Below are 121,896 nucleotides of genomic sequence, written 5' to 3'. Positions count from 1 at the left end.
TCTAGTATCGATGCACGATACTGGATGCTTGGGGCTGGTGCACTGGGACGACCCAGAGGGATGGTACGGGGAGGGAGGAGGGAGGAGGGTTCAGGATGGGGAACACGTGTATACCTGTGGCAGATTCATGTTGATATATGGCAAAACCAATACAATATTGTAAAGATAAAAAATAAAATAAAATAAATTAAATAAAAAAATCTAAAGTAGATATTAAAAAAATGTAAAGCATGTTTCTTTCAAAAAGGCAGATCCATCAGTTTATGCTATCTTTTGAACATTTATTTTTATTTGTTGATTTTTAGATTTTGCACACTTACCTCTGCATACCAATGCAGGAGATGAGGGTTCAATCCCTGGGTTGGGAAGATCACCTGGAGTACGAAATGGCAAGCCATTCCAGTATTCTTGCCTGGAGAATTCCAAGGACAGAGGAGCCTGGAGAATTAGTTCACGGACCACAAAAAGTTGGACATGACTGAGCAACTGAGAACATACATAAAGTAAAAACATATCCAATCTTTATGAAATAAAATACAAATTTTTAGTCTTAAATATTAAGGTCATCCCTAAGATTTTAATAACTCATGTCCCCAGCATGTGTCTCCCTATGCCCATCTACTGCTTACTTGCTGCTCTATGCTTTCCAGCCTTCATACTTGTGTTCACGATTGTTCCCCAGATACAGTGAGATATAGTTGACATATGACATTGTGTAAGTTTAAGGTGTACAAAGAATTGACATGATATATATATATTGCAAAGCACTTACCACTCAAAAATTATTTAAATAGGAATTCTCCAATATTGCTTTAACTTCACAGGGCTTGAAGGGTGAAAATATCTTTGTAACTAACTGAATGCTGTTCAAAATGACAGGTTCTTTTCCTCCTACATTAATTTATTCCTTAGAGATAATTCCCTCAACAGATCTACAAGGTCACAAATCAACCTCTGTTAACCTGTGTTTCTTCTTGAGATTTGGGCTTCCCTGGTAGCTCAGATGGTAAAGAATCTACCTGTAATGCAGGAGACCCTGGTTCAATTCCTGAGTTGGGAAGATCCCCTGGAGAAGTGATGGGCTACCCAATCCAGTATTCTTGGGCTTCCTTGGTGGCTCAGACAGCAAAGAATCTGCCTACAAGACATAGATTGTAACATTTTATTGAATCATAAATTACACCTCATGATTTCAGAGCCTTGTCCTGTGTTTCTGGTCTACTCCAGAATGCTTAGCAGGTACCCATTCATTTTCCTTTGACTTCTGGAGAAGAACATTTGAAAAGCATCCATGTATTAACACTCTACTTTCAAACACAGAATTGTCTGTCTTTTACTAATTACACCTCCCACTTTAAATATTCCTTCCTATTTTAACATCTTTTTCTTAAAATGCTACAGTTTTGGATGTCAATGCAATGCATTGAATAGGGAGGAGGAGGATTCTAGGCGTATCTCTTCCACTAGAGATCATTGCTGTGTTTTTCTGCTCATTGAGAAGCAGAATTAGAAGATTTTGACACTTTGTTTTTATTCAGATGTAGCTTAAAACTCAACAGGAATGAACATCTCTCCATATACAAGGACACTCGAAAGGGTACATGGGCGGCATGTGAGGGGAGCTACCAGAATTTCCTGGTGACAGGGCTTTTCTTTTTCAAACACACAGTCCCCACTGAAGCCGTGATTGATGTCCCAGGGTGCTCCTCCTGCCTTCCCTTTGAGGACTGCAGTCTGGCCTGCCATCAGGAGCCTGAGAGCTGAACACATCAAACCCTTCTTCCTCCTCTGGGTCCGAGAAGGGTGGATGCTGATGCTACCTGGAAATTTCTCAGCATGATGGGATGACTGATGATCTTTATTATTTATATATTCTTCTGCATTTTAAAATTTTTTCAAAATAAAAATGTATTTAAATTAAGAAATGAAACATTTAAAAAATTCACCCAAGGGCTTATCATACCCTTTAAACAACAAAATGTATCCCTGGAATAAACCCCACTTGATTAAGGTGTATGACCTTTTTAATTGAATTCAGCTCATTAACATTTCATTGAGAATTTTTGCATCTATGTTCATCAGTGATTCTGCCTATATATATATTTTTTTCTCATGGCTTCCTTGTCTGGTTTTGGTCATACACTATTTTCTATTATATTAAAATTAATTTAAAAATCAGAACTGTGAAGTGCAAACCATTTGCACCACCAATAGGTATTTTATTTCTTTTGTCATGATTTACCACACAATGGTATGGTTGGATCATAGAGAAAGCAAGGGAATTCTAGAAAAACATCTATTTCTGCTTCATTGACTGCTCGAAAACTTGTGACTGTGTGGATCACAATAAACTGTGGAACATTCTTAAAGAGATGGGAATACCAGACCATCTTACCTGTCTCTTGAGAAACCTATATGGAGGTCAAAAAGCAAGAGTTAGAACCTCACATGGAACAACTGATTGATTCAAAATTAGAAAAGGAGTAGAATAAGGCTGTATGTTGTTACCCTGTTTATTTAACTTAAATGTTTAGAATACATCATGTGAAATGTATGAATTACAAGCTGGAATCACAAGCTGGAATCAAGACTGCCAGGAGAAATAGCAGCAACCTCAGATATGCAGATGATACCACTCTAACGGCAGAAAGTGAAGAGGAACTGAAGAGCCTCTAGATGAAGGTGAAAAAAAAGAGTGGAGAAGCTGGCTTAAAATTCAACAATCAGAACACTAAGATCATGGCATCTGATCCCATCACTTTATGGCATATAGAAGGAGAAAAAGTGGAAGCAGTGACAGATTTTATTTTCTTGGTCTTCAAAATCGCTGCAGATGGTGTCTGCAGCCATAAAATAAAGACACTTTGCTCCTTGGAAGAAAAGCTATGAACAACCTAGACAGCATATTAAAAAGCCGAGACATTACTTTGCCAACAAGGGTCCATCTAGTCAAAACTATGTTTTTTCCAGCAGTCATGTATGGATGTGCGAGCTGGACCATAAAGAAGGCAGAGCATCAGAGAACTGATGCTTTCAAATTGTGGGCTGAAGAAGACTCTTGAGAGTCCCTTGGACTGCAAGGAGATCAAACCCATCAATGCTAAAGGAAATCAGCCCTGAATATTCATCGGAAAGATTGATCCTGAAGCTGAAGCTTTACTACTTTGGTCACCTGCTGCAAAGGGCCAACTCATTAAAAAACACTGTGATGCTGGGAAAGAGTGAAGGCAAAAGGAGAAGAGGGCAGCAGAGAATGAGTGGTAAGATAGCATCACTGACTCAATGGGTATGAATCTGAGCAAACTCCTGGAGATAGTGCCAGACAGAGGAGTCTGGTGTGCTGCAGTCCATAGGGTCATAAAGAGCTGGACATGATTCAGTGACTGAACAACAACAACCAGACATTGCACAGTGTTCAGGAATCTTTTAGTTTTATGAAAATAGCAATAAAATGCTGGTCTCAGTTGATGGTTGCTGTTAAAGATGCGAGATATTTTTCAGGTGTGAGAGTATACAATTGTTTCAGTGAAAAAGTAAGTAAAAACTCTCAGAAGCACCACTTAAATGTTTATTGATTTTTCAGCTGCATTTTATCATCACTCTCCTTTTTCTACATTTTAGAACAATCCCTGCAAGGCATTCTGAAAATCTCTTATGTGATAATAGATGTCATTTAATACAATTTTCTGTGAAGAAGGACATGGCAACCCACTCCAGTATTCTTGCTTAGAGAATCCCGTGGACAGAGGAGCCTGGTGGGCTGCTGTCCATGGGGTCGCACAGAGTCGGACACGACTGAAGCGACTTAGCAGCAGCAGCAATACAATTTTCTGTACCTGAGGCAGAGTGACTGTGCATCTCTAATAACGAGAAATATTAGTTTTGAATTCCTGAAAAGGTACTGGGGTTCATAAAGTATGGAAAGCAGATGTATCGCTTAACTTAGGCCTTGCGCAGTGGAAAGCCAGCAGCATGATAGTTTTCGCATTCCATTTTGTCCAAGATACAGATATCATGCTTTACTATACACCGTATTTTCTTGATCTCAACAATACTAGCATGTCTGTCCTTCATTACCCCTAGAAGGCAGTCCTGGGAAATAGTGATTAGATTATTTTATGCATATTTTTTAAAGTAAATTGATTAATGATTTATAATTTTATAATGTTTGCATTGGCAGTTTTAATTTTTTAAGATTTTCTTAAATACCCAAACGTACACATTTAAAAAAACTGTTACAAGAGCCATGTGGAGGTTGTGTTGATAAGTGTGTTTTAAGATTTTTTTTTCTGTATATTTATTTATGTGGCCTCGCGGCTTGTGGCATGTTAGCTTCTGAACAGATATCAAACCTGCACTGTTCCTCCCTTCCTTGTAAGTCTTAGCCAACAGCAGACAAACCAGGCTGCTGTGGACAAAGGTCTGCTTATTGGTTTTTTCAAGGTGTGGTTTTCCATAACGGAAGCATCTCTTTCGAAATTGTAAAGGATTGTTCTTTCTTTTTTTTAATTCCAAAACAACAAATAAGAATGCAGTAGTAAAATTGTGTCAGGCATTTCCCTAGAACAAATATCATTATCAATTTTAATTAATAAGATATCTCAAAAGGTATTTACACTTAACCAGTAGGAAAAATGGAAACTTTTAAAAGTCATTCTCGCATCAACACTTTATGCCAAGGTTAGAAACTGACCCCAAGAATTCCAACAAAGGAATTCCCAGAGACCCGATCACCTCTGGGAATGGGAAACACATCTCATATATCACATGCTGGCATATATCCTCTTTATTGGGTTTATGTATTTTTTTTACAACATTTCCCTAGAATGATATTTTAGTAGCTGCTGGGTTCATTTGGAAGCTCGTAAAGCAACAATGTCGATTAAATGGATTAAGATCACTCTTCCCCTGGCTCTCAGGGATGAGTTTGGTATATGAATGGAATCCAGATACGGAAATGGTGGAATCCAGGAAAAATAAGAGTTGCTGAGAAAGAAAAGTATGAAGAAAAAAGCCAACTTTGAACATCTGGACTTGTGATTTTGCTACAAACATTTTTATTGGAAAATTTGAACAATTATCAAAAAACATATATAACACAGATTCACCTTTGGGGTCCTGTAGACATTGACTGGTGTCAGCGTTAACTAAGATTTTCCTTTTAACTATAGCAACAGACACTACTACTTGGCAAGACTTTCAACCTATATTTGCACATGCCCATTTTCAGTGAAATTCTCAGAATAATATTTTAAATGAATAATATAAACAATATACTAGTTTTCTATTGTTGGCATAGCAACTTACCACAAACTTAGTGTCTTACACAGCACAAAAGCATACGCTTATTATACAACAGGTCTGAAGATCAGAGTCTGATAGAAGTGTCACTGGGCTAAAATTAAGTTGTTGACAGGACTGAGTTCCCTTTGTGGAGGATCTAGGGGAGAATCTGTTTCCCTTGTCTTTTCCAGTTTCTAGAGGCCACCCACATCCTTGGCTCATGGCTCCCTTTCTCATCTTCAAAGTCTGCAAGGCAAATCAAGTTCTTTCACATCACCCTTTCTCATCACAACTGGGAAACGTTCTCCACTTTTAAAGAATGCATGTGAGTAGACTGAGTCCACGAAGAAAACCCAGGATCTTCCCCCTACCTCAAGGTCCTTAAACTTACATGTTCACCAGTTCTGGGGATTAGGGCTTGGGTATCTTTGGAAACAATTATTCTACCTAATTAAGATTATGGATAAGATAATTGTGTGGAAATCAGTAATATAAATATATTAAATATATTAAAAGCCAAACTTGTGCTATAATAATATATATTTAATAATGAGATTTAGAGCAAGTCTAACAATGTCCATAAATTTAAAATACTGGTGAATATAAATGACTTTTCAGTATATCAGTAACAACTGCAATAACTGTGATTAGGTATGAAAATATCTGATTTTTATTGGTAACAGAGTCACTGAAAATGCTCATACTACTGTTTTTTGTTGTTAATATTTATAATTATAGGGAATGGTAAATTTCACCTAGAGGTTAAACAGTAAACAAGGTGTTTTTTTCCTCATCCAAGAGACCCTTCCCTCTCTCATTAATCTGACATTTTATCATACGTTGCCTTGAGATTCTAGCTATCTTTCTTGTGTATGTTTCTTACCATCTTGATGAACTCGGATCTCTGGTCTAACTGTTCAGTCACTAAGTCATGTTGGACTTACCCATGGACTGCAGCATGCCAGGCTTCCCTATCCTTTACTATCTCCTAGAGTTTGCTCAAACTCATGTTCATTGAGTCGGTGATGCTATCTAACCATCTCATCCTCTGTTGCTCCCTTCTCCTCCTGACTCCAATCTTTCCCAGCATCAGGGTTTTTTCCAATGAGTCTGCTCTTTGCATCAAGTGGCCAAAGTATTGGAGCTTCAGCATCATCCTTCCAGTGAATATTCAGGGTTGATTTCCTTTAGGATTGACTGGTTTGATCTCCCCTCTGTCCATGAAATTCTCCAGGCAAGAATACTGGAGTGGAAACCATTCCCTTCTCCAGGGGATTTTCTGACCCAGGGATCAAACCAGGGTCTCCTGCATTGCAGGCAGATTCTTTACCATGTGAGCCACCTGGCAAGCCCTGGATCTCTGGAAATAGAAGTAATACACATTTTTTTCCCCCTCAGAGGAATTTTGAGAACTTAAAAAGTAGTCCTGCATGCAGCAACAAACACTCAGAGCAGCCAAAAATAAATATTTTTTAAAAAGAAAGTGAACAGTATCAAACACATGCCTAATAACATTAGTTCCTTCTTGTCAAAAGACTTATTTGGATTGACACACTATTTCCCAGTCTAGTTAATTCTTTCACATGTAGATGAAAGAGGGGCTCATTGGTGAGGTCCTTGGAAACTTTTTTATGAAAGCATTTTTGTAAACTTTTCAACAATTTTCTTAAGAAAACTGTAGCGTCCTAATGACTTAAGCATTTGTCACACAGACAGCCACGGCAACAAAATGGCCAGTGATCCTTTGAGCAGGACTTTAGCAACATTTCATGTCAATTGCTGGGACTTATAAGAGCTACACCCTTACTTTTGCCTTTTAAAGTTCTGGGTAGAATAGTCCACTCCTTAAGCTGTTTCCCATTTTCTTCCTCCGCTTTATTCTTCTTCTAGCCCTGTCTGGCCCTTTCTGCTCTACTTGGCAAACCTTTCTCTCACTTTGATCTCTAAGTGTCTGAGAGACAGACAGTGTCTGGATTAGGGCAGGGTGTGTGAGGATTATAAGGAGAGCTAGAGTTTACAGTGCTGGAATTTATAAGTAGGTACATATTCAGCTTCAGAAAGAATACAAAGATTTCTATTGGTAATTACTTTTCCATCTGTAAGAAATTGTTATCTCACAGGGATCAAGTGACTACATTTACCCTGTTAAGCAGTTTCTCCTTAGGACTTATATGTGGCTATTAATATTTTGCTATAATTGAAAAAAGTTATCATGTGCTTTCCTACAATTATTTCTCCCCTGGGATGCTTCCCTTTTATCTTAATTACTCACCTTATTTTCTCTATTGGAATAAGGTCATCATGCAACGAAATGTCAGCTCCAGCTCCCTTAGTCTGGAGAAAAAAAATTAACTTCAATAGCAATTCATGAATGTTTTCTTTCTGGCACTTTAAACTATGCTTCCAATTATCTTTATTTGGGCACATCTGCATCACTAAGTAGATTTTGAGCTTCTAGGGTTCTGGGATTCTGAGACTTCTGAAGAAATTTTGTGCCTTCTGATTACACAACTCAGTACTTTGCAACTTCTTAAGCAAAGCCGAAGAAGCTCCAATACTTTGGCCACCTGATGCGAAGAACTGACTCATTGGAAAAGACCCTGATGATGGAAAAATTGAAGGCAGGAGGAGAAGCGGATGACAGAGGATGAGATGGTTGGATGCCATCACCAACTCAATGGACCTGAGTTTGAGCAGGCTCTGGGAGTTGTTGATAGACAGGGAAGCCTGGTGCGCTGTTGTCCATGGGGTTGCAAAGAGTCGGACATGACTGAGTGACTGAACTGAACTGAAAAAGAGCTTGTTGAACAGAAGTAGTCTGGAAACCTGCAATATCTGTTCATCAGCTCAAACATCATTCAACAGAAATGTTTGGATTTTCTTTTTCAGTCCATTTTGAGGTGAAGTAACTACTCTCTAGGGTAGGAACAAAAACTCATCTCCAGTCTTAGCAGATGAGGATAATTTTAATAGTAAAATTATAATGATTTTCTTTGCTTTCTAGATCCACATAATTCCAAAAATAATTTTCAAAAGGATTACTGTCATTCAATAAACAATCTCATTTGTTTTCTAACATTGTCTTGAAACACTGTTTATAAAGATCCTTTGACTTTCTATTTTCAAGTCTGTCAACTAAATAATTTGGAAAAAAATGTATTCTGAATCACTTTAGTAGAAACTCTCAGATTAATTTTGTATACATATGTAATATATGTAATTATATATGTAATTTATATAACTACATATTACATAAATTGTTGTTGTTTCATCACTAAGTTGCGTATGACTCTTTGCGACCCCATGGACTGTAGCCTCCCCGGCTCCTTTGTCCATGGAATTTCCCAGGAGAGAATACTGGAGTGGGTTGTCATTTCCTTCTCTAGGGGATCTTCTCGACCCAGGGATCAAACCCGAGTCTCTAGCACTGGCAGGTAGATTCTTTACCACTAAGCAACCAAGGAAGCCAGTCTTCAGTGTCTCAAGAAAATAAAAAAAAAAAAAAAAATATATATATGTATGTATATCCATTTGTAAATAACGTAACACACCACATATGTCCCTTTAAATTCAGCATCAAAGAAGGCAGATGCATTGCTTGCAATCTTCACACTTGTAGAAATAAAATTTCCAGTTATGAGAAAAAGAGTCAGAAATTCATTTTCATATCATCCTATGTAAGTGTCACTCCAAAAGAAGAAAAGCAAACAGAACCCAATGCAGAAAGAAAAAAGATATATTGATTTTATTTAGGGTCATAGACCAATTTTAAGGGTCATATTTTCTTATTATTCCATCAATTAACAAGATGGGAATTAAAATCTCCAATTATAATTTTGAATTTGTCTATTTCTCCTTGAAATTATGTTAGTTTTTGCTTCATTATTTTGAAGATCTGTTATGTCCTCTTGATTGAGCACTTTTTCATTGTCCCTGTTAATATTCTTCATCGGATTTTTGCTCACTGGCAATCTTTGCAATGGCAGCAGAAAATTCCCTGCCCAGAGGAACAGCAATATTCCAGTAATCTTCACCACCCCCCACCCCGGCTTGTAGATAGCTGCCTTTTCATTGTGCCCTCACATAGCTTCTCTGTGTGTGAAAGTGAAAGTTGCTCAGTTATGTCTGACTGTTTGTGACCCTATGGACTATACAGTCCAAGGAATTCTCCAGGCCATAATACTGGAATGCGTAGCCTTTCCCTTCTCCAGGGGATCTTCCCAATCCAGGGATTGAATGCAGGTCTCCCACATTGCAGGCAGATTCTTTATCAGCTGAGCCACAGGGGTTGCATGGAGAGAATTCTGGTGTCTCTTTTCTCTAAGAACACCAACCCTGTGGACCTAGGGCCCCACCCTCAGGGCTTCATTTAACCTTAATTACCTCCCCAAAGGTCATATCTTCAAATATAGTCACATTAGGAGGCAGGGCTTCATCCTGTGAAGTTTTAGTTGGGGTAGGGTAGGACTGTTCAGTCCATTGCCAGCAAACGTCTAGGCAAACCTATGGCTTTTTCCAGTAGTCATGAATAGATGTGAAAGTTGGACTGTAAAGACATCTGAGCACTGAAGAATTGATGCCTTTGAACTATGGTGTTGGAGAAGACTCTTGAGAGTCCCTTGGACTGCAAGGAGATCCAACCAGTCTATCCTAAAGGAAATCAGTCCTTCATTGGAAGGACTGATGTTGAAGTTGAAACTCCAATACTTTGGCCACCTGATCCGAAGAACTGACTCACTCAAGAAAAGATCCTGCTGCTGGGAAAGATTGAAGGCAAGAGGAGAAGGGGATGACAGAGGATGAGATGATCCAAAGAACCGACTCATCTCAAGAAAAGATCCTGCTGCTGGGAAAGATTGAAGGCAAGAGGAGAAGGGGACGACAGAGGATGAGATGGTTGAATGGCATCACTGACTCTATGGACATGAGTTTGAGTAAGCTCTGGGAGTTGGTGATGGATAGGGAAGCCTGGCGTGCTGCAGTCCATGGGGCAAAGAGTTGGACATGACTGAGCGACTGAACTGAACTGAACATCTTCCCACATGCGCAATCTCACATTTGTTATTTTTGGTGTTGATAGGCCATCTGCCATGGCAACACTAAATTACTCAAATTCCCTGAATTTCTAACATTTTTTCCTCCATGCAGACACTCATGTTTTAGTTTTGCTAAGTTCTTCCTGCTTCTCTATCTGGCAAACCTGCAGGCCAATCTCTTTTCCGAGGACTTTTCTTTCTTCAGGAAGAATGAGTGTAGTCTCATACATAACCTCCAATATAGCATTATAACATTAAACTATAATTGATGGGAGATGCTCAATACGTATTAATATTTTTGAACAATGAATGATACTAACATTTTTATAAGATCTCTCAATATTGCTGAGCTATTGAAACCTGGAGGGGGCAGGGGGAGGTCCTGGGATGGATTTCTTTATTCTACAGCTACTACTCTAGTAGGCAAGACTCAAGACTCCAGACTCCATGACCTTCTGTGAGTTCCAAAGGGTGGATTCGAACAATTGCTAATAAAATGAGGCGTACACAAGAAACCACCTGAGGTAAGATGGCACATCGAGATTAGGAGACTGATCATCCCAGCCCTGCACACAACCTATCTTGTCAGCAACCCCATCTTTGAACCATTGTTGTAAAATTCCTCATCAAATCCTCCCCGGTTGAGACACATAAATTATCAAGGCAAGAACTTGCTTTCCCCCTTCACCTGGCAATAAAGCAATAAAGCTATCCTTTTCTACTTCACCCAAAGTTCTGTCTCTGAGATTCAGTTCAGCTCTACTGCAGAGAGGCTGAACCTTCAGCATCAATATGAAGATAGTTCTCTAGAAAGTTGTATTCATGGATTATTGTTATGCAATTGAGTCTTTCCTCCCAACTTCAAGGGATTACCTAAAGTAAGGGATAGGTGTTCCTGTCTCAGACTTTCAGGCAGAAATTTAATTTGAAGAACCAACTGATAATAAACATTAATTTTATTTTGAAGTCCATATATTTGAAATCTGTAAAAGTGATGGCTACATAGTGAGGAAAAATATTTTGTTTAAAATTAAGAAAAACTGGCATGTCTGGGAAACCCAGGACTCCCTAAGTGATGTGGGACTCTCTCCAGGATGACATATAAATTCATAGGACCAGTCATCAAATCTGCCTGTTTTCTCCCTGGACTCAAAGTCCATTTGCTTTCAAGCCACGGGCTCAACCACAGTTACTAATAATTGGAACATATTGTCCAATACGTCCAATAATAGAAAAGTCTAGTTGCTATGCTTCCCACTAATAAAAGGAATTGTCCAGTGAACTTGATAACATCTCGCTCTTCTCATAATAATTTAACTGATCCTGTACCTACATGGGTGATAATATTATTGTCTGAATAGGCAGTCTGAGCTTAGAAAATTTCCATACTAGCTGTGTGTGTGTGTGAGCTTAGCTACGTCCGACTCTTTGCAGCCCCATAGACTGTAGACCGCCAGGCTCCCATCTATGGAATTTTCCTGGCAAGAATTTTGGAGTGGGTTGCTATTTCCTACTCCAGGGTATCTTCCCGACTCAGGGACTGAACCTGTGACTCTTACGTCTCCTGCATTGGCAGGTGGGTTCTTTACCACTAGTGCCACCTGGGAGGCAAATTTATTATCCTGTGGTTGTTTTCTTACCTGTAAAGCAGGGACTCACCTCTCAGGATCACTGGCAAGATTAAATAAATACATGTAAAATATTCAAATCAGTGCCTGGCATTTAGTAAATACTCAAATGCTAGTTATTATATTCACTATTATTAAAGTGTCACTCGGTTGAAATTAGTCCTCCATAAGAATACTCCATTAAATGAGCTGTTAGTCTCAGAATCCCACACAGACATCAAAGATTACAACCAACCAGGTATGCTTACCCTCCTTATGAAGGATGCCTTAAAATTTTGTGATCTAAGAAAAAACTCCTCTACTGCTGGAGGTTTATGTACAATCCAAACTAGGTATCTGATCCAATTGCTTTGGAACATAAAATGAGTCAAGTTAAAAAACATGGGAACGGGGTAGGGAGAAAGCTCTGCAGATAACTGTTCAACCCCGAGTCGTTCAACACCCAGTTATTGTTCTTTCAGAGTTGCAGATGTTAACACTGCTATTAGGATTTACATTTCTTTAGAAAGAATAGTATATAACCTTTTCTGAACCAACACACAGTAACATCAGATTTCTAGAAATCATATATAAATAAATTATATGAACACTAGATCTGCAACCAGGGTCTTTTGCTTGGTGTAATCTTGAAGCCTGCAAATTTCCTTGACCATAGGCTTGGGAACTGTTCTTGGCTTCTAGCTCCAGTTCAGCAGTGATTTGGTGAGATGTCTGTGACAATCAATGTAGACAGAACTTATCTTATTTTTCCTTCCTCCTCTGTCTGTATTGACAAAACAATGTTATCAAATAGTTTTACTTGGGATGGTCACAAGAACTCGGGAACACTGCACTTCAGCCTTAAATGTCAGCAGAATTCGGCCACTTTCCCCACTGCTATTAACGACTACTTACTCCTTCCAAGCACTTAAGTTAAAATCTTGCGATCAACCTTCACTCCCTATGCCTATGTGTCAGATTCGATTTATCAGAAATACTGTGGCTCACCTTTAAAAAAAATAGCCAGAAACCTATTACATCCTATAACCTCCACTTCTATCCTTGATCTAAGCCATTGTGACATCTCCCCTTAATTATTACAATACTCATTTATCTATGGCTGTGCTGGGTCTTAGTTGTGGTGAGTCGGGGCTACTCTTGGTTGTGCTGCATGGGCTTCTCACTGTGGTGGCTGTTGCTGTTGTGGAGCATAGGCTCTAGAGCATGGGCTCAGTAGCTGGTGTACTGCCTTAGCTGCCTGTGGCATGAGGAATCTTTCCAGATCAGGGATTGAACCCGTGTCTCCTGCATTAGTAGGCAGATTCTTGACTAGTGGATCTCCAGGAAGTCCCACAATACTTTTAACTCATCTTGCAGCTTCCACCCTTGTCCACATTATGGTCTTTGTCTCAACACAGCTGGCAATATGATCCTTTTTAAAAGTCTTAACAGGCTACTCTTCTGTCCAAATCCTTTGGCTCCGTATCTTGCTCAGAGGAAAAGCCAAGTCTTTCACAAAAATCCTGTGTGATCCTGAGTTTCTCACTCCTCCACCAGCCATCCTCACTTTTCTCCTCTTACCTCTTGTGACCTCCCTGTGCCACGAATGCTCTTCCTTCCCTTTTTCACTGAATGGTCACCTCAGTGAGGCCTAGCCTATCTTATTCAATTGTGCACAGGCCCACACACACACCGAAGCATTTCCCATTCCATACTCTGGTGTTCTCTAGAGGATTTATCACTGACTAATATGGAAGTTCCTAAAATGTGATTCCACCACTTTCAAATTCCTATTGTGATGCTGATGGGGCCCAGTGACCACACTTTAGGGGAATCTTCCTCCTAGACTCAATCTTTCTGATGGGAGTAGGGGTAGACTACTCAAACTTGAGGGGCCACCAGATTACCTAAAGTGCTTCTTTCAAATGCGACTGGTTGAATAGAATATATGGTATTTCTTTTTTATTAAGTGTATCTATTTCTTCCCTATTAGAATACAACTTTGAGGCAGGGATTTTTTTTTTTTTTTCTTGTTTTCTGCTGTTTCCTCACGCAAAGAATACCAGGCACATAGTAGCTGCTCAATAAATACATGCTGATTGACCAAATGAAAACTACTTAACCCTAGTGATATGTCAGAAAATTTCTTTCTCCTGTCAGGTTTTATATGCAGAATCACAAAGTTAAAAAACCTTTATAGATCAATCTCTTCCTGCAAGAAAGGATTTTAAAGTAATGGGCTGCAGAGACAACTGGGATTTCCTGATATTCAGGAAATTAATGATTAATTTACATTATCATTGCAACATTAATGTTAGTAACAATAAACATTTATGGAATGCTACTATTTGCTGAGTATTTCATGTGTAGTATTTCACTTTTCATATTGAACTCTAAGGTGGCTAGTGGTATCACCTCCATTTTACAGACAGGAGTTGCTATGACAAAGCCCACTTCTCTGTGGTTTTCATACATCTTCTCCTCTCCATGTGCTCTCCCAACTGGGAGCAACAGGGAGTGTGTGAAATGGGAGGTGACAGTTTTCTTCCCAGTGGCCAGACATGTTAGGATCGGAACTAAAATTTGCTGAGCTGTATTTTACATTTACCTTTTATAACATAAAAGATCATCCAAGTTATTTTTCTATTTCAATAAAGTTCCAAAGATCTATATCAGAACCCTGGAATTGCAGATGCAAATGTTGAACTCTACAAATGTTATAAGAATTTAGCTGTGAAAGATATGAAAATAGTTTTCAGGAGGCTTGTTTTTGGGGGCTTGTTTTTATAATAATTTAAAACTGTATATTCAGCATATTCATTCTATCAAACTCTATACAATAGCACTATACTTATGCAAAGAAAAACAGAAAGACATTATGAGTTAATGATTCATTTTCTTCCAAATAGACTGTTAGAACAGGGGTCAGCAAACGTTTCCATAAAGGAGCAAGTAGTATGTATTTTAGACTGGCAGGACGTATAATTCTGCAGTCATGGAAAGACACCAAGCACAAAACATAAATAGATATAATTCAGTTTCAATAAAACTTTATTTATACAAGTGGCCAGCCCACAGACCACAGTTTGCTGACCCCTATGTTAAAAGATTCCAAATATTAGTGTAATGAATGAAATATATCAGATAAATTTCAGATAAATCTGCCAAATTTCTCTCATTTTAAAAATGGTCTGACTTTAAAAAAGTGACAATTTCAGCATGCAAAAATGATATCTGGCTCTGCAATAAGCCAAACTAGTTAAAAGAAACCTTGTATTTATTTTTTACACAGCACAAATGTAGGTGACACAGTAAGTTCGTAATTCCCCACAAAAAACTTATAAACTCAACAATTGAGAATCATGTTCTTATAATCTGCATCATTCATAGCTATACACTCTATGGAATCCATTCCATAGCAGCAGAGAACCTTAACTCAAAAGCACCAAGTTTCCAGGCATTACTACAAACATCTTGTTTTCATTCTCTAATACATGCAGTCAAACTGCCTAGGAAGCAAATACCAATTCACCTTAAATGTCAATGGGTAAGGGAAAACAGTTAAGCAACCAACATTATTCTTACGTCTAGAACTGATGCTACCTCTTTACTTCATTATTTTTTCCTTTCATGAACATTTTACTTTTTAGCGTAGCTCCATTTGAGTATAAATTGAAATTTGAATATAATCTCTTTCAGATTCATCTAACAGTTTAGAACATCCATATCTGTTTAATTAATCTTGAGGAAAACAGAAATATGATCTCTAATCTAGAATATTCTGGCAGTCTTTATTAAAAGTTAAGTTCAGAATTTTATAGCAAAGTGATTATGGTCGGTTTGTTCAAATTATAGATTATAAGATTCCTTCATTTATTTAGATTAAGATACAAAGCTAATTCCCAATACATTTTATAGAAGTGTTTTCATGTTTTGAACAAGCAGGGTTCAGTGGGCAATTATAGGACCTTGCTCACATTAGAGAGCTATACACTCAGAGACTACTGGATCCACTAAATGGACAATGAAAACTGGTTGAGGCTGCTGATGAATACTTCAATAGGAATCTGATACACAGACACAGATTTCATTGTTAAAGTCAATGGAACTGAAGTCTTCCTTAAAACTGTGCTCCTGATAGGCTGAAGATAGAGTAGTGGACTGTTAGTTCTTTAAGCCAAAAATGCATGGATGTTGTACAAAGGCTTCATTCTCTGCCTGTAGTCAGTAACTTGAGGGCCTTCTGCAGATTCTGCACTGCAGTGCTGACATCTTCATACTGCAAAGCACTGCCAGCATACTTGCAGTATTTCTGAGCCCTAGCAAAGTCCTCTGGTGTTAGTCGGATATCTCCTAAGAGAAAAATAGAGTAATGAAAACATTTGTAAAGAATATAAAAAGTGTTATTTAGGTTAGGTAAATGCTTATACTCAAGATTACAGAAAATGTTTAAGTTTATATAAAAATATGAAGGTCTTTCCCCAACCCTTAGTTGTATCTGAATAAATTTTCTTTATGCTTTTAAAAACAAGGAAAGCAGCTTTGGTATTTACGTCAGAATTGCTGAGACTCTCTTTTTCTGGAACAATACACACAGTCTAAGACATTCAAACCTCATTTGAACTAGAATATACATATGAATAAAAAATTAAGCAACAAACTTTATGCAAATATTACATACATTATCTACATTTTTTAAAGCATGTAAAGGGTTAAGGATTAACTAAAACATACCATTAAACTACACAATCAAACTTCAACAATCCTTATTAGTTCTTTGTTTAAAATGGATTCTCATCAGGCTTTCTATCTACACATATGTTTAACATGGATAGACCCAGCCAAATAATTTGGGTGAAAAAAAAATCATACTGAAAATATTTAATCTAAGATTTAGATTTGAATATATATTTCTAAAAGTGAAATTAAAAACTGACTTTGTGTCTTATCTTTGGAAATAAATAGCATTCTCTTTTGAAATTTTTATGAGGACTCTTAAGAACTGATCAGAAGGTTGGGGGTACAGAATACAAAGAAAAGATAATACATTTTGATTCCCTTTCTAAATGAACATATATAAATATAATTGCTTTTCTTTTAGTTGCTTTTAATTTTGCCAGAAAATAAAGCATAAAATGAAAACTTTGGCATTTGAAGTCCTACTTCAAAGTATGTAGCAATTCTAGGTACTCTGATACTAAATTCTTATCCAAATTAATATTTTCTAAAATTTTCAAAAAAGAATGCTGAAGTAATGTATCCGAAAGTTTCTAACCCAGTTTTTAGGCACTTGTAAGTGTTGAATAACTTCAATGAATGACTATAAAAAAGCCATATTTACTTTATTTCCCACTTAAAAAAATATTAAGTTCACACAGAATTAAACATTAAATTTAAGATTTTAAAATAATGTACTTATACATCTACGTACAATAATGTACTTATACATCTACGTACAGTAACTAGACCAGTGTGCTACATATACAAAGCCTCCAAATACTTGTTGAGTATTAAAGATTACAATCATAGTTGATCCTCACTGTTGTGAATCACAGATTGTTGTTGTTGCTCAGTCGCTAAGTCGTGTCTATCTCTTTTCAACCCCATGAACTGCAACATGCCAGGCTTCCTGTCCTTCAATACCTTCGGGAGTTTGCTCAAACTCATGTCCATTGAGTCAATGATGCCGTCCATCTCATCTCTGTCACCTGCTTCTCTTCCTGCCCTCAATCTTTCCCAGCATTAGGGTCTTTTTCAATGAGTCAGCTCTTCGCATCAGGTGGCCAAAATACTGGAGCTTCAGCTTCAGTCCTTCCAATGAATATTCAAGATTGATTTCCTTTAGGACTGACTGGTTTGATCTCCTTGCAGTCCAGTGGACTCTCAGGAGTCTTCTCCAGCACAACAATTGGAAAGCGTTAATTCTTTGGAGGTCAGCCTCTTTTATAATCTAACTCTCGCATCTGTACCTCAAAATCACTGTGGATAGGGACTGCAGCCATAAAACTAAAAAATGCTTGCTCCTTGGAAGGAAAGCTATGATCAACCTAGACAGTGTATTAAAAAAGCAGAAAAAAAAAAAAAAAAAAAAGCAGAGCCATCAGTTTGTGAACAAAGGTCCATATAGTCAAACTATGGTTTTTCCAGTAGTTATGTATGGATGTGAGAGTTGGTCCATAAAGGTTGAGTGCTGAAGAATTGATGCTTTCAAACGGTGGTGCTGGAGAAGACTCGAGTGTCCCTTGGACTGCAAGGAGATCAAACCAATCAATTCTAAAGGAAATCAACTCTGAATATTCACTGGAAGGACTGACACTATAGGTGATGCTCCAATCCTTTGGCCACTGGATGAGAAGAGCTGACTCACTGGAAAGGACCTTGATGCTGGGAAAGATTGAAGGCAAAGGAGAAGGGGTTGGCAGAGGAAGAGATGGTTAGATATCATCACTGATGAATAGACATGATTTTGAGCAAACTCTGGGAGACAGTGAAGGACCGGGAAACCTGGCGTGCTGCAGTCCACGGGGCTGAAGAGAGTCAAACGTGACTTAATGAGTGAACAACAGTCCTCTGTCAAGATCAGATAAGTCAACCTTGGAAAGGCATAGTTTTATCAATTGGGGATACAGGGATTTCTCTTTAAACCAAATGATTTTGTTTTCTCTAGGTTATTTCCCTAACTCCAAATGATAATCTTATACCATTGTTTCTTGATTTATAAGTTTTTCAGTTCAGTTCAGTCACTCAGTCGTGTTTGACTCTTTGTAAGCACATGGACTGCAGCACACCAGGCTTCCTTGTACATCACCAACTCCTGGAGTTGACTCAAACTCATGTCCACTGAGTCGGTGATGCCATCCAACCATCTCATCCTCTGTCCTTCCTTTCTCCTCCAGCCTTCTATCTTTCCCAGCATCAGGGTCTTTTCCAATGAGTTAGTTCTTTGCATCAGGTGGCCAAAGTATTGGAACTTCAGCATCAGTCCTTCCAATGAATATTCAGGACTGACTTCCTTTAGGATTGACTGGTTTGATCTCCTTGCAGTCCAAGGGACTCTCAAGTCTTCTCCAAAACCACAGTTCAAAAGCACCAATTCTTTGGACCTTTGTTGGCAAAGTAATGTCTCTACTTTTTAAGAAGCTGTCTAGGTTGGTCACAGCTTTTCTTCCAAGGGGCAAGTGTCTTTTAATTTCATGGCTGCAGTCACCATCTGCAGTGATTTTTTGGAGCCTAAGAAAATAAAGTCTCTCACTGCTTCCATTGTTTCCCTATCTATTTGCAATGAAGTGATGGGACCAGACGTCATGATCTTAGTTTTTTGAATGTTGAGTACTGAGCCAGTTTTTTCACTCTCCTCTTTCACTTTCATCAAGAGGCTCTTTAGTTCCTCTTTGCATTTTGCCATAAGGTTGGTGTCATCTGCATATCTGAGGTTATTGATATTTCTGTAGGCAATCTTGATTCCAGCCTGAGCTTCATCCATCCTGGCACATCCTATGATATACTCTGCATATAAGTTATATAAACAGAGTGACAACATACAGCCTTGATGTATTCCTTTCCCAATTTGGAACCAGTTTGTTGTTCTGTGTCCAGTTTTTCCTATTGCTTCTTGATCTGCCTACAGACTTCTCAGGAGGCAGGAAAGGTGGTCTGCTATTCCCATTTCTTAAAGAATTTTCCAGTTTGTTGTGATCCAAACAGTCAAAGGCTTTGGTAGTCAATGAAGCAGAAGTAGATGTTTTTCTGGAATTCTCTTGCTTCTTCTATGATCTAGTGGATGTTGGCAATTTGATATCTGGTTCCTCTGCCTTTTCTAAATCCAGCTTGAACATCTGGAAGTTCTTGGTTCATGAACTGTTGAAACCTAGCTTGGAGAATTTAGAGCATTACCTTGCTAGCGTGTGACATGAGTGCAATTGTGTGGCAGTTTGAGCATTCTTTTGGCATTACCTTTCTTTGGGATTGGAATGAAAACTGACCTTTTCCAGTCCTGTGGCCACTGCTGAGTTTTCCAAATTTGCTGGCATACTGAGTGCAGCACTTTCACAGCATCATCCTTTAGGATTTGAAATAGCTCAGCTGGAATTCCATCATCTCCACTAGCTTTGTTCGTAGTGATGTTTGCTCAGGCCCACTTGACTTCACATTCCAGGATGTCTAGCTCTAGTGAGTGATGATACCACTGTGGTTATCTGGGTCATGAAGATCTTTTTTTGCGTAGTTCTTTCATGTATTCTTGCCACGTCTTACTATCTTCTGCTTCTGTTAGGGCCACATCGTTTCTGTCCTTTATTGTGCCCATCTTTGCATGAAATGTTCCCTTGGTATCTTTACTTTTCTTGAAGAGATCTCTAGTTTTTCCCATTCTTTTGTTTTCTTTTCATTGATCACTTAGGAAGGTTTTCTTATCTCTCCTTGTTATTCTTTGAAACTCTGGATTCAGATGTGTAGCTTTCCTTTTCTCCTTTGCCTTTTGCATCTCTTCTTTTCTTAGCTATTTGTAAGGCCTCCTCTCTGCTATAAAAGGTAAAAGATTTAGCCACTTCCACTCTTTCCTTCTTTCTTACCCTGTCTCCTCCTAAATTTATTATTTTTTTTCCAAATTGCTTAGTTGCTTACTTCTGTCTTCTCATTTCATCAACTCTAGAAAAAATTTCAACATTTTACTTTTGGACATTCCCCCTAAATAGAGCCTTCTTTTATTCCACCTTTCAACCTCTTGAAATACCTCTCTCTACCTTCAACTTGTCAGTGTTGATTCATATTCTGTCTTGAATAAAATACTGTTTGTGACAAGCCTATGCCATTTCAAGGAGAATGTTCTTTGTGTCCAAGTCAAACAAAATCCCTTTTCTTATATTTCATAATTCTATTATTGTTCAAAATCATGGCATATTTCAGTTTGCTTACTTGAAATTTCCTGTACAATTTAAAATGTTTTCTTGGATATTTTCGTTCTTCTTGGCAGACAAATTCTATGGCTTCTTATCCATTTCTTTCACATTCTATAGCTTTTTATTGTATATATTGCATGGAATCCACTTCAGTTTTCTTAAAAGAGGGGGGGGATTTGATTTTCTAATTTTAGAGCAACTGCTTTTCAAGCCTATGGAAAAGTTGTCAATGGAATTTTTCCTGTTAGGTGACGTAAGATTAATTCCACCATTTCTTATATCTCATATTTCTTTTCTTGGTTATCACTCTTCTCTTGATGGAGTATATCCTCTGGTAACTTCTTTAGAAATGGTATGTGGTAGGTGAAACTTCAGAATCCTTACATATTTAACAATATTTACTCTGCATTCATACCTGACAGTTTGGTTGGGTAAGATGGCAGACTTAGCATATGTAATTTTTTCTTCTGAAACCATATTAAAATGATAAGGTAAAACAAAAGGAAATAAATCCTAAAACGGAAGGAAAAGCAGTGAAGTCAAAGAGTGTAAAAACTGGAACAGGTAACTGACGAGATTTAAAGAAATTTCTAGAAAACTAGAAATTAAATGGAGGTATGCCATTAAATGGCCTTCCCTGATGGTTCAGACAGTAAAGAATCTGCCTGTAATGCAGAAGACTTGGGTTTGATCCTTATGTCAGGAAGATCACCTGGAGAAGGGAATGACAACCCATTTCAGTACCCTCGCCTGGAGAATTCCATGGACAGAGGAGACTGGTGGGCTACAGTCCATGGAGTTGCAAACAGTCACACACAACTGAGTGGCTAACACACATGCTGTTAGATAAGAGTGGAAAAACATTCCAACTCAAAATGTTTATAGGAGGCCTTTATGTGGAGCTTACCTAGAGAAACTTCAGAGATGGTCTAGCTATATGAGGAGTGGGGTTAGGGGTCTTTACTCCATCAGTCTCACCTTCCTCACTCTATCAGCCTCTGCATACGTGCGCATCCTTAGCCCTACTGCATTCCCATCTCTCACATGACACTCTAGGTTAAAAACATAGAGAATGTCTCTCTAAAATCATGGAATTGACCTCCTAGATGGAGCTAGGACTGACAAGGTATGTGTGGTACACCCCTTGCCATTCCCCTCCAAGAAAAAAATCTTTTCATCCATGGCTGAGATGCAGGAGGAAGCTGAATAGCCTGTTTTCACAAGCGAGAACAGAAAAATCAAGTGGGAAAACAGACCTGCAGACATAACATCAGGGGAAATTCAATGACAGCTACTGAAAGTAACCAATCAAGGTCTTCATCTTACATATAAAAGGACTAATCTCATCAGACATATGAAGAAAATTCTGAAAAAGACTAAATTAAACAAAGAGAACACCCGAGTTGTTCTGTTTCTTTCCAGAAAAGCTAGAAAGATTGGAATTAATAAACTCATCACTTAGCCTATGAACCAATCAGTCAAAATAACAATCCTCAGAGACTTCTATCTTCAACTATGGTTAGTTTCTCTCTTCTTAGATAATCTACTAACTCAGTGCAGGTAAAGAAGATTATAATCAAATCACGAGGTAATCTTGAACTAAACTAACAGAAGCTTCCACGATAGCTTTGGTTACATGTTTGTACCACTATATCCAGCAGTACATAAAAAAAGGAATTGTTTTAAAAAAAAAGGCGGTGGGGAATGCCTCTGGATTTAAATATTTTTGATCTAAGAAATAATCTTGGTTTATTGGAGAATTTGGTGAATAAAGACATTTTAAAGAAGTGTATTTCAAATTACCCAGACATTCAAATGTAGTCATCCCAAGATAAAAGCACAAAACAATGACCCGAAATAGGAGATACACTATACCTCATAAAATAGCTGACTTACCCTGGGAAACTGTACTGAAGAGTGCAGGATCAATGGCCGGAATAGTCTGTGGAGTAGGCTGGATAGTGTTACTTGTTACACCTGCAAATCAGAAAACCACAAATGAGTACAGAAGTGTTACACCCTCAATCCTCTTAATTATATACTAGGAAAGCACTCAGAGGATTATGGAAGAATCTCATTACTTCGCTTCATTACTTTCCTGAAATCTCAATGAACTGTAATTTGATATACATCTTATTTGATGTTGGAGGCTGGTATAGGAAATATGCAGAAAAATATATTTTGAGTATTTACATAGATGTGTTATGAGGCAATATATATTCTTATTATATATTTTGCATTTTCTATCACATCTACTTCTTAAAGGTGCTTCTCAATAAAGCTTACCATGTATCTGTAGAAGTAACAGATTCTATTCCTACCTTTTAATTTCTTAAATAGTTGAATAATTTTGAGGACAAGATAGGATATAATTATGATTTAGTTTAACTTATGGAATGAGTCCCATTTCATCTCTGTCAATGAAATTTAAAAATTATATATTCCAATTTTCCAGTTTATATGTTTTTAAGACAGTATTTTTACACACCGAAGAAGCAATTAGTTATGACTTCCTATTAGAACTTGTCATGACTATCATATTCAGTGGATAACTAGCATTCTTGATTAATGCTAAGTAATATACTAAAGACTATTAATCATCTAAAAAATTAACATAAACTGTTGAAACTTCCAGAGTTTCAATTAACAAGATGATTCAATCAACAAGAAAGCAAATGAAGAAGAAAAGCTGATTACTCTCAATCAACAGACTCAAAGGAAAAGCAGGACTCTTCTGCCCCAGGCCAAGAGGCTCAATCTGAATAGGCAATGTGTAGTAGGGGCTTCCCAGGTGGCTCAGTAGTAAAGACTCTGACTGCCAAGCAGCAGATGAGAGTTCGATCCCTGGGTTGGGAAGATCCCCGGGAGAAGCAAATGACAACCCACTCCAGTATTCTTGCCTGGGAAATTCCATGGACGGAGGAGCCTGGCTTGCTATAATCCACGGGGTTGCAAACAGTCAGACTGTAACTTAGTGACTAAACAGCAGTAGCGTGAAGTAGGTAAGACATGAGGACAATAAGAAAGAGCGGGAGAGAGAGCGAAAACCAACTGGGGAGTTTTTAGGGGCAATGAGAGTCTAGAGCTATGGTTTGACTTAAGTTCTCAAATATATTCTGCAGGTACGAATTTTACTTGAAGGACTTCTTGACTTTGAAGGACCTTATTATTTCCCACGCAAACACGACTGAGCGACTGATCTGATCTGATTATTTCCCACCCAAAGGAAAAACAGTTTAAATATATACTATTTTATATCATTCAATTTTGTTTTGGCAAACTAGTTTCACTTTCACAGCCTTGGTGCTATTTTTATTAAGTCATACCAATCCTGCTTTTAAATTAAAAACGGAACAAAAATTTCCAAAGTGGTATGGATGAAAAGTACAAATTTTAAGTAGCCAAAAAACAAACAAATAAACCCCGAAAAAAGGGTGGAAAAAAGTGAAACGCTTACCTCTCATTCTAGTCCACTTGAGGGCTATCACTAGTTTCTAGGGCACCCTTCTAGTCACACAAAAATATGCATGTTTTCAGATCAGTGTATGTATGTAATAAAGAAATGTACTTTGCTAAGAAATCTGTGTTCTTGCCTAAATCAAAATCTCTGGTCAAACTCCTCACTCTGTGGAGAAGGCATACTTCAGCATATGTGTTGTTAATATATTAAGATTTTGCTAATGGTAATATGTCTGCATACTGTACTGTTCTGTGCATTTTTCACGTAATATACCTTAGCAATAATTCCAGATTAAAATATATAAATCTGCCTTGTTCTTTTTAATGGGTATATATAATGGTGTTCTATTACATACATGAACACACATTTTATAATGCTATCCATCACTGAGGACATTTAGGTTGTTTCCAATCTTCTGCTATAGCTAATACCAGCAAATAATCTTATACAGTGTATACATATATATGTATGAATTTATTTATAGGAAAAATTATATAACTGCAAAGTCAAGAGACATACAAATTTAAATTGACCAATTCAACAACTATGTTTTGCTTGATTTAAAAAATGCTAACAAAATATGTATATGTGTGTGTGCATAGTAGCTCAGTCCTGTCCAACTCTTTTCAGCCCCAGGGACTCTAGCCCACCAGGCTCCTCTGTCCATGGAATTTTCCAGGCAAGAATACTGGAGTGGGTTGCCACTTCCTCCTCCATGGGATCTTCCTGACCCAGGGATCAAACCCATGTCTCCTGGGTCTCCTGCACTGACAGGGTGATTCTTACCACTGTGCCACCTGGGAAGGCCTAACAAAATTTATTAAGTTATAAACTTATGACATAATTCTCCCATAAGACTTGAACTTTCGAAGGCAAATAATTACACAAAATAATTTTTTTTTTTAACTTAGAATGCAAGATTCGACAGGGCTCTTTAGAAACTACCTAGTGAAGTCCAGGCAGTTGAAGCAGCTGAGCATAAAAACAAAGGTAGGTGACTACATATATTTTTCACACAGATTTTAAGAAAAAAAGAGTAAGTTGACAACTCTTCACATATAATCTGGATATCAATGTCACTTCTTACTAAGTAATTTGTGTTTCTGAGTATATTAATCCTCCTAACAAACCTCTTTCTCTATGGAGAAGGCAAAGTTTCCTTGGTCAGCATCCTGCATTAATTTTTAAATGCTTCCTTGCACATCTCCAGATTATTAAGTAGGCAATATTACTTAACAAGAACAAAAGAGAATTTACAGAGATAATCTATTATGTATTATGTATGTGTGTGTGTTAAGCTGCTTCAGTCATATCCGACTCTTTGTGACTCCATGGACTGTAGACTGCCAGGCTTGTCTGTCCGTGGGATTCTCCAGATAAGAACACTGGAGTTGGTTGCCATTTCCTCCTCCAGGGGATCTTCTGGACGCTGGGATCGAACCTGCGTCTCTTATGTCTCCTGCATTGGCATGTGGGTTTTATACCACTAGCGTCACCTGGGAAGACCATTATGTATTATAATAAAATTTTATTTGAGTGATACGAAAAAAAGAAAACCCCACAAATAGTCTGCATTTATTAAGAACTCTGATCAGAGTCATTCAACCAAAGCTTGAACTGACAGTATAGGCTGCTCAACAAGTCTTACGCAGCAGTGAGAAAACACAGCTTCTCATCTGTCTCCATGTATAGGGACCAAGGCCTATGTTCTTGGCAGTTACCATGACATGTTCCTGTGGGGGCCTAGCAGAGGCTCAACTAAGTGTATAAACACCAGTTAAATTAGTAAGAATGGTTTTTAGTTTATGTTAATTTATTTTTTTAAAATGCCCTAAGCTACTTATTTTTCCTTCTTACCTCAATTTGTAAAGGTTTCATTTGTTATTTTGCAAACTGGTTGTAGCCTGTTATACTACAATATGTTGGAGTGATGTCACCATAAAAACAGTCCTAGGGAAGGCAGAAGTGTGTTGGAAATTTCTATCACTTGACAAAAAGGAAATGTTAACAAGTAACTTCTGGCTAATTTTTTTTAGCAGATGGTTTTTACACAGCCTATTTGATGAGTTTATATACACTTAAAAATTAAATACTTTATGACTTCTAATTAAGTACTAAATTGTTCTCCTGACTGCATGGTGTAGGAATTCTAGAAAAAGAGAAATGAGTGTTGGTAAGAAAACTTGAGAAGATGATGCAAGAAGTATAATTAAACAAAACTCTGAATGGCATTAACGTTTGAAGAGGCAGTGAAAGAGAAAGACATGGTAACTACGAGGAACACTGTAAGCAAATGTAGGAACAGTGGGTTGAGTAAACTTCAGAATAATCATGGAAAATAGTGCTGACAGAAACAGTCAGGCCAGAATACAAAACACTGTGAAGGCTGGACAGCAGAGCTCAAATGCAGTCCTTCTGTCACTTAAAAGAACAACAATAAAAGAGCTAAGTTTTTGATCTAGATATGAGGTGAGCTGCCTTTATAATTATAAGGTTTGCATTAATTCTAAACTAATTTTTCATCTATTTAGACTTACTACTGAGATGTTCTTCCTCGATATTTACAGACTGTAGAAAGCGTATTTCAAGAGAAGGAAAAAACGGTAGGCTGTATGACCTCTATCTGATAGAACACAGCGGTAAAAGCACAAAGAACCAAACACTTGGCTGTTTAATCACTAAACCCGCCCTCCTTGCACCCTCTTTGCTTTTCTGTGGAAGAACTAAACACTGTATATTAGTACATACTATTCTTTGCAGCTATCTTAAGGATTTCCCTTTGATAAAAGTACATCCTGGACCTTTATATGAGAGAAAGTAAATCATTCTTGAAGTGAGTAAGAAGGGAAACATCTGCTATATTTATAAACTGACAATGTTATTTCATTTTCTATTGGGTAACCATGAACTAATTTTTTAAAACTGTTTTAAATGTAATAGAAAAATTTGCCAGCAAACAGGTTATTTCCATATCTAAGCCAATCTTAAGGAGAAAAATATTATGAGAAATGTAGGTTTTAATCTGATAGAACTTTAGTTTTTCAGAGGAAGGGAAATAGAAGGGAGGTGACAAAAACATGAAATCCGAAAGACTTGGGTTCCAATTCTAGGACTGTCACTTATTAGCTATGCTAGTATGTATATTTTTTCAGGATAATGGCTTTTCTTTAGTTTGAAAATTAGGGATACCACTATCTAATATAGTTCTGTTAGCGTAAGTTTATGAAATAGCCACAATAACTATTTAAGTCTGTAAGAACATATACCTGATGCCTTAAAGCAATTCTAAGATTTTCAATTTTATGCCTCATGCTAAAGAACATAAGTGGGGAAAAAAAAATAAGGCTAATGCCACATTTAAATGGATTGAAATGAACTATTTATGCCAGAAAACTTCCTAAAATAAATAGAAGACTACTTCTTGATATCTATCTTTATGTCTGGATATTCTAAGCAGGAGTCTGTTAGTTTGAATATATGAAATTCATGTTCTATCACCTCCGTTGTACAAAAACAGACACAAAGTTTGTGTCTGTTCTGTCCTATGAACCATTGTCATATGGTTCAACCTGTTACAACTCTCCTACTAGAAGTATACTTTCCATCTCATATGTTTGATTATAGACATCCTGTAAATATGTAAAAATGGCAACCCACTCCAGTATTCTTGCCTAGGAAACCCCATGGACAAAGTCTGAGCCTGGTGGGTGACAGTCCATGGGGTCGCAAAGAGTCGGACAAGACTTAGCAGCGGAGCACACAATGTAAATATATGCATATATGCCTCTACCATAACTCCGCCCTAAGACACACTGAGCAACAATACCCTTAGTCAATCTTTTTGTAAGGTCAATGCCTTATCCACAACTCTGACACTTGTCCTGATTCACAAAATAATTTTAAGTGTTCATTAACTTGCTATTAAATATCCTTTCTTTGGCACACAAATAGGAAGGAAGGTTATAAAAAAAGGAAGCTAATTTGCTGAACACTGATTTTGTGTTAGACACAGTAATCAATTTTCATACTTTTTCCTCTTTAATAATTGAAACAACTATAAGAAGTATGATTAATTTCATTTTGAAAGAGGAAAAACCTAGAGAGAGAAAAGATGGTAATAGCAGAGTTTGTGGTCTAACAAGGAGTAGAAACTAGTAACAAATACTATGTGATTCCCAAGTGCATTTTATTTTCACTTTGTCCTTCTGTGAGGATGACTGTTGGAGGCTCTAGGTCAGTGTTTAAACTTACTAGTATATTCGAGCAGTATTTATCGAAGGCAAATACATCTAAGTATGTAGCTGGTTTTGCTTAGTTCATTCTACAATGGAAATACTGAACATTCCTGAGAGATAATAAAATATTTAAAACAATGTTCCATGAAATTTTACTTACAAAACTAATGCAAATTGGTCTATTAATGCCATTACATAGACCATAACGCAATGAAAAGTCAGGCAGGGTAAAATTTAGAGAATGATGATACAAAAGAGATCAGCATTAAAACAACCATGTTCATCAATATGCTTAAGACAAAAATGTTTGTGGTATTTATAGATGATATGAAGTTGAAAGTTTTAAAATAGAAGGGAAGAGAAAAATAGGAGGGAAGAGACTAATCACACACCTACAGTGGTCAAAACAGAAAACTTAAATGTTGTTCAACTCATGCAAAATAACCTAAACGGTTTGGGTAAACAGAAGCTGAAAATCTGGAAGTCAATGAAGTATCGGTGAATAACAGAAATAGTAGAAAGCAAGGCTCAAAGGCAACTTTTATTCTATTAAACATTTTGAAATATATATTTTACTACCATAGATTACTCATAGACTGAGATAAAAGTAAAAGTTTAAAAACAATTTTTGGAAAAAAATTTTATTAAAGTTAAGCTTTATTTAAATTACGGTTTTAAACGCCCTTCTATTTGGAAGTACAGGTGATTCTCTGTCAACAATACAAGAAAACAAAGGAGTAGCTGTCTGCAACTTTAAACAATTTATCTACTGACACTGACTTATTCTTGGAAACTAGTTTTGTCAGATTATTTTTTTCTATGAAAACAAGGTATATAGTACTAATTTTGGAGAAGGCAATGGCACCCCACTCCAGTACTCTTGCCTGGAAAATCCCATGGATGGAGGAGCCTGGTAGGCTTCAGACCATGGGGTCGCGAAGAGTTGCACACGACTGAGTGACTTCACTTTCACTTTTCCCTTTCATGCATTGGAGAAGGAAATGGCAACCCACTCCAGTGTTCTTGCCTGGAGAATCCCAGGGACGGGGGAGTCTGGTGGGCCGCCGTCTATGGGGTCGCACAGAGTCGGACACGACTGAAGCGACTTAGCAGCAGCAGTACTAATTTATCCAAAGAGTAGATATCACTTTGGTGGTTTATTTTTAGACATGTTTGTAATATTAAACAAACAAACCTGAAACCCCTCCTTTCACTTGTCTGTGCTACTGAGATTCTGTGCCTCAAAGCCGGCTCCTTCACCAATAATACCCATATTGAGGGTAGAGGCAGGGTCTTAGGGAAATGAGTCAAGAGAAAAATGGATCTTGTGATCATAGTAGGAGTCTGACTGACACTCCTATAAATAAGACCCACTCACTTCAGTGCTATTCTTGAACAGCAGTGAAAAGGAAAGAAAGGGAGGGGAAGAAAAAGAAAAGGGAAACACACACGAAAAGTACAGACACTATGAGGCCCGGTGGTGGTGGTACAAGTTGTATCTGACTCTTTTGCAACCCCATGGACTTAGCTCACCAGGCTCCTCTGTCCATGGGATTTCCTATACTGGAGTGGGTTGCCATTTCTCCACGGGATATCCCAAGCCAGGAATGGAACCTGGGTCTCCAGCTTGGCGGGCAGATTTTTTACCACTGAGCCACCAGGGACACTATAGACATACAGACACTATAGACATAGACACTATACTTATTAATAAAATATATAGTAAATAGTAATCAATTACACATAAATATTCTGTCATTTTTAAAAAAATTAAAATACAACTAGTATTAAAATTTCAATGAACACAATATTGTAAAGCAAATATCTTTCAATTTAAAAAATACATAAATTAAAAAAACTTCAGTGAAAAGGATTCTTTTTGTGGGTTCAAGTGGAATTTAAAGACCACTTTGTGCTTTAGGACCATCATTATGAGGCAAAAATAAGATAAGAGGAGCAGTTGTTATTTATGAAAGGAAGAGTTCAAACCTGTTAAGTTTCAACTTCCTACCTGTGCTGTGAGGCACTTCTGCTGGGGTATTAGCTGGAGCGTGGGCACCGGGGGGAATCTGGATTCCAGTATAGCTGCTCGATGGCATGTTGCTTGGGTCATATGTGGAAGATGACGGCTGAAGTGGCTGAGTGGGCAGAGAGGTGGCTCCAGCATCTTCATTTTCCTCAACATCTACTATATGATATACATGAAATGTTAAACGAGGTCCAGACAGTTCTTGATTTATGGTTTTGTCTTTTTTTTAAAACGGTACTGTAAAAGTGATATGGTTTTGGTAGAAACTATACTTTGAATTTTTATCTTTTCCCAGGCAGCGGTAAGTGGTATAGTATTCTCTTTGATGCTGGGCAGTGGGAGCCACAGCTCCCAGTCAGCCACGAGATCACAAAAGTAAATAACTGATACACTCACAACCATTCTCTTTTTCACTTTCAGTATACTAGTCAATAAATTACACGAGATACTCAACACTGTATTACAAAATAGACTTTGTGCTAGATGATTCTGCCCAGCTGTAGGTTAAGGTGGGCTGGGCTAAGCAATGATGTTCAGTAAGGTAGGTTATAAAATGCATTTCAAATCATAGTTATTTCAAATTTATGATGGGTTTATCAGGATATTACCCCATTGTAAGTTGAGGAAATCTGTATTTTGAAATAAGAATGCCAAATATTCTTCTGATATATGAACATGACAGACCTTCAAGTGCAATTCTATTTAATACAGTTGATACGCAGCTTCTCTTAAAATAATTGTTTTAACTTTTTCCTTTTCTTACAATACTTAGTTGTCCCTGGCAATATGAATAACATTTCTTTAAATTAATACTTTCCAACTCTGTAAGATCTATGCATATATTATATTTTTCTTAAAAGTAAATTCTTTAAACTCATTCTTAAAATTTATGGGAAAAAAAGGACTTTTCAGCAAAACATACCACGTTTATGCTTTCCCTAAGAGCTCTATTTTCTGACAGCTGCCTTTTACTCAAGATTTATTGTTTACTAGCTATTAAATGATTACCTGTGTGTTTGTCATTCAACAAATTAATCAACAAAAACAAAGGAATGAAATTTCACATTGAGCTGTCTACGTAGAAAGGAGTAATAAAGAGTTAGCCACTTTTGGGAATTTTAATAAGTGAACTTGTAGATGTTATATATACTAACATAATTTGTTCCCATATTAGAGAACTCTAACACAAACATCCTGGGAAGGAAAAAAACAAACAAACATAAAGACACTGGAGAGTGAACAAAGGACACTTAGAGAGTTTGGACAGACATGCACACTCTGCTATATTTAAAATGGATAACTAACAAGGACCTACTGTGTAGCACATGGAACTCTGCTCAATGTTACGTGGCAGCCAAGATGCGAGGGGAGTATGGCGGAGAAGGGACACATGTACATATATGGCTGAGACTCTTCCTTGTTCACATGAAATTGTCACAACATTGTTAATGAGCTCCACCCCAATACAAAATAAAATGTTACCAAAAAAAAAAAAAAAAGTTGGTAGAAATTAGAATGAAGATGAGCCCTGACAGAAGAAATCTCACCAGGGAAGGTTTGCTTTCATGTCGCTTTTCACCTGAGGGCACCCAAAAGTCTATGCAAAAAAAGGAGTTGCAGAGAAGTGAGCCTTGAAATGCTTGTATGAACCTCAACTAAATACCTATATGGCCCTTAAATTATGCAGGCAGACTCAGGGAAGGGTCTAAGGAGCCCTGAAGAAAGCAACAGCCTTAAAGCTGAAACAAAAGAGGGGCAGTTTAGGCAAGTTAATTGTCTGCTAGAACAAGAATCAAGACTTTGCAAAGGAAGATAATTGAATGCAGAGGAGCTACAAAGGTTATCAATAACAAAAATTAGAGATACGGGGGGAGGGGAGAGGATGAAAATGTGACCAGATGCAGGTGAAAAAGAGACATAGGAAAAGACCCTGATGTGACCCAGATATTGAAATTAGTGGAAAATAACTCTAAAGCAAATACTATAAATAAGTTCAAGGCCATGGAGAAAAATGTAGTCATAATGAAAAAAAAAAAAAAAAGAAGAAAACCTCAAAATTACCTTCATTAGTTTTTATTGCTGAAGTATAGGTTAATGTTGACCATTTAAAAAGAATACCATTTAGCAGATACTGAAAGCAAGTGGATGTGGAAACTCAAGGGTTTGAATGTTAACAGATTCCCCTTCAGCTAAGCCTAAATTTTTCCTAGAATGCTTTTTTATATCAATTGTATGACTTCCTTCTGTACTTTTAGACAATATGGTAATACAGTACTGTTCAAAAATAAGAATATTTTTTTTTCTCTTCCTCTAAACTAACAAAGGTACAGTATTTATTTTTTGGCTGCACTGCACAGCATATACAATCTTAGTTTCCCAACCGGGGACTGAACACATGTCCCCTGCATTGGAAGCTCAGTGGAAGCTTCTACTGGACCATGAGGGGAGTTCCTAGTATCTATTATTTTTTACTAGCTTTACTAGACTTATAGAACAACAGAAAATTAGACTTTTATTAAACATAGTATCTTTTATACCTAGAATATCTTGTAAAATTTAATAATACAAGGAATACAATGCTACACTGAGAAAAAGAAAAATCAGTTTTAAAGAAAAGGTTTTGAATACGTATTCAGATTTCATGACATCCTCTTTTAGACCCATAAGCCATTTCTAAGCAGACACTGTTAGATGTTACGACATTAACACCTAATTATGACTCCAGGCCACATTTTAAATTATTTAATAGGTTGAAAAGTATATAGTGAAAATATTCTCTTTTATATTTTAAAGGATTATTAGTATTCTAAAGCTAACAATTTTGTACTACCCAGAAGCTCTATAAAATGGAATGAAAATAATGAATAAAAACTACAAACTCAGTTTAAGCTAATTTTGGGAAATTAAAACAAAAATTATATAGTATGTACTTAATAATCTACAATATTATAGAGGACCTAAAATAACCATTTCAGAACAAAAGAGACCATGATAATGATCAAAATGTAACACTTCCTACTTTCAAGAGAAAATAAAATTTTTAAGATGAGAGAAGTCATTGATCCTCAGAGTACATGAAAAACAAATTGATCATTAGGTATTTCAATGTGTCTAGAATGACACCTCTGAAATACTACTGAAGAGTATAATGATATGTTTAAAACAACAAAGATTTTTTCATTTTCTTTAAGATATTTTCATTTTCAATGTGTATTTAAGAATTGAGACATAAATCAAATGTCTGAAATTATGAATATTACATGTCTTTTTACATTTACTACCCGTATGTGTATGTACCTTACTTAAAATAACAGAAGTGCCTCTGCTTCAGTTTCTAATCTAATAGGATTAGTAAAGGTGAAGAAAGGCTGGTTCCATCTTTGCTTTTAATTCTTAAGCAATCCATTCTCCCTGGGTTATCCAATATTTAATTTAGATTCACTTCTTCCTTTTAAACTGACAACTCCAAAATATCACTTTTAGCCTAGACCTTTCTTTTGAAATCTTGGGTAGAATATCTAATTGCCCTTGAACTTCTTCAAGGAGTAATCACATTAACATCTCACCAGAAACCAAACTGCTGGCCCTTGATCTTGGATTTTCCAGACTCCATAACTGTGAGAAAATAAATACCCTTTGTTTAAGCCGTTCAGTCTATGGTACTTTGCTGCGGTAGCCCTAGCAGGCTAAGCCAACAGGAGACAGGAGGAGGAAATAAAGACGGTAAGGTAGGTCGGTGCCATATCATGGTGAGTCTTGCCTGTTAGGCTAAGGATCTCAGATCTTTTCTTTTGGACAACTGGAAATGACTAGTTGTTCTGTACAAAGCAGTACTGACATAAAACATTCTGACTATGGACAGCATTAAAGCAGGGAGAAAAGTATGCAAAACATTCCAAAATATTAAATGAAAAAGTGAGAAATAAAGTTGTGGCGATAAACTTTAAAAAATCCAATTTCACTGTTGTGATGTAAATAAGCCCAAAACTTAATCATGCTGTAGAACAGTCAACTTTAAACACTTAATAACAACTTAGTATTACAGTATACACGCTGTAGTGTTAGTAAAAAGAGCATAGGACTTAAGAGTAAGAACTTCATTTCTGGTTCCCTTCTCTGTGGGTCTATGAAATCTGGACAGCTAAAACTTGAAACCTCAGTTTCCTCTTTTGCAAACAAGAATAACATCAAGTGTCAAAGATTTCTGAGGGTGTGCTATATATAAAAGGCTATCTAAAGATTAAACAAGTGTTCTTCAGAAATAGCAAAAAATTCACTTGAAATGCTATATGAAAGCTTGCATTCTAGAAGAGTTGCAAGAGTTTACATGTAGTAGCTACATGTACAACTATAGTGCTGCTTTTTTTAACTGAATGGTATTATAAAATTCTAAATAGACCTCTTAAGTGAATGCATAAATAAGCCAACCACCCAGATGTATCAATAGAACAGTGTGTATATTACCAACTGTGTTAACAAAGTGAGGATATATATTCCTATTTACTAGTAATTTATTAAAAAATAATTTCTATAAAGATATACAAAATACTAAAAAATATTTACTTCTTTTGGTTTCAGTAGAATCTGGGATAATAAAGACTATGGTGGAAATGAGAAATTCACTCAATATTTTTTACATACTCTATTACAAATTTTGTGAAAGTATTACCTACCCCCCCTTCCCCCTCCAAAACTCACCTTATTAAAAAATAAGTTTTCAGTTTTCTCTATGGATTGGAAACATTTTATAGATTACGAAAGGACCACCTGTCCCATGTAGCAGTGAAATCTGATCAGATGCAGGAGAAAACCAAGCCATTCTGTTGTTGACACAAACAGATATTGAGCAGTTTTGCCTTAATTTTTCACTTGTCCCTAAGTTTATAATTTTACACCTGATTTTGGACCTGATGAAGGAAATAAAATGGTTTCCAAAAATTCTGAATAATAATATATTGAACAGTTATGATTCCACTAAATCATTTCACTTATATAAATACATACCATTATCTTCTTCAATCCCAACAGGCCCTGCTTGAGGAGTCTCTCCATTCTTTAAACAATTATGAATATATGTTGCCTTCCACCTTGCATACTTTCTGTGTTTCACATTCTAAAAGAAATATTCTTATGTCAATGTTAGGCTGCAGTAAAGAAGTCAAATAAAACTATACATTATGATGACCGATATCATACTTCCAGATAAAACCTATTTTTGCATGGTACAGCTCTGGAATATTCTGGCAATCTCCCCACCTCATCACTGGATTCTACCAACTGCCTAGGGCATGACAAACTTTGTGAAAAGCCGTCTTCCTCAAGACACATAACTAGTTCTCTTTTAAGGTTTCATGTTTCAGAAAAGGACTACAATGGAACTATGGGAGTGTCCCTCCAACGAACTTGCAACTCTTAATGCGTAGGAGAGAGAGGTCAAATGGAATTTAAAATTCAATATAAAAGAAAACAACAATTTTCACTAAAGAGGGAAAAATTATCTGTACAAATCTACAAAAACTAAGATGCTATAGTGGCCAAAGCAAACACATGAACAACTGACTGACAGCTAGGCAAACTTTACCTTTTAACTTGTGTTATTTAACAGCTCTAAACATCATTTACCTCAGTTCTAAAAAGGGGGAAATAATACATCACAGGGTCGCTGGAAAGAGAACTGGAAATCAGTGAAAAACCTGCTAGTTACCTCTTGTTTCTTAATACTTTTTCTATAGTCATGGATCAGTGGTATTGCTATCACCTGGGAGCCTGTTAGAAATGCACTCTTCAAGTCCAAATGAGACCAACTGAACCAAAATACTCTATCAAGACACCCTTCCCCTCCTCTGGTGATTTGTATGTACAGGAAAGCTGGAGAAGGCACATGACTTTGTCATGTTGAAAACAACTGTAATTAGCCTGTTGTAAAGATCCATTAAGTCATCAATAACTACAAGTACTGCATACGGTCCAGATACTCAGTTGAGTATTCTGTAATGTGAGATTCTTTACATATTGCTATAGATAAGTGCGTCTCTGTAGCTAAAACGGTAAAGAATCTGCCTGTGATGCAGGAGACCCAGGTTCGATCCCTGGGTCGGAAAGATCCCCTGGAGAGGGAATGGCAACCCACTCCAGTATTCTTGCCTGGACGATTCCGTGGACAGAAGAGCCTGGCGGGCTACAGTCCGTGGGGTCGCAAAGAGTCGAACATGACTGAGTGACTAACACTACACCACACCATCAACTAGCAGTATTGGTGTCTGTGTACTCGGTCGCTCAGTCAGAAGAGACTCTTTGTGACCCCATGGACTGTAGTCCGCCGGGCCCCTCTGCCCATGGGATTTCCCGGCAGGAATACTGAAGTGGGTTGCTATTTCCTGCTACAGGGGATCTTCCTGGCCAGGGATCAAACCTGTCTGGCATCTCCTGCATTGGCAGGCAAATTCTTTACCACTGTGCCACTTGGGAAGCCCTAGGTAAGTAGTATATAAAAACCTAAAAAAAAGTAACCCTCCAAATGACTGAACTTGCATATTTAATTTTTCTTCTCTTAATAATTATCTCATATATTCAATTCCTTAAAAAGTTCCATACTTTGATTCTAATTTTCTTCCAGGTACAATTATATTTTGCTCCACTTCACAAAGAAGCTTTTCAGAAGCATCCATACTTAAAGTCTTCAGTTCTTTATCATTCAATTCACTCCAGGGGATCTTTCCTGTTCTGTGCCCACGCATGGCAGTCTCTACCTTACTTAATTTTAAGTAGTCAGTTCGACTGAGGAATTGCTCTTGCTAATGTCACCAAAAGCCTATTCCACACGCTAGTAAATCCAACCAACACTTTCAGGCATCATCTTACCAAACTTGTCAGCAGCATATTAAACATGAGACCATCCAAACTTTGTGAAACATTCTATTTCTGGTTTTATGACACTATATTCTGTTTTCCCTAACATCTTTCTGGCTGCTAATCCTTTATCTGATCTCCAAATAACCCTAAGTACCCTGTCCAAGCAGAGACTGTAATTTGGTGGGCTAAATCAATGCTGACTCATACAATTTTAAATATGAATTATATTTTCCACATAATTCAATACTAGAAAAGGCACAGAAAATCCAAATTCTTAACTTCTTGTTTAAAAAATGGAAGCTCTAATAACATTAGGGCCATATTTATTTGGTACTAATAATCCTAGTAGAGTTCATTTGCTACTAATTATCCTAGTAAAGTACCAAACAAGAAGTTAAGAATTTGGATTTTCTGTGCCTTTTCTAGTATTGAATTATGTGGAAAATATACTTCATATTTAAAACTGTATGAGTCAGTAGAGGCAACCCCTTGCAGATGATGCACTAATGTTCAGATTTGTCTGTTCTCTCTATACTACCACCCCGCTCCCTCACCTCCCTCTCTAGTTCACATACCCTTATCAGTTGTCATTTATTATCTCACCGTAGGCTGTCTTCATCCATTGTACTTCCTGCCAGATTCCTGCAGGCCTCAGGACTCATGTCTTACAGCTTATTTTCTTACCTCTCCATACTCATTCTCATGGTTTTAAATACTACCTTCATCTTTATTCCTAAATTTATATATCTAGCTAGAATTTGCTTCTGACAAATATCCAGAGACTACACCTGGATGTCTCATGTACAACTCAAAGTAACTTGTCCCCAACTGTTCTCTTGACCCACCCCCCAACTCCTTCCTCCACAGAATTTCATTCTCCCAGGTCAGAAGTCTTTGGGAATTAAGTTTTGCACCTTTCGCTTACCCTGTGTCTCTCTACTGACTCCCTCATTTAATTTATCAGGACCCCAGTTGATTATGCTTCTGATAACTATCTAGAACTGGTCTTATCTCCCCATTTTCTCTGTAACAGCCCCTTAATCTGCCTCCTTTCTTGTATTCTTGCCTTATCCCCAGTACACCTCTATCATTCAGTCTTCAGAGTAGAATGATCTTTCAAGATATAAATCGATTCATGTCAGTTTTTTTAATGGCTTCCAGTGTACTTAAAATACAAAACAAACTTTAACTCTAGCTACAGATCCTACTTTACTTGGTTCCTGACTGTTCAATTTCCTCTAATGTTCTTATCTATTCACTTGCCACCAACAAGCTACCCTGGCAGCTTTTTTTCTGTTCCTAAACACATGGGTCCCACTGTATTCCCTCTGCCTTTTCCCCTTTTCTCATCTAGCTAACTCTTAAGCTCATTCTTCATATATCAGAATGAACATCATTTCCTCTGAAATCTTCTCCTGATTTCCCCAAAATTTTCTCGTATTTTAGAAAACATTATTTACCACAATTTATATGCATTTTATGCATATAAATTATATGCATTTTATGCATATAAATTATATGCATTTTATATGTATGTTTATGAAGCCCCCTAGACCACAACAGGCATATTCTAAAATATAAGCTCTTCAAAGGTAGGATCTATGTCTGTCTGTTGTTAATGACACATTAAGCACTTAGTTTGGTGACTAGCATACAGTAGCTGCCCAACAAATACATGCATCTCAGATATATGATAGCTTAAATGATTAGGATGGCAGTTATTCTGTTTAATATACAGATTTATTATTTGTGGTGGCAAAGGAGAAGGCAATGGCACCCCACTCCAGTACTCTTGCCTGGAAAATCCCATGGATGGAGGAGCCTGGTAGGCTGCAGTCCATGGGGTTGCTGAGGGTCTGACATGACTGAGCAATTTCACTTTCTCTTTTCACTTTCATGCACTGGAGAAGGAAATGGCAACCCACTCCAGTGTTCTTGCCTGGAGAATCCCAGGGACAGGGGAGCCTGGTGGGCTGCCATCTATAGGGTCACACAGAGTCGGACACGACTGAAGTGACTCAGCCGCAGCAGCAGCAGTGACTACTAGGTTTAGGATGTTCAGTTAAATTTACTATATACTTAGGTAGAATGTTATGAAATATTCAGTGTTTGACTATTTTTGACATATAGAAATAGCATTATCATCTGGTTCAACTTCCCCCCCGCTCCACTCCCATTCTTTCAGAATAAGCAATGTCTGCTAAATAAAACATGGAGTTTCCTTATTAGTTTCACTGTTTCAAAATCCTGAACAATAGGGACTGAAGCTCTGCAAAGAGTGAATTCTTCCCACACTTAAAAATCTCTAGGTTTGCATGTTTTCTTGAATTAAGTATCTGTAAAATAACATTATTTTAAAACTTTTACTATTAACCTATACTTCAGCAAATAAGTCAATATATTATTTCTGTTTTTAGGGAACTAATCATCTTGTTATGGATATAGAATTAAAATATAAATGAGAATTACTATACAAAATAGAGTAGTGAGGGAGTACTACAGATTTTCTTGGAGTAAGTAAAGCAAAGAGTTCCCCGAATGAAGAAAAAAACAGGAATAAAGGATAAATGGTAAAGCAAAAAGTACTTCAGTTTGGTCTTGCAGGATGGATATGATGTGAAAAAATGGTAGAAAGCAATAAGACTATTCTATGGAGAAGTATAAGCAAAGTCAGAAAGGCAGAAACATACAAGGTGGACAGGGAATGAGGGAAAAGAAATAAATTTTGCCATGGGTATAAGATATATATTAGAGACTACTGGAGTAAGTAAGCTAAATTCAAGATAGGATTAAAATCTTGGACAAAAATGTTTAGTCTACAGGTTATAAGTAGGGAAAGCCACTAGACCATTCAGGTATGGCCTAAATCAAATCCCTTACAATTATACAGGGGAAGTGACAGAGAGATTCAAGCAATTAGATCTGACAGACAGAGTGCCTGAAGAACTATGGATGGAGGTTCATGACACTGTAAAGGAGGGAGTGATCAAGACCATCCCCAAGAAAAAGAAATGCAAAAAGGCAAAATGGTTGTCTGAGGAGGTCTTATAAATAGCTGAGGAAAGAAGAGAAGCTAAAAGAAAAGGAGAAAAGAAAAGATATATCCATTCGAATGCAGAGTTCCAAAGAATCACAAGGAGAAATAAGAAAGGTTTCCTCAGTGATCAATGCAAAGAAATAGAGGAAAACAACAGAATGGGAAAGACTAGAGATGTCTTCAAGAAAATTAGAGATACCAAGGGAACATTTCAGGCAAAGACAGGCACAACAAAGGACAGAAATGGTAGGGACCTAACAGAAGCAGAAGGTATTAAGAAGATGTGGCAAGAATACACAGAACTGTACAAAAAAGATCTTCACAACCCAGATAATCATGATGGTATGATCACTCACCTACAGCTAGCCATCCTGGAATGCGAAGTGAACTGTGCCTGAGGAAGCATCACTATGAACAAAGCTAGTGGAGGTTATGGAATTCCAGCTGAGCTATTTCAAATCCTAAAAGATGATGCTGTGAAAGTGCTGCACTCAATATGCCAGCAAATTTGGAAAACTCAGCAGTGGCCATGGGACTGGAAAAGATCAGTTTTCATTCCAATCCCAAAGAAAGGCAATGCCAAAGAATGTTCAAACCACCACACAATTGCACTCATTTCACGCACTAGCAAAGTAATGCTCAAAATTTTCCAAGCTAGGCTTCAACAGTATGTGAACTGTGAACTTCCAGATATTCAAGCTGGATTTAGAAAAGGCAGAGGAACCAGAGATCAAACTGCGAACATCCGTTGGATGACAGAAAAAGCAAGAGAATACCAGAAAAACATCTACTTCTGCTTTATTGACTACGCCAAAGCCTTTGTGTGGATCACAACAAACTGTGGAAAATTCAAGAGAAGGGATATCAGACCACCTTACCTGCCTCCTGAGAAATCTGTATGCAGGTCAAGAAGCAACAGTTAGAACTAGACATGGAACAACGGATCGGTTCCAAATTGGGAAAGGAATACATCAAGGCTGTATATTGTCACCCTGCTTATTTAACTTCTATGCACAATACATCATGCAAAATGCTGGGCTGGATGAAGCACAAGCTGGAATCAAGACTGCAGGGAGAAGTACCAATGACCTCAGATATGTAGACAATGCCACCCTTATGGCAGAAATCAAAGAAGAACTAAAGAGCCTCTTGATGAAAGTGAAAGAGGACAGTGAAAAAGCTGGCTTAAAACTCAACATTCAAAAAACTAAGATCATGGCATCTGGTCCCATCACTTCATGGCAATTAGATGGGGAAACAATGGAATCAGTGACAGACTTTATTTTGGGGGGCTCCAAAATCACTGCAGATGGTGATTGCAGCCATGAAATTAAAAGATGCTTGCTCCTGGAAAGAAAAGCTATGACCAACCTAGACAGCATATTAAAAAGCAGAGACATTACTTTGCCAACAAAGGTTCATCTAGTCAAGGCTATGGTTTTTCCAGTAGTCATGTATGGATGTGAGAGTTGGACTATAAAGAAAGCTGAGTGTCGAAGAACTGATGCTTTTGAAGTGCGGTGTTGGAGAAAACTCTTGAGAGTCCCTTGGATTGGAAGAAGATCCAAGCAGTCAATCCTCAAGGAAATTAGTTCTAATTATTCATTGGAAGGACTGATGTTCAAGGTGAAACTCCAGTACTTTGGCCATCTGATATGAAGAGTTGACTAATATGAAAAGACCCTGATGCTGGGAAAGATTGAAGGCAGGAGGAGAAGGGGATGACAGAGGATGAGATGGTTGGATGGCATCACCGACTCAATGGACCTGAGTTTGAAAAAGCTCCGGGAGTTGGTGATAGACAGGGGGAGCCTGGAGTGCTACAGTCCATGGGGTCGCAAAGAGTCTGACACGACTGAGCTACTGAACTAACTGTAGGTTATAAAGCACTTTCACATGTTGTCCCTTTAACTAGTCCTTACCATAACCATGAAATTTAAGCAGGTTACGTTTTACTCACACTAAGGCTCTGAGACATTAAAGCCTGAATCATTGTAAAATACAGATTAACCCAGCATTCAAAGCCTTCCACTTTATGGACATGGCTTAAGTCTCATTTCCTACCCTTACCCTCACTCCAATTGGGATTCTGTCTCATTTTCAGTCTTTTCTCATGTTATTCTTCCTCTCATGAGAGAGGTTTCCTCTTAAGATGTCGAAAGTCTCCTCCTCTCTGAGGCTCATATTCCCATGACACCCTGATTCCCAGGAAGTCCACAGGTATCTGGCATTTACTCAAGTCACTTACCATGCTAAGTGCTAGCAATAATGAGATGAACTGTTAGCCATGTGCTTTGGAGTCCAATGTGAAAATCAGGCAATAACTCCCATCATTAAATGTGATGCCTGAATTATCTAAAGTCCATAATATTTTCTTCATGTTTTTCTCTTAGGAATCTATAATTCCATCATCATAGAAATGAGGAAGTGGCATTACAAAAGTAAAATGACTTACCCAAGGCCACACTAGCAGTCAACTCAGCTATCCCATTTCAAGGTGCTCTGGTTAGCTACAATTAGCAAAATGCAATTTGCAATTTAGACAGGAATATATAAAATACAGAAAAATGGGCTTTTAAATAGTCAAAGGTTAGATACTTAATGTGTGTTTATACGGGACATATTTTGGTAAATAGAATCACTTTGAAAGTAAATGAATAAATTGCTTAGGAGAATTAAATTACTTTCTTTTGGAATCTTTTTAAAATGAGACATATTTTCTTTGGCTTGAAATAATTTAAAATTGTCTAAAGACTTAGTTAAGCAAGTAGTATTGTAATGATTTTAGAAGGTTCCTTCATTCCTAATTTCATAGTATGAATAGTATAGAGATATTTAAACCATCTTGGGTTCCTTCATTAGTATGTGAGATTTAAAAAATATTAACCAGAAATGGGTTCATTTTAATAAATACAGTAAAAAAAACTCCTCCAAAGCAGATAAATCAATACAATAGTTTAATTTTTAATCCCCACTATTTCCAAGATGCCTCTAGAAACTGGTGCTTACAGTTTGAGCAGATTTTGGCAGTTGTAATGCAAAGCTAATTCACTTTTCAATTGTTTTAAAATAAATGATGCTAAATATAAAACAGTATTTGAAAAGGAGAATTTCAAGATGTTAATATTTTTGAAATCTTTTAACTCTTTTGGCTGACTACAGACATCCTTTCAGGGAAACAGTAATTACCAAAAAAAAAAAAAAAATTTCTTTTCTTTTTTTTTAAACTTTTGTCCCTGGCCTTTAAGTTCCTGTTTTGTGATTAGGCTGATGAGTCGCTGATATCTGCAAATTTTGGCCACTGGAGTCAGCAGTGGTTAAACAAGAATTTTCATTTATTTTTAAATCACTTGCACTTGCTATACTGAAGAATGATTGGTAGCAAACACCAATCATATGTTATAAGGGGGGTTCTCAAATCTGGTGCACACAAAAATCATATTAGGGTATAATAAAAAATAAACTCCTGGTCTAAACTATAGAAAATCTGATATAAATCATTCTCCACCAGGAAACCAAAAAGCCACTTTGAAAGAAAATGCTTTATATTATCTGTCTACAATTGTTCCTCTTGAACCCATCCTATGCAAGTTTTATCTCCAGTATGCACTGGAATTGCTTTTGTCAAGGTTGAGGATTACTCCTCTCTTGCTAAATTCAAAGCCTAAATCTCATCTTACTTGTTCCCACCAGCATGGAAAGTGGAGTACTTTGACCTCTTTGCAATTCCTTTACATTGGTTTCCTGGTTCTTAAGGTCTTTCGGTGCTCTGTGCCTTGCTAGGTGTTCCTTTTCAGTCCTTCATATGGATTTGATTCTTTCTCATCTCCAGGTGGGGAGTGCCACAGCATTCAGTTCTTGGACAAATTTTCAAAACTTTGACCTTGACTATCTCTTCCTGTCTAACGGCTTTAAATACGATGTGACAACTCTCAAATTCATATCCTCTGCTCAGACCTCTCTTTTGAACGCCAGGATGTATAATTCAGCTCAGCACTTCACTTGTATATTTGATAGCTCAAAACACCCAAAGTTCAAAACTGATTTTAGATCTTCCTCTACCAAATTTGTTCCTCCACAAGTCAGTAAACGCCTTGTTGTTTTTGTTGTTCAGGCCCAAAACTCTGAAGTTATTTTTAAGCCCCTGATTTCTTATATTCTACCAATGAATCTTTTAAATTCTGTCAGCTCTACATTCAAAATATATCTCGAGTCTAACCACTACTCATAATGTTTTCTATCGCAAATTCTGGTCTGAGCCACCACTGCCCTCACTTCATTAATAATATACTGATAGGTCTCCCTATTTTCACCCTGTCCATTATAATGTAATAATACTTTAAACACAGCAGTCAAATTCAATCAATTATGTTTGAACTCCCTGCCCACCCCCTCACCTCCCTCCATTCCTCTCACTCTCGATTCAGCTACATTGTCTTTCTTGTTATGTCTTGAACTTTAATGGGTAACTCTGCTGTTCACAAATCTTGGCACTTTTTGTCTCTTCCTGGAACATCTGTATGATTCATTTCATTATCTTCTTCAGGGCTTCGTTTCCATGTTGTCTTCTTAGTGAGACCTTTCCCAAATACCTTATTTAAACTGAACTTCCTATCCCCACCATGAGAGACTTCCCATGATGTTTATCTGACACACTAAACATTTATTTGTTTAATGTCTATCCTTACCAGAGAAATGTGATTCCTATGATGTCAGGGATTTAATCCACTGCTGTATTACTAGTGCCTAGAATGGTGTCTAGAATATAGTAGAGATTAACAAATATTTGGTGAATGAATGAATGGAGAGCAGATTCTGGAATCCATGTTTTTTTAAAATCAAGTACCACAAATGATTCTGAAGCTGGTTGTCCTAGAATGGCATTTTGCTAATGAATACATGTGAACATTAAACTTGAGTGCACAGGTTGACTTGGGCTTCCAAGGAAAAGTCAGGGGATAGGGTTAAGGGTATCCTTGAAACTCCCTAAGTTATATGCAAAAAAGCAATACACGTATGGATGGAAGATTGGTCACAGTTTTCATAACATTTCAAAGTAGTTAGCGACATGAAAGAAAGTAAAAATCTCTAACTTGGTGACAACATCACAGATAATACATCTGTACCCTTAGGCCCACAATTCTCCCAAGTATCAGTCAGTTCAGTCGCTCAGTCATGTCTGACTCTTTGCAACCCCACGGACCGCAGCATGCCAGGCCTCCCTGTCCATAACCAGCTCCCAGAGTTTACCCAAACTCATGTCTATTGAGTTGGTGATGCCATCCAACCATCTCATCCTCTGTCATCCCCTTCGCCTCCTGCCTTCAATCTTTCCCTGCATCAGAGTTTTTTCAAATGAGTCAGCTCTTTGCGTGAGGTGGCCAAAGTATTAGAGTTTCAGCTTCAACATCAGTCCTTACAATGAATACTCAGGACTGATCTCCTTTAGGATGGACTGGTTGGATCTCTGCAGTTGAAGAGTCTTCTCCAACACCATAGTTCAAAAGCCTCAATTCTTCAGCGTTCAGCTTACTTTATAGTCCAACTCTCACATTCATACACGACTACTGAAAAAACCATAGCCTTGACTAGACAGACCTTTGTTGCCAAAGTAATGTCTCTGCTCTTTAATATGGTCTCTAGGTTGGTCATAACTTTCCTTCTAAGGAGTAAGCGTCTCTTAATTTCATGGCTACAGTCACCATCTGCAATGATTTTGGAGCCCCAAAAAATAAAGTCAGCCACTGTTTTCCAGTTTCTCCATCTATTTGCCATGAAGTGATGGGACTGGATGCCATGATCTCCCAAGTATATTATACACAAAAAATTAGGGCTATATATAACTCCTATTAACATTGGACATAGCACAATGAGAATCACTTTAAAAGTACATATTCAACAAATTTACTATCACAATGATTCAAATATTGAAGTTTATAATCACAAATTACACATTTCATGTAGATTTATTCAAAATTTTACGCCTTTTTATTTTTCAAAGCAACTAGAATTTTACAAAAAAAAAACAACAAAAATGAGAGTAAAACTGTAGCAAAAAATCTTAACTAAAATGCACATTTAAATTTACTCTATTTTTTACAATATTTGGAATGTATACTCCAATTAGCCAAAAGATATCCAAAGTCGGCTTTCCTGGTAGCTCTGCTAGTACAGAATCCGCCTGCAATACAGGAGATCCTGGTTCGATTCCTGGGTCAAGAATGTCCCCTGGAGAAGGGATATACCACTCACTCCAGTATTCTTGGGCTTCCCTGGTAGCTCAGCTGATAAAGAATCTGCCCGCAATGAGGGAGATCTGGGTTCGATCCCTGGGTTGGGAAGACAGCCTGGAGGAGGGCATGGCAACCTAGTCCAGTATTCTTGCCTGGAGAATCCCCAGGGACAGAGGAATCTGCCCACAATGAGGGAGACCTGGGTTGGATCCCTGGGTTGGGAAGATCCCTTGGGGAAGGGAAAGGCTACCCACACCAGTATTCTTTCTGCCCTGGAGACTTCCAAGGACTGTACAGTCCATGGGGTCGCAAATAATCTGACATGACTTTCACTTTCTACTTTCATCCAAAGAAGGTATGAGCATTAATCATATAAAACCTAGTCCACCAGGGCAAGAAAAGAAGCTAATATCTTTTTTTTGGGAAAAAAAAACCTCTCTCTCTCTATATATACAGATATATATGTTTTCAGAAGTAATTTATTTTATATAATTTCATTAAGCTGGGAGAAAAGTTTTTAAGACTAGTACAGAATCTTTCACTCAGATCACCCAATTGTTTACATTTTATCAATCTACTTACATATGCCTGACTTCTTAGTATGCAAAATGTTAACTGCATTTTTATCAGTACTAATTTAAGTCACTCTGCCCTCTTACCCTTTCATTAAGCATTTTCCAAGATGAAGGACAATCTCATAGACAATGGTTATTAAAATCAGGAAATTTAACACTTACACAAGAGTACTATTTGATACACAGTCCCAATTAATTTTATAAATGGCCCAGTGATGTCCTTGGTAGTTCCTCCCTTGGGTCTATTTTTAATAACTTAAAAAGCAAACCTGATTTAGTTGTCAGGTCTTTTCAGCCTTTGATCCAGACAGCCTTTGTTATTAGTGTTTCTGGACACTGACATTTCAGTTTGGATTTGTCTGACGTTTCCTTATGATTAGGTTCAGGTTGTGAGATGTTTGTCTTTCTTATTTCAACTCATTAGGAGGCACACAGTATTAGTTGGTCCCGTTACTGGTTGTATTAGGTTTGACGACTTGGTTAAGGTGGTATCAGACAGCTTTCTCCGTTACTAGCTTAATATTTTTCCTTTTAAACTTAATAAATAATTTGAGGGGGAGATATTTAGATACTAACATAAACATCTTGTTCTTCACCAAATTTTCTACCTACTAGTTTTAAACCCCATGAATGATTTCTAACTTTATTGTTATTTCTCTACTTCTCTACTTATTAGTCATAACTTTACTGTAAGAAGCTTTCTCTATCCTTTCATTATTTATTTATTTCATTGTATGCTTCAGTAGGGAGCCATGAATTCTTACTTTTCAATGGGTTACCTATTAAGACCATATTTTGGTAGTCAAATTGTCCCTGATACAGACAGTAGGAATACTTTCAAGTTGGCTTCTGGATCTTTCCGATATGTGCTTGTGATTATGTGAACCACTTCTTTATTTTCTGGCAAAATAAGAAGGCCCAGCTTCATCTAGGACTTTCCCTGACCCAGCCCAAGATTCAGTCCTGTGAGCCCTGAAGGGTATTTAGAATCCAAACTCAGGCACTACAGGTGCTCACTGTTATTGATGCATCATTGCTTCTAGGTCCTTTCAGTACAGAGATATGGGTATTATGTTTTATGCACATGTATACACAAATCTATGTATATACACTGCACGTACATAAACATAGTTATTGTCTATACACATATTTATATATATATAACTATTTAAATACATATTCTAGTTTGCCTTATTTGTATAATATATTTAAAAGCATGGGTTAATATGGACATCGCCAATTCGAATCCAACACTATAACACAATCTAGTCTTCTCCCATCCCCTAATGTACCTTCCTTTCCCAGAAGTTAGAAACCCGGCTCCCTCAATATATTTACTCAATTGCACAATTCTCGAATACAGAGTATGCAGTTTTAGAACTGCCAACCAAATACCATCAAGAAAAACCAAACCTACTAATAATAGTTCAATATTCAGCATTTTTTTGGTGTGGTAAAATTGATATACCTTGCTATGTACAAATCTTAAGTGTATATAGTTTGCTGAGTTTTGACAAAAAGATTCATAAGTGTATAATGTATTCTTATCAAAATACAACACACACCAAAATACTAATTTTCTTCACTAGAATAAAGTTAAATATTGTAATACTTTATATTAAGCGAATCATACAGTTTGTATTCTTCTGTTTTTTTTTTTTGCTCAGCATAACGTCTACAAAATTGAAGCATGTTTTAGGGTACGTCAGTAGCACCTTTTCATACCGTAATAGCAGCACAATTTATTTATCAGTTCCTATGTTGGTGGACATTTGGGTTGTTTCCAGCTTTAGGCTATTATGAATAAAGTTCCTATGAGCACTCTTGAACAAGTCTTTTCTGGATATGTTTTCATTTCTCTTGGATAAACACTGAGGAATGGCTGGATAAAAGGTAGGTGGATGTTTAACTTTATAAAAATCAGCCAAATCTTTTCCCAAAGTGGTTATTACATCTAACATTTTCACCAAGCAATGTATGAAAGCTCTTGTTTGCACATTCTAGTCAATATTTGAGATGTGGCCAGTCTTTATTCATTTTAGTTAATCTGTTTTTAAACTATTTAGCCACCAATGACTGAGAGGAGCATGTTAAAATCTCCAACTATAATTAGGATTTTTTATATATTTTCTTTATTTCTATCACTTTTTTTTCATAAAGTTTTAAAGTCTTACGAGATACACAGACATTTATAACTGGTATCTTCTTAATGAACTGTAACAACTGATGAACAAAATGGCCCATTTTACCTCTAGTAAAACACCTTAAAATTTACCTTATCTAATATGACCACTTCCAATCTTTCTAACTTAGTATATTTACATTGATTATTTTTTCATCATTTCATTTTCAAAATAAGGATGTCTCTTATAAATAGTATAAAGTTAAGGCTTGCTCTTTTATAAATCTCTACTTTTAATTTGGAGTGTTATTTCATTTACATTTATAGTATGTACTCATACAGCTGTATGTAGGCTTAAAATTTGCCATTTGTTTTATATTAGTCCCATCTATTCCTGTTTCTCTCTATTCCCTTTCTCTGCTCTCTTTTGGGTTTACCAAATATATATATGTATAGTCACAATGATTTTTACTTAAACAGACATATATTTATTTAAAGAAATGAAGAAAAAATATATAGTTTTATGTATCAATATTATACACTATATCATTATACTTTATTCCTTCCTATAAATTCAAGTTGTCATCTAGAATCATTTTCTTTCATCCTGAAAAGCTTCCTTCTGCTGTTCTTTAGTTCTTTATTGCAGAACGTCTAGTCATGAATTAACTGATTTAAAAATGCCTTTTATTTTACCTTCATTATTTGAAGGTATTCAGTTCAGTTCAGTCGCTCAGTTGTGTCCGACTATGCCACCCATGAACCGTAGCACGCCATCACCAACTCCCGGAGTTCACCCAGACTCACATCCATCGAGTCGGTGATGCCATCCAGCCATCTCATCCTCTGTCATCCCCTTCTCCTCCTGCAACCAATCCCTCCCAGCATCAGGGTCTTTTCCAATGAATTAACTCTTTGCATGAGGTGGCCAAAGTAGTGGAGTGCCAGCTTCAGCATCAGTCCTTTCATTGAACACCCAGGACTGATCCCCTTTAGTATGGACTGGTTGGATCTCCTTGCAGTTGAAGGGACTCTCAAGAGTCTTCTCCAACACCACAGTTCAAAAGCATCAATTCTTCGGTGCTCAGCTTTCTTCACAGTCCAACTCTCACATCCATACATGACCACTGGAAAAACCATAGCCTTGACTAGATGGACCTTTGTTGGCAAAGTAACGTCTCTGCTTTTGAATATGCTATCTGGGTTGGTCATAACTTTCCTTCCAAGGAGTAAGCGTCTTTTAATTTCATGGCTGCAATCACCATCTGCAGTGATTTTGGAGCCCATAAAAATAAAGTCTGACACTGTTTCCACTGTTTCCCCATCTATTTCCCATGAAGTGATGGGACCAGATGCCATGATCTTCGTTTTCTGAATGTTGAGCTTTAAGCCAACTTTTTCACTCTCCTCTTTCACTTTCATCAAGAGGCTTTTTAGTTCCTTTTCACTTTCTACCATAAGGGTGGTATCATCTACATATCTGAGGTTATTGATATTTCTCCTGGCAATCTAGATTCCGGCTTGTGCTTCATCCAGCCCAGCATTTCTCATGATGTACTCTGCATAGGAGTTAAATAAGCAGGGTGACAATATACAGCCTTGACGTACTCCTTTTCCTATTTGGAGTATTACCTTCATTATTTGCTTTGCTCTACATAGAATTCTGAGTTGTCAGGGTTTTTTGCTCATCTGTTTTTTTTTTTTTTCAGTACTTTCAGTTCAGTTCAGTCACTCAGTCATGTCTGACTCTTTGCAACCCCTCTCTGCAGCACGCCAGGCTTCCCTGTCCATCACCAACCCCCGGAGCTTACTCAAACTCATGTCCATCGAGTTGGTGATGCCATCCAACCATCTCATCCTTTGTTGTCCCCTTCTCCTCCTGCCTTCAATCTTTCCCAGCATCAAGGTCTTTTCCAATAAGTTAGCTGTTTGCATCAGGTGGCCAAAGTATTTTTAGTACTTTAAATATGCCAATTTCATTATCTTCTTGGCAGAACGTTTAAAAGAAAGAGAGAAATCAACCATCTTTCAAAGCACTGTTACCTTGCGTGTGATGCGTTATTTCCCAAGACTGCTCCTTCAAGATTTCTTTCTTCCATCACTGATCTTTACAGGTTGGACCATGATGCTCTTGGGTATGGTTTCTTTGTGTTTATTTTAGTAGAGATTCACTGAGCTTCTTGGATCCATAAGTATTTTTTCACCCAGTTTAGAAAGTCTATGGCCATTATTTTTTCAACACTTTCTTTCTAGTCTGTTTTGGAACTCCAACCATATATGCTGGACATCCAAATATAAAGTAATAATACATAATGCTTATTTCTGAATAAATATACCTTAATATGTAAGATTGAGTAGACAAGGATATCCTTTCTAAACACAGGACACTAGAAGATCATCCACCAACTAAGAAAAGCAAAAACTAATGTTTGTTGAGCATTTACTATATGCTAGGTACTTTGTTAAAGGCTTTACATGAATTTTTCTCATTTAAAATCCAGGACACCTTCATGAAGCAGGCTTTATACTTTTCCTCATTTTACAGATGTGGGAACAAGTTTACATAACTCTAATAAATTACCCAAAGTCACACAGTTACAAAGTGGCATATGGAATTTTGAGGTCAATGCCTGCAGTACTCTTAACCACATTATACTAACACTGCATGCAAAACTACTCCATTCACTTACAGTTAACTGAAGAGCAGATACAAGCCACTGTTCTTGGCAATTATTATCCAGAGGTGAATAAAAGAGAAATTTCTAATCTAGCAAGAGAGACAATACTACCCTCATAGATCTATTTATTATTATAATTACTAAGAATGAGACTTTCAGTATATAGTGAGAGCATGAAAACTTAAGGTATGATATATGTACAAAACACATGACTTGGGGACTTCTCTGGTGGTCCAGTGATTAAGAATCTGCCTGTCAATGCAGGGGACACAGGTTTGATCCTTGGCCTGGGAAGATCCATGTTAGTTCAGTGTCAGTTCAGTTGCTCAGTCATGTCAAACTCTTTGTGACTCCATGGACTGCCGCGCGCCAGGCCTCTTTGTCCATCACCAACTCCAGGAGTTTACTCAAACTCATGTCCACTGAGTCGGTTATGCAATCCAACCATCTCATCCTCTGTTGTCCCCTTCTCCTCTTGCCTTCAATCTTTCCCAGCATCAGGGTTTTTTCAAATGAGTCAGTTCTTTGCATTAGGTAGCCAAAGTATTGGAGCTTCAGCTTCAGCATCAGTCCTTCTAATGAACACTCAGGACTGATCTCCTTTAGGATGGACTGGCTGGATCTCCTTGCAGTTGAAGGGACTCTCAAGAGTCTTCTCCAACACCACAGTTCAAAAGCATCAGTTCTTCAGCGCTCAGCTTTCTTTAGAGTCCAACTCTCAGATCCATACATGACTACCGGAAGAACCACAGCTTTGACTAGACGGACCTTTGTTGGCAAAGGAAGGTCTCTGCTTTTTAATATGCTCTCCAGGTTGGTCATAACTTTTCTTCCAAGGAGTAAGTGTCTTTTAATTTCATGGCTGCAGTCACCATCTGCAGTGATTTTGGAGCTCAAAAAAATGAAGTCTGTCATATGCCACAAAGATCTGTCATATGAAGATCTATATGCCACAGGTCAACTAAGCCCATGTACCACAACTACTGAGCCCAAGTGCCTAGAGCCCATGCTATGCAACAAGACAAGAAGGCTCTGCCATGAGAAGCCCAGCATGGCAATGAAGAGTAACCCTACCTCCCTCCCCAAGTAGAGAAAGCCTGCATGCAGCAATGAAGACCCAACACAGCCAATAAAAACAAAAAAAGAAAAACTCATGATTTTTGTAAGGAGATGCATTTCTTCTAATCTACCATGGTTTTCCAGGCTAGCAATAATTCCAAACTTTCCACTGCAAATGAATACCTTAAACAGATCATCTCCTTTGAAGCCAGCTATTCATGTACATGATCATCCTAGTTATGTTGCAGCTCTGTTTTTTAAGTAGGGAGAGTTCCAGATTGAAATATAAACAGGATTCTCTAGGAGCTCCAATAGAGGAATGTAGGTTAGCGCCAATCAAAATATGGTCCGAGAACCAGAGCTGGCTCGCAAACTGTTTACCAGTTTTGTGACAAGATAGTACAGAAATTGAGAGCATTTAGCAGACAAAACAAATCTGGCTTGTATTTTATATGTCTCTTTAAAGTGTTATTTTTCTAGATAATCATAACTTGTATTTTACAAAACAATCAGTCTGCAACAGAATGGCTATTAAAAGGAAAAAAAAAAGAGGCTGGACCTTTATCACAGAGAGTTTGTGAATACTGCACTGGGGCATAGCATCTGGGCATAAGGAACTTATATTTTCTGAGTCTGTTTTCTCACTGTAATTCAGGGTTGTGAAAGTGAAAAAAGTGTCTAAGTACAGTGCCAGACAAACGGCAGGAGTATATCCCTTTACTGTATTTTGCCCTTACTACACCGTATAGCATCACAATCAGTTATTCTGCTTCTCTTCCAAGTTGGAACACTACCCCCATGAGGGCAGGAAAACATACCATTTGATTCCTTCAAATTAGCAGAAATTCAACAGATAAAGGTAAAATGGTATCTGCTCCTCAAACATGGCTAGAAGTGAAATAAACCTAAAATACAATAAAAGGAAGTCTATCAACGCGGCCATAAGTAGTTAACACAAGATGTTCAAGTAGGAATATAACCTATTTATGGTTTGAACATTGCTTGCTTCAAAACAGAAAAGTAAAAAATTTAACATATACTCTGGTGACTCTATACCTAAAACTGGGTCACTGATTCCAAGACAGCTATAGGAATGGTAAAAGTTTACATGACTATAAATTTAATCAAATTCTGAGATGGAATTATATAAAGCACAGTTAAAAGAGTTAAATGAAAGTTGCTCAGTCATGTCTGACTCTTCGGGACACCATGGACTATATAGTCCGTGGAATTCCGCCAGAATACTGGAGTGGGAAGCCTTTCCCTTCTCCAGGGGATCTTCCCAACCCAGGGATTGAACCCAGGTCTCCCATATTCTAAGTGGATTCTTTACCAGCTGAGCCACAGGGAAGCCCAACAATACTGGAGTGGGTTGCCTATCTCTTCTCCAGGGGATCTTCCCGACCGTGTAATTGAACCAGGGTCTACCAAACAGATAGGAGAGCTTAGAAACAGAATAGCAACAGATAAAGTATTTTTTTTTTAAAGCTAAAGACTAAAGAAAATGTAGACTTTAAAAATTTGGGGCAACTATGAATACTGACATGAAATAAAAAGGAAAAAAAGTCAGAAAATAGACCAAGAAAGATTATATCTATTGCATTTTATAAGAATTATAAAAGAAGTTCTGTGTAAGCAAGTCTGAACCTTATCTTCTTTTATAGATAGAAAAATGAAACTATAGCAACTTTTGAAATAGCTATAGCTAAACAGCTACTGAATAGCTACTGTTTTCACTCTGAGATTTTAACCAATGTGCAAATTTATAGTTACTGCCAAATACGATGTAACAGTAGAAGTGAGACAAAGTTCCTCCTTTGAGGATGTGCAGTATAATTATTCTAAAATACAATATATAAACCTTAAGTTAATGCATTTATAGTTTCACAATCATATAGTTAATCCCAATCATGGAAAATCTGAGAGAATGGAAAAATGCACATAAGGGCTAGAATAACGTAGCTAAGACTTGTAGAGAAGGCAAGACCCAGACAAAGCAGCTAAAAAAAAAACCAGTTTACAACGGTGAAAGTGGAGATGGCGGTAAGCAGATTGGTCTGACAAATGTAAAAAGGGACTGGTAAGAAGTACCAAGAAGGAGCCTGGACTTGCAATACCAGGAAAGGAAAAGTCTCTGTTAGGTTCTTCACTAAAACAATGATGGAGGAGAGCATGGAAAAAGAGCCTAAAATAGGAAAATTCATTAGGTTATCTGTAGTAACATAGCTTGTGAATGACTGACCTTTAAAAAAAGGCTGAAATGTTAAATAAATTTAATTAGGAGACTTCACATCTTTATGTATAAATGCCATACAGATGGCCCTAGATGTTCACCCTGTTACCTCCTACACTGATAACCCCCACAATGCCATATCATGTTTCTTCTCCTTTTTTATTACTAGAGATTAGTTTTTTGCTGTCATCATTTCTGGTGGCTCTACTTTTCATTATCATTTATACAACTTATATGGGTAATTTCTCATCTCTCCTTTTGGAGCTTTTAATCAAAAACTATATTTGCTTCTCTCCTTTCCTTCTTTGTTTCCTTTCTCATCTTTGTTTTTTATTTGCCCTCTCCCATCTCTTCTTGCATGCTTGGCATGTATAATCATAGATCTAGATAGCTGCAAAGGACCTCAGAGATCTGCTCAACCATGCTTCCCATTTTATTTACAGAGGAAAAACCAATTCCAGAGAGGTAAAATGACCTCCTGGTTTGGAGTTCAGTAAGGCCTGGCTCTGACAACTACCTTTCTGTTCTTTTAAAATTTTTCAGAGCTGATAGCAAAAAAAAAATACTATTTTTTAAACTTTAGAAAATATAATTAAAATGATTAAAGACAGCATTAAAAATTTAATGCTAATTAAATCATTATCTTGATTATAAAGATGACAAAATTAAAAGATTATTTTAAAATATACAAATAAAAATATAAGATAATCATGACTTTCCCTTCCCTATTTTTTGTTATTGTAGGCTTTAATGTTTCTCAACTAGCATTCTTTGAGAAGCAAGAGGAACAATCTTTTTGAAGAGTTTCAGTTTTATCAAAAAACTGTGAGATACTATGCAGTTAATAACCACTACATTTCCTTTATAAATGAACAAATAAGATATAGCAAGTCCTGAAAGCTACCCACAGGAGTATATATTAAAAAAAAATCTGCCTACCTGAAATCCTTAAACTCATTCTTTTCCCACCTTTCTGTTTCCTGTCTTTGTCTCTGCTAGTGTTTTTAAAGTACAGAATGAACTGAAGTGAAAGTTGAAAGAAGGGAATGAGTTACAACTGTTATAAGTAACAGTTATAACTGTTATAAGTTAAAACATCTCATGGGATTAATAGCTATTCTGAAATAAGAAATGTTCCAATAGTTTGCATCTTGATTTGGGAATCAAGTGCTTAAAACATAAATTAATAAATACAAGCCTTAGATTTCCTCAACAACGAGAACCTACAACTGAAAGTTAACGCCGGTGACCATCTAATTTATCTGTTTTGGTAGCAGCTGCTAAAGTGGAGCACTGTTTACAATTGTAACACTTTAAATCATTGTTTTGAAAAAGCTATTACCTCAGTGATAATGACGGAGATGCCATTTCTAGAAATGGAAAATGATGGAACAAAACAACACTAAAAGTAAGAGAAAACAGAATTTGAAACTAGGGTGATCAAACTGGTTGGCTGGGGGATTATGTTACTGATGCATGGACAATCTTGCCAGTATTTTATTTTCCTTGTCAATCTTCAATCATGGTCAAAAACCCACTCACTAGTCATGTTAAGGATAAGATCGTTTAATAATGGATATGAGAAATGTCAGTACTGTATGCCAAAGAAATTATAATTTTGATATATACAACTTTCACTGGATATACAAATTTTGCATGCTGTAACAAACATATGTAAGGCAGTGAAAAGTACCTACTTATACGTACACATTAATTGTGTGTACAATTCCTTTTCTAATTAAAATGCAGGATTTACATGAAGACACAAAGAATAAATCTAAGCCCAATAAAATAACTTCAGGGACGTCCTTTCCATGCCGTCCCTATAAGCCTAATTTTCTCCATACTATTTCAGACCCCTCCTGATTTCTTGATCCTTTAACCACCAAAACAGATGTTGATTTCCTACTTTAGTGTATATGCAAGGCAAAGGAAGTATGTGGTAGGTTATGTGATGAGATAGGGAAAGAAAATAGCATAAAAACTTTGGGAAAATGTCCCTTTCATGCTTATACTACATTCATTCTTTAGTATCCTCAGTATCTAAACAAATCTTCCCCAACTCCTCTTGAAGTCCTATCGTTTGTCCTATTACATAGTCCTGTCTTTAGCCGCTACTGCTGCTGCTGCTAAGTTGCTTCAGTCGTGTCCGACTCTGTGCGACCCCAGAGACGGCAGCCCACCAGGCTCCCCCGTTTCTGGGATTTTCCAGGTAAGAACACTGGAGTGGGTCGCCATTTCCTTCTCCAATGCATGAAAGTGGAAAGTGCAAGTGAAGTCGCTCAGTTGTGTCCGACTCTTCGCGACCCCCTGGACTGCAGCCTACCAAGCTCCTCCACCCATGGGATTTTCCAGGAAGGAGTACTGGAGTGGGTTGCCACTGCCTTCTCCAGCTTTAGCTACTATGTTCAAATAACTAAGGAAGTTGTTCCTTGTTAAGGGTTCTTCAGTTCAGTCGCTCAGTCGTGTCCGACTCTTTGCAACCCCATGGACTGCAGTACACCACACTTCCCTGTCCATCACCAACTCCTAGAGCTTGTTCAAATTCATGTCTATTGAGTTGGTGATGTGATCCAACCATCTCATCCTCTTTTGTCCCCTTCTCCTCTTGCCTTCAATCATTCCCAGCATCAGGGTCTTTTCAAGTAAGTCAGTTCTTCACATCAGGTGGCCAAAGTATTGGAGTTTCAGCTTCAGTATCAGCCCTTCCAAAGAATATTCAGGACTGATTTCCTTTAGGATGGGCAGGTTAGATCTCCTTGCTGTCCAAGGGACTCTCAAGAGTCTTCTCCAAAATCACAGTTCAAAGCATCAGTTCTTGGTGCTCAGCTTTCTTTAGAGTTCAACTCTCACACCCATACATTACTACGGGAAGAACCATAGCTTTGACTAGACGGACCTTTATTGGCAAAGTAATGTCTCTGCTTTTTAATATGCTGTCTAGGTTGGTCATAACTTTTCTTCCAAGGAGCAAGTGTCTTTTAATTTCATGGCTGCAGTCACCATTTGCAGTGATTTTAGAGCCCCCTCCAAAAAAAATGTTACTGTTTCCATTGTTTCCCCATCTATTTGCCATGAAGTGATGGGACTGGATGCCATGATCTTAGTTTTTTGAATGTTGAGCTTTAAGCCAACTTTTCCACTCTCCTCTTTCACTTTCATCAAGAGGCGCTTTAGTTTTTCTTCACTTTCTGCCATTAGGGTCGTGTCATCTGTGTATCTGAGGTTATTGATATCTCTCCCAGCAATCTTGATTCCAGCTTTTGCTTCATCCAGCCCGGCGTTTCTCATAATGTAATCTGCATATAAGTTAAATAAGCAGAGTAACAATATACAGCCTTGACATACTCTTTTCCTGTTTTGGAACCAGTTCGCTGTTTCATGTCTGGTTCTAAATGTTGGTTCTTGACCGTCATACAGATTTCTCAAGAGGCAGGTAAAGTGGTCTGGTATTCCCTTCTCTTGAAAAATTTTCCACAGTTTGTTGTGATCCACACAGTCAAAGGCTTTGGTATAGTCAATAAAGCAGTAGTAGATGTTTTTCTGGAACTCCCTTGCTTTTTCGATGATCCAATGGATGATGGCAATTTGATCTCTCATCCTCTGCCTTTTCTAAATCCAGCCTGAACATCTGGAAGTTCACGGTTCATATATTTTTGAAGCCTGGCATGGAGAATTTTGAGCATTACCTTGCTAGCATATGAAATGAGTGCAATTGTGCGGTAGTTTGAGCATTCTCTGGCACTGCCTTTCTTTGGGATTGGAATGAAAACTGACCTTTTCCAGTCCTGTGGCCACTGCTGAGTTTTCCAAATTTGCTGGCATATTGAGTGCAGCACTTGCACAGCATCATCTCTTAGGATTTGAAAGAGCTCAACTGTAATTCCATCACCTTCACTAGCTTTGTTTGTAGTGAGCTTTCTAAGGCCCACTTGACCTCACATTCCAGGATGTCTGGCTCTAGTACCTAAATGTAAACTTAGATTCTTTTTTCTTTTGAAATACAGATGAATTACATGCTAAATAGAGACATTTATATGTCTGTTAATTAAAGCAAAAACAAAACAAAATCTCAATTACTCACTTAAGATTTGTGAACATTTTGTTCTTTTTCCTGTATCTGTCACTTTTATTGTCTGGGTTCCCCATTGTTGGCAGTTATAACTTCATGGAACTGGGTGTGTGCTTCTGAGATATGTGGGTAAAAGCAGCTCCTCCAAGTAAGAAGTAGGAGACGCCTCTCAGAAGGAAGAGACACTCAGAAGGATATGGCAAACCAATCTGCTACTTTGCCTCATTATGACGTTCTCTTCTGACATCTGACATTTCCATCCTCTTCTCTAATTGTATTTCTTTATTCACTTCTTCCTCTAGCCTTTTACATGCAGGTGTTTATCAGGATGTTTATCTAACCATATTCTCTTTCAAAACTATCTTCTTAACCTGAGAGTTTGTCTACTCTCCTGACTCGAATTTTCACCTCTCTTTTGCATATTTCTTGTCTTTTGATTCCAAGAGTCTTGTGGCAATTTATTTTTGGTTGGTATACCTGCACTTCAAATTTTAAATCTAAGTTTAAACATATTATTATTCCTCAGGTCAAAGACAGCCCACTTTGTATGAAGTTCCACAGTAATCATTAACTAGTTCTTTTGCTCAAAGTATAGCTCTTTATTCAAAAAGGTCCCCTTACTGAAGATGCCAGTCTTTTTATCATCTGTCTAATCTGGCTTATGACTTACTTTTCTAATCAGGTCTCTTTTTCTCCTTCACCCACCTGGTACTCTCCAAAAAAATCCCATGGACAGAGGAGCCTGGTGGTCTACAGTCCATGGGGTCACAAAAGAGTCAGACATGACTGGGCAACTAAACAACAACAACAATGCATACTAGTAAAACAGGAAAAAATCTAGATAAATAGTGACAGGAGACAGGAGCAGAAATGGAGCCAAGCAGTGGATTTATAGAACCTATAAAATATAAGTAAGTGAGAAGCATCTCTGGTTTTCACACTCCAAGTTTCAGTTTTCTATTATATTCAGTACTTCTCTATTTCAAGAAAATCTGACAGAAGTGGCCCTCAGTGGGCATTGCCCCATATCCTAGAGGGTGTTTGGAAATATCTGCTGGTGGTTTCCAGTCATCTGACTGATGGAGGAATGCTCCGTGGGCAAGGGTCAGGGATGCTTTGAAATATAAGGGACAGTCACACTCAGTACAAGGTGTCCCTCATTTAGCAGTTTTGAACTGTACTGCACATTTCTGCCAACTCAAAAACTTAGCTTATGATCATCAACCCTGGAGCTTCACTTCATTTTACATATAAACAAAGAATATTTTGCACAGTTTTGATATACTGTTTTATGAAAATGTAAACTGTCTCATAGATTCGTTTGTTTGGAACTTTACTCTGAACAGCTAACCATTTTGAAAAAAAAATCATTTTTCATAAAAAGCAATCTCTCCAGAGATTTCAAATCACTAATAAGACATTCCTCTATCAGTCTCATTTATAACTCCCTTTTCTTCTTTCTCTTTCTAAATTAATCTCTCTCCTCTCAGAAAACAATTTTTCCATGTGAATGGTAAAGCCCACTACAGTGAAAACAACACTGAACTAATGGCAATAAGTTCATCACTTAGCCTCAATTTGCTCATACATAAAATGAATATGTGCTCAACTTATTTCAAAGTGGTTCTGAGAAACAAACTGATAAAACGGATAGGAAGTACCTCGTAAAATATCAAGTTGTATATGCATTTTACGATAGAAACAAATCTCTAACAATAGTATTTCTGGCAAGAAACAAAATAGGGAAAAAAAAACAGTCCTAAAAAATTTCTGCCTCCAGTAATGTTTACCAAATAACAATAAATAAATTTAACAGCATCAAGGATCAGTAATATTTAAAAACTCAATAAAATAAAACAATGAACCTGGGGTTCAGAGACCAATTTAGTAGCCATGCACTCACTAAGTGTTAAATACATGCTGGATTTAAAGAACCTACTACAAAAAAACATTTATTGTTAAAAAATAATTTCACCTTTTGTTTTTAACTTTTTAAAATGTAGCTAGTAGACAATTTAAAATTACACGTTTTGCTTTTACTACATTTCTGATGGACAAGTGCTCTAAATAAACAATGCAATGACAAAACTAATAAAAAGCAACCAATACTGATCTCTAGCTAATAAGGCAATAAAGAATATACACTCACTTCATCAGTGAGTTCTCCAAACACTGTTATGACATCTATTAAAAGACTTGCAGTATAGAAGGACTTGATCATGTTTCTGGAAGAGAAAAGAGAGTTCATCTAATTTAAATGAAAAATGTAAGATGCATAATTAGTCTTGTAGCTACAAGAAAAAAACTTCCAATGTTTTAAAAAGCACTCTGAAGTTCATGTTTTCAATAAAATCAGATTTTAGGAACACAATGGAGCTCCTTCTGTAATCTGTATTAGCAGGAAGTGACAACACATATTACAGGTGAATATGGTACAATAAGGTTTTTACAATACGCTTTTCATTTTAGAAAATGTAGTGGCAATACTATCTGAATCGTTATTATGCTACGTGTATTTCTTTGTATTTAAGTTTTACTATAATGACAAATCATTTGAGTCGGTGGGATTGGAAATTTTTAAAATCAGTATCACTGAACCAGGATGTTTTGGTTAATAGTAACTCAGATTTTATTAACTGCTAAAGAATGGCTAATTAGAGTGTATTTACTGAGAAAATGAATTTGCTCTGGGTACTTGTCTTTCAGCCATGTTATCTAAAAAGCCAGGATCACTCTTGTAACCCAGACTTATTCTAAGATTCAAAAAAAAAAAACCAAAACAAACACCTAAATCATTAATCAGGAATCCTGGAACTTATTAAGAAAAAAACTGGATAAAGTCTGGTTATACAGTAATAAAACTTGTCATTTTTATTTGATCTTTCTATACTTACTTGTGAAATCTCCCAGCACGATCTTCATTATCTGCATACAAAAACATTTTCAAAGCGTAATTCTCCAAATGTGCAGAACCAACTATTTCTTGAGTAATAGCTTCATTATCACCCAACTGTTTCTTAAGCTAAAATGAAATGAGATATAGAACTTATGATTCTGGACTCAGAGAAGCATATACCAAGTACAAGAAATCCTAATAATCAAATCCAATGTTTATAAAAAGTTGAAGAAAGATACTCATGATAACCTGAAAGTATAATTTAGTTCTAAATATCAAAACGTGTGTGAGCATGCTCAGGTGTGTTGGCCTCTTTGCCATCTTATGGACTACAGCCCACCAGGCTCCTCTATCCGTGGGATTCTCCAGGCAAGAATACTAGAGTGGGTTGCTACTTCCTCCTCCAGGGGAATCTTCCTGACCGAGGGATCAAACCCGCATCTCCTGTGTCTCCTGCATTGGCAGGTGAATTCTTTACCATTGAGCCACCTGGGAAGCCAAAATATCAAAATAAAAAAGAGCAAAAAAAAAGATAACATGCCCAACTATCTATGTAAAGCATCAGACAAATATTTCAAATGTACAAGAAAAATGGAGTTAAAAAATTCTTTCCTAGCCATATAATTTAAATTTTTAATTTACTCCTATTTCAATATCTCCTATCAAATATAGAAAAATACAATGAGAAGGATCATTATATCCTAAAAAGTATCTCTCAGAGCACACTGTTAAATTTAGTCAAATATACACCTCAAATCAACACAATTTACACCCATGTAAATTTCCAGTCAGTACATCCCTTCCCTACACACAGAAAAAGTAATTTAAAAACAACAAATTTAATTCCTATATTTTACTGAGACTGTCATATTGGAATAAAATGACCTTCTAGAATACTAGATCTGAATATCACACTATTGTAAAGAACATTATAAAGAATTAAATTTAGAAAAAGCCACAGAATTTTTCATAAAATCATCAAAGTAAATATTCTCATAATTAAGGCCCGGAAGAGACTGAATATTGGAATTTAAGGACATCTGGGCATCCTTACTCCCAACAAAAACAGGGAAAAAAAAGTCCCACATGTAACACTAGTTTACTGTATCCACATTGTGAAATAATTTAATTGGAGAGGCAATTTATTTCTAGAAAAATTTAGTGGGAGTATGCCATTTAATCTCATCCTCAACATAAAATGTCTGGCAGCAATAACATAATATACCTGAAGTGTACCAACTACAAACATTATAATAATACAAGCAGGTACGTTCTCACCATGGAATAAACTTCCTTGTTATTTAATGTAGATAATAAAAAATTCCTGGTAAGTCCCTTTATAAATGTGATTTTACATTTTGTGTATTATAAAGAACCATTTAAGTTTTGTCTTATCCATAAGCTGTTGTTATTTCACCTATTATTGTTAAGCTGTAAAATTAATAGAGGTTTATTCTATATTAATGTCTGTAAGAGATGGTATTTTACAAAGTACTGCTACCTGTCAGACACATTCTTTCGTCCACCTCCTAACCTCACTCCCAAGAGTACTCAAACTTTTCCTGCATTCACAGAAGCAGTGTTAGAAGCAGAAGGCCAGACAGGTTCCAAGGGCAGCTGAGTGGTCATCAGTGATGCCACCAGGCCTACCTTGGGTAGATAATAGCAGAAGATGACAGCCTCAGAAGGTCAGACACCCATACCAGGGTAGAAAGAACACTCTTATCCATGGCTGCTTCATACAACTAAGACTTTGATCTGAAAGATTCTGCACCGACTGGTTTAAGTGTTTTGATTTTTAATGTTTAAGTTTTGTTTCTCTAAACAAAATAATGCAACTGGTCAAATAAATATTTAGGTTTCTAATTCTCTTGTTAGTCACTCAGTCGTGTCTGACTCTGTGACCCCATGGATTGTAGCCTACCAGGCTCCCCTGTCCAAGGGACTCTCCAGGCAAGAATACTGGAGTAGGTTGCCATGCCCTCCTCCAGGGGATCTTCCCAACCCAGGGAGGAGATGAAGCAATGAGTAGACCTTGACACTGTTAAAAAAGAGACTGGGAGGCACAGGGTGGAGCCCTTAATGCTAAGTGAAATTACTATAGCATTGCCTTCCTGATATATTGATACCCAATCAAATCCATTCAGTTTTCCCTGGATTGGTGCCTCTACACAATCTGTGATGTTACATCATAGTTCACCTACCACATTTCTGCTGGCAGAGGAGAATGCCTGGACCATAAGAGTATCCTGTCACAGGACTAAGAGTGGGAGGAAGAGACGATAGGAAACTTGCCTTGTTGTCTTTTTCACTAAATAAATAGCCCATTTCTTTTCTTTTTTTTTTGCTGTGCCTTGTGGCATGTGGGCGGAGAAGGCAATGGCACCCTACTCCAGTACTCTTGCCTGGAAAATCCCATGGACAGAGAAGCCTGGTAGGCTGCAGTCCATGGGGTTGCGAAAGTCAGACACGACTGAGTGACTTCCTTTTCACTTTTCACTGTCATGCATTGGAGAAGGAAATGGCAACCCACTCCAGTGGTCTTTCCTGGAGAATCCCAAGGACAGTGGAGCCTGGTGGGCTGCCGTCTCTGGGGTCGCAGAGTCAGACACGACTGACGCGACTCAGCAGCAGCAGGAGCAGTAGCAGTGGCATGTGGGATCTCAGTTCCCTCACCAGGGATCAAACCCACCCCTCATGCAGTAGAAGAGCAGAGTCTTAACCACCTGACCGCCAGGGAGGTCCCCCATTTTATTATTATAAGAGCTATTTAAGAATTTCTAATCAGTCATCCTTGTGAGTGCATGAAGGAAGGTTAGAAATGATTCATTACTTATGAAAGAATGATTCAAAGGTCTACAATAACCTGGAACAAGAAATAATGTATAGGCAAAGATACTGAAACCAACTTTTCCTTCAACTCCCTAAGCACTATAATGTAAATGTAAAAAAAATTGTGTAATTTTTCCTCAGCTATAATGACATTGCGGATTGCCACCAACAGTTAGAGCTACAATAACACACACACACAAATAAAATGGCATTATAAACATTAATCAGAAAAATGTTCAGTGTTCAACTTACAGCTTCTAACTGATCCATTAGCCTTGATAGAAATTTACGACATTCAGGAGTTTTACTATCAATCTTCATTCCAGTTTGCATCGCATACAATCGACCTATAAAGAAAAATACAATGATATGAATAATTCCCAGGACTGAATGTTTAAAATATGTTTTGTCTCTAATAAATAATTTAAAATTTAAGTGAATTTAGAAATAAAACTTTAATTTACTATGGATCTTATTCACAAATATAACAAACACAAAAACACTATCCAAAGAATACAAGATTCATGATGATGATAACACATTTCTATGAAGGAAGGCCTTCTCTTTTTACATTATATTTAAAATAAAAGGATCAGTCTGAGGCTGTCAAAAGAACCTGCAATTTAAATTTAGTAGATAAATGGGGGCATTCAGAAAAACAACCTTGTGTATAGGAGCACTTGCCAAGGGCCAGATACGTGATAACTGATAAAATACACAATATGCGTTGGGAGAGGGGAAATGCCACTTGAGCTGAGGTTAATGGGGAGAATTGTTTTGGTCATTTTTATGTATACACGTAAAAATAAACATATTGAAGGAGGAAACAGACAGAACAGGCTCCATCTCAAAAGCAGGACTCCATCTTGGGCCAGACTGTGGACTTTGAGCTATATGCCCAGTATCTATGGAAATGACATACCAACTGGAAAACCAGACCCCCGGATGGAAGAGCCCCAGGGCTCGTACCTAGAGTCTCTGTCGCCTAAAAGAATACCCTAATTATCTGTGTAACCAAATAGAATCATAAATTCTATTATGCTTATTGGGGTATAACCACAGGTCTATTGATAATTGTCCACTGTTAACTACCTAGGCTTAAGGCATATGAATCATGGGTTTAAGGCATACGAATCACGGGTTAACTTTGATTGCATCTTTCTTTTCCTTTCTTCAGACTAATTTCAGAGACTTCGGGGAGGTGGGTTTGACCACGTACACTTAGGGTATGTAAGGTTTTCACAAAAACTGGTTGGGGTCCTTGGCTAAGAGGAGACTCTGCCTTGGGCCCATCAGTGTAATAAACTGAACTCCATTATCTGCATTGTCCTTCTGAGTGAGTTTGTTTCCTGGAATGTGTGGCTACAATAATACCATCTCTTGAAAAAAAATAATAAAAATATTACAGATAAGGTTGAAGCTAAAAACTTCTCTGAAACCACAACCCTAAACAGCGTTCTCAGTGATGAGAGCTGTGAAGTTCGGTGGCAATTATTACCACCAGTATGTATACATATTGCCTGTAATTTTCCTCTCAGTTTCAACACTATGCTCTGAAGATTTGCATAGCCCTACAGGGCTCCACAGTATGGACACGACATTTGAACTAAAGCACAACGGGGTAGTTCTCAGATTTTCATCATTATAAGCCATGCTGCACTACCAGACCTTCTTGAGTGCACATTCATGAGTTCCCGTTGGGAGACATCAAGGAGAACTGCTGGCTTGCAGTATGTGTACCTTTCTCACTTGAACAGCTACTCTTCAACTGTCCTTCAAAACAAATCACCACTATGCAGTTACAGCTACAACAACACATGCAAGCAGCCATTTCTCCCAAACTCGCAAAAAACTGACATTAAATTAAAAACCGGTATTAAACGTCCTATCAGTCTCAGGACTGTGTTATCTCACTTTTGATTTTGCATTTTCACTACTCAAGGTCTTAGAGGTGTACTGAAGACCTCTATATCCTCTTTTATGAATGCAGAATAACTATCAAAACAAAAATTTCATCAAATTTTCTGTTTGGTCGCTTTCTTTTTAACAAACTGCCTTGTGGCAGTTCCTTATACAGTAGGAAAGAGGGCTATCCTGTCCCCCACACCCCCAAGTGGAATCTTGTGAACACTATCGCCTTTCCTGCTCTAGTCTTTTCTCCTCAGCAGGGAATCATTCAACCTATTTCTTCGCAGATTCTCCAACTCCAACTTAAACTCCATGATAATGGCAATTGTAGTCTACTTGGTTTGCTGATGGATCCCTGGCATCTGCAACAGTCCTTGGCCTTCGACAAACATTTTCTGAATAGATAAAATACATGAATGAAAGAACAGCTCATTCTGCCTGATGGCTTTAAATGCCACTTTTGTCATTCATTATCATATATTAAATTTTCATGGGACAAAAGGCCCCAACTCTGTATATTGTCTATCTTGCTTTGTTACTTGTTAGTCTACTATCTATCGTGGCTTTATTTGCTACAGCTTTAGAACATGGCAAGCTGTTAGTTACTCTCATGATTTCCAATTCACACCTTCTTTAAAGATGTGTTAATATACAAATAATACAATCATGTATTCTGCGTGTGTTTAAATTCAATATCTGTGTCTGAAGGAACTACTTTTAAAGGCTTAGGCTTTTAGGGTTCTCTCACAGAGCTTGAAGTTTAATTTATTAATGTATTTATTTCTGTACCAAATTTAGGGTTTTGATTCATCCAGTTATCAATGAGAAGCAAAAATGGAGTTTCTTAAAGACCTGTCCTGGTTTACACTGACTCACAATGTAAAAAGCATGATACTTTCATTTTTACTGTACAACACCCAGCACTGGGTATTAATGACACACAAAAAATCTAATCTGGAAGCAAAAATAAAAACCCACTTATTATATTCATTGCTTTGATCACAATGTGACAAAATTTTCTTTTTCTCTTTCTTTTAACCAGGCATATTTAATAACATACCCAGGTCGTTTGAGAACTAGGTTTGAATCACCTCTCCCCATGCCATGCCTTTTAAAAGCATGGCTGATCACCCTCCCCCTTTTAAACCAGTCATCTCTTGAGTTGTTCAAGCTTCTATCTGTTTTAGTCAGCTCTTCTTTTGTTATAACTGTGACAGAAATCCCCAACACATCCTCTTAGTGAGCTGTCAGGTCTTTTCTTCTAGCATTTTTGCTGTATTTCTTTTATTAAAAGTACATCACCTGAGCTCTGTGGAAAATAAACATTTTGGATGCAAGTATTATGCCATCTTTCAATTTTTGAATGTTGTTTTAAAATACAGAAACTTAAAATATTTATGTACCCAAAGTGATTTTTCTATCAACTCTAAGCTTGGAAAGCTCTTTATCTCCAAGAAACTGGATATTCAGTTATATAATTTTTCCTCTGCTTTTTCAAATTTAACTATTTAATAACTAGCATCTACCTCAGTCTGCTATCTGTCCCAAATGCAAGTGGTAAAAAATTCTTTCCTTCTCTAATGATTTGTCTAATGATTCGTCTTTAGTATGTTTTTACTTTTTATATATCTTGGCTATTTGATTTTACTGAGATTACAGATCAAATGTCATCTCCTCACATGATAATACCTATAACTGATAATATGCTTTTTCTTCCTTGAAATTTAATCTTATTATGTCTTAATGTATTACCAAAATTTTCTGAAGACTTTTAAGTGTTCTTGCTCTTATTTTTAAGGGGAAGGCTTTTAGCTGAGTGTAGGGGTAAATTCTGTGCCAGGCTGCTTCTATTTCCCCTAACAGTTCTCACCCTAAGCTACTGAGGCTGCAGACTTTGAGACCCATAAGAGTCCAGGGAATGGCTGGAGTGTGGGAAGAAAATATTAGCCTTTTATTGATATGTTTATCTCATCCTTTGTACTTTTCTTTTATATGCTTCCCTGGTAGCTCAGCAGGTAAAGAATCTGCCTGCAGTGTAGGAGTCCAGGGTTTGATCCCTGGGTCAGGAAGATCCCCTGGAGAAGGAAATGGCAAACCACTCCAGTATCTTTGCTTGGAAAATCCCATCAACAGAGGAGCCTGGCAGGCCGCAGTTCATGGGGCTGCAGAGTCAGGCACATGTAGTATTTTATTTTATATATATATATATATATATATATATGTATGTATGTATGTATAGTACATCAATACAGAAAAATTATTTATAAAGTTACATAATATTGGAGATTCATGTTTAATTATTTTAAACTTGAGGGTAGATAAGCAAAAGGTTGAGCATCACTGCTCATTGCATCCTTACTCCTCTCAACTGTAAACTATACTTTTTGCCCCAACCAAGTCCATGTTTCTCCACACAGCCCTATTCCTTCTACCATACTCCCTGGAACTATTGTTGAAAAAACAGTTGAAACAATTCTGAAGAATCAGCAAACTGTCTTACCTCTCCTCAGATTCCTTCTTCCTCTTTGTCTTAATTAAAACCTAAATGTCACTTAAGAAATCATTTTCTTTGCAGTTCTCTCAAGTAATGAGTTTTAATTCTCTTACATTCCTTCTAGTATTTAAGAGAAGAGTTGGCAAGTATGACTGGTTTTCTTTTTGCATCCCACTATTACAGTAATCTCTCAAGGCTTTCTAAATACACTGGTCTAGTGCTCACCCATTCTCTTCCACTGGACTGTTATGCTTGTAATTGCTCATGGATCTCAGGGTCTTTCCTTATCTTTCCACCATCTTAAAATTTTGCTGACTTGTGACAGAGACAGCTAGCAGCCTATTTGCATCCTTTCTCCCTGTCTTCTTTACTAACAAGATTCCTATATTACTAGGGAGTTGTAATATAGCTAGCCAAAACAGTACATTTTCCACTATTCCTCAAAGCAAAATATGGCCATGCTATTACCTAAGACAAATATCATATAACCAGAAGTGGTTGAGACTGACTTCTGGAAGGACTGTAAAACGGGAATGATGGCAGGGGAAAGGAAATGACTCATTCCCCTTTCTCCTCCCTCCTGCCTAGAACAGAAATGGGACGACTGAAACTCTAGTAGGTAGCTTGGACCACAAGGCGACTTTGGTAATCATGTGCTGGTTTATAGATTTGAAGTCAGAAAAAGCCTGGGTCCCTGATGATTTCATGGAATTGGTACTGGGTACTGCCAATATCAGACTTTTTTTTAAATGAGGAAATAAATCCTTACTTTACTTATGCATTGTAATTCTGAATTTTCTGCAATAAGAAAGCAAATCTATTTCTAATGCATATACAGTGCTGTGCTCTCAGTTCTTATCAATACTGATTTCCATAACTGTACGGACTCTCCCTTATATGCCAGTAACCTCATAACTAAATTACCATTTCAAACTGCTGTACTGCTAATATCAGTATACCATGTACTCACTCTAAACATAACTGCTTTTCTTCCAACTTTAAACTCTGTTTGTTACAATAGGCTTCCAGTTCATTGGTGTCTCCCTACTTCTTCATTACAATCAGTCTTTTCTCCTTTAACTTCCTTCTGTAACTAGCTTTAATTTTATGACAGATTTTTCTAGGACTTTACTGCCCTATCTCTAAACCCTGAATCTTTTTATTACATTCCTTTGGCAAACGTACACTCATACATAAGCCCAACAATCCTCTCTCCCTGCATCTACATACCAGCAACACAGACCACAGACAGATCAGCATCACTATAAATATTAGAATTATCAACCTCAAATTAGCTTAATACTTTTTCATATTTAATATTCCAGTATTATTTATTTGAGCAAGTAAAATATACTTTCCATCACTACAAACTGAGCAAGCTACAGTTTTTTAAACATACATATTTTTATGACATGCCAACATTTTATGTCCTGTGTGAAACATCTGGTTTGAAACTAATCTTTAAGCTCTCTGTTTTGTGTCCCATCTTCTTTCCTATTTTGGCATTCTCTGAAGACATTTTATATTAATTGTGTAAAGACTGATTTCCTTATTTTCTCAACCTCTCAAATGACCATTTCAAGCATATTTCAAGCAAACCCTCACCCAAACATACACACAGAAAATTAAATAGACATCAGTTAATTATTTACTGTCTATATATACTATTAGTCAACATAGTAACACAATGTGAGGAAATAGAGGAGTGAGCTTCATTTCCCTGGGAGGTCTTTCTCCTTATTTTATCACCAAGTGGACAGTATATGAACTCTACCATCTATGGAGCATAGTGAGCTATTTAATAGAGCAACAGTGGAAATAAATGGCTATCCAGCAACGGTAAAAGTCCATTAAGCAAACACACAGAAAACTAATCAGTATTTTCTTGTTATCAAGAGAATGTTATTTATTCCTATGTAAAAAGTTCAATTTTGTTTCTGATTTGTTACTTTTAACTACTTCCACCATTGCTCATAATAAAAATCGAGATTATCGGTATCTCCTTTGAAGTGAGAATCAGATTTATTCCCAATTCACTACCACCACAACCATCATCAATTTTCTTCACAACACAAATATAATATAAGCTTCTTACCGTCTAAAAGCTAACCTTAATACAAGTGGCTGACACTTGAAATACAGTGCAATGACAACACAGTTTAATGGTTTCACTTACACGCATTTTCTTCTTGGCTTATATGCATATTCAGTCTTTGCAACTACAAGGACATTATTACAAAGTAACACCTTTAATTGAAGGACTGGAAAGAATCTTCTCAAAATTGAAAAGATTTAAGTACAAATTTGCCTAGCTTCTATATTTCTGAGTATCTTACATGGTTTACAATTTGTAGTTGTACAACAAGACACATTTTCTAATATTAATACAGTGAAAAGATGTTAAATCTACTTATGAAAATTTATACACCAAAAGATCTTTTAGTCATACAGATGGGAAAAAGGACTACTTTTATATAAAACTCTGTTCAGGACAAGTAATTCATTGTAGAAGCAGCAGTATGAAGAAAAATTGATGTCCAACATGGAAAATTACCTAGTAAAACAGAATAAATATGTAGCTAGAATCACCTATAGGGAAATATATTTATTTCATCAAGGAAATGTGTTTATTTTTATGAATAAATATTTTTAAAAGATGAGTAATGAGGCATATTTGCAAAAGGATTAAATACTTTCCAACCTAACTTTAATGTGAAGCATTTAGGAGACAAATATTTACTAATCCTCAAGGCATGTATACCTCAAAGTTTCATTAAATCTAAACATTAACATTCTATCACATCCTCATTTATACATGAGAAATCTAAAAATATGAAATGCATGATATATAGACACAAAAGGCACATAAAAGCAATTGTTAAGAGTGATGTACTAGTCGGTTAAATAAATATAGCACTCAAGTAGGAATAAAGCCAAATTTTATTCCAGTAAATAGAACCAAATATATTATTCTACTCATAAGTATATTATAAATACCTGCTCTATGGTTAGTATTGTCTTTGTGAAGGGACAAAATTAAAATAAAAACAAAGTATGAATGAATATATCCTAATAAAGGGTATATACTTCACTCATTCCTTCATTAAGTATTTTTAGAGCTTCTGTCATAATATAATAGCTTTAAGAAAAGTTAGCTCCTTCTGAATTCCTACTAAAAGACTGTGCTGGTACTTAGTAAATAATAGTGATGATCTGATTACTAAAATAACAACACAGAGTCTAACTCTGGCCATAAGGAGTAATATTTGCCATCCTACTGTGAACAATCAAAGAAAACTAGACAAAATATATAAAAGAGTTTTTTGGACAATGGAAACAGACATGGTAAGATTAGGACATCTGAAGAAAGGAAACATATGAGATGACACCAATATCAGCCTAGCATTCTGCCTGGAGGTACATCCCAGTCTAAGGAGTAGGAAGGGAATCCTAAACAGAACACAGTGCTCTGAGTTGAGAAAATGGACTGGAGTTCAGGGAGACTGAGGCAGCTGTAAATGGAGGGGCAGAGCTCTGAAGAGTTTGGAGCTACACAGAAAAGACAGGAGTTTATCCTGAGGCTCAGGTGAACACTGCCATGTGCATGTGAAGGAGAAAACGCCGCAGGCCAAAGAGCGAACAGAAGCTGTGAGCTGGACTATTCCCAAGGCACACACAGGGCTGGGATGCATTCAAGTTCCAACCAAAAGGAGCAGAGAGCCCCAGAGGTTTACCCAGGATATTCTGTAGACAGCCCCCAAATAAAACAGGGTTAACCTGTCCCTAAAGCAAGGAGTACTTTAGAACTGCCCCCCAAAGCTAAAAACAAAACAAGGCACCAAAGAATTAAACTGAACAGCAATTAATTGCTGGTTGCATTTAATCCCTTCAAAGAACAGACATTCAAGAACTTAAAATTCACTTTGTCCCTCAATCAATCAAAAATCACTAATGATGGCAACAGAGGAAGAATGTGAACATAAAAAAATAAAACAATGACAAAATAATGGAAATAGCAGATGATGACATTAAAATACTGGGAAATCATTTTGAAGTATTTTATGGAAACCATGAATAAAATGAGGAGATAGAACATACACAAAGGAACACAAAAGGGCCATCCAGAAATGAAATATAAAAATGAAAAGTTTACTGGACAGGATTAATAGTAGTTTAGATATCATAAAAGAAAAAAACTAATGAACTTCAGAACACAGCAGTAGAAACTACCTAAAATAAAGCAGGGAGTAAAAAGACTGAAAAGGAAAACAAACACAAAACCAGAGTTTCAGTGAGGTATGGGGAACCATCAAATGCTCTAACATATATGTAACTGGAGTCCACCTCCTTAAAGGTGGGGAGGAGTGGCAAAAATGATTGATGAATTCTTTGCCCAGCAAAATTATCTTTCAATAAGGATGAAAATAAAAGCTTGTTTCACACCATAGAAGCTGATAGAATTGGTGACAATCCTATTAAGGAAATGATAAACTTTTCAACAGGCAAAAAAATGACACCATATTTAAAACCAACTACAAAGGCATGAAGAACGCTGAAAATGGTAATTATGTGGGAATATACTAAAAATTTTATTTCCTCATTTTATAAATTTCTTTTTAAGAAGGACAATTAAAAAATAACTACATTCTAGGGTTTACAGGTTTATAATTGAAATATATGATAACTACAGCCAAAGGACAAGAGAAGGGAAAAGTAAGTTCTAAACTAATATGTGAAATGCGATTTTATATAGTAGCTGACTGTGACAGGGGTTCCCTGATGGCTCAGTTGGTAAAGAATTCGCCTCCAACGTGTTCGAGCCCTGGGTCAGGCAGATCCCCTGAAGGAGAGCATGGGAACCCACTCCAGTATCTTGCTGACAGAATCCCATGGACAAAGGCGCCTGGAGGGCTACAGTCCATGGGGTCACAGAGTAGGGCACGACCGAAGCAACTGAGCACACACACACAGCCTGTGACAAGTTACTGTAATGCTAGTGTGTGTGTGTGTGTGTGTGTTAGCTTAAAGAGTCTAAAACCAAAACGATTTACTCAAAACAGGAGTAATTATTAAAATGACTATTCTACAATATAAAATTCATGTCTGCAAATATGTTTGCAAAATAAAAAAAGAAATGGAATGTTAATGGATAAGTCAGCAGTCCAACTTTCCGAGGTTTTTATTATTAACCTGTCATGCTACAGTAAAGTATCTGGAGTCAGCTTACAAAAAAGAAATGATACATACTTAGACAAAAGGACTATGAGCTCAAATTAGTTGCTACAGATTCAGAAACCAGCACAAAAAAACTGCTTATCTTTAATTGGCTTAGTCAAATTTATTAGTCATTAAAATCAATTTATGTGATTAACAGCAAATAACAGGCAACTGATTATTAATCCTAATATCCAAGTAGCTTATCACCATCAATAAAAATTCATTATTATTTAGCCTTTAAACATTTACACTGGTGTCCTATGACATCTTGTATATGAAATATACCATATGTATTTTCAACTTCCTGAACAACCACATCTGATTTTCCTATGGTCATATAAAGAAATGACTCTCAAAGAACATTTATACATGGTCACTGAATGTCTATTAATTGTACAATACCACCCCCTAGAGGAAACTTTTAAAAACCAAATCTGAAACTTTGTATGTTGATATTTAATATCAACTTTATGTGTTGATAGTTGATATTGATACTAAATATCAACACACAGTTTAAAGGGAAGGAATCTTTCTAGTTTTTGCTTTATCCACAACATCAAATGTCACAGAATCAAAATATTTATCATATGGTGCCTATGTTTAGTAGAACTCAAATATTTTCTGGCTTCATTAAGGCAAAAAAAAAAAGAGACAGACATACAAAGCTCAGAAATTGATGTCAGTAACATCAAGCCTGTCCTCATTTCCACTCTCCACTTATCAGGGATCTTCCAGATTACTGCACTGGTTCCCTTTGTTTTCCCACTGATTTAACAAGTCCCTTTACCTTCACTCTGTAACTGCTATTCTAATTACTACCTACTCTCAACAATTTTTCATGTACCCACTTCTCATCTAGCATCTGTCATTCAGGTTCCGGTTCCATCACTTAGTAACAGAAGGACCAGGATGACTATAAGGTTCAAATCAGATACCCAGAAGAAAAGGACCATTACGAATGCCAAAAGCTCCATGAATGTTAGTTATCTGGCCTCTTTATTCCATGACAACTATAAGGTGTAGCTATGGGGACCATGGCTGCCTCAAAAGTCAGATCAATTCATCACTTTTGGAGTATCTATTCCTTATTGTGTAAGTATCTTTAGTGGCCGAGCACTACCTGGTACAGTGAATGAATCAAGAGGCCCTAGCAGGGTACAGTCTCTTAAGTTTACACTCCAGAAGGGACAGCAGGCATATGAAAAGCAATGAAGATAAAGCCATACAAGGCACAACGAGGACCGAGAGATGATGCATCTTAAAACCAGGGAGTTTAAGACAAAGCCTCCCAGAGAAAGTGACATTTAAGCTAGAATCTTAAGGGGAAAAATGGAGTGGATTTGGTAAGGCGGGGAAGAGGTGTCAAGGGCTGGAGAACAATGTTGGAAGGTCTGGAGACAACAGAAAGTCAGTCAGGTTCTAGAAATGGAGTGAAATTCAGCTTGATTAAAATTACAGAAGATGATGCCATGTTCAAATCATGAGTTATCACTAAAGGCACTTATTTTTTCTGATAGTCAGATGGAGCTACTATTGGTGTTTAAAAAATATTTTTGCTTTTAGTAAAGCTTTTGTTGTTTAGTAATGATGGTATGAAACATGCCCACTTATAGGAAAATTTTTAAAAAGACAAAAGAAAACTATCCAGAAACCTAAAGCTGCAATTTTTTCCTCTAAGTTTATTATGTATGTGTGTGTGTCTGTGTATGTATATATATATAGATGCATTTTTAAAAGTTCAGTTCAGTTGCTCAGTCGTGTCCAACTCTTTGCAACCCCACGGACTGCAGCACACCAGGCTTCCCTGTCCATCACCAATTCTGGGAGCTTGCTCAAACGCATGTTCATCGAGTCAGTGATGCCATCCAACTATCTCATCCTCTGTTGTCCCCTTCTCCTCCTGCCTTCAGTCTTTCCCAGCCATCTGAGTCTTTTTCAATGAGTTAGTTCTTAGCATCAGGTGGCCAAAGTACTGGAGCTTCAGCTTCAGCATCAGTCCTTCCAATGAATATTTAGGACTGATTCCCTTTAGGATCAACTAGTTTGATCTCCTTGCTATCCAAGGGACTCCCAATAATCTTCTCCAACACCACAGTTCAAAAGCATCAATTCTTTGGCACTCAGCTTTCTTTACGGTCCAACTCTCACATCCATACATGACTACTGGAAAAACCATAGTCTTGACTAGATGGACTTTTGTTGGCAAAGTAAGGTCTCTGCTTTTTAATATGCTGTCTAGGTTTTCATAGCTTTTCTTCCAAGGAGCAAGCATCTTTTAATTTCATGGCTGCAGTCACCATTTGCAGTGAAAAGTTCAAATAATAGTATATATATAATTTTATATCCTGCATTTTTATATCAATCTTTCCCCATGTTACAAAAGATGCTTTCTAATTTCTAAATGATTACATCACTTTCTGTGCAATGGATATACCATAACTTAACCATTTCCACCATGATATATGTTTAGGCTGTTTTTGAGCTTGGCACAAACGTATATAATTGTTCAGATAATCCTAAAGTTCTTCATGTATTAGTGATTATTTCCTAGGCAGAAGCTTTTCAAAACTGGAATTACTGTACATCAGATACTTTTACAATTCTATATACTCCGATAAAATGCTTTCTAAAAATTCACACAGCCATGTCAAGGAGAATTTCATCACATACTCATTTTGTATGAGTTATAACTTTAGTCAAAAAATGGTATGCCGTCTTAATTTACACTTGCTACTAATTCAGCTGAACGTTAAAAATTAGTATGCTCTCTTTTAGTAGTACATACACATTTCTGTCCATTTATGTGGATCATAGTTTTCATTTTTTAAAATGGATTTGTATGAGTGTTTTCCCTATCAAGGACACTGGCCCTCTGTCTTTCATCTATTGGAAACATTCTTTTCCTAATGCAATGCTTTTATAAATTAATTGTACTGCTTGTGTAGCACAGGTTTCTAAATGTTTAGTTAACTTTATCCTTCTTTTATTCTGTGAATAAAATTTTATTTTCACTGAGCATTTAAAGTAGAACTTTCAAGTAGCAACAGGTACTACCTGCTTGAAGTAGGGGCTTCCCTGGTGGCTCAGATGATAAAGAATCTGCCTGCAATGCATGAGACCTGGGTTTGATCCCTAGGTTGGGAAGATCCCCTGGAGAAGAGAACAGCTACCCATTCCAGTATTCTTGCCTGCAGAATCCCCATGGACAGAGGAGCCTGGCAGGCTATAGTCCATGGGATCACAAAGAGTTGCACATGACTGAGCAACTTTCACTTAGCTTGAAGTAGAAGGTAGGAAGCTATCTCAATAGCTTAGATGTAAGATGAGGGTATGATGTCAAAGAAACTAAGAAGGTAAGTAAAAATTTAAACATTTGATGACTGGGCTGACTGTGACAGGTATGAAGAAAGGAAGGGAAGGTTAAGTTTGTAATTTCTTAACTAATAAATCTGAAAATCTGACAGATATGAAAGATATTCTAGAAAACTTTGACGCATCAACATTAGCTCAAGTTAAATTTTTTAAATGTGAGAAATTGACAAGTATACAAAAGAACATCCCCAAAGCATAAACTTCTGGCTGCAATAGGATTAACATTAAGGATTCTTCTTAGACAACTTCTGTCTTCACTGTGGTGTTGGATACATGAACCTCCACTTGAGAGAACTATTTAGAGCTAAATACAGATATATACACAAATGAATTCATGGAAAACTACGTAAGTCTAAAAGAGATGGGTAGACTGTGTCAATATCAATATTCTGGCTGTGATACTGTACTATGACTTTGCAAGATATTACCACTGGGCACAATGAGTAAAAGTCACACAGATCTCTTTGTATTATTTCTTCTAACTGTGGATCTATAATTATTTCAAAATAATTTAATGAAAAAAAAAATCTAACAGAATTTTTTCCAGGAGTGAGATGTTCCAAGTAAGAGTAAATTCAATAATTTGTTATTACTAATTAAAAAGGTCGAAGAAGTAAACTCTAAGCATATAGTCAAAAAGTAATTTGATATATGATATTTCAACACTTATTCCTGACTTAAAAAGAAAATAAAAGATCAAACAACTTAGAAATATAGGAATACTAAGGTAACAAAAAATGATAACACACTAGAGTATTCCCATTAAGGCCAGATCTAAATCATTTCTAGAAATCACAAAATACTGGAAATGAGGAAGCACAGAGGGCACATCCTATGACATCTCTATGACAGTCTAGTAGCCACAAGCTATGAAATACTGTGCTTCGAGATTCTTTTCATTATGTTTCCTTATTGCAGTAAGAGCATGTGAAAAAACTATGAATTACCCTATATTTATTCAATCAACACATATTACATGTAAACTACATAATTTCCAATTATCCATCAGGACTTTGGTACTGTATTAGGAGTTAAGAGATTCAATGATCATCAATTTAAGACATATTTCTTGCTCTCAAAGTGAATATTCTAGTAAGGCTGGAATATTCGTAACAGTTACAACAATGGCAGTCGTTAAATATTTATGAATGCCAATTATGTGTCAGGTGGTGAGAGAAAACAAGGTATCAATCCCTGTCTTTCAAGAGAATCCAGGAGACTGAAAGGTAAAGAGGATCAAGAGGAGGGATATACTTGATACCATTTCTAGACATCATATGAGCTCAGGAAAACCAATCTGCAAAAAATACTGAGTCGGGAATTTCCTGGTAGTCCAGTGGTTAAGACTCCAAGCTCTCACTGCCGAGGGCCTGGGTTAAATTCCTGGTTGGAGAACTAAGATCCCATAAGCCAAGAGGCATGACCAAAAAATGACACAAAAAAACCACTAACTTAAGAGATCAACAAAATATTAGAAACAAAAACACCAACCAAATATCTGAAAATCAAAACACAATGCATACTGAAAAGTGATCCAGAGGATGGAAAACCCCGATTATTCATTTAAGATTGATAGACATTTAAGTGTCTATCAATGTGTCTGAATAATGCCTCCAATGCATAGCTTACTCCAGCTACACACAGTTCAAAAGGAAAAAAAGTAAAAAGTACTGAGTCAATAGGAGTTAAGTTTGATTAAGAGGAAGTCATAGGGGATTCCAGGCAGAGCGCAACATACAGAGAAGAAATATAAGATAATATGGAACTTTTATAAATCAGTGAGTACTTTAGCAAAATAACCTTTAGTTTTTCTTCTCACAAAAAATTCTTCCTTGCTCTAGGAATTTAGAAAATTTTTGTTTGCTCTAAGGTTACAGAAATGTATCCCTTCACACATTTTTAGGTTGACATTTACTACTTTTTATCTGAAGTTTAAACAGGTAAAAAATGCAATTTCTGTACTACAGATGTCAAGTACTGACATCTAAAAATTTTATCACTCTTTCAACTGTAAACACCATAGCAATTTGGTATCTATTACAATCTTTTCAGATAAAAAAATTATTTTTTTCAAGAGTCAGAATACACTGTCTTATTTTCTTTTAACCCATATTTCTATGTACTTTACAGGATTTTATTATAAAAATGTATCTGCAAGCTCAAAGGTGTTACTTGATTATCCTATCACACTGCTCTGCAACAAAAGTATATAAAAATTTAAATTTAAATTTTTATTAAATTTCCTGAGAGAAGGTGCTATGTGTTAAAATGTTTCTTCTGGAATTGAGTTTTTGCAATTGTTATGTATAACGACGTAACATTTAAAACAATATGAATTTTATTTATCTTAACAATCGCTAAATATAAAAAGTAAACTTTCCTTGGAAGTGCATGAGGTAAACCGCCTATCTATGAATGAACATGATTTATCCTCATAACGAACCAGAGTATTGGTTCTATTCCTGCTTTCACTTTTATGAATTTAACAAGGGAGAAAATTCATTCACATAAAGCAGCAGATGAGAATGGAAGCTTTGTCACAGCAAAACTACCAAATTCTTTAAATTCCTTCTGGGTTATAGGCTAAAAACCACATCATTACTTATCATCAAATAACATTTTTAATAATCTTTCTTAGCTGACATTTTAATTAGGTTTGCCTCAAAATTTGTTTTAAGACTAGAAAAGAATGTGTCACCCCTTCATCAGAGTATTCATTTTCTCAATTCCTCTGAAGTATACAGAAAAGACCTTATAAAGACTCATCATTTGCTTTCAAAGGCTTCTTTTTATTCTAAGAATGAGACAGGATTCGGAAAACTGAAATAATGTTTGTTTCAACATCCTCTGGTAGGAAAAAAAAGTCATAATATTTTAATCTTATCACTTGTTTTAAATGTATTTCTGAAAAAAGCAAAACACTTCAGAGCTGAAAATTTACCTCATTTGAGGAGAATGTTCACCATTCTACATAAATGGCAAAACTGCTAAGGTCAAACCAATCAGCCATTGGAGGCTTACTTTTTTCAGAAAAATATGACTTCTCTAATTCAAATAAACATTAACACATGTTCCCACACACTCTTTCTCATTTCTGGATTCTAGGACTAAAATTTTGATAACCTACAGACCTTGATATGAGCTTGTCACCTGAATGAAATAAGTTACTCCCACTTCAGCATTTCCCTTTTGCTTTTACCTCAGTCCATCCTAAAGGAGATCAGTCCTGGGTGTTCACTGGAAGGACTGATGTTGAAGCTGAAACTCCAATGCTTTGGCCACCTGACGCGAAGAGCTGACTCACTGGAAAAGACCCTGATGCTGGGAAAGATCGAGAGCAGGAGAAGGGGATGACAGAGGATGAGATGGTTGGATGGCATCACCAACTCGATGGACATGGGTTTGGGTGGACTCCAGGAGTTGGTGATGGACAGGGAGGCCTGGCGTGCTGCGGTTCATGGGGTCGCAAAGAGTCGGACATGACCGAGCGACTGAACTGAACTGTCCTCAGGAATGACACTTTAATAAGGAACAGAGAATGAAACGCTAAGATCATATAATGAAAACTCTTACCATTTTGAAACTTCAACACAGGCCAGTTTTGAACATGGCCTTACCATGTTCCCCAAGAACAAGGACAACATGCTCCATACCATCTTGCACTTGACCTTGGTTGCAAACTGCGCCTTTGCACTCCTCTGGATAAAATCCAAAATGATTGAACAATGGCTGCTAATAGCTAAGAAAAATTCCTCCTTCTTCTGAGATTCATTCTTGACCAATTATTCCTGAAAGGAGATGACTCCAGGTGACTCCCCTTATAAAAAGCTGTATGTTAGAATGTTCCTTTCACATCCTTTGTTTCCCATGCCCAGCATTTTTAGATAAAGGCTTATTCTGTGCTCTGACTGATTTTCTTCCAAATAAGACACATAAAGACAGGAAGCTCTATCTAATAGCTTAATAAATGGAGGTTTCACTAACACCAGTAATTTGTTAGAACTGTCCTTTTTTTCTGGACACCCTGGAGGATTTTCCACTTTCTCCTCCAGAACAATTCACCATAAAAATACTAATGATGCAGGAGAGCCTGCTTTTATTCTTTAAAGTAGGAAAAGGGCAATTGAGAACAAGATACAGTAAAAAATAAATAAATAAATGAAGGGAAGCATACTACTTTGCCACCCTGACCAAAGGAACTTTGTCAGGAAAGAAACACAGAAGTTGCGAAATGTGAAAATGATTCCCGTAGAATTATTTGCATATTGAAGATTGAAGAGTACTGGTTTAGTAGTTCTAGTGCCTAAGTTACAAGAAAAAAACTGTCATAAGCCATTTTTTGTTACACAGCAGAATCAGATCTAAAATATAACCTATACAGTAATTATCAGACAGCAAATATAAATGCAAATATTTTTAAAGCACTTAAAGAAATGAGTGCTTTTGAAACAGTTAAAAGATTATCAGAAATGGCGAGGCTGATTTAAAAACAAAGTAAGAGAACATCTAGAAATAAAAAATGAAAATGTTAATAGAAATGTAACAGATGGGTTATACAATATATGAAGGGGAACACTGACCTAGAGAAATACACAGAATGCAGCTTAGAAAGAAAATGGACACAAACTATCAAAGCATTAAGAGATAAAGAAGCTAAAGGAGGAAAATGCAACACATCTAATTAAAATTGAAGGAAAGAACAGAGATAGCAGAGAAACAATAATTGAAAGTAGAGAATTTTCTAGATTTGATGAAAGACACCCATCTACAAACTCAGGAAGCCAAAATCTCAAATAAGGTACACAAAAAGAAATCAAGACCTAGAAAATCGGAACATAAATCATTAGAGATTACTCAATTGGTCATATTTTAAAATTAAGAACTTTTGCACATCAAAGGATTTCATAAATAGAATGAAAAATCAAAAATCAAACTTCTCAAATAAACTTTGAAAAGACATTTGCAATACCAAAAGATCAGTAGCTAGATTAAAACAATGAAATAGAAAATGGTCAAAAGCAATAAGTAGGTATTTCAATAGGAAATCACAAATGGTTAATTAACATATGAAAAGATGCTCAACCTTATTAAGACTCAGTGAATTGCAAATTTCACTCCAGTGAGACATCATTTCACACTCACCAGATCAGCAAAAATTTGAAAGTCTAATCACAGCAAGCATGGTAGATATATTAGCATTCATTTTACTATTCTCGAACTGTATGTACACATTATATATGTTCTTTAACACGCACATAAGAAAGAAAGAAAGAGAAGTGGCTCAGTCGTGTCCGACTCTTTGTGACCCCCTGGACTGTAGTCTACCAGGCTCCTTTGTCCATGGAATTTTCCAGGCAAGAGTACTGGAGTGGGTTGCCATTTCCTTCTCCAGTGCTTCATAACAAAAATATTTTTTAAGTGACACCTGGTTTTAGCAATAAAAATCATGGTTCTTGACCCTGCTGAGAGCAGTTTCAGTGAAATAATGGGATTGAAAACCAGACTGCAATGGGATGAAAAAGATCTATGAGGTAAGGATCTAAAGACAACTACAGACAACTATTTCAAGCCTAAGCTTTGAGGCTGGGCCGACAGGACTGCAACTCCAGGGGAATGTCACAGTGAGAGCTCCTTTTATTTTTTAGATAAAGGGAACCGGGGCAAGTTTAGGAAGAAACAGCAGAAAAGGGAGGATAGTGACACAGGAAATAAAGGGTCCCAGGAGAGTAACAAACGTGTAGAATACAGCGCCCATGGAGGGACTGCTTCTAGACAGAATCAAGGGTTCCCACTTAATTGTTACAAGAAATAATCTCTCTGACTTTAATCACATCGCTTTTCTGCTTGCTCTATTCACTCTAGTTACAATAGTCACTTTAATCCTCTTAAAAGCTTTTAATCCTTGCTTAAAAAAGCAAGCCCCTACCTCAGGACTTTTGCACTTGCTATCCCCTCTATGGAGAGCACTCTCGCCCAGGTGATGCAAAGCTTGCTTTTCACTCCTGTTAAGTTTGTTCAGATGTGAACTCAGCGAAGCTTTCCCTGACCACTCTGAAAATGAAATCCCTCCCTCACTTCCTACCACCCTACTCCTGGTACTCCCTGTTCTTTCCCAGCTTTAATTTTCTTCACAATCTTGCAATATTCTATATAAATTTACTCATTTTACTGTTTAATCCAACCCCCCCCCGCCCCCCAATATGTAAGCTTCATGAATGCTGTAGGCACTGTGCCTGGTAATACTCATACAGGTAAAATCTCAATAAATACAAGCTGAATGAATGACTAATGGTCCCTGCTTGAGGAACCTGAAAAACAAGTATAACGCAAAAATGTTGTTATGATCCGAACAAACTGAGGAGGTAAAGCCTTGAGAGTAATCATCTTACTGCCCACAGAAGAGGTGACATTGAGTTAGAATCTGAATTAAGGAGATCGCCAAGTGGAAAAAAGGGTAGATTTCCAAGAAAGAGAAGAATGTGGAGGTTTGAAAGGGCCTTGCACATTTGAGGAGTGAAAATGGGGTACTCCTGGTTTATGGCCGGGATAGCAGTGGACCATATTTCGGCTAACCTTATACTGTCTATGAAAGAGGACACCTTACACTGAGCTTCTCAAAGTTAAAAATCCTTTTCAGCGTACTATGGTTGCTTGGTCACTTGTTTTATTTGCAGCAAAGTTAGAATGTGGAATATAAAATAACCTATAATGGAACTACTGTCTTTAGCACAAAGGAAAAAGTGTGATCAAGTCTGACCTGTGTTTTTCATCAACTGTATCACAACCAAAGTGAGAGTATGTCACCCAATGTCTCAACCTCATTTATTGCTCAAAATCAAGGCTACAAGTTCTCACTGGTAGAAGACAGCAGTTTAAATGCAGAAGGACAAATCGGTAAATACAAGTGTTTGTTCTGCAGCAGCCACTCTTTATTTATGAATGGGCCTGCAAGTTGTCATAAGTAACCCACACTCATTACAATGTTTTCAATTAGTCAATCTTCCTTTTGCCCACATCACTACTGTCTTTGGAACACTTATCTTCCTTTCAGCCCCAACTCAGTTACTTAACTACCCAGGTTAATTTCACGATTTCCTAGTGGAGACAGAAAGCTCCTGTGTGTACACACAGGGAGAAAACTTTAGAACACTGTTTCAGAGTCCATGAGCCCATGTATTCCGTTTAAAAATATTTCGTTGGTGGACGCTAAAGTACTTTCGAGGTTTTGCCTTTCTGAGGCCTGGAGCGGGCAGAGAACTTGGGGATCCCTAAGGAGGGCGGGACCCCGGGGACAGGTCAGAGGTCAAAGCTCAGGTCTAAAGCTAGGGAGGCGGGGACGGCCTTAAGAACCAGGGGGCGGGGGTGGGGAGCGGAGGCCAAGGAGGACCGCGGGGACTCGGAAGGACTCACAGTAATATGCCACCACAGGGTCTCGCTTGTCATGCTCCTGAGCCGTCCTCAGATGATGCTGTATGCTCTTAAACTGTGGGGGCAGCGGGGGGAGTGTAGCAAGAGCAGCCATCTCCTCTTCAGGAATCACCACTTCCTACTCGCCGGCCGCCGACACTTCCGCTTCCGCCTGGGAGAGTGCCCGCACGAACGCGCACGGCAAATCCCACCCATTTCCCCGTTGCTCAGCGACAGCGAGGCAACTACGGGTTGGCAGCAGGGACAACCTCAGTTTGCCTGGCACGTAGCGGTTAGAGCCGAGAGGAGCTAAGCGCTTCGGCCATCCCGCTGCCTATGGAACCAGCGCTCTCTGCTGGCTGCTGGCAGGAGGGACCAGAGATTTTGTTTTACTTCTCTTTGTTTCGCCATCGACCCCCGCTTTTGTGGCTTAAGGACTGGTAGAAAGGGAAAAACAGGAATAAAATGATGTTTATTAATTGGGAGAAAAGGTAAAGAGATGAATTGCCTTTGGCATCCTTCAGGAATTATCGTTTCCAGTTCCTCACATTATATTAATAGCGTCCAGAGAAGCCTCTCTGACTTTAGAAACTTTGAATTTAATTCTTGCATAAGAGGAGAGATGTGTTTAAAATTTTAAATTACACTTCTATATGGACACATTGGGTAAAATAACCAGATGACCCATTAAACTTAAAGATATTTGGCCTTTGTTCTAAGCTGGGTGTATACACTAGTGAATTAAACATTTGTAGATAGCTTGTTTCTGGAGAGTAATGAATAATTTGCAAAGTTCTTTGATAGTTACTATCTTGTCAATGCACAAATAAGGCATTCATGTAATAGTTCTTGCTCAGTGCTGCCGACTTACATCATATTTCAGTTCAATTCAGTTCAGTTGCTCAGTCGTGTCCGACTCTTTGCGGCCCCATGAACCGCAGGCCGCCAGGCCTCCCTGTCCATAACCAACTACCAGAGTTTACCCAAACCCATGTCCATCCAGTCAGTGATGCCATCCAACCATCTCATCCCCTGTCTTCCCCTTCTCCCCCTGCCCTCAATCTTTCCCAGGATCAGGGTCCTTCCAAATGAGTCAGCTCTTCGCATCAGGTGGCCAAAGTACTGGAGTTTCAGCTTCAGCTTCAGTCCTTCCAATGAACACCCAGGACTGATCTCCTTTAGGATGAACTGGTTGGATTTCCTTGCAGTCCAAGGGGCTTTCAAGAGTCTTCTCCAAAACCACAGTTCAAAAACATCAATTCTTTGGTGCTCAGCTTTTTTTATAGTCCAACTCTCACATCCATACATGACCACTGGAAAAACCATAGCCTTGACTAGATGGACCTTTGTTGGCAAAGTAATGTCTCTGCTTTTTAATATGCTGTCTAGGTTGGTCATAGCTTTCCTTCCAGGGAGTAAGCATCTTTTAATTCCATGGCTGCCATAGCCATCTGCAGTGATTTTGGAGCTCCCAAAAATAAAGTCAGCCACTGTTTCCACTGTTTCTCCATCTATTTGCCATGGAGTGATGGGACCAGATGCCATGATCTTAGTTTTCTGAATACTGAGCTTTAAGCCAACTTTTTCACTCTCCTCTTTCACTTTCACTTTCTACCATAAGAGTGGTGTCATCTGCATATCTGAGGTTATTGATATTTCTTCCAGCAATCTTGATTCCAGCTTGTGCTTCCTCCAGCCCAGCGTTTCTCATGATGTACTCTGCATAGAAGTTAAATAAGCAGGGTGACAATATACAGCCTTGACATACTCCTTTTCCTATTTGGAACCAGTCTGTTGTTCCATGTCCAGTTCTAACTGTTGCTTCCTGACCTGCATACAGGTTTCTCAAGAGGCAGGTCAGGTGGTCTGGTATTCCCATCTCTTTCAGAATTTTCCACAGTTTATTGTGATCCACACAGTCAAAGGCTTTGGCATAGTCAATAAAGCAGAAATAGATGTTTTTCTGGAACTCTCTTGCTTTTTCATTGATCCAACAGATGTTGGCAATTTGATCTCTGGTTCCTCTGCCTTTTCTAAAACCGGCTTGAACATCAGGAAGTTCATGGTTCACGTATTGCTGAAGCCTGGCTTGGAGAATTTTGAGCATTACTTTACTAGCGTGTGAGATGAGTGCAATTGTGTGGTAGTTTGAGCATTCTTTGGCATTGCCTTTCTTTGGGATTGGAATGAAAACTGACCTTTTCCAGTCCTGTGGCCACTGCTGAGTTTTCCAAATTTGCTGGCATATTGAGTGCAGCACTTTCACAGCATCATCTTTCAGGATTTGAAATAGCTCCACTGGAATTCCATCACCTCCACTAGCTTTGTTCGTAGTGATGCTTCCTAAGGCCCACTTGACTTCACATTCCAGGATGTCTGGCTCTAGGTGAGTGACTACACCATCGTGATTATCTGGGTTGTGAAGATCTTTTTTGTACAGTTCTTCTGTATATTCTTGCCACCTCTTCTTAATATCTTCTGCTTCTGTTAGGTCCCTACTGTTTCTGTCCCTTATTGAGCCCATCTGCATGAAATGTTCCCTTGGTATCTCTAATTTTCTTGAAGAGATCTCTAGTCTTTCCCATTTTGTTGTTTTCCTCTATTTCTTTGCATTGATCACTGAGGAAGGCTTTCTTATCTCTCCTTGCTATTCTTTGGAACTCTGCATTCAAATGGGAATATCTTTCCTTTTCTCCTTTGCTTTTTGCTTCTCTTCTTTTCACAGCTATTTGTAAGGCCTCCTCAGACAGCCATTTTGCTTTTTTGCATTTCTTTTTCTTGGGATGGTCTTGATTCTTGTCTCCTGTACAATGTCATGAACCTCTATCCATAGTTCATCAGGCACTCTGTCTATCAGATCTAGGCCCTTAAATCTATTTCTCACTTCCACTGTCTAATCATAAGGGATTTGATTTAGGTCATACCTGAATGGTCTGGTGGTTTTCTCCACTGTCTTCAATTTCAGTCTGAATTTGGCAATAAGGAATTCATGATCCAAGCCACAGTCAGCTCCTGGTCTTGTTTTTGCTGACAGTATAGAGGTTCTCCATCTTTGGCTGCAAAGAATATAATCAGTCTGATTTCAGTGTCGAGCATCTGGTGATGTCGATTGTATATACCATTGTAGGTAGTCATCAACTTTTCCTTCTGCCATCAGTGACATTAATCCTTTTTCTTTTTTCTCCTCGCATACTGTCAGGATGTGACACTTTATTTACTTCCTCCAGTAACCTTCATCTTCATTTTATCTCAGTTCCCAGTTTTGAGAGTTCATCTTAAAGCTGGTTTTCATTGAAATCACATCACTTGAAGAAACAAGATCTCAAACTCTGAAATTTCCCTCTGCCTACTGTTTTCTAATCAACACTCCCCCCTACCCTCACCCAAACCTCAGCAGAACCTGCTCAATGTCCTTGTATTACCTCCAATGCACATCTATCTTTTTTCCATTGCTATTTGCAGAGTACATCACCTTACTCAGGGGGCTGCCTGTTTTTCAAAGAACTGAGTTCTGTGTTCTCCCCAATTTGAGCAACTAATTTATTACCTCTTAAGAATGTATGTACTATGTACTGAATATTTGTGTCTCCCCCAAATTCATGGGCTTCCCTGATAGCTCAATTGGTAAAGAATCTGCCTGCAATGCAGGAGACCCTGGTTCAATTCCTGGGTCAGGAAGATCCCCTGGAGAAGGGCTAGGCTACCCACTCCGGTGTTATTGGGCTTCCCTGGTGGTTCAGCTGGTGAAGAATCCGCCTGCAATGCCAGAGACCTGGGTTCTATCCCTGGGTTGGGAAGATTCCCCGGAGAAGAGAAAGGCTACCCACTCCAGTATTCTGGCCTAGAGAATTCCATGGACTATATAGTCCATGGGGTTGCAAATAGTCAGGCACAACTCAGTGATTTTCACTTTCACTTTTCAAATTCATATGTTTAAAGGTAAGGCTTGAGGTGATATCAGGAGATGGGCCCATGGCATATGATTAGCTCCTGTGGGCAGAGCCCTCGTGAACGAGATTAATACCCTTGTAATGGAGACCCTAGAGAACTAGCTTCCTCTTCCACTATTTGCAGATACAACAAGAAATCAGCAGTCCACAACCTGAAAGAAGGCTCCTTCCAGAACTTGAACTTGCTGGCACTTGACCATCCAACTTTCAGAACTGTAGGAAATAGATTTCTGTTGCTTATAAATTGCCCAGTCTGTGGTATCTTGTTAAAGCAGCCAATCATGCAAAGATAGTACGGTTTCTTTCTCCTCTATTTACACTATCCAGTCAGAAGTTGCTAGATTCATAGAGGAATTAATGAAGCAAAGCAGAATGGTCTCTCTGTCCTTATAAATTTGGAGGTACTCTTTTTCTATTACTTCTTGAATCTCATCTGTGATTTTCCTTAAAGTTCTCTGTAGAAGTTCTTAAAAAGCTCATATCTAGGTGTCCTTCTTACCCCCAGAGCCCCAGACTTTCAGATATAATTGTTCTGGGTTGGAGCCTAAATATCAGTGTTTTGGGATTTTGCTCCACCTGCCAATACATGCTGTCTTCTTTCTAAGCACTGTACTCCCTTCACCAGAAGATAATTGATATTTTGGAGAACTTAGGTCCAGTACTCTTGCCTGGAAAATCCCACGGACAGAGGAGCCTGGTGGGCTGCAGTCCATGGGGTCACTGAGTCGGACACGACTGAGCGACTTCACTTTCACACATTGGAGAAGGAAATGGCAACCCACTCCGGTGTTCTTGCCTGGAGAATCCCAGGGACAGGGGAGCCTGGTGGGCTGCCGTCTATGGGGTCACACAGAGTCGGACACGACTGAAGCGACTTAGCAGCAGCAGTCAAAGCTGTAGTTTTTCCAGTAGTCATCTATGGATGTGAGAGTTGGACTATAAAGAAAGCTGAACGCTGAAGAATTGATGCTTTGGAACTGTGGTGTTGGAGAAGACTCTTGAGAGTCCCTTGGACTGCAAGGAGATCCAACCAGTCCATCCTAAAGGAGATCAGTCCTGAATATTCATTGGAAGGACTGATGTTGAAGCTGAAGCTCCAATACTTTGGCCACCTGGTGTGAAGAATGGACTCATTGGAAAAGTCTCTGATGCTGGGAAAGATTGAGGGCAGGAGGAGAAGGGAACGACAGAGGATGAGATGGTTGGATGGCATCACTGACTCGATGGACATGAGTTTGAGCAAGCTCTGGGAGTTGGTGATGGACAGGGAAGCCTGGCGTGCTGCAGTCCATGGGGTCACAAAAAGTCGGACACAACTGAGTGACTGAATTTAACTGAACTGAACAGACATTGTTAACATAACAGCACATGGAAATTATTCTGTGAAATAAATACTAAAAACATGAGGTTGAATTTTGTGGTTGATGATTTTCTATTAAGAATTTACTGATATTTTACTATGAAGAAAGACCTAAACTCTTCTCCATCCAACTCTAATCAATTGCTGAAGGATCTGATATCCCCTTCCAGGTTGGGGTAGAATTTTGGCAAGTTAGAGAAGTGCAGAGATATGGGGTAGGAGCAACCACAGGAAGAAGAAAAGGGAGAGATACTGGACCTGTGGGTGTTTTGACGGAAAAAGTTAAATGCTTTGCACCATTCCCTGGACTCCAATGTGGTCATCTCACAGCAAAACTTTCTGTTCTGATTGTGGCCACATATACTTTTATGGGAAATGACAGGGCTCAGCCAAAGTAATAAGGATGGTATATACTTATAGCTGTTTCTTTTGGGTACACTATGGTAGAAATTTGGCTTCCAATACATGAGACTCACATTCTTATTGTTTATCATCTCCTAAAATAGATTCCCCCCCTCCCCCTTACAGTTACTAGCAGAAGATTAAAAGAGAAGACCAATGAGTTGGCCAGTTCCATCTACACATCCGTGGCTGAGACAAGGATAAAGGTTTAAAAAAAAAAAAGGCTATTTATGTTTTCAGCATGGATATCTGGTTGTCCTAGCACCATTAAGTTATATTGGAGAATTAAAAAATACATAACTATATATGTGTTAAACTATTTTTGATCTATTACTCCTGTAATCACTGTGCCTATCTGCATGCCAGCCCTACACTCTTTTGATTATTGTACCTTTGTAGGAGTCGTGTTGTTGCCGTTTAGTTACTAAATCGTGTCTGACTCTTTGTGACTCCGGGGACTGTAACCCACCAGTCTCCCCTGTCCATGGAATACTCCAGGCAAGAATACTGGAGTGAGTTGCCATTTCCTCCTACAGGGGATCTTCCTGACCAAGGAACTGAACCCACATCTCCTGCATTGGCAGGTGGGTTCTTCATCAGTGAGCCTCCAGTGAAGCCCCCATACCTGAGTTTGTTTCTATTTTTCATGCGTATTCATTCACATTGTATAGCAAGTCTTAAGAGCTCGTAATGTAAGTTGTCTACTTTTATTTTACTTTTTCAAAATTATGTTGGCTATTCTAGGTCTTTTGTATTCCGTGTAAATGTTAAAAGCAGCTTCTTAATTTCTACAGAAGCTTGCTGGGATTTTAACTGAAATTGTGTTGGATCAACATATCAGTTTCGAGTGACTGAGTTTTAAAAGATTAAGGCTTCCAAACCAAAAACTCACTTATTTAAAACAGTTTTAATTTCTTTCAACATTTTTTAGTTTTCATTGTACAGCTTTAGCACATCTGTTGTAAAATTTCTCTCTTATCTGTTTCATGTTTATGAATGTTAAATGACATTTTAAAATTACAATTTCATTTTTATTACTCTACAGAAATTTTAACCTTGATAACTTAATTACAAATTCTAGTAACTTTCAGTATGTCCTTTAGAATTTTCTATTTCATGATTATGTCTGTGACCATATTTCTTCTTTTCTAATCTGTATATCTTCTATTTTTTGTCTTACTGCATTAATGAATAAGTATATATTTAAGTATGTATTTTTTGTTTTGTTTAGTCTTATTGGCTTCAGTTCAGTGCTAAACGGAAGTGGTAAAAGTACACAGCCTTATCTTTTTACCTGACTAAGGGGGAATTATTTATTCTTCCACTATTATTAAGTGGGATATTTCCTGTAGGTATTTTTAGATGCTTTTTATCAAGCTTAGCTAATTCTCTTACAGTGAGAGATATGGGTTTTTGTTTATTTCATTATGTTAATAAATGTTTATGTAATCCAGTGCTTTTATCTGCATCTAAGATGACTAGGTGAGTTTTTTCCTTTATTCCATTAATCTAGTTGAACTGCATTAAGTGGTTTTCAAATGTTAAAGCAACCTTTCATTCCTGGGATAAATCCCATTTGAACATGATGTCTAATCTTTTATGTATATTGCTGGATTACATATGCTAGACTGTTTTTGCTAAGCATTTTTGATATCAAGGTTATACTGGCTTCATTTAATGACATGGCAAATAGTCCTTCCTAAAAGAGATTGTATTTTTTTTCCCCTTAAACATTTGATGGAATTCACCACTGAAGATATCTGGGCCTGATATTTTCTTTCTGAGATAGCTTTATCTGGGCCTGATATTTTATTTCTGAGAAAGCTCTTGATTTTTAAATTTAATTTCTTTAATATGTATAGAGATATTCATATTTTCTAGTTATTGTTGAGTCAGCTTTTAGTAATATGTGTCTTTCAAGGAATTTTTCCATTTCACATAAGCATCAAACTCATTGGTGCAACATTGTTCATGGCGTTTCCTTATAATCATTTAAATGTTCTGTTTTGATGTCCCTTTTGCTTTTTTTTTCATTTATGATAGGAGTAATTTTCATTTTCTCTTTTATTCTGAAGGAATATCTTTCTCTAATTTATCTCAGTTTGGCTAACTAGAAATTGATCAATTTTCTAGTCTCTTCAAAGACCATCTTTTCATTTCATTGATTTTTCTATTATCTTTCAGTCTTCTATTTCAATGTTTTGTGCTCTTATTTTTATTTACCTACTATTTAATTAGTATTTAAACTGTTTTTTAAAATAATTTCTTGAGGTGTAATCTAAAATCATTTTAGAACTTTCTTTTTTCCTAACATAATATTTAGAGCTTTTTATATATTGCCAATAACTGTTTTAATTACTTTCTACAAATTTTGATAAATTATGTTTAAAATTTTCCATGTAATTTTTTCTTTGATCAATGGGTTCATAAAAATGTATTGCTCATTTCTAAAATATTTGAGCATATTTCAGATATCTTATTTATATTTATTTCTGGTTCAATTCCATTGTGATTTCAATCCTTGAGACTCTATCATGACTCAGAAAATGTACTCTCTTGAAGAATGGTACCCATGCACTTGAAAAAATAGATATACTCTGCGCTTTGTTTGGCAGAGTGCTCTCTAAATATGAATTAGTTCCAGTTATTCATTGGTGTGTTCTATTTCCTTCCTGATATTCTACTTTGTCAGTTGATTACTGGTGTTGAAATATTTAATTATAATTGAATTTGTTTCTCTTTTCAGCTCTAGCAGGCTTTGCTTCTTATATTTTGGCACTTTCTAATTGGTGGCATACACATTTATAACTGTTATGCTTCCTAATGAAATTATACTTTAATCATTATGAAATGTCTATTTTATCCTTGTCACTATTCCTTATCCTGAAATCTGCTTGTGTTTTCTCATTTATTAATGCAGCTAATTCAGCTTTCTGATCCTTACTGTTTGCATGATATATCTTTTTCTACTTTTTATTATCTATTTAATATTCATTAAAATATTTTTAAAATATTAAATCTTTAAATATTTAAAGTGAGCTTCTTGTTAATAATTTGATCTGTTCATATTTTTTAAAACGTAGTCAGCAATCCCTGTTTTGCTTTGGAATGCTTAGACTTTTATATTTATTGTAACTTGATATTTTTAGGTCTAATTCTACTACCTTGTTATTGTTTTCAGTTTGTCCCTTCTGTTTTTGTTCCTTTTTGTCTTTTTGGCCATCTTTTGGATTCACTGAATGTTTTGATTTCCTTTTTTGGCTTAGTAGCCAAAATTTTGTTGTTTTTATTTTCCTAGTTGTCTTGTATTTTATAGTATACATCTTTAAATTATCAGTGTATTTCAGGTGACAATGTATAACTCCATATATATCATAAAACCTTACAAGGATATACTTTCACACATGATTTGATATGCTACATTTTTCTAATTGTTATTTTCAAGACGAATTTTGGATCTATCTAAACTCCGGGAGTTGGTGATGGACAGGGAGGCCTGGCGTGCTGCGATTCATGGGGTCGCAAAGAGTCGGACACGACTGAGCGACTGAACTGAACTGAACTGATCGTATATTGTTCACTTTATAATTTGTTACTTTCTGTCTTTATCCTTATTAAATTGTTATTGTTTTCCTTAGTTTTATTTTGAAGTTCTTATATTTGCTGCTTGAATTACATTTATTGTTTCTTTTTTAAATGTGAAGTGTATTTTCTGCTGTCAATTTGCCAGGCACTACAATTTTGGCAACATCTTATAGGATTTAATATGTAGTATCCTGACCATTTTTCATTTATAAACAGACTGAAAAACTTCAATTTAAATTATCTTATTTGACCCAAGAACTTTTTATGCAATAACTTTAAATATATCTTTAAATATGTTTTCAAGTGGCTAGTTAGTTGTTTAGCTTTGACATTCTTATTCATTTTTGATACATTTGCAGTTTAGTTAGAAAAATCAGTTTTTATATTTTATATAATTAAATATCTGATATTTATATGTTATAAATGCTATATTTTTTGTAACATTTATTATCCAGGTATATATAGCTGTGTGCTAACAATCCTGATATACTTACTAAGAAAATGAGATCATAGAATAATATAGATCATTAAGGAATTAAAAAGACTTTCCAAACAAACTCACACAGAATCTGCATCTTTACACATATGTACTATTCACTTAAATGAAGCAGAGGTGACCAGAGTTCCTCTGCTGCTGCTGCTGCTAAGTCGCTTCAGGTGTGTCCGACTCTGTGCAACCCCATAGACGGCAGCCCACCAGGCTCCTCCGTCCCTGGGATTCTCCAGGCAAGAACACTGGAGTGGGTTGCCATTTCCTTCTTCAATGCATGAAAGTGAAAAGTGAAAGCGAAGTCACTCAGTCATGCCTGACTTTGTGCAACCCCATGGACTGCAGCCTACCAGGCTCCTCCGTCCACAGGGTTTTCCAGGCAAGAGTACTGGAGGGGGGTGCCATTGCCTTCTCTAGTGGCTTAGAAATGCTATCTTTCCTCCTTGTCAGTTGGGGAGAGAGAGTCCAGGGCTGAGGAGGCTAGACTGACAGGACAGAGTGCCTCAGGGGGAGAAGCTGCAAAGCATGGGAGCCCAGAGATCTGTAAAGGGTCTTTGACTGAGGCCTGATCAATGTAACATCTTTGCAGGAAAAGAACTACCTGAAAGGATTAAAAGGAACAATATCCAAGAGTCACACAGAAGTGAGAATAGTTGCTTTTCCCAACAGCTAGGGTAGAAATTCTCTTTAAAAGAGGCATTACTTTGAAAATGTCCTAGGATGAGTCAGAATAAGAATAAATCAAAGTGTTCATCTTTGAATGGGCAATGATATTTAAGGGAATTCTATTTTTTTAAAAATGATCTTCCCTTAGAAAATTTGTAAGAAGCCATCAAGAAGAATGTCTTTTTACCCCTCTCCCTTCTTTCCTTGGGCACAGCAAAGACCTGCTTCACGTAGCTACAGTAATTTCTGTGGCAACTGTGAGTGCAATGGGCCAGATGTTTGTGTTCCCCCCAAAATTCATATTTTGGAAATCCTAACCTCCAGTGTGATGATTTTAGCAGGTGGGACCTTTGTCAAGTAAGTAGGTCTTGGGAATGGAACCCTCATGAATGGGGTTAGTGTGCTTGTAAAAGGAACCCTAGGGAGCCCTCTGTCTTTCCGCAATGTGAGGCTGTGATGACAAGACTATAATGCAGAGGAAGATCCTCATCAGAACCTGAACATGCCTGCATCCTGATCTGAGACTTCCATCTTCCAGAACTATGAGAAATAAATTTCCTTTGTTTATAACCTATCCAGCTGAGATATTCCGTAATAGTAGTCCAATTGGACTAAGACAGTGAGTCAACCAGCCTGAGAAGGGAATTTAAGAATTTGAGAACAGTGGAAAAATAATATTTTCAAAGCATCAAAGGGGTATCTCATAGGGTACTCAGAAAGGTTTTGGCTTAGTAATGGGGCAAAATTGAGCCTTTGGTGAGGGTTAACCTGCCCCCATCTCACAGAGCTTAAAAGGAAGCACCAAGGATCAAGTCATTTCACTGTGCACTAGAATAGAATTTAAGAATTATTTATGTAAGAACTTCTCTGTAGCTCAAATGGTAAAGAATCTGCCTGTAATGCAAGAGATCAGGGTTCAATCCCTAGGTCAGGAAGATCCTTTGGAGAAGGGAATGGCAAGCCATTCCAGTATTCTTGCCTGGAGAATCCCATGGACAGAGGGGCCTGTTAGGCTACAGTCTGTGGGGTTTCAAAGAATTGGACATGACTGAGCGACTAAAGCACCAATTATTTGTGTGTGTGTGTGTGTGTGTGTGTGTGCGCGTGTTAGTCAGTCAGTCGTATCTGGCTCTTGGTGAGCCCATGGACTGTAGCCCACCAGGCTCCTCTACCCACGGGGTTTTCTAGGCAAGAATACTGGAGTAGATTGTCATTTCCTTCTCCAGGGAATCTTCGGATCTTTCGTCTCCTGCATTAGCAGATGGATTCTTGGTCTTATAAAGGTGCTAAGTCTTGTTTATCTTTGTATTTGAACTTTTAATGTGGTACGTGTTTAATAATAGATACTAAGCAGCTATTCGTTGAATTTCTCTTGAGCTATCATGTGGAGAAAGCCTCAATGATTTAAAAATCCTTAAATGTAAAAATTCATGATATCAACTATGGGTTGAATAATGCTTAAGAAAAAAATTGAAAACCTCAGTTTTTTACTGAATATACTTATTTCCTTAATAAACTGCTAGTATAAGGCAGTCATACATAAAGTTTTTAAATGATATTATATGGACATGATTATTGGTAAAACAGGCAGTTAAAACAAAATGCACTGAATTAATATGAACATACCTTAGAAATCATTTCATAGTGATTTAGCAAGTCTAACAATATAAATATAATTTTCTACCTCATTAATCTTGTATATAGAAACTACAGTTATAGAATATCTATGAGCACAGAGGGATTTTTTTTCATCTAACAAGAAGCGAAGAGACCATGCATATTATTTCCCATAGCATTTTTTATTTATTTAGTGGCCATATTACCATATACTTTAATATTAAAAATTTCAAGAAAACAGTATGAGTATAATATTAAAAATGTAAATGCTCCATTTCTTCAAGTTAGTGATCAAATTATAAAATGACTCTTTTAATAATTAACTGACAACTGTTGTACTTCAGTAAGTTATATTTTACATGAGTGCAACAATAATTACATCCTCAAAATGTATGCTGCTTACTTAAGTGGAGAGGGAAATGACTTTCTAGTTAAGAAAGCTGAATCCTGGTCTGGTTATGTGACTTTGGATACATACATTAACTTCCGTGAGCCTAATTTTCCACCGGGGTAAAGGAGCTGATAAAAGTTTCTCTGGCCAAAATACTGTGATTGATTAAGTTGTTGTGTATGAAAAGGCTCTGTAAAAGTACTATTTAAAAAATGAGTTATCATTAGTTCCATGTATATTTCTTAATGTGTGAAAAAAATTAAAATGGAATGAAAGGTTTGTTCAAGAATCCCTGCCTTAGAACTTAGTCTTATATTTTATACTAGACATAAATTTCAGACACAGTGAAGTCAGTTTAAAAAACAGATGTTTATGTTTGGAGTTGAGGTGCTCACTGATAAAAGTAAGTAAAAACGGTTGGTAACCAATAGTGGCATGACATCAGTTAATCATCCTTTCGGTCACTGACTAATTAGAAAGCATAATCTTCTAAATATGATCTCAAAAATCTCAGCCACACATAATACTATTGTAATGGCAGTAAATGTATACATTGCAATGAGGAAAATGGTCTTCTCAAAGTGTTCTGGAACCATGCATTTTATGATAGTCAATTTTTTCCCGAGAGACACAGCATCACACAGGTAGAGAGGTTTTACTTGGAAACCAAAAAGGTGAATCTGAAGCCAAAATGCTACCACTTCTAGGCTAATTCTTAACAAAACAGAGAGGATGTAGATCACAGTGTAGATGGGTTTTTGAAGAATGCATTCTTGATTGATGCTTTTACATGCAGCATATAGATGGAAAATAGCTCCAGGAACCAGGACAATCACTAGTTGTAATGCCCAGAACACCTAAAGTGTGTCAGAAATATCTTAGTAAAATCCATCAGCATGTCATGAAAATATACACTATCAAAATGTACTGACCCTCAAAAGAGGCTAACTTAAAAATTCTAAGTTTTGTAAGTCTTATGAGGAATAAAAATAATATAATGAAAGTAGCAATGCCGGACATATCTCATTTAATTTTCAAGATGTTTAAAGTTTAAAACTTTAGATGTCTTAATAATTGTGAAAAAGTAGTTGTATTTTACTATCATCACTTATCAATTACTAACAATGATGATATACTTTATTTTAGTAGCTACCCTATCTGCATTTTCTAATTACAAGCCTGGAGTATAATTCTAACATCAGTAGATAATAGAATGCTGGACTTGGAAGAAACTCTTGATCTACTTAAATTAATTTACCTGAAATATATGATTAATTTTTAAAAACATTATTCCAGAAATAATACTCATTAGCATAGTCTACATATTATTTTACATTTTAAAAGGAAACAGTTTTATCTGGTGTAGAGTAAGGTTTATATTTGTACACACAGGAAAACTTACTTGTGGAGTGATTGGTCTGAACTGATTATAACAGAAGAGGTTTACTTCTCTCTTGTCCGGATCACAACTGAAGTGCAGAGCCTCGTTCCCGTAGACTGCAAAGCCTAAGACCCCGAGGAAGAACATTCGAACCGATCCAAAGAAAAGGGTGTGAAATTGGCCAATCACGGTAGGAGGCTTCATCTGTTACAGTTTTAGGAGAAAAAAGAATCTTTTGAAAACAAAAATTAAAGGAGGACATTTTAAAGGATGTTTTCATCATCACATTTTTAAAAAAATTTAAGATTTATGAAATTTTGAAGAAAGAACCTTAAGGATCATCGAGTCCAGTTTAAATCATGTGTTATGAGATTTCTTAATGCTTTTCACTCTGAAAATATGAAGTGCAACAGTCAAATGGGACCTTGTTGCTAATGAAATAAATAATTTTGGAAATTTGTAGAAAGCTTTGAATTCAATCAATATCCCTTTTGCAATACAATCAAGATAATCTTAGTATATCTAGTACCTATTAAAATAGTTGGGTAACAAATCCAACATTAGACTCATTAGTATATGCACTTTCTTAACCAAAGTGTTTATTTGGTTGTCATTACATCTTCTTTCCTACTTCTTCAACTATCAGATTGACAGAGCAAGCTGCTTTAAAGCACCAACAGCTAGAAGTACTTCCTGAATTATTCTAGTTACAGTTATTTAGATTCAGAATATTTTGAAGTAAATGGTTGATATTTGTATGACTCTCCATGCACGTAGAGAACCCTATTCATCAGCACTCATGCGAATCAGGTTAAAATACACAGAGAGGACTCATACAATCGTCGCTGTTTGTATAATACTCACACATCCTTCATAGAAGTTTTTGATGTAATTTAGAGACATGTCTCAGGAGATGTTATCCTGGCATCTCTGAGGGTTATTCCTTGACCCACATTGCCAGTTTGCTTCTGCCAGAATCAAACTCTTATTTTCTGTCATGACTTTTACAACAGAAAGCACTTATCACCGCACATTTCTCTCCCCTCCTCCTTTTCTTTTTTTTTTTCATAGATCTCTGGGGCCCCAGTCAACTTTCCTCTCTCCCTCCCAAAACAAAACAAAACAAAAACAAAGAGCCTGGGGCATGTAGTCAACCTAATAATCCCCTGACCTACACTGTCAGCACAGCCAGCCGGTCATCCAGGCATGCCAGCAGGAGGCCAGCCCAGTAAGGGCTCTGACACTCACTGCCTCTCAGTTACCTAAGAATTGCCTGTGTGTAAATCAGTGGATTCCAGCCTAGAGCTTTCTCTGAAATATTGAGTGATCTCTTTTTGGGGGGTGGGGGGCTTCCTGTTAGGTGAGTCTGAAAAGATAAGTACGTGGGAAACTTCCCATGTATTCATCCTTTCTTGTCTAGTTCCACATTTTCTTGTTCATTTCTACGGAATAAAACTGACTTCTGGGAGGGATAGTTAGGGAGTTAGGAAAGGTCATATACACACTGCTGTATTCAAAATGATGGATAACCAACAAGGACCCACTGTATAGTACATGGAACTCTATTCAATGGTATGTGGCAGCCTGGTTGGGAGAGGGGTTTGGGAAGAATGGATATATATATATATATGTATATATATATATATGGATATATGGCTGAGTTCCTTCACTGTTCACCCGAAACTGCCACAACATTGTTAATCAGCTATCAGTTCAGCTCAGTTTAGTTGCTCAGTCATGTCCGACTCTTTGTGATCCTATGAACCGCAGCACGCCAGGCCTCCTTGTCTATCACCAACTACCAGAGTTTACCCAAACTCATGCCCATTGAGTCTGTGATGTCATCCAACCATCTCATCATCTGTCGTCCCCTTCTCCTCCTGCCCTCAATCTTTCCCAGCATCAGGGTCTTTTCAAATGAGTCAGTTCTTCACATCAGGTAGCCAAAATATTGGTGTTTCAGTTTCAACATCAGTCCTTCCAGTGAACACCCAAGACTGATCTCCTTTCGGATGGACTGGTTGGATCTCCTTGCAGTTCAAGGGACTCTCAAGAGTCTTCTCCAACTCCACAGTCCAAAAGCATCAATTCTTGTGTGCTCAGCTTTCTTTAGAGTCCAACTCACACATCCATACATGACTCCTGGAAAAACCATAGCCTTGACTAGACAGACCTTTGTTGACAAAGTAATGTGTCTGCTTTTTAATATGCTGTCTAGATTGGTCATAACTTTCCTTCCAAGGAGTAAGCATCTTTTAATAATCAGCTATACCTCAATACATTTTCCAGTGGTCATGCATGGATGTGAGAGTTGGACTATGAAAAAAGCTGAGTGCCGAAGAATTGATGCTTTTGAACTGTGATGTTGGAGTAGACTCTTGAGAGTCCCTTGGACTGCAAAGAGATCCAACCAGTCCATCCTAAAGGAGACCAGTCCTTAGTGTTCATTGGAAGGACTGATGCTGAAGCTGAAACTCCAATACTTTGGCCACCTTATGCGAAGAGTTGACTCATTGGAAAATACCCTGATGCTGGGAGGGATTGGGGGCAGGAGGAGAAGGGGACGACAGAGGATGAGATGGCTGGATGGCATCACTGACTCGATGGACATGAGTTTGAGTAAACTCTGGGAGTTGGTGATGGACATGGAGGCCTGGCGTGCTGCGATTCATAGGGTTGCAAAGAGTCGGACATGACTGAGTGACTGAACTGAACTGAACTGAACTGATACCTCAATACAAAATAAAAAGTTTGAGAAAGAACTGACTTCTGGGAAATTTAAGAAATTGTAAAGCAGGTTATGATAGCTATTGTTTGTTACTGTTTAGTTGCTAAGTCGTGTCTGACTCTTTTGTGACTCCATGGATTATGGCCCACCAGGCTCTTCTGTCCATGGGATTTCCCAGGCAAGAATACTGGAGTGGGTTGCCATTCCCTTCTCCAGGGGATGTTCCCGACTTGGGGATCAAACCTGAGTCTCCTGCATTGCAGGCAGATTCTTTACCACCTGACCCACCTGAGAAGCCCAAATATATACAAATGCCATGTTATGTCTATCTTCAGTGTCTCTCTCTCTCTCTTCATGTCCATTTAATCTATGTGGGAGGAATGTCTTTTCCATCAGAGTCTATTACTCAGACGCCGAGACATGGACTTTTGCTCACCAAGGATTAGTGGGACTGAACCCCAGTGGGCTTTGAGTAAATTTAATTATTAAAACTCTCGCTGTTCTCCCAGCCTCAAAGAATTTAAACATGATTAGGACACCTCAATGGATTTCCTGAGTAAATAGCCTAAAATTTGAGGCAACCACATCAACTTGCTTGCTCAAACTTGCTTAAAGCTTTCAACTTTGGATAGAAGGCAAGCCCAGATTTAGCACTGCTACTACCATTACTACTGTTGCTATTACACACACATACACTCACACAGAAACTTCTGGCATTAATTAATCACTGCTATGTTCCAGTACTAATCTAAGCCCCAGAAGTCATGTACAATCTTTTGACAGATATTCTTGGTGTCCTAAAAATTTCTGAGACTAAAAACATTTAAGACCTTTGTGATCTAACCCAGAAAGGGGATAAACCTCTAATTTGTGCAGAACTCAAGACAACACTGGCTAAAATAAAAGTGCTGAAAAGCACTATTCATGGTAACTTACACATGGAAATTGATCCATTGATGTTATTATTATTATTAAATAATCTGTTCCAAATCAGTACTTAAAAATCAAATTATATGTATTGCTCCAGAGGTATGCTTTTTTGTTTGTGCTTATTTACCCTTTTTTTTTTTATTCATTCAGTAAATATTGAACACCTACAGTATCAACTGCTGTGTAAGGTAAGGTACAGGGAATGTGTGAGAACGATGTGACCCCTGCCTTCATGGGGCTTACATAAGAGCGTGTGTGCTTGTGTTGTATGTGTATTTGTACATATGTATGCAGACATGTATACTGCAGCATGTGTGCATCGTGTCCGACTCTGTGTGACCCTGTGTGTTGCAGCCCGCCTGGAAAAAATACTGGAGTGGATTGCCATGCCCTCCTCCAGGGGATCTTCCCTATCGTGGGACTGAGCCCATGTTTCGGGTTCTTTACCACTAGCGCCACCTAGGAAGCCTTATACTGCATACTGCAGAGAACTTGCTTAAAATGAGGCATGACTTAACGTTGTTAACTTCTTCAGAGTAGAGTCACAATCTATCTTGGCTTATTTTATATCTGGTAAACAAAGAGAAATGATCTCTATATAAGTTTTGAACTGTTACAGTAATTTACCCTCCTCCACAGGAGCTATGGAATGACTGTTGAATGGGATGAAATAGAGGTCAATTTAGGTGCTCGCAACAGTGTGCTTCACAGAAGGACAGCTGAGAGAAGGCAATCTGGATAGATGCCTCAATTCATAAATCACAATCCTTAACCAATTCACATCTCACTGAAATCTCTGACCTGCCAAAATTGGGTTTGTCTTTCTGTATGAATAATTCATATTTTCTGGAATGATGTTGGGGATAGCTTAAAAGAAAGGGTCTATAACCAATGGTGTGATTTTAGGCAAGTTATTTAACTTTCTGGGGTGTGTTCCCATTTCAACAAAATGAAAAGAGTGAATTCTATGATTTGGAAATAATTTCTATGTATGGCTTTTTGATTCTAAGTTTTATAACCATGCTTGGAGTTATTGAACTAGTTCTGAGATTTACTGTCAATAATTTGTGTGATGCCAGTAATTGCTTGACCGAATGGTTAAATCGAAGGTACTGCTCTCCTTGTTTATCAACAAGTTTATATTTTAAGTATTCCTAAACTGCATGGTTTCTAGTTATACAGTGCACGTCTCTTATTTCTTCTTCAGCTACTCCATCCATATAACCAAGCTCTGTAGGAGAACACAGCCTGTAAATCCGGAAGATCTGAGTTCCTATCTTTTTCTTCCATTACTGGTTGTTTAAACATTCCGTGTTAATGCTGAGTTTCACCTAACAAGTCTAAACCTTGGTTTCCTCATTTCCTTGAAATTTGTTGAATGCTTTGGGTCTATGGATTTGTTTTCAACACATTTGGAAAAAATTAAGCTATTATTTCTTCAAGTATTTTTGCCTTCTCCTTCACCTCTTGTTCTGGGACTAAGAATAAATACATATTAATTTATGTGTGATATGTTTGATATTTAGGTCATACCTGAATGGTCTAGTGGTTTTCCCTACTTTCTTCAATTTAAGTCTAAATTTGGCAATAAGGAGTTCATGGTCTGAGCCACAGTCAGCTCCTGGTCTTGTTTTTGCTGACTGTATAGAGCTTCTCCATCTTTGGCTGCAAAGAATGTAATCAGTCTGATTTCAGTGTTGACCATCTGGTGATGTCCATGTATAGAGTCTTCTCTTGTGTTGTTGGAAGAGGGTGTTTGTTATGACCAGTGCATTTTCTTGGCAAAACTCTATTAGTCTTTGCCCCGCTTCATTCCGTATTCCAAGGCCAAATTCCAAGGCCAAACTCAGCAGTGGCGACAGTACTGGAAAAGGTCAGTTTTCATTCCAATCCCAAAGAAAGGCAATGCCAAAGAATGCTCAAACTACCACACAATTGCACTCATCTCACACGCTAGTAAAGTAATGCTCAAAATTCTCCAAGCCAGGCTTCAGCAATATGTGAACTGTGAACTTCCTGATGTTCAAGCTGGTTTTAGAAAAGGCAGAGGAACCAGAGATCAAATTGCCAACATCCGCTGGATCATGGAAAAAGCAAGAGAGTTCCAGAAAACCATCTATTTCTGCTTTATTGACTATGCCAAAGCCTTTGACTGTGTGGATCACAATAAACTGTGGAAAATTCTGAAAGAGATGGGAATACCAGACCACCTGATCTGCCTCTTGAGAAATTTGAATGCAGGTCAGGAAGCAACAGTTAGAACTGGACATGGAACAACAGACTGGGAGGATGTCAAGGCTGTATATTGTCACCCTGTTTATTTAACTTATATGCAGAGTACATCATGAGAAACACTGGACTGGAAGAAGCACAAGCTGGAATCAAGATTGCCGGGAGAAATATCAATAACCTCAGATACACAGATGACACCACCCTTATGGCAGAAAGTGAAGAGGAACTAAAAAGCCTCTTGAAAGTGAAAGTGGAGAGTGAAAAAGTTGGCTTATAGCTCAACATTCAGAAAACTAAGATCATGGCATCTGGTCCCATCACTTCATGGCAAATAGATGGGGAAACAGTGTCAGACTTTATTTTTCTGGGCTCCAAAATCAGATGGTGACTGCAGATGGTGACTGCAGCCATGAAATTAAAAGATGCTTACTCCTTGGAAGGAAAGTTATGACCAACCTAGATAGCATATTCAAAAGCAGAGACATTACTTTGCCAACAAAAGTTCGTCTAGTCAAGGCTATGGTTTTTTCCTGTGGTCATGTATGGATGTGAGAGTTGGACTGTGAAGAAGGCTGAGCACCGAAGAATTGATGCTTTTGAACTGTGGTGTTGGAGAAGACTCTTGAGAGCCCCTTGGACTGCAAGGAGATCCAACCAGTCCATTCTGAAGGAGGTCAGCCCTGGGATTTCTTTGGAAGGAATGATGCTAAAGCTGAAACTCCAGTACTTTGGCCACCTCATGCGAAGAGTTGACTCGTTGGAAAAGACTCTGATGCTGGGAGGGATTGGGGGCAAGAGGAGAAGGGGACGACAGAGGATGAGATGGCTGGATGGCATCACTGACTCGATGGACATGAGTCTGAGTGAACTCCAAGAGTTGGTGATGGACAGGGAGGCCTGGCGTGCTGCGATTCATGGGGTCGCAAAGAGTCGGACACGACTGAGCGACTAATCTGATCTGATGTTTGATATTATTATGCTTTATGCTTGATATGTTGCCAGACATACCTGACTCTCTATAAATCCTTTTTCTCATTGTGTTTCATCATGAATAGTCACTATGTTAACACTGATCTTGTACAGAATCTCATCTGAAGTTAAGCCTGTTAAGAGCATTTTTTATTTCCGATATTTTTTATCTCTAGGACAGTGGTCAGTGAACTATTTATTGTCCATGGATCAGCTACTCCTTTTGTAAAATAAGGTTTTATTGCAGCATAGTCATGCTCATTCACTTATGTACTGTCTGTGGTTGCTTTTGTGAGAATTTAATGTTTACAACAAACATTATATGGACCATAAGCCTAAAATATTTACTATCCAGGCCTTTAAGAAAAAAATTGCCAATCTTTGTGGAGACAACCCTGCTCAGGAAGTTTAATTTGGGTCTGGCTATGGAGACACAAGGTACTTTCAGCCTGGTTTGTACTTTAAATCTTAATGGGTGATTCTTTTCTCTGGCCATGGGAAGTTTATTCTTATGTATAAGCAGGTAAACGTCTGTATAGTCAAAGCTATGATTTTTCCAGTAGTCATGTGCTGATGTGAGAGCTGGACAATAAAAGAGGCTGAGTGCCAAAGAATTGATGCCTTTGAATTGTGGTGCTGGAGAAGACTCTTGAGAGTCCCTTGGACAGCAAAGACATCAACCAGTCAATCCTAAAGGAAATCAATCCTGAATATTCATTGGAAGGACAGATGCTAAACCTGAAGCTCCAACTTTGGCCACCTGATGTGAAGAGCCAACTCATTGGAAAAGAACATGTTGTTGGGAAAGATTGAAGACAGGAGGAGAAGGGGATGACAGAGGATGAGATGGTTGGATGGCATCATTGACTCAATGGACATGAGTTTGAACAAACTCCAGGAGATGATAAAGGACAGGGAAGCCTGGTGTGCTGCAGTCCATGGGGTCACAAAGAGTTGGACACAACTGAGCGACTGAACAACAACTTGGTCAAAGCCTGAAGGGGAGCCCCCTGCAGATCTCCGAAGTTCTCTCTATTTAGCTCCTGCCTTGATAGTACTCTGCTCTCCAAATTCTAGTCATCTTTGCCTCCTCAAACACTGACTCTGGTTCCTCAATTCACTGAAGCCACTAGGCTCTGTTAGGGTTTTCACTTCCTGACCAGTGGCCTGAAAACTGCCTGTAGGTAATGAGTTCTAACAATCGAGTCTCCCATGGTTCACTTCTCTCTCTGTGATTGGTCTTGTGCTGCTTGTTTTCCATTGGCTGTCTCCTGTTTTACAGTGATGGCTACCTTTTTTGATCCAATTTTCTAGTTGTTGTTAAGCAGAAAGCAGAAAAGAACACCTAATCCTCTTTATTCCATTTCTATCTGAGCATAAAGCCCCTTTACACTGTTTCTTGGCTGACAGTGTTCCAAAGAGTTAAGATCATATGACCCTTGAATAAGTATAATGTCAATTTTGCAATCTTTGTAGCACAGTGGTTCTAACTTTATATTTAAAATTAAGAAGTCAACTGAGTACCAAGTATTTGCAGGGAATTAAGCATCTGACAGGCTTTCCAGGTGGCTCAGCGGGTAAAGAATCCGCCTGCAATGCAGGAGATGAAGGCGGAGGCGAGTTTGATCCCTGGGTTGGGAAGATTCCCCTGCAGGAGGGCATGCAACCCACTCCAGTATTCTTGCCTGGAGAATCCCACGAACAGAGGAGCCTGGTGGGCTACAATCCATACTGTAGCAAAGAGTTGGAGATGACTGAAGTGACTGAGCATGCATGTAAGCATCTGACAATCAATGATTTTTGTGAAATTATTTGCTACAAAGTCAAACTCAGGAGCCCAATCTTAATATTCCTTTGTTAATGCTTAAAAATGGCAACCCACTCCAGTGTTCTTGCCTGGAGAATCCCAGGGACAGAGGAGCCTAGTGGGCTGCCATCTATGGGGTCGCACAGAGTTGAACACGACTGAAGCGACTTAGCAGCAGCAGCAGCATCCGTACTGCACCCCAATGTTCACCAATATGGGTTCTACAAGTGATCAATTCTTTGTAATTTTCCAATGTTGGACATAATGAGAAATTGTAAATGATTTTGTTGCATGCTTTAGTGTGAAGAAAATTAACAATTGTTTTATGTTTGGTGAAGCAGTATATTCCAAATGCCTCTTAATTCCAGTATATATTGAAACATATTTTGTATTATTGAAATACATGGCTTTCCTTTAATTTATGAAGTGCTTGTAGAATCAAACTTTTATGCATGTAATCAGTCTTATGTGCATAAACTCCAGATTACTGAATTAAAACCCTGTGCTAAATTGCTGGGCTATCATTAGAACTTCCTTTCTTTATTCCCTTTGTGACATGTTACCAGGGAAAATTCATTGCTTTGAATAATAATGAGCTTGAGACAAATTTAGCTTTTGAAAGCTGATTAATGCCTTTCCCTGTTATGAACACCTGATATATAAACCACTTTTGCTCCCCTTTAGAAACAAATTTTAATGTCCATTTTTCTATGAATTACTACTTATTAAGTATTAGGATATGTTAATTTATCTTTAAAATGTTAATATATATCTCAGGATGCAAATGTACTGGAGCTGGTAAAATATGAAACCATATGTGAGATGATTATATAAATGTGCTACTGACTATAATTACTCAAGTTTTATGAGTCAGATGAACTAAAACCACCACACAGATAGTTTTAGAAGGAATGATTCTTCCACTTTTATATGTTCAGGGTACATACTTTTCAAGATGTAGTGAAAGGTTTTTGAATGTGTAGTGACCTTTACTGTCCTTATCATCACAAGCATACTTGTACATGGCAGCAAATGGAAACCAGTCCCAGCATTTATGTTATTGAGATAAAACAATTTAAGGTGAGTTTGTGTGCTGCAACTTCCTAATAACACTTTTTATCTCTAAAATGTATATAGGACTTACTTTGGGTGAGATGGCAGGTTTCTAATGATGATATCAGAAGTGAATTTGTTAGAAGCAATTATGTTAATAACAAGGATAATTATGGGGTTCTTTGGTTAACTGGATAAAATTTATAATAATGATAATCTAAAAGATGACTTTATGTCAATAGATCAGTTAAAAATATGTAACAGTTATGAATAGACATTTGATGGATAAGAAAATAGAAGAATGCCTAAGGTACTACCTGGCTGCAAATTGCTTATCTATTGTCAAGTGACACAAGGAGATCTGTGAAAAAGCAAGACCTCAGAGTTGGTGGAGCAATTGGAATTGAGTGATATCACAGATATGATAGAGACTGTCCCCCGATTCTGGGTATGTCGCAACTCAAAACAAGAGCAAGCTGCTCAGATTTCAAGACAGTGGAAGCACGGTTTGAGCACAAGTCCTTCATAAAAGTTTCTAAAAATAGATCCACTTGGAGACCTTTATCTGTGTTCAAGCAGAACTTTAATAATGCTACACTCTCCCTTTGAGCCAACTATTCTATGCACAACTTCCTGTAGTAATTATAGGCTGAAGATATCTTTTTGTGTAGGTGTGGGAGTATGTGTTTGGGTTGGTGTAAGTTTTTGTGAGTTAAAGAATACTCAGAGCAATGGGTGTTGGAGTTCTTTCTTTGATTTTAGTATTTCTATTAAATCACTATTTGAGATCTTAATAATTATACAATCTTTCTTGACCATTATCCCTATGTCCAATTCCAAAAGATCTTGGTGTTTTAACTTGCCCACATGGACAAATATTACATCTAGGAACTTTTTAAAACAACCATTCATAGTTAGGAAAGATCAGTGTTGCCATAATCCTGACGGATTATCCCTCCTCTCTGCTTCTACTGTAGTTCAGTTCTGATATTAATAGTTTATCAATTGTCTTCTTGTTGCCATATTCAGTTCAGTTCAGTCACTCAGTCATGTCTGACTCTTTGTGACCCCATGGACTGCAGCATGCCAGGCATCCCTGTCCATCACCAACTCTTGGAGTTTACTCAAACTCATGTCCATTGAGTTGGTGATGCCATCCAACCATCTCATCCTCTCATCCCTTTCTCCTCCCACCTTCAATCTTTCCCTGCATCAGGGTTTTTTCTTATGAGTCAGTTCTTCGCATCAGGTGGCCAAAGTATTGGAGTTTCAGCATCAACATCAGTCCTTCCAATGAATATTCAGGACTGATTTCCCTTAGGATGGACTGGTTGGACCTCCTTGCAGTTGAAGGGGCTCTCAAGAGTCTTCTCCAACACCACAGGTTCAAAAGCATCAATTCTTTGGCCCTCAGCTTTCTTTATAGTCCAACTCTCACATCAATACATGACTACTGGAAAAACCATAGCCTTGACTAGACAGACCTTTGTTGGCAAAGTAATATCTCTGCTTTTTAATATGCTGTCTAGGTTGGTCATAAATTTTCTTCCAAGGAACAAGCGTCTTTGAATTTCATGGCTGCAGTCACCACCTGCAGTGATTTGGGAGCCCCCCAAAATAAAGTCTGTCACTGGTTCCACAGTTTCCCTATCTATTCGCCATGAAGTGATGGAACCAGATGCCATGATCTTAGTTTTTTGGATGTTGAGTTTTAAGCCAACTTTTTCACTCTCCTCTTTCACTTTCATTAAGAGGCTCTTTAGTTCTTCTTCGCTTTCTGTCATAAGGGTGGTGTCATCTGCATATCTGAGATTATTGATATTTCTGTAGGCAATCTTGATTCCAGCTTGTGCTTCATCCAGCCCAGCATTTCTCATGATGTACTCTGCATATAAGTTAAATAAGCATGGTAACAATATATAGCCTTAAGGTACTCCTTTCCCGATTTGGACCCAGTCTGTTTTTCCATAACCAGTTCTAATTGTTGATTCCTGCTGCTGCTGCTAAGTTGCTTCAGTCGTGTCTGACTCTGTGCGACCCCACAGATGGCAGCCGACCAGGCTCCCCCGTCCCTGGGATTCTCCAGGCAAGAACACTGGAGTGGGTTGCCATTTCCTTCTCCAATGCATGAAAGTGAAAAAATAAAGTGAAGTTGCTTAGTCATGTCCGACTCCTACCGACCCCATGGACTGCAGCCCACCAGGCCCCTCCGTCCATGGGATTTTTCAGGCAAGAGTACTGGAGAGGGGTGCCATCACCTTCTCCCTGACCTGCATACAGATTTCTCAGGAGGCAGGTAAGGTGGTCTGGTATTCCCATTTCTTTAAGAATTTTCCACAGTTTGTTGTGATCCACACAGTCAAAGGCTTTGGCGTAGTCAATAAAGAAGTAGATGTTTTTCTGGAACTCTCTTGCTTTTTCATTGATCCAACAGATGTTGGCAATTTGTTCTCTGATTCCCCTGCCTTTTCTAAATCCAACTTGAACATCTGGAAGTTCACCGTTCATATACTGTTGAAGCCTGGCTTGGAGAATTTTGAGCATTACTTTACTAGCATGTGAGATGAGTGCAATTGTATGGTAGTTTGAGCATTCTTTGGCATTGCCTTTCTTTGGGATTGGAATGAAAACTGACCTTTTCCAGTCCTGTGGCCACTGCTGAGTTTTCCAAATTTGCTGGCATATTGAGTGCAGCACTTTCACAGCATCATCCAGGATTTAGGATTTGAAATAATTTAACTGGAATTCAGTCACCTTCACTAGCTTTGTTTGTAGTAATGCTTCCTAAGGCCCACTTGACTTCACATTCCAGGATGTCTGGCTCTAGGTTAGTGATCACACCATCATGATTATCTGGGTCATGAAGATCTTTTTTGTATAGTTCTTCTGTGTATTCTTGCCACCTCTTCTTAATATCTTCTGCTTCTATTAGGTCCCTACCATTTCTGTCCTTTATTGAGCCCATCTTTGCATGAAATGTTCCCTTGGTATCTCTAATTTTCTTGAAGCGATCTCTAGTCTTTCCCATTCTATTGTTTTCCTCTATTTCTTTGCACTGATCACTGAGGAAGCCTTTCTTATCTCCCCTTGCTATTCGTTGGAACTCTGCATTCAAATAGGTTTATCTTTCCTTTTCTCCTTTGCCTTTTGCTTCTCTTTATTTCATAGCTGTTTGTAAGGGCTCCTCAGGCAACCATTTTGCCTTTTTGCATTTCTTTTTCTTGGAGATGGTCTTGATCACTGCCTCTTGTAGAATGTCATGAACCTCCATCCATAGTTCTTCAGGCACTCTGCCTATCAGATCTATTCCCTTGAATCTATTTGTCACTTCCACTGTATAGTCATAAGGGATTTGATTTAGGTCATACCTGAATGGTCTAGTGATTTTCCCCACTTTCTTCAATCTAAGTCTGAATTTGGCAATAAGGAATTCATGATCTGAGCCACAGTCATCTCCTGGTCATGTTTTTGCTGTCTGTATAGAGCTTCTCCATCTTTGGCTGCAAAGATATAATCAATCTGATTTTGGTGTTGACCATCTGGTGATGTCCATGTGTGGAGTCTTCTCTTGTGTTATTGGAAGAGGGTGTTTGCTATTAGCAGTGCGTTCTCTTGGCAAAACTCTGTTAGCCTTTGCCCTGCTTCATTCTGTACTCCAAGGCCAAATTTGCCTGTTACTTCAGGTATTTCTTGACTTCCTACTTTTGCATTCCAGTCCCCTATAATGAAAAGGATGTCTTTTTTTGGGTATTAGTTCTAGAAGGTCTTGTAGGTCTTCATAGAACCATTCAACTTCAGCTTCTTCAGCATTATTGGTCAGGGCATAGACTTGGATTACCGTGATATTGAATGGTTTGCCTTGGAAATGAACAGAGATCATTGTGGTGTTTTTGAGACTACATCCAAGTACTGCATTTTGGACTCTTGTTGACTATAATGGCTACTCCATTTCTTTTAAGGGATTCTTGGCCGCAGTAGTAGATACAATGGTCGTCTGAGTTAAATTCACCCATTCCAGTCCATTTTAGTTCGCTGATTCCTAAAATGTCGATGTTCAGTCTTGCCATCTCCTGTTTGACCACTTCCAATTTGCCTTGATTCATGGACCCAACATTCTAGGTTCCTATGCAATATTACTCTTTACAGCGTCAGACTTTACATCCATCATCCATCACATCCACAACTGGGTGTTGTTTTTGCTTTGGCTCCATCTCTTAATTCTTTCTGGAGTAATTCTCCACTGATCTCTAGTAGCATATTGGGTACCTACTGACCTGGGGAGTTCATCTTTCAGTGTCCTATCTTTTTGCCTTTTCATACTGTTCATAGGTTCTCAAGGCAAGAATACTGAAGTGGTTTGCCATTCCCTTCTCCAGTGGACCACGTTTTGTTAAAACTCTTCATCATGACCCATCCATCTTGGGTGTCCCTACATGGCATGGCTCATAGTCTCATTGAGTTAGACAAGGCTGTGGTTCATGTGATCAGATTGGTTAGTTTTCTGTGATTGTGGTTTTCATTCTGTCTGCCCTCTGATGAAGAAGGATAAGAGGCTTATGGAAGCTTCCTGATGGGGGAGACTGACTGAGGGGGAAACTGGGTCTTGTTCTGATGGGCAGGGCCATGATCAGTAAATCTTTAATCCAACTATCTGTTGAAGGTTGGGGCTTTGTTCCTTCCCTGTTATTTGACCTGAAGCCAAACTATGGTGGAGGCAATGAAGATAATGGTGACCTCCTTCAAAAGGTCCCTTGCATGCACTGCTACACTTAGTGCCCCCAACCCTGCAGCAAGCCACCGCTGACCCACGCCTCTGCCAGAGACTCCTCACGGACACTCCTCTGGGACACTCATGGGCAAGTCTGGGTCAGTGTCTTGTGGGGTCATTGCTCCTTTCTTCTGGGTCTTGGTGTGCACACGGTTCTCTTTGAGCCCTCCCAGAGTCTTTTTCCCCAGTCTTGTGTAAGCTCTGGTGGCTCTATGGTGGGTTAATGGTAACTTCCTCCAAGAAGGCTTGTGCCATTCCCAGGTCTACTGCATCCAGAGCCCCTGCCCTCATAGCAGTCCGCTGCTGACCTGTACCTCCTCAGGGGAACCCAAACACAGTTCTGTCTAAGTCTCTGTGGGGTCTCTGGGTCCTGGTGTGCACAAGGTTTGTTTGAGCCCTCTGAGCGTCTCTGGTGGGTATGGGGTTTGATTCTAAATGTGATTTCTCCCTTCCTATTGTCTTGCTGGGGCTTCTTCTTTGCCTTTGGATGTGGGGTATCTCCTCACAGTCGCTCCAGCGCCACACAGCCGCCGCTCCATACCCCATGCTAGAACAATCATCTTTCTATGTCTTTGCTGTGTCTCTCCTAAATCCTCTACTGTTCCCCAGATTTTTATGACCACAGATCCCACATCTTACTTTAACATTTTGAGAATTCCACAAGTTGTTTTTTTTTCCAGTCTGATCTCCCATCGTTCCGAAAAAAATCTGTGCTTTTGTTACTCAGACTGTCTCCTGTACCTCGCACATGCCTTATTTTTTTCTACATCTGGATCCTTTGCATTTTCCAAAAATGTCTTAGTTTGCCCTTTTCCTTTTCATACTCCTAGTTCAAATTCTGTACTTTCTTCAGGCTAAATTTAAATATATGTGTTATGATCCCATTTCTGGTCAACTGAGCTAACAGCAGACTTCTCTCCCTGAATTTTTAGAACATTTGGCAACACACAGGATGTCAGGTAGATCACTTGACATCTTTGTATGAATGGGAAGAACACACTGAATTTGGGTAGACAGCCCCACAGGCACAGAGCCCGGTGAGCCGACTCTGATTCTAAGTGAGTTAGAAAAGAGTGCCTCTTAATCCTAGCCTATGTAGCTCCTTGCCAGGACACATTTTTCCTAGTGAATGGAGATGCGCTAGATTTCAGTTCTCTTTTCTGTCACTGTCTAGCTGAATGACCTGGGGATATATATATATATATATATATATATATATATATATTAGTTTACCGCTCTATATTTAGTTTTCTTCCTTGTGAAACAGTCATAATAATATGTTCATAGCATCGGTAAGAATATGACATGAGATAATGAATGTAAATTGTCTAGCTGGATATTTGGCATAGAAACCCTAATCAGTAAGTATTGACCTTTATGATAGTTATATTTTATGCCACCATCCTTAGTCTCAGGACTAGTCTATTTCACCTTGAATTAAAGTTTCTGCTATGGAAATTAAAAGTATTTGTAGATGCAAGTGCTTTTTTTTTTTTTTTGACTGAAATGTTTACTGATGGTCCTTATCAGGTCAGTACCTCTTAACTAAATATTAAGAAGACTGCATTTTTTGAAGCATGATATTATTTTCTTCTGCTGTTGACATTAGCTAGATACACATTGATGTACACACCTAGAAAGAGAAAATAAATACAAAGTCCTATTAATACCCTCACCTTGATTTAAAGTTATGATGGATTTTGAGAAAGACATTTGTTAGCATGATTAATCATTCCCATTCAGTGAATGAGAACACTTTCCCTTCTCTAAAAGACAATTTGTGCAAAAAAATAGCAGATTACTGACCACAGACTAGTTGTGTGAGAAAAAAATAATGATGGAGATGATATCTCTACATAACACCAAAGAAAAGACCCTTAGCCTTGACCCAAGGAGATGGAAGGCGACAAGGTAATTTATTTTCCAACCTACTCTCATTCAAATTCTTGTCTTCCCTGGCAGTATCGCTGCAGGTTATAGTCAGTGGACCGAATTCATATCCCTCTTTTAACCTCTCCAGAGCACTCTGTAACTGCATGCACTGGCTTTGAGTGGAGCTTTTCCTATTTTATAATTGGGCTCTTCATGCTGAGAAACCTCAGGGGCATCACCAGAGATTTACAGCCAGGAAAATGTGAATATAGGAAGGAATTGGGCCACAGGAAGATTTCTGCTAAACATTCATGTTTGCCTTTGGAGAGTATGAGTGACTTCAATATTTTGGCTATGTTTATATTTTCCAAACATCAAAGACTCTATGTGAAAAGGAAGCATTCAGACAAAACTGAAAGTGCAGGAAAAAGTGGCAAATATTGAAATGTTTACAGATATTTAGAGGCTTCCAAATTTAGTTAGCTGCTTATTATACGATTTGTGACTGTGGATGAGAAAACATCCACAGTGACTCATCCACAGTCACTGTTTGATTCCTCAGTCCTGGTGTTGTACCTGCATTCTGTATATGGTAGAAAAAAATAAGTGTGATAAATGTACTTAATCAGTTCTATGGAGTTATTTAATTTTACTTTTATTATTATTTTTTAATTATTTATTGTTATTTTATTACTTCAGACAAGCTCTACAGGAAGGTGGTGAAAGAGTTAAAGTTTGTGAGGAGAACTTTTTCTAAACAGAATCATTCTGTTTTGTATAAAACTTACTAACAATGAATACTATAAACTTGATACTTAACCACATTAAGTTCTTCATTTCAGTAATTTCAGTGAAGTCAGAAGTTTGAATTACCCCTCATTTTTGTCAGTTGAGTCTCTATACGCCATGTTCAGTGTATATGATTCAAAGCATTTTCAGAACTGAAAAATAAAATGTGACTTTAGGCCCTTTATTTTTAGGAATGGGAAAAATACCAAGACAGGGATTTAAATGTCAAGTATAGAAATATCTTTCCAGTAAAATGAAATATTTAAGCTTTCCTAAATGCTTTGATTAATTAATTTAAAGTAGTAGACTAGCTTAGATCATATGCTTAATTGTGGCATTTTGAAATTTTTTGAAAAAAGTTAAACTGAAAATGGCATTCCATTATGGGTTAAATTGTATATAATTAAAAAAAAATTTTACTGTCTTGTGGTTTGGGAGGATTTTTCACATGCATTATTTTATATAATTTTTACTATAAGCCTAATGACAGGCATGGCTTATATATATTTGCTTTTGTCAAATATCTTAATCAAGTATCACAGTTATATAAATGAAATTTAAAGCTAATTCTTTTTTAACTTGACATCCACTGCTCTGGTTACCTCACCTCTATTCTAATAGCGTTAATAAAAAGAAAATGCTGGAGATTTGATCCTTCTATTGTCATCCTTTTGTTACTTTGGTTTCATTTACATTTGCTTGTAACTGAGATTTCTGAAATGTGACCAGAACTCAGTAGGTGGCGCTAATGAGACATAAAATATTGAATTGTCAACTCAAACCAGTCCATCCTAATCAGTCCTGAATATTCATTGGAAGGACTGACGCTGAATGTGAAACTCCAATACTTTGGCCACCTGATGCGAAGAACTGACTCACTGGGAAAGACCCTGATGCTGGGAAAGATTGAAGACAGTAGGAAAAGGGGATGACATGAGATAGTTGGATGGCATCACTGGCTGGATGGACATGAGTTTGAGCAAGCTTCAGGAGTTGGTAATGGAAAGGGAAGGCTGGTGTGCTGCAGTCCATGGGGTCGCAAAGAGTCAGATGTAACTGAGTAACTGGGTTGAACTGAACTGACTGAATTGCCAGTTGAGATACATTGTAGGTTATAGTGTTTTGTTTTGTTTTTTCTGTAGTGTTAGTTGCTCAGTGGTGTCTAACTGTTTGTGACCACATGGACTGTGGCCCGCCTGGCTCCTCTGTCCATGGGATTCTCCAGGCAAGAAAGCTGGAGTGGGTTCCCTTCTCCAGGGGATCTTCCCCACCCAGCGATTGAACCCGGGTCTCCTGCATTGCAGGCAGATTCTTTACCGTCTGAGCTACAGGGACGCTCCCAAAGTCACTCAGTTGTATCCGACTCTTTGCGACACCATGGGCTATACAGTCCATGGAATTCTACAGGCCAGAATACTGGAGTGGGTCACCTTTCCCTTCTCCAGGGGATCTTCCCAACCCAGGGATCCAGCCCAGGTCTCCTGCATTGCGGGCAGATTCCTTACCAGCTGAGCCACAAGGGATAGTGTAGGTTAGTGATGAGTATTTAGGGGATAAAGACATGCTAGTAGTCCTGAGTCTTATTTGAGGAGTGCAGCCTCTTGATGAAAGTGAAAGTGGAGAGTGAAAAAGTTGGCTTAAAGCTCAACATTCAGAAAACGAAGATCATGGCATCCAGTCCCATCACTTCATGGCAAATAGATGGGGAAACAGTGGAAACAGTGTCAGACTTTATTTTTTGGGGCTCCAAAATCACTGCAGATGGTGACTGCAGCCATGAAATTAAAAGACGCTTACTCCTTGGAAGGAAAGTTATGTCCAACCTAGATAGCATATTCAAAAGCAGAGACATCACTTTGCCAACAAAGGTCCGTCTAGTCAAGGCTATGGTTTTTCCTGTGGTCATGTATGGATGTGAGAGTTGGACTGTGAAGAAGGCTGAGCACCGAAGAATTGATGCTTTTGAACTGTGGTGTTGGAGAAGACTCTTGAGAGTCCCTTGGACTGCAAGGAGATCCAACCAGTCCATTCTGAAGGAGATCAGCCCTGGGATTTCTTTGGAAGGAATGATGCTAAAGCTGAAACTCCAGTACTTTGGCCACCTCATGCGAAGAGTTGACTCATTGGAAAAGACTCTGATGCTGGGAGGGATTGGGGGGCAGGAGGCGAAGAGGACGACAGAGTATGAGATGGTTGGATGGCATCACTGACTTGATGGACATGAGTCTGAGTGAACTCCGGGAGTTGGTGATGGACAGGGAGGCCTGGCGTGCTGCGATTCATGGGGTTGCAAAGAGTCGGACACGAATGAGCAACTGAACTGAACTGAACTGATGCCACATCAAATGATTTTAGAGATGTATTCAATCCCCACTTGATGTTGAATTTGAAGATAATATTTTTTTGTTTACTTCATGACATTTGAAAAAAAGAAAGCACCTTCTTCTACTGAAAACTAAGCCAAGTAGTTTGCCTGTATAAACTACTTCCCATTTATATGCCATAAGAGGTGAAAACATCAAATCACACTGTGGTTATTCCTTTAAGCACAAAATATGAATTCAGGTGAAATGCTTGGGAACTACTAACTCCTAAGAAATTATAATCCTACTTATTTTTGAGAGATATCTGGCAGATTATTTATCAGTTTCACATTCAGGTCAAGAATTCCAATTTGGGATTATTTTGTTTTCTTTTGTGGTTCTACCAAACATTTAGAATGAAAACCTAATGTACTATAGTAATTCAATTATCTTTGTAGAATAAGAAATACTATTTAATTACCAGGAATTGAAATATTTACTTGCTCTGTCAAGATAATAATTTTTCACAAATTCCTTGTGTGTTAGGTAGTGCCTTGGTGATTTCTGAGCAAATTATTTCACAGATATCCCACCAAGAGACATTGAGGTTTATCTTTCAGTAGAGTTTACTAAGAACATACTAATGCATATTCTTCGAAGTCATATTTCTACACAGATTACAAGATTCCTGACATTTTCTGGTACCCCAAGTTTTTCAGTCTTCATTTTTTCCCTTCATATCCAATCTCATTCCAATTCTATGTCTTAATTGGCATAAAATGAAATTTTTGTGAATCCCACTTGAAACCAGAAGGTGGATAAAACTATTTCACTGAAGTTTCTTCTGAATAAGGTGAAGACACTGCTACATAAATGGCAGTCTCAGTTAAGTTCAGTCTCTCAGTCATGTCCAAGTCTTTGCAACCCTATGGACTGTAGCATGCCAGGCTTCTTTGTCCACTAACTCAAACTCATGTCCATCGAGTTGGTCATGCCATCCAACTATCAAATCCCCTGTCATCCCCTTCTCCTCCTGCCTTCAATCTTTCCCAGAATCAGGGTCTTTTCCAGTGAGTCAGCTCTTCACATCAGGTGGCCAAAGTATTGAAGCTTCAGCTTCAGCATCTGTCCTTCCAATGAACATTCAGGGTTGATTTCCTTTAGGATTGACTGGTTTGATCTTGCAGTCCAAGGGACTCTCAAGAGTCTTCTCCAACACCACAGTTTTAAAAGCATCAATTCTTTGGCGCTTAGCTTTCTTTATAGTCCAACTCTCACATCCATACATGACTATCGGAAAAACCGTAGCTTGGACTATATGGACCACTTTGACTAAATGGCAATCTAGCTAATTTTTTTTACAAGTAACATTATTAGCTGGAAAACTCACAGAAATCACATTATTTTAACACCAAACAAACTTTTTCTCATTAAGAAAATGACTAATATTTTTGTTTTTAATCAACAAATCAGAAATTGTAACAGTTGTATTTATTTCTCCTTTCCAACAGAAATAACCTCTTCCTAGGTAGTAGATTTTGTTGTGTATATTGATATAAATCAAAGAACATACATAGTAAGTTCAGGGTACAAGTCCATGGGGTCGCAGAGTTGGACATGACTTAATGGCTGAGTGCACACAAACATGAAAGTGAAAGTGAAATCACTCAGTCGTGTCCGACTCTTTTCGAACCTGTGGACTGTAGCCCACCAAGCTCCTCCATCCATGGGATTCTCCAGGCAAGAATACTGGAGTGGGTTGCCATTTCCTTCTCCAGGGGATCTTCCCCACCCATGGATCAAACCCAGGTCTCCCGCATTGCAGGCAGATGCTTTAACCTCTGAGCCACCAGGGAAGCAAAACCAATACCCATTAGCATTTTTTCCTATTCCCATTTCCCCCCAGCTTTCCAGTCCTAGGCAGCTTTTCACCTCTATAGATTTGCCCTTTCTGAACATTTCATATAAATTTCATATAATCCATTTTATATAAATGGAATCATACATTATCTGGTCTTTTATGGTTAGCTTCTTTAACTAGCATAGTGTTTTCAGTCTTCATGGGCATTGTGGCAGGTGTCAGTACTTGATTCCTTAACGCAATATAGGAATATTATTGTATGGATAGATTGCATTTTATTTATTCATTGCTTGATAGACATTTGAGTTGTTGCTACTTTTTGGTTATTATGAATAAAGCTATGATAATTTGTGTATTGTGTGTTAGTTGCTCAGTCGTGTTCGACTGTTTACAATCCCAAGGATTAAGCTTGCCAGGATCCTCTGTCCATAGAATTCTCCAGACAAGAATACTGGAGTGGATTGCCATTTCCTTCTCCAGGGGATCTTCCCATTCAAGGGACTGAACCTGGGTCTCCTGCATTGCAGGCTGATTCTTTACCATCTGAACCACCAGGGAAGCCCGTAATTTGTGTATAGGTATGTGTTTTTAATTCTCTTGTACATATACTTAGGAGTAGAATGCTGGGTAATATGGTAATTTGTGTAATCTTTTGAGGAATAGTCAGACTGTTTTCCACAGTGAATGCACCATTTTTCATTTCTCTAAGGATTTGAATTTCTCCACATCTTTGTCAACACTTGATTTTGTCTTTAGTTTTTAAATTTTATTTTATTCTTTGCTGCATCACTCAGCTTGTGGGATATTAATTCCCAGACCAGTGGTTGAACCTGGACCCTCAGCAGTGGGAGCACAGAGACCTAGCCACTAGACCACCAGAGTTTCCTGATGTCTTTATTTTTTAATCATAGTGATCCTAGTGAGTTTTTCATCGTGGTTTTGATGTGCATTTCGCTGATGATTAATGATGTTGAGCATCCTTTCATGTGCTGATCAGTCAATTATATATCTTCTTTAGAGAAATATCTCTTCAGATCCTTTGCGCATTTCTAAATTGAGCTATTTATCCTTTTATGATTGAATTATAAGGGCTCTTTATATTTTCAAGGTACAAGTCCCTTTTTAAACACGTGGTTTATAAATTCCATTGTGTGTATCATCTCACTACTTTCTTGATTGTGTTCTGCAAAGTACCAAAGTGATGACCC

At 37.7% G+C, this 121,896-nt stretch overlaps 2 protein-coding genes across 3 annotated transcripts; both read right to left on the bottom strand.

Annotated features, from left to right (window-relative positions):
- Positions 1-15,185: 15,185 nt before the first annotated feature.
- Positions 15,186-85,698, bottom strand: VTA1 (vesicle trafficking 1). 2 transcript variants are annotated; one of them, XM_005901202.3, is made up of 8 exons: positions 85,538-85,698; positions 65,389-65,483; positions 62,303-62,430; positions 61,558-61,633; positions 35,552-35,660; positions 30,530-30,703; positions 22,720-22,800; positions 15,186-16,279 (listed from the first exon to the last, which is right to left on the bottom strand). In XM_005901202.3, the coding sequence occupies exons 1-8, from the start codon at positions 85,647-85,649 to the stop codon at positions 16,134-16,136; spliced, it is 921 nt and encodes a 306-aa protein (XP_005901264.1). In that variant the 5' UTR covers positions 85,650-85,698; the 3' UTR covers positions 15,186-16,133. The 2 variants fall into 2 exon arrangements, with proteins under 2 accessions (XP_005901264.1, XP_005901263.1); XM_005901201.3 differs by having other exon boundaries at positions 30,530-30,706; positions 85,538-85,696.
- A 12,758-nt stretch (positions 85,699-98,456) lies between these two features.
- Positions 98,457-100,279, bottom strand: GJE1 (gap junction protein epsilon 1). The gene is made up of 3 exons (XM_005901206.3): positions 100,241-100,279; positions 99,398-99,580; positions 98,457-98,852 (listed from the first exon to the last, which is right to left on the bottom strand). Exons 1-3 carry the CDS (start codon positions 100,277-100,279, stop codon positions 98,457-98,459), a joined length of 618 nt encoding a protein of 205 aa, XP_005901268.1.
- Between the last annotated feature and the right edge of the window lie 21,617 nt (positions 100,280-121,896).

The sequence above is a fragment of the Bos mutus genome, chromosome 9 (genome assembly GCF_027580195.1).
Source record: "Bos mutus isolate GX-2022 chromosome 9, NWIPB_WYAK_1.1, whole genome shotgun sequence".
NCBI lineage: Eukaryota > Metazoa > Chordata > Mammalia > Artiodactyla > Bovidae > Bos > Bos mutus.
Note: the sequence above shows the minus strand (reverse complement) of the source record. Positions and strands in the feature narration are given on the sequence as shown.

What these genes read in the sequence shown, in the direction of transcription:
- VTA1 (XM_005901201.3), bottom strand. Translation starts at nt 85,649, where the DNA reads ATGGCTGCTCTTGCTACACTCCCCCCGCTGCCCCCACAGTTTAAGAGC. An exon ending in TAATGGATCAGTTAGAAGCT is followed by an intron (nt 62,431 to 65,388) that starts GTAAGTTGAACA and finishes ATTTCATTTTAG; the next exon opens with CTTAAGAAACAGTTGGGTGA. An exon ending in TGGGATTGAAGAAGATAATG is followed by an intron (nt 30,707 to 35,551) that starts GTATGTATTTAT and finishes TATATCATATAG; the next exon opens with TAGATGTTGAGGAAAATGAA.
- GJE1 (XM_005901206.3), bottom strand. Translation starts at nt 100,279, where the DNA reads ATGTCTCTAAATTACATCAAAAACTTCTATGAAGGATGT. An exon ending in AAAACTTCTATGAAGGATGT is followed by an intron (nt 99,581 to 100,240) that starts GTGAGTATTATA and finishes AAACTGTAACAG; the next exon opens with ATGAAGCCTCCTACCGTGAT. An exon ending in TCAGACCAATCACTCCACAA is followed by an intron (nt 98,853 to 99,397) that starts GTAAGTTTTCCT and finishes GACACACTTTAG; the next exon opens with GTGTTCTGGGCATTACAACT.